Source organism: Zalophus californianus, chromosome 5, assembly GCF_009762305.2.
Source record: "Zalophus californianus isolate mZalCal1 chromosome 5, mZalCal1.pri.v2, whole genome shotgun sequence".
Lineage (NCBI taxonomy): Eukaryota > Metazoa > Chordata > Mammalia > Carnivora > Otariidae > Zalophus > Zalophus californianus.
In genome coordinates this window covers 53572089-53693984 of record NC_045599.1, presented here as the reverse complement: position 1 = coordinate 53693984, position 121896 = coordinate 53572089, and the positions used below count along the sequence as shown (strand labels likewise).

The following is a 121896-nucleotide window of genomic DNA, read 5'->3' as shown; positions in this document are numbered from 1 at the left end:
GGAGCCCCTGTCACCCCAGTCAGTTTAGGGCAGCACTTTATGTTTTGTTCGCCTTTATAAGTCCCCACAGTATTACTCACTGCCGGGTATAGCATGAAGGTACAAGAATCATTCGAATGACGAAGAAATTCCTTCTTTTTTCAGATACTCTGTTATTTATAATCACTTTCCCTAAAACAGCTTTTAGTTCTTGGGTGTCAGTCAAAGCCATAGTTATATAAGCTTATTCTGTAACTGAGCAAGAAACCAAGAGGCAGATATGGTATTAGATGTAATTCCTGAACATGATGGCTTTGTAGAGCCCCAGAAAGTCAGTCTTGGGAGGGATCACCCAGTCTGACCATCTTGTCAAATCCTCTCATTTTACAGGGAAGTAAAGAAACCTCGGATGGATAAAGTGACTGAGGTCAGGCAGCCAGCCGTCTGTGGCAGAACTAGGATTAAAACCTGTGTTTTGCTTTACATAAGAAACCCTCCCAATATCTTCCATCTGCATTGGTCTATGTATTCTTTTTTTTTTTTTTTAAGATTTATTTATTTGAGAGAGTGAGAATGAGAGAGAGAGAGTACATGAGAGGGGAGAGGGTTAGAGGGAGAAGCAGGCTCCTCGCCGAGCAGGGAGCCCGACGCGGGATTCGATTCCAGGACTCCAGGATCATGACCCGAGCCGAAGGCAGTCGCTTAACCAACTGAGCCTCCCAGGCGCCCGGTCTGTGTATTCTTTTTAAGCAATAATGGCAATTATCTGTTTCCTTCACCTCCCAGTTTCTGTCCTTAGACCCCAACACACTCCGGGGGTGGGCAAGAAAAGATAACAATGTAGCAGTTACCAAAATAGTACAAGGCCCTCTGCAGTTTGCCAAAAGCCAGGGAGCCACTGAAAAGAACACAATCAGCCCTCGTGGGTGAAATGTGTCCCCCCACTGTGGGTGGCAAATCCCAACTCCTGATGAGCCCAACTCAGCACACAAGACAAAGGACAGCACAGCACATACATGAACTTTTGCCACTTTTGTATTTTATTGTGGAACTGAGTTGTTTTTTCTTTTACATCAAATATCCTCAATGGAAGAGGGGATATTGCACACAAATATCATAAAAGCACTACATATTACTTTCACTGAAAACTAATTTTCTACATTAGATATGACTGGATAGGATAGAAGTGATGCAGGATTATAAGACATAATACCATACACAGCTGCAGACTGACACAAACACCATTCAGAACAAGAGAGAGGAGTGGAGGTGCTTCTCAGCTGGGCTCAAGACCACTTCTTTCCAGGACCGGAAAGAGAAGGCTGCATGCAGCGCAGGTAAGCACAACTCAGGATGGCTGCACGGTGTTCTCGAAAGGGCAGCCCGGTCTTGATGCCTCATCTTGATGGCTCCTGCTTGGGGAGCTCCAAACGAGTGCAGAGAAGCTATTTATTTTTTTTCCCTTCCTTTTCAGTTTTTGATGCTGCCTTTTAAATTAATAAAGTCAGATTTTTTTTTTTAATAGTCAATAGTTTTAATACCAGGTGAGTAACCTAATTGCTTTCAAAGAAATGCTCATCCCTAGGCTGCTTTTGGTGTGTTGTTCAGTTGGTTAGAAGATAAAAGCTTACAGTTCCTTTCAAATGGAAATAAATCTTTTCTTCTAAATCTGAAGCACAAAAAAAAAAAAAATGTTATTAATCTAACTCACAATATCATTACCGAGCAAGAACCTCCTGTGACAGGTGACTAAAGAGAGGCAAGAAAAGCAATTTCAGAATTGTAGAGCAGCTCCTGAGAGCTGAAATTTGGTAATAGAAAGAAAATGGAAGGTGGTAGAATTTTCATTAGCAAATGATTGAATCTTATTAAATGAGTATTGAGAAGCTCCTAAACTGCATAAGCTATTGGAGACACTTAAAACATTCATATACACTGGGGAAACCATTCACTAGGATATGTAAGGTTTAAAAAAAAAAAATTTTTTTTTTTTGAACTCCATGGAAAATGGTGTTGGGGGGAAGGGGTCATTGTATCCAGTCCCACCACAAGACTGAGAAAGCATGCATGGGGGTTGGGTTTTGAGAAAGGGGATAGAATTCGTTAAAATTGAAAGTGGAGGATCATCTCTTAACATTTAGTCTCTGTAGAATTTTGCTTAAGAATACTACCAAAAGTTCGTGATCATGAGTGCCCTCTCGATGGAGTCTCGTCATTTAAACAGTGTAAATTCCTTTCACTCAAATATTCAATCTGTACAATTGGATTAAGTAATCAGTACGAATAAAGCTCCTAGAAGTCTGTGTCAGCCGCTAGCCCTCACCGTGAATGTACATGGTACATTGTGACGGCTGTTACTAAACTAACGGTGTACTTACGGCACTAGCAGAATTAGGTTAGTCACGCGGGTAGGAGAGGTGTCTGGAAGGACAGGAGCAACCTGCAACGCAAACGTGACCTTCCTGGTGTACTCAAGCCCTGCGGTCATCACTGAGAACGATGGGTGGAAAAAGGTACCGATACGTTGCGTAGGAAGAAGAGCCAGCTGACCACGGACAGCTTTTGTGTATTTTCCCACTAAATCCCGTAGCAAAGAAAAAGCAAAAAAGGAGTAGGGTAGAATGGCTGTAACTGAAGACTGGCTATAATTCTCCAAAACGTTGGTATTTTTTTAAAACGCAAAATAATGCACACATTAAATAAATTTAATTTGGGGAAACTGGAAAATAATTCCATCTTCTATCGAAGAAAAATCAAGCAGAGTCTGGATTTGGCAAGAAGGCGAAATCAGTTTCCCTTCCCATGTATTACACGGACCTAACCAACTCAACCAACCGGTAAACAGTTATCATGAGTATCTTGGGTGGTCTCATAAAATAAGTTGGAAGTAGGTAAGTTCATACTCAATAGAATCCATTTTTGTCACAATGCGTTTTCCACTTTGTGTGAATTCTTTGTACCCTTTAGCAATGTGTCATTCTTAAGGACTCTAAAGAAATGGGGTAATAAATAAAAGCATTTCTAGAGAAGCCTAAAAAAAATAGAATAATTTTTTAAAAAATTAAAACATTTGAAAAATGTAATTCACAGCATTAAGTAGACTGCATAGGTCCTCCGTGAAGGGACCCTGAAGAAGCATTGTTTAAACCCTCATAGTTAGCAGTGCAAAACATACACTTACCAGACAAAAATCAACTAAAATGTTAATTTTGAAATAAATAACTAACATATAAAATAAAATGAGGTCATTGTTCACTACTCCGTAGATCTTAAGAGTCTGCAGGAAACACAACGTGACAGAGCACAGCACAGTTGTCACTGAGAAGTTTGCCACATTTGAACACTGGGTGCATTGGTCTGCAACTTGAAACTTGACGTCAGTTTTAATCATGATCTGGCTTCCAGGTTCATAGTTCAATGACAACAATGATGGAAATGATCTCTGAACTCTACATGGATGAATCGTCGAAGATGGGAATTCATTTGCTCTCAATGAATTATTTCTTTTACCTTTTTTTCCAGAAAAGAAAATCCCAAAGCAAATTTTTGCTAGGGTTCTTTGAACTTGTCTTGGCTCTTTTACCTCATGGTTAAAGGTCTTGAAAGAAGGATGTAGAATACCACAGGGTGATACACTTGCAAAGGCCTGGGAAAGTAGCCTACCGTGCCATTCTGCCCCACTCTCAAATAACACATACTCAGATTTGTATGTTAGGGGAATCAAGGGGTGGGAGGTATCATCTATTCCTGGTAGTTATGGGTTTTAATAAATATTATTACTGCAACATCAGACTTCAATCTCACCAGAACTTCAAGAAACATTATTTTGTCTTATGAAAGACTTAAAAAAAAAAAAAGACTGTCACTTGAAATTTTCTTTGCATTTTCCTGTAAATGAAAACATTTGTTAAAAAGTTCATCTATGAAAAGTTCTCACATATCTAAAAACAAAAACAAAAAAACTCTTCTGTACACTTGTTCCCATAATTATGCTGAAAGTAATGGAAAATTTAAAAAGAAAAAAGAAAAAAAGCCAACGTAAGACAAAGGAAGGTAAATACTGTACACTTGCCGAGAACCTCTTCCACCATAAGATTCACTGTGTTCCCAGTTCTGATCATAGAAGCCATTTCGATCTTGGAACTTGCAGTAGTAGAGAAGCTTATGATCGGCTCAACTTGTTCGGCTGAGGGGCCACAGGTGCACTGAGGTGGTATTCAACACGCATGACTCAGCATCAAACCGCTGCACCAATCAGATCAGCTTCTAGGACCCCCTCCCACACGCGCACACACTTGCTCCTTTAACTGGAGTATCTATAATCCTACACGGATGTTTTATAAACTTGCGGTCTCATTAAAAAATAAGTGCATCAAGTATCTTTGTACATTCAAGTCACTTTCTAAGGCAAATTGTCTACCGTGTGTACTCCCAACCGCTTTGGTATTTGCTTGTTAATTGGGATGGACTTGGGTGTTTCCGCATGCAGGTGAAGTGACTCCGAGTGGACTAACTGGGTGGACAAATGCTGGGAGCATGCCTTAGATCAATCTACTCGTGTGTCTGAAGAGTCTGAGAGTTCGGAATGGGGTTCAAACCACTCGCTCATCCAGTCTGCGCTCACTACATCATGTCAGTGTGCAGCCTTCAAACTGAAGGAGCTTAATTAAGGCGTGAAAATCTCACATGCCCTCATAACAAGTTTTGTTCTTTTTGTTTCCTTCCAGCTAACTTGCTTTAGAAAATGAAGACCCTTTTTGATGACTCAGACTGACACAAATTGAAAACTTGGCCTATGTAGACTACAGAATACAGACTGCCTGAGAAAATGCAGCCCCTAAGTGCTGGTTATTCTCTCCTCCTTACCCCACCTTGCTCTGTCTCTTTCTCTCTGGGTATCTCACCAGCACTCTCTACCATTACCTCTCCTTCTCTTGCATTCTTTTCCTTTCTCATTCTCTCTCTCCTGTGTTCTCTCTCATTGTGCGCGTGCACTCTCTCTCTCTTTCTCTCTCTCTCTCTCTCTCTCTCTCTAAGACAAATGCCTCTACCTAGCAGAAGTCAGTTGGGTTTGCTAGTGCATGGTTTCCAAATGTTCAGCAGAGATGAACTGGGGTAGGTAATTTTGCAGTAACTTGAACCCTACTGTGGGAATACTGTTACTTCCCTTAGCAATCAGCAAAAACTAAGAAATATTAGTGACTTGCATCACCATGACACAGTATAGCATTTGGCAGGTAACAGTTCAGTGACTTATTTAGACGAATTGACTTTTTAGAAAAGGTGGTTTCAAATTGAAGAATTTCTGGAAATAAAGTTCAAATCCTGTGGTGTGGCTGGCCTTGGCTTTTACAGTTCAATCTTGCATGCAGGGAAGGATTCATCTTGCATAACCACTGTGCTGCTGCTTGCTAAAACCATGATGTTGAGGTCTTGTTGTTTCTCGTGGGTCTCTTGGTACCATTCCCTCATCACTTCTGAGTCATGAGTAGGGATCAGGGTTACCTGCAGGGAGACAGAAAGTAGCTGGTTAAGGGCAGAGCTAGAAATCTGATTAAAAAAATAAAGCAATAATAAGGTATGAATCAGACCATTAAAAGAAGAAGGGGAAAGAGGAAAATTTTCTATTTTTTCTCAAGAGATACAAAGGACTTTCCAATTTAATACATTTTCCAGAAATCAAAATAGAGCTGTAAAAAATTAAGTTTTTCTGAGAGAGTTAAAGACTGGAACCAAAAGCAGCTCATGACCAGTCAGTTAGTTCCTCTATATTCATCATCGAGTTTTCAAATACTCAGTGTTAAGAAGGGCTTCAGGTAAGGTGGGATTGCTTATATTTCCTTTCACAGACCTGGGCAATTTTGCATGAAAGATACTGGGTATTTAATCCAAGGAACTTTAGTTATCATTGCCGCTCAATTGTGTGTAGCTAATAATTGTATCCTGAGAACAAAGATTTGTTATCTTTGTGTCTGTGGCTGGGATGGTAGAGTGGGTGGGTGGCTGGCTGGCTGGCTGGGTGGGTACTAGTTTGTATGGTAAAAATTCCATCTAATATTCATTAGGAGGCTACTGGGTGTTTCTCATGAGATTTAATATGATTACCTAGCAAATAATTGTATTTATTGTTATGCAAACGCAGTTTACTAGGTGACTATGCAAAACCACAGGTAAACCTGAGATAAGCAAAGATCACCCCAAAATAAGAGAGGTGGTTCATAGCCAGTTACAATGTGATGTTTGTGAGCTGGGAGGGTCCTGCTGGGGACCATTTTCAGTAATGCTCCTCCTGTGGGATTTCACCTGGCCAGGTGATTTTCTAAATGGCCATATTCCTAGGTTTGGTCTATTTGTGAAACACAAAGGAGTAAAGACAATTTGAGTAGCCCTCACATGGAAATAGCATTTTGATTCTTGGTATATTAGAGGGAAGGTCAAGTAATATTGGGCCCATTTTGTAGACAAGTGAATTATGCCTAGGATGGTAAAGTGGCTTTCCTCCCAGACCGTGGTAGTGGTGGTACCAAGAATAATATTCTAGACTGTCTTCCGTGTGTGAAATCCACTTTGTCCTCAGGATATTTCATGTGGGAGAGACCCATGGGGCACCTTATGCAGATCCACAATCACAGTGGTGCCTCTTTAAACACGATTCCCTCCCTCGGCGTCTGGACATAGCTCCATGTGCAGTGCAGACACTGTCCTGGGGCTCTTACCTGCATGTTGCTGCCCCACTGGGCTTTCCCTTCCAACAAGGCATCCAGGACAGCCCGGCTGGGCTCCTCAGCAGCAGGGTCATTCCCACTCACCACGTAATAGGATGACCTCACTCTCTTGAAAAATTCGACATCAACATTCTTACTATTGCTGTGATTGGGGATATAGCACAGGTCCAAATACACAGGGGGGCCTGGAGGCACAGCTGAGGGCTTGGGAGGCTTGGTGGTTCCTGGTCCTTCGGTAAACAAACAAAGAGAAAAGCCAGGGTCACAGAAATGCGAAGAGACTCACTGGTCCGGTACTCCTTTCCTACTCATCCCCAAGAAGGTCCTGCAGGATATGCAAAGGGAGCATTTGGGCATTTCTCTCTCTCTCTCTTGTGAAGGGCAACTGGAGAAAGCATAACATGGTGGTTTACCATCTCAACAGGAGAAGCAAAGAATGGGATGATTCTCCTTTGTGGACAACCCCTTAGAAAGAAAGAGTTCCAAGGCCTTCCCAAAGGATGGAACTAGAGAGTAATACTCCTCCTAAAAGAGCTGCTAGTGTGCATCCTAAGTTGAAAAGTGATCTAAGAAACCGATTTTGAAAGTCAAAAGGAAGCCTCTGCATTTGGCAAACCACAATTAAGCAATGTTAGTAATTCACGTTATGATCTCATGTGACAGCAACTCTGCTCACAGCTGAATAGTATACCCCAACATCTGACTTAGTAAATGGTTCAGATTTTAACCTTCTATGATCTCCAAGGCCCCCAGAACTCAGCGTTGTTCATAAACTGATGAAACACTATATTCGGTCCTAGCACAGTACTCTGAAAAGTGAGACATGTCTCCCTCGGCAAGGCTGGCTACCAAACTTTGACAAGAAGGTTCAGCAAGACTAGGCTTTCTCTCGCCAGTCAAGACATACCAGACTGGGAAACACTGGCAGTCTAAATTAGAAAGCCCAGGCAAAGTCAAGATTCAGATTAACCCCAAACTTTCCTGGCACCTTCTCTGATGAGATGGCTTTCTGACTTGTTCTGGCTAGAAGGTTTAAACTTTCTGGAACATTAACAGAACTGGCATTCTAAGGCAGTGGTCCTTCAGCCTAGCTGTATAATTAGCATCACCTAGCAAGCCTAGTACTGATGCCCAGACCCCACACCCCAGAGTCTGGCTTCACTGGGCTGGGACAGGGCTTGGGCACCACCGTCTTTCAAAAGCATCCCAAATAATGCTAATGTGCGGTTGGTTTGAGACCACTGCTATAAAGTCATTTAAAATACCAGCTGGATCCTACATACTTAATCGTCTTCCCTTTCTCCATAGGATAGTTAAAGACTGTCAACCCAGAGTTAAACCACCAGTGAATTCCTTCGATTGTCCACTTTTACTTTTAGAAGGAGTGGGGGAGTGAAGACAATCAGCCAAACTGATATTTGGGTAAACTGACTCATTTTAATGAATAACCAGCCATTTTAATAAATCTGAGCTAAAAGCCCTCAAAATGTCCATACTTAGGTGTACCAAAGAATTCTGATAGCGTAAGTTTATTAACTACAGTTCTAACAATTAAAAATGTCCACAATTTTCCCTTGTGCGCTAAATCACTACCATCAACACTAAACGAACTGAGAGAACTGACAGGAATCAATCCAGGTTTTTTAAACAAAAATCAATAATGCAGTTGTGTTGTTTTAGAAATCTACTGGAAAAGCATCTTCAAAGTAAATTCAAATGAACTCATCTTTATTTATTACTTGGCCTTAAGAATATCTCTTTAAACGACGCACAAAAAATGTTTTAAAAACCCCATTGTGTGGGCTAGAGTGGCTATATCTGGCAAGTTTGGTAGTGAGTTTCAGTTGGTTTTTATCTGTTTGAAACGATGTCATGTTTTCTCCTAAGTGCAGGCCAGCTGCCAACTCTTTCAGACCAAGAGGTTAATTTCTGGTGGTTTTCCATTAGTTCTAAGCATGAACAAATCCAGTTTGTTTTCTGCATGCATGTACAAAGAGGAAATGTGATGAGAACTCGGGCTTGAAATTGATCCTCCATGCTGCTTAAAGTAAAGCTTGGCAGCTCTAAGTGATACTTCCTAAAATGCACAGAACTTGAGAGGCCCAAGTTTCATCTACCAGATTTTTCCCTAATAAACGAGGAAATGTTATTTAAATTACTTTTTGCTTTACACGTTTGGGTCAATTTATATTACTTTGTGAATTCAGGTCTGAAATCCCTGAATAACTACTTAAAGCAAATAAAATGTATTAATGCAAATCCCTATGATTGGTTTGAAGCAAAGAAATGAAGGTGGGCGATCAGAGACCTGTTCCATCAAAAACCCAGGTTATTGCTGGGTTTTTGGGAATTGAATAAGGGAATTGAATAAGGGAATTGGGACCAAAACAGAAATGATCAGAAGTCAGAGATACCTCCTTCTACCAACTGAATTTCAACTTGGAATAGAATCCTGACTCTCTGTTAGTGAGACCGTGGCAAAAGAGGGGGATAAGAAGAGCCTTCGATGTTTTTCTCTCAATTTGTACTGGGTACTGGTCAACTGAAATTATGATATTCATTGGCCAATAAGAAAGCAGAGCACTGCCTTTAATGTGCATGTCACTCTAGACTGGCGATTTTTTTTAATTCAAAATTTTTCTAATTTTTAATTTTAAATGTTATAACTTTAAATTTGAAAAATGTTATAATTTTACTTAAACATTTTTTCATAAAAGAATTGAATCTAAATCTTGGGCCTACACTGGTCACGCTAGGCTTGGCTTGGCACTCCAGTGCTCCCGAAGCCTTTGGGAGCTCCCGGCCTGTGTCACCTTAGCTCGATTCTGAGGCCAAGTGTGACTGAAGCCAATGCCAACACAGTCTTCCAGGGGAGCTTGAAACACACATCCCTAGTTCTCAAGATTTAGAACAAGGCTGTGGTTGCTGTGTGGCCGAAGGGAGCGAACCCAGGAGATCAGAGCTGGTGAACCAGAGCTGCTCTGGGCAATGTGCTGCACCACCCTCAAGCCTGCGGCCACACGGGACTAACACCCACACCTCTCGGCAGAAGAGACTAGTAAAAGGGAAGGGACTGTTGTATTCTCTCATCTTCCCAGTACCAAGCCACATGGACATTCAAAGGCTCCAGTCACAGTGGAACAGTTGTGACCTGTATCAGGGTGCCGGCACCTTCCACCTACCTGCAGCTGCCGTCTTTACCGATTTGGATGTGGAAGCGTTGGCGGCATTCTTGGTGTCCTTGTCTTTCTCTTCCCCACGTGCAGCTTTGACCTCAGGAGTGGTAGTGGTTTTTGTTGCTTTTTCCACAGATTCCTTCTTCTTAGGAGAAGCCACTCTGGACACCTTATCTGAGGATTCTTTCAAGCCCGCTGGTTTTGGTGAAGCTGCAGAGGGCTTCGACTTCCCATCACCCTTTTTGACAGGTGATGACGATTTGGTCTTTGTACCTGGCTTTTTGGTTTTGGTCTTCTCTTTCAGGTCTTTCTTCAGAGCTTTGCCCAGGTTCTGCTCAATGGCCAAGGCCTCCGGGTCCATCATGGACACGTCAGGGTGGCGTGGAGAAGGGCTGCGGTCCTGCATGGGAGCTGGAGGTGGGTCCATGTGTTTGTATGTGACGGTTTTGTCTGTGGGGATGGTTTCTGATTCATCTTCAGAGTCGATATTTGCATCAGCTGTGATGGAAGGGCACTCTTCGGTCTCCGGGGGGACATCAGAATCTGTCTGGGACGGAGCTGACTCGCTGACTGAGGTGGGAGGGGTTTCATCACATTGTCGCCCCTGTGGCTTTCCTCCTGGAGGTGGCGGGGCTCCCCCCGCTTGGGTAAGGGGCTTCTCAGATTCTTCAGTTGGCTCTTCGCTGGCAAACCACTCAAGAGGATTGGGATTAATGAAGGAGGGCGAAAGTTCCGTCTTGGGATGCTTGTATTCACAGGAGGACACAAGGCATAAGTCCACATCCTGGCGAGCCTCTGAGGGGGACTTCTTTTCTGCAGCGTAGCACTGGTCTGAAGTCTCATAGGAATACATAGATGCTTGGGGGGTTCTGGTAATTTTCTCTGCCGTCTCATAACAGTACGTGGAAGCATCAGGGGCTCGGGTAGCTGTTGTAGATGTCTCATAGGAGAAACTTCCGGACTCAGGGAAACTGGCAATTTTCTCAGTGGTCTTGTAAGAGTAGCTAGAATCCCCAAGTGTGTGGCCGCCATCTTCAGAGTCATCATAGCCATTGCTGATGTCATCCAGGAGCCTTCTAGACGTCTCAGTCTTTTCATAGCTGTAACCGCTCCCTTCAGGGGACCGCATCGTCTTCTCACTTGTCTCGTAGCTGTACTCCCCCTCTTCAGGGGTCCGGGTGGTCTTCTCAGCAATTTCATAGGCATAGCCACCATCTTCAGGGGTCTTGGTGGTTTTCTCAATGGTGTCATAAGAGTAGCTGCTGTCACACGGGGATTTTGTGGTTCTCTCTGTCTTCTCATAGTAATAGCCACTCACATCTGGGGGCTGGGTGGTTTTCTCATAAGACTCATAGTCGTAACCTTCTTCATCTGGGGACATGGTTGTTTTCTCAGGCTTTTGATAAGCATAGCTGAAGTCACCAGGCGTCTTCCCTCCACTGTCCTTCTCCACACCAGATGAGATCAAATCTCTGTTCAAGGCCAGCTGGTGTTGCATCGTATCAAATAACATCGAGGCACGGAAGCCATAGGGCTCTGCAGGTGCTGCATCCATCGATGGAGGGGAGGAAGCGTGGCAAACTGCTATGTCCTCTTTGACGGCCGAGGTAGAATCTGAAAAGCTAGGTGAATATAAAGGAGAGGACTCTCTTGGGGTGAGTGGAGAAATATCAGATTTTGGTGAGAGCTTCTCTCCTTCTAGACTTTGCACTTTTTCTGAGGTGAGTGAGGCATATAAGGATATATCTCTGGGAGGAACGACGTCAGATAGGGTGTCTTCTTGGAGAGGAGACGCTATCTGAGAGGGAGTATGTGCTGAAGAGGTGGATGGGGAGGCCTCAACCTGAGACACTGAGATGAGCTCAGAAAGATCATTATCTTGGGTGTAGGACGGCTCCTCCATTGGTGGTATCTTATGTGATAAACTAGAGTCCTGCATGTCAGAAGGACTGTAATCCACTTCAGTGGGCCCATTTTCAGTGATGTGAAGCATACTTGCACCCACCGTAGGGTGATCTGGAGACTGTCGACTAAAGTCCATAGCAAGGGAATGCTCAGGGGATTCTTGGCCAAATTCAATAGACATTGAGGACTGTTCTGATCTATGATCTTGGACTGGTGTCCTGGATTTGGCTGTTTTAGGGGAGAAATCTGGTGGAGAAATTGACATTGGTCTTGGACATTCTTCTTTAGATGGAGACATTTCTGTTTCCTGGAAAGTAGTAGGCGTTTGCACAACAGACACTGAAAGGGAATCATCTACTTCTGTGGAATGTGGGGAGCCAACTTCGGCGTGCAGAGAAGGAGACACGTCATCTGTTGTTGGCTCTGGAAATGAGCTTGTAGCCACGGAAGCTGTGGATACTGAGGCCACACCCTCCATATGAGAGTATGTGTCTTCTGCTACACCCTCATCAACAGGAGTAGCCGACTTGTCTGAGACAGTGCCTTCAGAAATGGACATCTTAGTGTCTTCCTTAAAAGATCCAAACTGACTGACATCTATTTGTGTAGGAGAAACATCTCCTCCTAACTTCCTCTCATCTAAAGCCAGTCCAGATTGAGAACTCATGGCTTCGACATCGTCAGTTTTCTTTTCTTGACCAAAGTCTTCCTTTATTGGTATAAAGTCTGTGCTCTTCCCTTCCTCTTTGTCTTGGAAAAGACCAGCAGAAGTTATGTCAGAAACTGGACTTATTTCGTCTGGAAAGCCGTGTCTTCCATTCTTTCCTTCAAAGGGGCTTTCAGCACCTCTATCAGCAGCCTTGTCGTCAGCACTTAGAAAACCTTCATATGCAGACTCGGATCCAATTAGGGGAGGGCTCCGTAAAGGAGACAAAACTTTTTCAATAGGAGATTCCGAGTCAGGCACAGGTTCATCCATGGGGCTTATGGAAGCCCTTTCATTCTCATCTTTGGCATCACTGAATTCAAAACTCACGGGAACTGCTGGTGGTTTTTCAATTACTTCTGTGGGGAGGTGACTAGATTTCTCTTCAGTGGGAGACTGGTAGTAAGGTGTGTGGCCAGCGCTGCCAGTTACAGACTGAGATGGAGACACGACTTCCAGGGTCTTATCCTCAGGACTAGCACAACGTTCTTCAACTACTTCTTGGGTCACCTCAGGAGACACTGGGGCTGCTTCTGCCTCTGCTGAGACTTGAATCTCATTGGGCGTCAGAGAAAAGTTCACACTGCGTTCACCCAGGGGGGTCTTTTCTATGGGTGATGGAGGAGATGGGCTCAGGGATGGGCTCTTGGGTGGACTAAGTTTTTCATCAGAAACTGCTGAGATGGTGTCTTTGATCGTCAGTGTGGCACTGGCTTTCAGGTCTTTCTCTTCGGAGCAGTAAGCATCACGCAGAGCAGATTTGCTAAATTTGTCTTCCTCCATGGATGACGGTGGTGAGATGGTGGAGGCTGACGCATTGTAGTCCTTCCCATCTGTGGCATCTGTTTTTGATCCATCAGATAATCCATTGAGTGACGTAACAGCAGGTTTGCAGTATTCCTGCGAATACAGTGTAGACTCGTATTTGGTGATGTTTACAAATTCTTGAGATGGGGACTCTGTCTCTTCATTGTTGATCTCATCACTCATCACATCGCGAGGAGTAGACATCTCATCCATTGGGGTGGGCTCGCTGGATATCTCAATGGTAGACTGAGTGTAGCCAGAGGTGGCAGTGAATTCTTCAGGCTGGTCTTCTCGATTCTCCTCATCAGAAGCGGTGGCCTCACTCTCTGAGCCTCCAGGTAAAGTCTCATCATGAATTGAAGATGCAGGTTCTCGGGCAGGAGACTGGGCTCCTGGTTGCTTGATGGCTGTGGTAAGGAATCCATACTGATCCTCGACACCGCTAGCCTCCGCAGCCTTGTCAACCACGGCCATCACGTAATCTTCAGCTTCAGCTTTTTCGGGCTCATATTCTTCCTCTCTGGCATCCTCGGCTCTGTCCTCTTCATCACCCTCCTCCTCAGATAGTTCAGCTTCTCCTTTCTCCACTGCCTCATCCATGTCTTCTTCTGCTCTGTCATCTCCACTGGCCAGAGACCCCCTCTTCTTGATATGCACATCTGCCTCAGCCTTGGCACTTTCCTCTTCCTCCACGAGGCTGTGCTTGGAGGTGCTCACACACACATTTTCTTCAACGTCCTCTTCCGGCTCCTCGGCCTCCTCAGTTTCTGCCTTCTCCTCATAGTCTCCAGTCTCTGAGGATTCTTCAAAACCGGCTCCTTCGTCTTCATATTTTTCAATGTCGTCCACTCCCTGCTTCTCGACTGGCTCCAGCTCCTCGGGCGTTTGTTCACATTCGCCCTCCCCTTCAGTGGTGGTGATTCCCTCATCGGGAGACTCAGCAGGACCTTTGATGACTTCTGTCTCTTTCTGGATGACATAGGCTTCGACTGGTTCTGTTTCCTTCAGTTTCTCCTCATCTTCGATCAGCTCCAGCTGAGGCTTCATGTCTTTTGCCACATCGACCTCTTCGGCTTTTAACTCTTCAAAGTCCTTGGTCAGATCCTCAGGGGATGACATAAGGGACCTCTCGGCCTCGAGTTCTTTGGCAGGGCCGGCGCTTGCTATTCCAGCTGCGGCCATCACAGCCGCGGCCGCGGCCACAGAGCCAATGGCTGCGGCCGCAGCCTCCGGTGTCTTGCCTTCCTTCTTAACGACTTTAATCTTCCCCTTCTCCTTTGGCTTCCCAGCAGCAACAGAATCTTTTTTAACTGCCTCTTCCTTCTTGGGTACTTTTGGTTTTAATGCAGCTGGTTTTTTGGCTTCAGATAGAGGAGTAGATGATTTCTTTGTGTCTTTAGGAAGTTTCTTAATTTCTTTTTTGGGTTCCTTTTCTTCCTTTTTAATTTCCTTCTTCTCTTCCTTCTTCACCTCCTTCTTGGCTTCCTTTAGTGGGGTTTCTTTCTTAACCTCTTTCTTGGGTTCTTTTTTCTCTTCTTTCTTGATTTCTTTTTTCACTTCCTTTTTCACCTCTTCCTTTTTGGGTTTTTCTTCCTTCTTGACAGGTGTTTTGTCCTCCTTTTTAGCCACTTCTTTCTTTGGCTTCTCCTTCTCCTCTTTCTTCTCTTCAGATTTTGCCTTTGTTTCCTTTTTCACTGTCTTCTCCTTGGCAACTTTGGGTTTGACATCTGTGGCAGGCTTTTCAGCCACCTCGGCTTTCACGGGAGTCAGCTCTTCTTTGCTGGGGACCTCCTTTTCGGTCACTAGAGGTTTGGTCTCTGTTTTTACGGGCTTGTCTTTTTTCACTGTCACCTTTTCTTTGCTTTCAACTTTGGGTGCCTTTTCCACATGATTAGCTTTTGCAACATCGGGGGTCTCTTCCTTAGACTCCTTTCGGACAGATTTGCTAGGAAGTGGCTTTGCGGCTGGCTTCAGACTTTCTCGGCTATCGGCTCTCTGTTTCAGTTTTACTTGTTTCACAGCTGGAGTCACCCCCTGGCCAGTTAGGTCCTTCTGGGTGGCCAGCGGCTGTTTCAGAAAGTCTAAATGTTTGAGCTTTTCCAGTCCTTCCAGGATATTGTATTGGGTGCTATTGCCAGGAAACAGGACCCGGATGATTTTCTCTGCAGGGTTTGCTGGATGCCACACGATCAAAGAGGAGACTGAAGTTAAGTAGGAAATTGGGATATCTATTTCTTGACCGTTAGGCAGGATTAGTTCAGCCTTGTCTTTGTTGGTGCCAGTCCACTGCTGCATGAAATACTGCATTTCCTTGCTGCTCTTGACTGGGTTAAGGACATACATCTCAAGTTTACCAACTCCCATTTTTTGGAAAAGAATGACAGGATCAATGGTATTGCCTACACTTCTGAAAAGAGGTTCTGGCTTCATGGACAATTTATTTAGGTACTGGAGAGTGAAACAAGCTTCTTCTATGCTTCTCTTCATCTTGATGTTTGGCTCTGGATTTTTCAGATTTTCAGGGACATTGAGAAATACAACTCCTAAGTCAGGGGAGATGAGGTTTTTCATCCAGTCACTATTTGTGGTGGAGCCCTGGGACTGTTCTTCCTCGAGCTCTGCAATTTTCCGCTGTAGCATGCTGTTTATTCCAGGCAAATTGTCATCCCCAATGTGGGTGAGTAGGATGGAGTCCACTCGGTCCAAGTGTCGGATGAGCTTCCAGAAGCAGGATTTCCTTTCTGATCCTCCGTTGATGAGCATATTGAATCCATTCACGGCAAACAATGCAGAATCGCCCCTCCCTCCTGGAAAAATGTAACAACAAGGCTTGGAGAGCTTTAGGAATCCGCCCGATGTGGGAGGTTCTAAGATATCAAAGGGAGATGGGACTTCCACTGATTCTGAGAGATACTCGGTAAACTCGGAAAGTCCTTCCATTTCTGGCAATATAGAAGCTGAGTTGAGTTTAATATTGATGAAGTCTTGGAGATTGTGTCTGTCGAGATTGGAGTTCTTCCAGTCCCCTTCTTCAGGACAGAACAGGGTTAAGCTGGCTTTGTTGGCAGGATGGGTGGTACTCAGTAATTCCCCAATCTAGGAGTTAAAAAAATAATAATAAAGGAAGAAAGAAAAGGTTTAAGTGACTGTCATCACTGATCCATCATCTCCATGCATTACAGGATCATTGGGTGCACAAAGGGCTGATTTCAGAGATGCTAGTTGGGTAAAGGCAGAAATATTTCCATTCTGGTGGGTGAACAGCCTCTGTCCCGACCCCTCCTACTACTCCGTTCTACCTCAGCCACCCCTCCCCACCATGAGCACCTCCCCTGGGACCCTCCAGCCTTTGTTCTTGCCCAGCAGGGGACCTCCAGACCTCTACTCCGGTTCTAGGCCCGGTGACCATCTGAATGATGAGTGCCTGTGCCACAGTAGTTATGAAGCACTTTGGATATCACCCCTGGGTGCCTGCTGTGCATGAATGCCCTTTACACAATCACAGAGGAAGCCTATGTGAGTCATTTCACCACTTACATAAAATGTTTTCCTTTACTCCACTGAGCTTGGCAAAAAGGCCTGACACACTAAAGGAGTTTAGATTTAGTGCTCCAGTTGTTGACTACTTTTAGAATTTGGTTAATACCAAAGAAAAAAGTTTGATGTGTTTTTCTTTCCCTTGGAGACAGGAAGTCCTAGATTGTATATCACTACAAAAAATTACTGGTTCCGGTATCTTTAAAACATGAGTGGCTCATCCAGTGGATTCTCTGCAAATACAAATACTCTGATTAAAGTCATGATGATTAAAGCAAATGGATAATTAATTATATGAGCAAGTGGCCAGATTTGTCCCCCATTGGCTCATGTTTAAATCCAAGGTGAGACATTCTATTTTCTCATAACTCCTGCTTTTCTCATGGCAACCTGGGTGTGAGTGGCTAAGATCAAATTTGGCTCCAAACTTTTTCAGTGCATAGGATGGGAATGCAGAAGAGCAAATCGTGACCAAAACAGAGACCAGTGTTTAATGAAAGTGCTGTTTTCTTTCTCACTCCAAATTATGGCCATATGTTTCATGGCCGGCTTAGTAAGCAGTGAGGGAGAATCGTGTCATCAACTCCAGTCTTCTATCAGTTGCAGCAAAGCTCATAAATCAGCCCAGAGTTTCAAGGGGAAAGAGCTCTGTGTCTTTGATGGTTAATGATGAAAGGGAAAGCAAAGACTTCACTTGGCCTAGGCATCCCTGAGCCTAGGGATGAACTCTCACCTTCCAGTATTAGAATGGTTTCCTCTGTCTCACACCAACCTCCTAGACACTGACATTCCGAGGTAACTGGTGTGTGTGGTGTAGATGGGTAATGTATAGATGGATTTTCCTACATTAGATTGTAGTAACATCTCCACTTTTGTTAAGTGTACTTATCCTACATTTTGTGTAAAGGGTCACAAAATAGCAAAATAATAAGTCTTTGACTTTGCCGTTTTCCTCAGACTTAACAATTTCCTATGAAAAGGAGAAGAATCAACCATTTTAGAAGGTAAGAAAACTGAAAAAGCACATCGGGGGCAGCCTCTGCTCAAATTGTCTGCTGACCAAAGCAAACATGAGCACCAAATAGGGTCTGTTGTCCAACAATTAGCATAGGCCCTCATCACCATTACTGTAGCACAATTAGGGCTCTCTCCATCCTCATTTTCACACCAAGTACATACACACTCTTCATGCTTTATAATACATTTTAGAGGAGAAATCTAGGAAAACGCAAAATGCTGAGTCTTTAATATAAGTGAAATTTCAAAATTAAGTTTAGTTCATTTCAATTTTTAAAATTCCACCCTGAGGGCTGTGGCAGCTAAGGGTATGAGCCAGCTGTGTGTAGAGGGGATTGAATCATCAAGTTCAAGGAGAAGGTTAAAAAAAAAGAAGAAGAAGAATTTCAGAAATACCTCCCTACTTTGCATCTTGTCACTTCCAGCTGGGAGGTTCCTATGAAATAAAGGAAATGTGACCCCAAAAGAAAGCTAGTTTGCACAGAATTTTGAGGAAGTCCAGGGTATTGAAAACCAGCAGAGAGCCCAGTGAATAGAAAACTATGGAGTACAAGGGAAAGCGGAGAAGAAGGTCAGCACCGCAGAGGTTTCTTTCAGAAAGGGAAAATCTGGTCTCTGCAGAAGCCACAGCATACTGAGCACGATGAGGCAGGAACGCAGAGAGCAGAGCTGCAGAGAGGCCTTCACGAAGGACAGAGGGAACAGGAGGCATGGCTGCCACAGTCCTGGAGCGACACAGTGGGAAAAAAAGCCCCTGCATCCCCAACCCCTCAGTTCCCCGGGGCCAGCTTCCAGACCTGCGCACCAACACACACGCTAGAGTGAGTGCCTCAGGCCAAAGACCAAGTCTGAAGAGCACCTACTCAGTCTGTGCTTATGCAACGCACAGGTGAGAGCAATGGGGAGGAGCCAGCCACATTGGCAGTGGCAAGGAAACTTGTGCGTACATCTCAGACTTGGAAACAGTCTTCCTCTAAAAGAGTTTGGAAATTATCCTCATAGTAAATGGTACTTAGTATAAACCATTGTAGTAAAAGTTCCTGAATAGGAGGAAACACACCCTCTGTATCTCTGTATCATTATGTGTTTCCCTAATACATCATCAGCTCCAGAAATGTTCATTAAACTTGGCCAATTCGATATGTACTGTCCTCCTGGAGTGGCTGCTTTGGAAGTGACCATGAGCCTGCAAATACTTCTCAAGCACACTGATTGCTACCCTTCCCTTGTTCTTAAGAATACAGATGAGAGACACGACTGGAAGAAATATTGCTTGGGGCAAAGATAGTCTTTTTTGTTAAAAATGTTAAAATTCTAATTAAATGCAGGCATACTGGAAGAGGAAGGAAAATATGGGAAATAATGACTTTACTGCAGATAATGAAATAAGATTTGACTTTCTAAACCACAGCTTGCTCTAACTAGATTTCCTTTTTTGATTAGGTTAGTTGCTTGACTGATGCAGAAATACAGTGGACAGTGTATCTCTGGGTTTTAGCAAGACGTTTAATAAGATCTCTGAACAGTGTGATAGCAGAATGAGGTGGATTCATAGCCAGTCATATAAATCCTGTTGCTTAGTATCATCCTGGATGGAGGTCTGTGATGGGATGCCTCAGGGCCCATTTATGTCCTGTGGAGCACTGACTTGGATAAAAATGGCAAAGAAATGCTTATCAAATCTGTTGGTGGCATGAAAATGGGAGGCAGAGCAAAACGTGGGATGGCAGAATTAAAATATTCACGAAAGCTCTTGACATTGGGATGATGATGGCTAAATCAACTCTTAACAGGATGGCATACTAAAGGGATAAATGTAAGGTCCAATAAACCAGTGGGATAAAGCAAAGGATTGGGAGATGTGGCTTAACAACAATATTCATGGAAAAGACTCAGGGATTTTAGTTGATGGGCAAATGGATTTATCATAAAGCTAAAGAAGCTCAAACTTCAAGGCTCCTCACTGGCATGGTCCCCTCCCTGAGCCCTGTACTTAACTGTGTACTGATAATTTTATTTTCTTTTTCTTAAAGGGAACCCCCAATTTTTGTAAATTATAGCACTCCTCAAAGCCTGCATCCCCTCTCCACTGACACTTAATTATGGATGTTGATGGTTAAAAGTTACTTTTAGACTTTCTTTATAGAAGATTGTATTAAAAACTACAGAAGTCAGGTTAGAAGTCCTAACCTGGTTAGTGACTCCTGGAGTATGGTATCCCATATGAGCCATGACATTTTAAAGAAACTAGACCAAAACCAAACAGACAAACTGAAATTGCTGGCTCCTTCTCCTTGGCCATAACCTCTAAATGCTAGACCTGAGCCCCTTGCTCTTCAATACACTTCTCTCTCTAGATACTTCATCGGCTTCCACATGTTTCCAGCCCAGCTCTTGGTTCCTTGAGCCCTTGACTCATGTATCTAATTGTCTGATAACACCGAAGCACTAAAACATGACGAAGACAGCTTCTCACTTTCTGCCATACCCATGTCATCCCTTTCCTGCCAACAGGTTTAAAGGAAAGTGACCAGAGAACATAAGGAACTTTTACTATCTTCTTTTATGAAGAACAGTGTGCAGAACTGAAAATAATCTGAAGGAAAAACACAACTGGCAGTGTTGGTGAAGGGTGTCTGAGATACCAAGTGAGAAAGGGAGCACATTCCTTCCTTAAAGATACAATGAGACAAAGAAGGAAAAACTTTCTAACAGAGAGACTGAAAACTGTCCCAGGAGATGTGATTTCACCATCCTCAGATTTCAGGAAGTAATGGGTTAGCCAGATGACTCTTCTATCTGTTAAGTTCTGGTTATGTAGTTGACCTCCAATGACTAAGACTCCCACAATCTAAAGCTCAAAATGTGTTGGTAATTGTACTTTTCAGTCCACTTATTTTTATCTATTTTTATTTAAAAAAATGCATCATTTTGTCTTTCCTAAATGGTGTTTCTGGTTTCCCTGGAGTGTCTAGGATATATCAAGGACTGGATAAAAGGAACAAAACTAAACACCAATGACCTTTAAGGTCCTTTTGTTACTGAGTCATTCTGTATTCAAACCCTTTTTCCAAGACCACAGTAGGCAATCATGGCTCTAAAAGGCTGGTGACCATTGGTCTAGTCCAGTGATTTCCAATCATGCAGGCTGAACTCGAGTAGCCTTGGAGGTAGGCAGATGACAAACTCTGGAGAAAGAGGGACAAAAGCCTTCATTCGTTTTGAAGTGGTAAAGATGGTACCCGCTGTGAGTGCACCCTGGGGCCCCTTCCTGCTGTGGGAAGCCAGGGCTATCTGCCTCAGGACCCAGCTGACATCACACCTTCTAAAAGTGGGGGCTTTAAACGCTAAGTGAAATGTTTCTTTTCCCTGTTTTTTATTCCCCCCAGTGGGTGGAGAGTGAAACACTGTTAAGTCACCTAGCCAGAGTTTTCGCAAAGCCTCCACGCAAGCCAAAAAAAGCTGGGAGGTTTATTTACAGCTCTTGCCAGCGATGACAGGTACAGAGACCTCTCTGTGAAGCCCAGGGCTAAGGAAGCTTAAATGCAGAAAGACAGATGGCCCTTTGCCACTCGGGAGGCTGAGAGGCCACCAACTCAGTAAGTTCTCAGGGCTTCAAATGGACATGGAGACTCCTCCTATGCACACATCCCTCAACCCCTCCATGTAGAAACCTGTGATCTGCCGTGGGCAGGCCCCAACCCGCCAAGCTGATAGCCCTGAATAGTCTAACTACTAAACAAATAAACAAAATGAAAGAGGCATGTTGTTTTGGAAAGGGAATTTTCTCAGCCAGGATAGATTCTCAAGCAGAAATAACCAAATTAGACTCTTCAATCTGATATTACCAAATACCACTAATGTCATATAATATTCAACACCTCACATGTATCATCAGTGAATAAGACATGTTCATTAGAAATAGTAATGACCCAAGTTCAATCCAGCTACTTTAACCATCTTTTTCTGGGGGGCATGGATGTGCTCCATTTTCCTACCTGCCGCTCTTTCTTGAGCCTTCTCTTTGTTGGGCTGTTCAAGCAGCCCAAGTTCAAACATCAGGACCAGGCATTAACAGTAAGAGCAATCAAATAATTAGACCAGGAAAAGTAAGTACAAATACTGAAAGAGAGCAGGGCAGTTCAATCCTACCAAAAGACCAAGACATCATTGGAGTACTCTTTCAGAAAAGAGGACACCTGGGTTTTCTTCTGGGCTCTGTCATTTCAAGTTTCTCCATTATTTTTGCCATCTCTAAAATACTGACTGTTCCAATCCCCCTCCACCTCCATCTCTGGCACATTAAGAATGGTTCAAGTTCATTATAGATGAGTGCCCCGAATTCTTTTGGTGATGAGTCGTAGAACTACAGTATGTTGGATCGTGCAGTTTTGCTTATTTCAGAGGAGGTATGACATTCCCTCCCCTTCTCCTAGCCCCATCCTATGCTTTCAAAGTGGAGCCTCAGGCTACAACCATAACCCAGCAGCTGTAAAGCTTAGCTATTTCCAGACAGGAGCCCACCTCTTGATCGGTGAAAATCTCTATGAAGTTCTGGAAGGAGAAAGAGCCGGACTGGAGAATGAGCTCTCCGGTATTTTCAAAGCATTGCCCGGTCAGCACGAGCAGCTTGTGTCGGGCAGCATCTGTGATCATCAAGCGCACCTGAAACAAAGCACAGGGAGCAGGACATGAGCCACGTGCAACACTGCCCGCCATCCCACTCGCAGGACAGGGCTGGCCCTGATAGGGCTTGACACCCATCACCAACCAAACTCATTCATTTCCCCCGGGGAGGTGGACAAAGCCAACAACTGTGGTCATCTGGTCAACTGGCCCATGAATGCCATCTTCCATGTTCGCGACGGCCCAACCAGTAGTGGTGATTGACCTTCTCCCCCTAGTTCCCTTGTCTTTGGCACAGCAGTCTCCACAGCTGTGTCTGCTAGCAACGCACCGTCTGTGAGACTTAAGGATGTCTCACAGGCTGAGTCACCAAGTACAGTCCAGCTCCCCTGACTGCTGCCTCAGGAAGCACAGGTTTCCAACGAGGGTCCCTAGTCAGCCCCTCCCTTACAGGACCCCTTTCCTTCCAAGCCATCCAGTAATCGCTCAGCTCCAAACGCCGTCTCCAGTGGGATCAGCAAGGTGCCTGACATTGAACAGAAACAAAAGGCTGCCCCAAATGGGAATCTTTTTCTTTTTTTTTCCAAGTGGGAATCTTTTAAATAGAATTGTAAATGGTTTGCACGAAAGAACTCTCTGTTCTTGAAGTGGCAGGAAGCCAGCCTGTCCTTCAGCAGAAACACTGCTCCAAGCACCAAGGTATTCGTTCTGAGCACAGTTTAGTTCACAAATTCACTGCCAGGCATCATGCTAGACACCAAGGGAGGGATACAAAAGTAAACAGGACATGATGCACGGCCCCCAAGAACCTCGAGTTCTAATCAAGGAAACACACATAAACCGAAATAATTGTTCCAGCCCCTTCTGCTCCACAAGCAAGCCTGGATTCCTTCAGGAAATTATTTTTCCTTTTCCATTTCAAGTTGTCTTTACTTCCTGATTCTGGTAATCACAGTGAGACTGCTAGCCCCCCATTTGCCTCAGCCTTGTGCCTTCATGGATTGTCAAAGAGGTCCTGCTGATCTGGGGCAGATGGAAGTGGAATCACAACAGGCTACACAATGACTGCCAAAAAGTGGAAGCGACCCAGTGTCCATCAACTGACGACTGGATAAACAAACTGTGGTGCATCCACACAATGGAATAGCATTCAGTCATAAAAAAGGAATGAAGTACTGATGCATGCTACAGGGTGGATGACTCTTGAAAACATCACGCTGAGTGAACTAAGCCAGACACAAAAACCACCTAGTGTATGATTCCATTATCCAAAATACTCAGAATAGGCAAATCCAGAGAGGCAAAAGGTAGATCAGAAGTTGCCAGCAACTAGGAAGAATGGGGAGCATTGGCTAACAGCTTGGGGTTTTTAAGGGGTGGTGGACATGTTTTGGAACAGAGAGTGATGATAGGCACACAACTTTGTGCATATACTAAAAACCAATGAATTACACACTTTAAAAGATGGATTTTATGGTATGTGAAATTGTATCTCAATTTTAGAAAGAGGCTCAAAGCATGCGCCGAGGAGATGTTGTAGATAATGAAGGCCCCCCAGGGACTGTGGCAACATTAATGTCCAAGAAGCACTCAGTCTCAAAGGTGCTAACCTGCAATAAAAGAAGAGGAAAACGGAGCTACAGCCATTCCTCCTGCCTGGGGGGCCAGGGATTCTTGGCTTCAGCCAAGCTCTTATCTAACTGAAGTCTCTGAAATACCCAGTTATTCTTTTTTGGCAACAATTTCAAATGACAGTAATAATAATATTAATGAGAACAACCAACATTTATATTTCAGTGGTTACACGCTATGTGCTGTTTTAAGCATTTGACACTTCGAATCACATTAGAAACACTGTTGTGATCTCCATGTCACAAAGGTAGAAACGGAGACAAAAAGACCATAAATAATTTGCCCCAGGCTACCAGCTAAAAAGCATCAGAATCCAGGGAGTCTGGGACCCAAGGCCATGCTCCTGATCGCCAGGCTAGCCTGCCTTTCAGTGGGGATTATAGGGGGTAAGCCAAATGGCTCTGAAGGGAGCTTGCCTCTATGCTACCATTTTTCTCCAAATTTGTGTCCTAAATGTCCTGGCCTAAGGGCTTGTAGTCTATTTCCCCTGCTACATCCCAGCCAGACACCACCCAGCAGCACACCCTCCATAAATACCCAAGATTTCAGATCCCCTTGCCTGTATAAGATATCAATCACAGTTCTGCGTAGCATCTTCCACTTTGTCCTTACCGGGAGGGGCAGTCTGGGGTGGCACTGAGGTAGAGAACCGGCCCCTGACTCGGGGTAAGGAGGTGTCCCCGGATCCAGAACTTCTCTCTCCGTGTCCTTCTCCTGCCCCACCGGGCCTGCCCCTGCCCTCCCAGTCACTGTGTGACACCGCGGGGCCAGACGCTTACCTCAGTGCTGACTGCTTCATCTGAGGGGTTGATCAGGACCACTGTTTCTAAAACGTCACTTCGATGATGAAGGATCTTTTGTCCTGCGGACACAAAAACACAGACAAAAAGGGAGACCTTTAGCTTTTCCCAACTGGCACTGGCCCGCTGGCTTCAGGGACAGCAGAGCTCCCGCTGTCCTGATGGGCACACAGCACAGGGGTTCTCCACGCTATCTTGGGAAACACAATCGGTATTGCGAAACGAGAGTGCAGAGCCTGCAGGTTACTCCCGGAGCGGGGTCCGGGTGTCTGGGGCTCCTCATGCTCTTGCAGTGCGTGAGTTTTCAGGCCTGCTCGCCAGGCTGCCTCTCTGCACGCCTTAATGGCAGTTTTCATGTGAGACGAGGGGCGGATGCCAGGAAAACTCAACGGGGCTCTTGACATTTCCTTTCTCATGGTAATCGGGGATGTTTCCCCGCATCAGCCTTTCTTCTGTTGAGAATGGTGCTGAGATTAATTAGGAGCTTGATTGTGAAATGAATGACATCCAGAAAGCCTGGCTAACAATTACCCAACAACCAGAATGGCTGTCTGAGGCGGGCTTACAGTCTGCTGGAGTATTTTTTAATTAATTCACTTGCTCAGAGAAAAGTAGAGAAGCTGTGAGCAAATGAAGAGTGGAGAACAACTCTCCCGCCGGACAGAGTGGCCAAATTGCCTGTAAAGACAAGCGAAATTGATGCAGAAAAAAAAAGCAAGGTGTCGTGGGGGCGAAGGAACGTGTCTAAGGAGGGCTGCAATCCTGCAGGGCCTTTGGCTCCACATCCCTGATTTCCCACACCTTCAAGTAAAATGTTTTAGGGGCATCTGAGTGGCTGAAATCACCTCCAGATGAAGTAGACTGAGGCCTGTGGATGACCCACGCAAACTCCCCTTCCTTGGACAATTAAGACGAAAAATGACTGGGTGTATGAGGGGCCAGAGTGGGCAAGATAAGCTCGGCCAGTTCAGGAGGAAGAGAGAAGTGGGCTGTTTCCCAGACACGTGGAGAGGAGACACCACACCAGAGGGGACAAGAACGTGTCTGCTGCTTGGAAGTACAGGGAAACGGGTGACAAGACAAAAATGGAACAGGATCTGAGGAGAGGAATACCAGAGGACAGAATGACCTTTCCAGGAAAATAGCTGCCAGTTCTTCAAAAAGCTAAAATAGAATTACTATATGACCTAGCACTTCCATCCTCGGTAGATTGAAAGCAGGGACTTGACCAGATACTTGTAAGCCAAGGTCCTCCGCAGCGTTACTACAGTAGCTAAAAGGAGGAGACCACCCAAATACCCACTGATGGGTGACGGGCTAAACAAAACGGGGAGAGCCGCACGATGGAGTGCTCCCCGGGCAGAAGAAGGAATGGAGTTCTGATACGTGCAACAACACGCGTGAACCTTGAAAAAAGGATGCTGAGTAAAATAAGCCTACACCAAAGAACACATACTGTATGATTCCACTGACATGAAATATCTAGAAGAGGCTAATTCGTAGAGTCAGCAGATCCGAGGTTACCAGAGGCCAAGGGAGAGGGGCTGAAGTGTTACTACTTACTGGGCACAGACTTTCTGTTGGGGATGAAGGAAAAGTTGTGGACATAGAGGTCATGTTGTATAACATTATAAATGCAACTAGTACCACTGAACTGTACATTTAAAAAGGGTTAAAATGGCCAATTTTGTGTTTTGTATATATTTTACCAGAGTTTAAACAAGACCACAGAAACAATATGCTGAAATACCACCACCACATCATCAAACCCATTCTCCAACATTGTCTGATCTTTCCCAAGAGCTAATATTTACCCTACATCAGAAATGAAAGAAGCCCACACTAAACCATAATGATGCCGGGCACCATTCTGAGCACCTCACCAGTACGAAGTCATTGAATCACCTAAAGAGCTCTATGACAGAGGTACTGTGTTGTCCTCTCTTACTGTGGAGGACAATGAAGTCTGCAAAAGAGAACTAACTAGCTCAAGGTCACGCAACTAGGGAGTGTTTGAGTCAGGACTTGGACCCTGTGCATCTGGCCCCACAGCCCCCAGCTACATTGCTCTGCAGGGCTAGTCGCTGGGACTAAGGTTTGGAAAAACAGGCATGGCAGACAATGAATGCCAAGGGAGAGCTAGGGAAAAATCCAAAGGAATAGCAGCAGGGATGTGCTCAAAAGAAGCAAGAAGCCAGAAAGCATTACAAGAATATGGGCAAAAAGCAAAAGAAGTCAAATGTGGCAGAAAACCCACACAAAAGAGGGTGAAATTAAGAGAAGGTGTGTGATACTTTACGCCAAATGCCTGAAAATGAAGAAACTCCAAAACAGAACAATGTCACAGAGCTTAAGCTGACAAAGGACTGAGCTTCCAGAAAAATAATTCAACTAAGCCATGAGAGAGAATGTTTATTTATTACGAATACCAAAATCTATACTTTGTTGGGCATCGTTTTTTGGCATGGCTGGTTTTGCTTTTGACAACCGTATGCATTTAAAGGTAAAGCAAAAGAGCATCAAATTGAGTAAGTAAATGATAAAATGACAATCAGCAAAACACAGGAAACCATCCCCTTTCTCGGTCCTTTCGTCAGTGGCCTCCTTGAAACAAAGACTGTTCGGGTGGTTCACTAGCACTCAGTTGACACGAAATGGAGCAAAAGCTTAAGCCGAGGAGAAATGAATGGTCATTTCCTTGATCGTACTTTGGGCGTGACTGTTTTCAACACACAAAGCTTCAGGGAGCATCATGCCAAGATATGACTGCAGTCCCGGCTCTATGCTGTAGGAACCCACAAAAGTACACTTGAGCAAGGTAGGCGCAAGTGGCTCCCTCCGCAAGAGGTGGTAAAGGAATCAGAGCCCCTTCCTTCCCTACGTGATCGACGCGGCGCCTGACCCTGCTAACCCCAGCTTCCAAATGCATATCTAAGCAACTAGCCCAGTGCAGCCCGAGCCCTGCCCGCCCAAGCAGGCCCTTCCCCAGACATGTAGCAAGGACAGTGCTGCCCAGGCGCTCTCTGGCGGGGGGCTTCTTACCATCCACGAGAAGCTCCCTTCCTCTTTGGCTTCATCGCTTGCAGACACGACAAATGCCATGTGACCTCTGCCGTCTACCTCTCCTCCCTCCAAGTCAATTTCAGAACTGTTTGCTCAGGAATTCAACGAACGATGTTCTTTCTGTCCATCTTTGGACACACTGAGAGCGGTGACACAGCCGTGCACCACGATGCCATGGCTGCTCCTTCAACAAAAGCCTTTTTATAGGATTGGATTTAATGAAGGAGGGGATTTAAAGAGAGAGAGAGAGAGAGAGAGAGAAGCTTCAAGCTCTTGTCACAGCCAGGCTGTGGACAGATTCTTTCCCTGGACTATGTAACTAGGGGCTGGGGTGTCCTGGCATCTGGCAAGCGCAGGGGCACCCCCGCCCTGGCACCCCAGGGGGAACGCCAGCCCTCTGGGCCGCAGGCAGCTCTAGGCTCTGGCGGCTGGGACGCTTGCAAAGTTGCATATTTGGGGAATGTTTCACACTGGGAAACAGGCCAGGCATTCTGAAGGGGAGGCCACCACCCTCGCCTGCAAAGGTCTCATTCAGTTGCTTCAGAAAAGAAGTTCCCAGGAAAGAAAGACAACCCGGTTGCAGCCTTTCTCTCTCCCATTATAGTCTGCATTCTCCAGAAACCGCTCACAGCGAAACCATTAGGCAGCCCCGATGAATAGGTAACTCCGCTCAGCACTGGTCGGAGGGAAGAAAAAAGGAGGGGCTTGAGATGGAATGATTGTGTCACTCACTGCTTTGATAAGTAAAAGTCTTTTGACAGCTTCCCCACAAAACTCAGTGTAATTATGAAGGCTCAATCCTGGGGTGAGTGGGGCAGGGACTGTTGTGTGACAAAAAAAGAAGTCTGTTCCACCTTAGATTCAAAAGAGGATGGTCCGGGGGAACCCCTGAAGCAGCAGGGTCCTTGCAGACAATGAGATCTCTGTTTGTACGCTCCCAAAGGCTATCTTTGACTCAAATAAGCCTGTATTTTTCAGTTATCGCTGGGACTGTTTTTTTTTTTTTCAGTTACTCCAAGTCTGACAGATTATTTCAATCTATGTGTCTTTTAGGATTGGGCTGTTTTCGTGGTTTATGGTGTACTCTAATCCAGATGACTCTCAAATCTCTGAAAGCAAAGTGTTATTTTCTAGGTATATAATTTGTTGGAGAAGAGACCCCACAGAGCTTAATATCCATCTAAACACACACACATGCACACACATGTGCACACACACAGGCTCTTTCCTGGTTTCTGAAGAGGTTGACATGACTGAGTTCAATGACACCCACTACTGAGGCACAGCCATCACCAGTCCCCATAAAACTCAGAACCTTCTCTCCCGCATGCAGCTGACCCTTCTTTCCCACACATATCCCACACATCGTGCCAGAACACAGCAGCGTAGGAGGTGATGCCATCACGGCTGGGGCCAGAGCAAGACCCCCAACAGTCTCAGCCCAGACAGGCAGCTGCTTAATGAAGCAGCCCAGCTCAAGGGAGAGAATGCCAGAGCCAAAGTTCGAGAAGCACTAAGAGATGGGGGAAGCCCTTCATGAAAACACTAGTGATGCTGACCCCTTTTAGATCACCTGTAAGAGGGCAACCACTTGGTATGTCTTGAGAATGAACATTTCATTTCCATTTCCATGGATGATCACAATCCAGAACTTGATTTCCACAACTTCCTTCTCCTGGAAAATGAACACTTTGCAAACATAATCTAGAAATGGAAATCAAAGAATAAAGAAAGCCTCGATATCCAGTACGGAAGGATGAAGATGAGGGGGATCCTGAATCACTGATATAGATGCACCAGTGACCAGGGTGGAGAGTCAGGGCCAAGGGCTCGGTGCCCACCTACCTCCACCCCTTGCTCCCCCAGCTCCTACTGCTGCCCAGTCTTCATCCACTCACTCCTCCTGCCCCTTCCCCAGGTGAAAACCAGAATGGATTCTTTATGGACACAGAATTTGATATACTCATTCAGCACTAGAAAAACTTCCAATGTGAAGAAGCAGAAACTTAAAGGTTAAAGAAGATTGTAGAATTAGAAAGGGAAAGCTTGAGGCGAAGGACTGAGATTATTTAGCTAAAAGTAAGGGGTGGGAGATCAAGAAAAGGCCACAGGCACAGAAAGTCTTGATGTTAAAGTCTGTTTTCGTTGGAGGGGGAAAAGAAAGAAGGGAAGGAGAGAAGCAGGGAGGAAGGAAAGAAAATAAAAGCAATGAGTTCTCCAACTATACCTCCTCACCCAAGTGGATTTTCGAAAAGGAAACCTCTCGCCTCCAACCCCCACATCCAAAAAACACTCCCCAGGTAAAGTTTAGCTAAATGGATGAAATCAAGAAATGAAAGGTACTCAGTGCAGGAACTAAAAAATTATTTACCAACGGGTCTGCCTACAGCTTTTAATAACAGCTTTTCATTTGGAAGAATATCCAGGCCTCCTTTCTGCAGGAATCCACATAACACAAAGCAAATATGCTAAGAGATGGGGGAAGTTTGAGGAGAAACAGAGCTGGTCTGGAAGGAGAGGAGACGCCTGCATCAGCAACATTCTTGTGAATCTTCTTTCCTTCTCTATCCCTTACAACTAACCCCAGCCCCGACTGGGCCTGGTGGGAAGACAGTTCCTGGGCTCTCCCTTCCCAGAGGGAGGCAAGGAAAGAGCAAGTCGGGAAGCCTCCAAGTAGCAGAGAAACCCGTTCCCAGCAGCCTCTGTTGGTTCTCCCTGTGTTCCTTCTATCCCAACTCATCATTTCTAAGCAAGAAAAACAGAAAGAGACAAAAGGGGATGCACACGTGGTCACAGTGCTTCTTTGAGGCCACAAGCAGCAATGTCTCTCCCAGATGCCCCAACGTGAGGGTTCAGGGGCGACTGCAGGAGAGTGCAGGAGCCTGTCCTAACAGAAAGCCTCCCCCTCGTTGCCTGGAAAGAGAAAGAAATCCCCTCAGACAGGAGGGAGAACATGCCCAGGAGGCAGGCTAGACAGCTCAGCTCCCCGCTCCTGCCACTGAGGTACCCTCAGAGAAACAGAGGTGCTGGGAGGCTCGGTACCTCCTGATTACAGGGTCCCACAGTGTCACCACTGAACCACAGAAAGCCAGCCATCACCAGGAGCCTACCCATCTTCCCTCCCCAGGGAAGCCAAACTCCTAACACTGGAAGGAGTCTGATTCCCCAGGGGCCCTCACACCTCAAAATCAACTCGTTCATCCTTAACTTCTGTCAACTCAGGTAGCTGTCAGCCTCATCCACCTTCCCGACCCACCTTTGTCCGAAAGAAAGGTTTTCAAGTTGTGATGCTAGGACTCTCCATTGTAAGAGGTGAGTACGCAGCCTGGGGCCACTGGGCAGCCAGGGCCCGCTGACTGCTGCGCCCCTCGGCAGGCACGCCCGCCTCCCACTCGCACCCCGAGACTCACTCCCTCTTTGTTTCAGCTGCACAATTAGAGCCCAGTTCTCTCCCACCTTTCCCTGATTTTCCTGGAAATGGCATTTCTTCCCTGTTGGGAATAAGCTTGTTTGTTTCTGCTTGTGTTTCCTCTCTGATGTGTGTTCCTGCCTGTCACATCCCTCTCCAAATGTTCAGTGTGTGTTTTTTTAAGAGAACAAGAACTTGAATTCCATTATAAACAAGTTCAGGAGACTTCATAAATGATTTTTTTATTTTAAATAAGTTGATCATTGCTTGGGAATTAGCTTTTCGAAGATTTTACCTTTGACATCTTTTGTGTGGCACAAAATTTAGTTATTACAGAACCTGAGTCTATACAGATTTTTCTCTGCATTTCCTGGACTTAACTCTTTTTCTTTCTTGTTGCCATTTGGTTTAGTTTTTCATGTGTTTGCCAGTCCTTCCACCCCATCCTTCTCCTGGGTTCTGTGCTGTCTTCCACTCTATGTTTCCCTGACCATTAGACACCTAGATAAGCAAATAACCCAAACTGCCTGGACCGCCGAGGCTTTCTCCTCGTCCTAACCGTGGTCCCTGCACACAGATGCAGACTGAGCCCTGGCGACAGGCAGGCAGGCCTTGCTCCTGGTGGCAGAGGGAGCCTCATCTTGCATTTCACATGCCCTCCTGTTCCAACGGCTGGGGGACTGCTCACACCGGGCACAGACCTGGTGGGGGAATGGGATGCCAGGCAGCAACAGGTCTCATCCCTTTTGCAGGGTTCTCATGGTACCCTCTTTCTCAATCCTCTTTACAGGGTTATTCTCCCTAATCCCATTCTCCTCGGGTCCCCTCTTCCCTCCACTCCCTCCCCCTTTTCTAAAGGCCTCAAGAGAGAGGAATGAGAATCCAGGCTGCCAAGGATTAGAAGTGGGAGACAGTGGAAGAAAGAAGTTTTTCTCTTTTTTCTTTTTCCCTATTTTATCCCCTAGCTGAAAAAAGTAGAAAGAAATACCATGGACGGTGTTGATGAAGGTCTGGCTCCCAAGGAGAAACAGGAACACCAATGTGGGCCCCTGCTAAGGGCAAGAAGACAACCTGAAAGTTGTTTCATCGACAAGGTACAGATTTTAGAAGGCTACAGATCGGGGGGGGGGGGCACACCTAGCGAAGGGGTATGTATTACCTCTCAGGGGAGCCAACTCCAGCTGTCATCAAAAACAGAGATCCACGCCCATCTAGTACTTTACCATTTACAGAGCACCTTCCTCTGGGTTTGTGCACTGAAACCTTGAGGATGGTATTCCAAATCTATGAACCGGGTCTTCCGGGCCACAGCAAGGTGGGAGGTCCCAATGCCCTGTTCCCTAAATAAAACGTGTTATAGACAAAGAAAAATACTTATGCTCCTCATGCACAAGAAAGAAATACCTTCTGCTTTTAAGATTCAAGGAGTCCAGCAGCCAAGGGGAGAACCTCCTACCCATGAGCCTGTGAGAACCTGTCACTCATATGGCATAAAAAATCAGAATTTCCTCATCTCACAGAATGGGGGGACCCGAAGGAGCTCCGGTGACAGTTCTGTGCCCCCCACTATCTTTAAAGAAAAAAAAGACGGGCCTCGGGGGTGAACGGTGACCTGTCCTAGGAGCAACTGTTGATTTTGTATGACTGCCAAGGCAGTTCCTATGCCTACTGCAGACAGTTCTATTTGGGAACAGGTGCTAAACTACTAATCGTACTACCTTTCGTTTGTGATGCACTTCATGGGTTATGAAATCTTTTTACTTGCATGTTACCACAGTGTATCACAAAGATTGTTATTATTATTCTTTTTTTTTACAGATAGGGATAAAATAAACTGTTAAACTGGGTTTTCAGTCTAGCCCATCTGACTCCTGATCTCTACTCTTGCCACAGCCCCTCAATGCTTCTCAGATTATTCTAGGAGTTTACATGGTCTAAATCCTTACTTTTTAAAAATAAGATTTGCCTGAGATACATTTTCCTTAGTGTATTATAGACTACTCCCTGCATTCAGGATATAGGTTTGGGAATTCCTTCTGCTTTGGGGGGGATACCTGCCATATGCCAGATACCCTGCCAACCGTCCAGTTAAACCATGAGATGGCCAATCTCGCCGGCGTGTCAACTCAAAAATGGCACTTTCCTTTGGTTCAACAATTAGACCTCACCTTCTTGAGATCAGAGTAGGTTTCGGAGGATGTTTTTTAATCTTGCTGGTCTTCTCCTGGCCTTTTAAGAGATATTGTATTCCCTGTTTACTAAGAAAGTGTGAATTATTTAGAGGACACAGTTTTTTAGAGATTAATTCAGGCAAATTAGTGCTACCTTCATAAACTAGCATTGAGATTAAAACATGGACGGGATGCCAGCCCTATCCTGAAGGCAAGACAGTTTAGTGGGGATGCTTAGAGTTTTGACAAGTGTCTCATTTGGAAAGCTTAAGTTAGAAGTGGTGTCTAATACACCACAGGAGCTCAATCAATATTTGATAAGGGAATGAATAATAAAAATGGCTAAGATATATTGAATGCCTGCCCTGGGTCAGCCACTGATCTAAGTTCTTTGTGTAGGGTTATTGCATTAAATCTGCACATTAACCCGCTGAATGCCCTATTCTCACTTTATAGATGAGGAAAATGAAGACATTGGGCAGTTCAGCAACAGACCTAGGGAATAAATAGTGAAACCAGGATGGTCACTGTCCAGAGCCAGGTTCTTAGCTAATAAAACATTTTATTTTATTTTATTTTATTTTAATTTTATTTTACTTTATTTTATTTTTTAAAGATCTTATTTTTAAGTAATCTCTACACCTAACGTGGGGCTCAAACTCAAAACCCCGAGACCAAGAGTCACATGCTCCACTAACTGAGCCAGCCAGGCGCCCCCCAAAAAAGACATTTTAAAGGGATGAAGGAAGACAGATAACAGTCAGTTTGATCTGGGGTCTGTTGAGTTTGAGGTTCCTATGGGAGATCAGGTGGTTCTACCCAACGAGCGGACAGAAATGTGTATTTGAGGCTGAGGCGACAGGTTGGACCAGATCTGGGAGGCATCAGTGTATTTTTAGGTGATGCTCTTGGAGAATGAAGAGAGCCTTTTGCTGAGAACAGTCTTGGGAAATGCCACTATTTAAAGTCTGGGGAAAAGCAGCAAAAACCCCATAAAGGTGATAGGGAAAGTGATGGTATCTTCTCTGCTCACCTTCACCCACAGGCCCCGAGGTGACCTGTAACTGCACTGCCTTCTTGATTTGCAAACTTAATCCACCTCCACAGAGAGGAGAGATGAGGCTGAATATTCCAAAGACCTTAAATAATCCAATGATAACTCGTATGTGCTTTTCAAATTCAACCTAAAACATACTACTTGGACCTACATATCCACTGCTATATTACTTTGCTTAGCCTGTGGGCATGGCTTTATTTTCTCCCTGGGACACATCTGCGTGATGGAGAAAAGACTAGGCGGCACTTCTCAGAGTGTAAGATGCCCCATGCTCATCTGAGGACCTCAATAAAAATGCAGATATGCTGGGGCGCCTGGGTGGCTCAGTCATAAAGCGTCTGCCTTTGGCTCAGGTCATGGTCCCAGGGTACTGGGATCGAGCCCCACATCGGGCTCCCTGCTCAGCAGGAAGCCTGCCTCTCCCTGTCCTGCTCCCCCTGCTTGTGTTCCTTCTCTCGCTGTGTGTCTCTCTGTCAAATAAATAAATAGAATCCTTTTTAAAAATGCAGATATGCATGGCCCACTCTCAGATAATTTGATTCAGAAGGCAGGGGTGAGGTCTGGGGCTCTGCATTTCTACAATCTCTCAGATAATTCTGATCATTCTGTGGCCCCTTCTTTGAGAAACAAAACAGTGTAGACAAAGAAGATGCTACCGATCAATAACAACATAGTAAGTGATCTTATTTAAAGTCATCCTCACACTGTTTTTAATGTATTATTACCCTAATGTCTGAACATACTGCTAGAATTATTTCCCTTGGGAGCAAATGTGATCATTAAAAACTCAAAACAACTTTTCCCAATAAGTACTGATTCTAGGAATCATTTGACAGTTTTATCTGACATTTAATTTGCCATCAACCTCCTGCCATTGATCAAATCCAGGGAAAGTGCTGACCTTTCACCCCCATCTGTTACCATTTAGAACCAAATCATCACACTCTTCACCTTCAAAGCTAGATACCTTAAAAACAGAAATCAAATTAGTCCTTTTGGTACTGGCTAATTGAAAGGAAAGAGAAAAAGGAAAATATACATAGCTGACATAACAAATATCACATCTAATATTGGACCCCTTGGACACCCTTAGCTCTAAGCCAAGGAGAAACAGCATGAGCTGATTTTTTTTCCCCAGTAGAGTCCCCAGGGGACCATGCCACCTGCAGTGACAGCATCAGGCTAGAGCAAAGCAACAATCTTGATGATCTGCCAGGAAGGGACTTCTGAAGGTCAAGATCCTGGCCTGGAAGTAGGAGGCTCAAGGGCCCTGAGATCTGGTCTTAGCTGAAGTGGGGCCTCAGCCACCACCATCCCTAACAGGTAATGGAAAGGTGGATACTCGGGTCCTATGTTCCAACTGGTATGAGTAAATCTGGCCATATCTTTAAAAGCATTTGGCCTAAAGCCTGAACCCAACCCAAGGGAAGTGTGATTTTGGTTGTTTTAGTTTTATTTATATCCTGCCTCATTGGGGGGACCGGGGGGGGGCGGTAGCAGAGATGGCTAATTCACATGCTGGTGGAATCAGCACCCGATATTTCCCCTGAGCACTGTGTCTGCGTTATCCAGTCATGGCTCGGTGCTTGGACTGCCCAGAAAAGTACACTCCATTCCTTCCTAACCTGGTGTCTTCTCTGTCCTGGGGGCTGACGGGGGATTCTCAGCATACCAGGGCCACAGCCCTGACTCCTCTGTACTTCCTATTCTTTGCCCTCAGTTATGTGCCCTGTCCGCTGACCCAGAGTGAAGTTTCACTTAGAGCCTGGTCCTCACCTTCCCTCAGTCAGGTGCTCTCCTCACATGGACCGACTCCAGAGCACACGCTCTCCAATTTTAAAGGTCTTTTCTTTAAACTCATGGCTCCTCACCACTGTTTCATGATCTCTACCTCATCTTGATCCCTTGCTGCGCTCTGACAAATGGCCCTGGAAGAATCCACATCTTTGCTCACGTTTTCCTCCTTAGTACACTCCTTTTCTTATTCTAAGCAGAGAAGTAAGTCTCCCCCAGCCACTTCCATGTTATTCTTTTCTACTCTCTGTGTGTGGTTCTAATAAGCAGCAACAGCAGGAGAGAGCCAGTTTTGAGTGCTGGATAAGACATAAGAACACAAAGCCTTGGGTAGATATTTTAGCCCTGTTGACTAAAAACTGAAGAAGACCATGCAACAAGGCCTTTACAGGTTAACTGCTCTGAGCATGTCTTCAGAGATTCTGTCACAGGCGATGGTGAGCCCCTGTGGAGGGGGTGGTTCCAGCTCCTCTTGGTGGGCATAGAGGTGGGAAGAATTTATCACAAGAACTTTTCTCCAACTAAACCCTTCACCTGTCACCTCTCCTCCCTCAACCAAACCCAAACCTTACCCTTTAGCAATAAAATATTGATTAGAAGAGCAAAAAGGAGCAGTTACGTGAACTAATTCGGTATCCCTTAAAAACATCATACACGGAGTTTGCCTTCTTACTGCCTTTCATATCATTTCTTATTTTTATTTTTTATTTTTTTTTTTAAAGATTTTTTTATTTATTTGAGAGAGAGAGAATGAGAGAGAGAGAGCATGAGAGGGAAGAGGGTCAGAGGGAGAAGCAGACTCCCTGCTGAGCAGGGAGCCCGATGCGGGACTCGATCCCGGGACTCCAGGATCATGACCTGAGCCGAAGGCAGTCGCTTAACCAACTGAGCCACCCAGGTGTCCCCATATCATTTCTTATTTTTAGAGGGGGAAAAGGGTATGGAATCCAGCTTGCTGCTGACTCAGGCCTAATGAGGTGTCATACGTTGATGAGTAGAATGCAGGACCGTGACTTTCAAGTCAGCCACTCAGTTTCTTCATTGCGCCTAATAGCATTTAATTTCAATGAGTTATACTATTAAAAGTTTGCATGAAATAAACCAGTAATTTACAATGCTGATGTATTCATTTAATTTACACTAAGTAATTGAAATTTTCAGTATATCAGATACTCATGCTAATTGGTCACTGCATTTATTTTTTACCCCAGTGGGACAGGTGGCTGAAAGGTTGCTTTAAATGAAGGGTGTTGCTTGAGGACACCATTTACTATGTCTTAAAGTAAGGCCTTGTGCCTACTTAAATCTAATCAATTCCTTACAGATCCAGTTCACATTTTATTTCCTCTGGAAATATCTCCTGTCCCCTTCAACAACCGGAGTTGTCTCTTCCCTCAAAATTCTGATGGTGGTGAGCGGTCCTTATATCATATAACTCAATTAGAGGAAGTGTATAAATATTTACATGAGCCATTGCTTCCAACTAAATGAGAATGTCTTAGTTAACAAAACGCTCACACATACTTGTGAAAATCATGGGCAATACCTCATCTGGACTTCCTGTTAAGTTGGCAATTCCATGTAAATCTCACAAAACCCAGATCGGGCATTCCACCTATAGGCATTCAGGTGTTGGTGGTCTTTTGCAAAATAGGACAACTAAAAATATAGATAGCCATAGTTGCCCACACCACCCAGGCAATCTCTGAATAGGATTTAACATAATCATGTGGATTGAAATTCAGGCTTTAGAAAAAGGAGTAAATCAAGTGATGTACCTTTCAGGACCTGGAAAATGTACCCCTGAGTCACCATTAGCAGAAAGCTCACTGCCATATATAAATAAAAAGGAAGCACTGTCTAGCTTGCTTTATGTGATTAGGGCCCCAAAATGTCCCGAAGTGTCAAAGTTGGTTTTTTTTCATAAGTACATTGAATTTTGCCTCTGGTCAACAGCCTCTCCTTATGATTCCTAAAAGAATTAAGATAGGGCATCATTAGGAAGATTTTGTTTTGATTTTATATTCAACTACAGGTCTTCACAAGGTCACTACCAGTGGGGTGCCACTACATGTCCCCATACCACACTTGACCTTCTCTGGAAGACTGTAGCTGAACAACTATATCTGCAGATCTAGGAAAACCTGATGTAGGAAACAAGGAATAAATTCAGGGCCACATATTTAGTTAATATTGACTTGACAAGCAGAGATTTGTTTCTGACACAATTCAATTAAATCTGGCTAAGGGGCATTTTGAAGATATTGATAAATGCATTCTGAACCAACAGACATATTTTTCCTGAGGATAAAGGCTCAAAACCTACTGTGCAGAAGTGATTCAGACAGTCAGTTAAGTAAATTCTACCCTCTTCTATCTTCTTTTAAGAAAGACTAAAATTCCAGTGTAGAATGAGTTCAGGAAGGAAGGCAAATAAACCGGGGGCTTTGGAAAAACTTGCTTTTCAGAAAATCTCCAGATTTCAATTTCCATGAGAAATTACAGGTTTTCATAAGAAAATGAGCATGCATAAAATCACTTTCTACATTCCTGTCTTGCATTATTCTCTGTTGGTTGTTTTTTATGTATTTATACCCGCGGAATATAGGCAGTTATCCATAAGCATACTACGCAAAGTTCTTATGATGACTACTCTTTGCTCTTTCACAAATAAAAAAAGTGTACATTGGGAGTACATTCTGTACCAGTAAGAATGCTGACGGGTAAGCCAGCTCTAGAGAAGAACGGACTGACTCAGGCTCCCCAGTGTGTCCTCTGCCGGAGCTCCAGAGTGTAACTGTAAGAAAGAGCATCTGCGTCTGTTCCAGAAAGCAGTACTGAACACGTTCCCATTTAATTTGGAGTAGAGGCTATCATGGGAGAAGTAGAAAGATGAGAGAGGGTGCCACAAAGGTTGTAGAGGGCACTACTCACTCAGTTTAAGCTCAGATATCAGGAAAATGCAAGGATTCAAAATCAAGGGCTGGAAAGGCAGCAGCTGAGCACGCTTGAGCCCTCAGTGGCTCAGGGCCTTGAGGGCAGCACGACTGCACAGGGATGGGAGCAAAGGGGGGTGAGCAGTGCCTGACCCGTTCCCCGAGGTCGGCAGTCCAAGGAGAGAAGAACCTAACCTGTTCCCGATTACCAGCTTTTTCAAGGACAAGAGGACCCCCAAACCTAGGAAATTGTGATGTAAGTTCTGGGTCAGGTTTAAGGCTTCACATTTTTTTCTAAGAGACTAGGATAGTCTGCTCCATTCCTAACTGCAGGGCTGGAGTGCAGAAGGCCAGAACCCGGTGTGCTGGTCACGATCAGGGATACACAACTGCACTAGAAGATTCCTGGCACTCTCCCTAATCTGGTTTTTGGAACTCAGTACACACTTACCTTACATGGAGAGGCAGGTACTGGTGGGTTTACCACAGTCCCGTTATTATGCAAAGCACACTGAAGAAAAGGGACCATTTTTCAATCCTGCTTCTGGGCAAATCAAAGTGATCCTCCCTTTAAAGCCTAACCTTTTTCAGTGAAGAGGTAGCAGGATCTGAAATGCCTTCCCTCTTGCAGAGAACTACTCTGGATTAGGCTCTGGAGGCAGCTTCCTAACTGAAATCAGACCAGAATATCAGCTCCAGGTGAAGAGGATGCACTTTCTTTTGCAACTTTAGGCCTCGCAAAAGGAATCTGCCCTCAGACAACCAGGACAGAAAATGGATGAGGAAATAAATGGAAATAAAATAGAGGCTTCCCCCACTGGCATATGACTATATATTCTGCATCTTTTGTGTAGTATGGCTAAATATTTAATCTTAAAACAAAAGTTTCATAGGCATTTTAAAACATCTGGAGAAGAAGCTCAAATTTATGTCACTTTTTTCCCTTAAAGGATATAACCCGATGCTCCAATGTGTTTTCTATACTGTTTGGGAAAATCTCTGCACTGCCTTCCATTCATAACCAGTAAAATGCATTATGAAATTCCCTAAATGTCTCATGTCTATAAAATTGCTCTCAAGAATAAATTACATCTTTTTCTTACTATTATAAAAAAAAATGAAGGGTTCTTGCAGTAAAGATAAGAAGTCCACTTACTAGTACTTCAACCTTTGGAATTTCGATGTTAGACATGAAAAAAAAATATTTTTTCCCCTAGCCCATTTTTTTCCAATATAAAATGCCTGTGTACTTTGATAAGTTTCATTAAAGAAACCATTATTTTAGTATGTTGGGTTTTTTTTAATATGGTTGTTTTTATTTGATTTAAAGAATGACCGTCGCCAAGGGTATATAATCAGACACTAGAGTTACATGGTTTGACAGGTAAAGAAAAAATATTCTGAGTCTTCCCTATCAATGGATAATTAACTTCAGTGGGCTCAGTTGTGTGCCCTCTCGAGTTTGCATCAGGGTCTTATAATCTACACAGAGAGGTGTCTTGTCCAGAGGAGTCACAAAGAGAGAACCACCTCATACTTTCTTATTAATATTTTCTGGAAGTTATGATAACTACTGTGGGATTTCATCTTGCTAACTTTCTATTCTTCCCATAGGTGGAATTTTTGCCATGGTTGAAAAAAATCCAACTAACAAATTTCAGGTTATGGAACAGAGGCTGCAGAAAACATCACACAAAGAAATCATATCCTTCTGCTCACTTATTTTCTCTAAAACTTGCGTGGAAAAGACAGGTGCTGGCTGAGCATGCTGCTTAGCCACCTTGTACATTTGCATCCTCTGTTCCCCTTTGTTCCTTCACTCTGTTTTTGTAATGTCTACATTTTGGCCTTTCTGCACGGCCTCTTTGGTTTCCGAGCTTTCCAACTGAGCATTTCCCATGAAAGAAAAAGAAAAAAGAAAGATAGCAATTAGCATACATTACGTGGCTGCACCAACTAGTAAGCTCACAAACACGTCTGCGTGAAGGACAGGCGGGCCCTGTTCTGTCTTGTCTCCTGGACCGTCTTGCCCTGCTCACAGCCGGCCATTTGCCGGCTAGAGACACCTGCCCCTTCCCTTCCTCTGCTTGCAGCCTTCCCAGACACTGCACAGCCCCGGCCAGCTTTACTGGCTCGAAGTATTTAATGAGTTTCTAATTCAGTTCGGGCTCTGGAATCCAGCCAGCTACCTCCGCCCGGGGCTTGTGTTTCCTTTATACATGATCAGAGAAGAGCCAGAAAGACAGGCCTTGTCACTATTGGACTTCGATGGGGAGGAGTCACTCGTCTTCACGTTATCACATGACCTTGCTGACTGCAGACAATCCAGGGCCTGAAGCCCATCCCCTCAGAGAGCAGGGGGAGAATGAGGGAGACACACCTCTGGGTGCTGGGAAGCAGCTTCTAGGGAAGGAACACTGCTCTGTCATCACTGGACCTCAGTCCAGCAGGACAGGGAGAAGAACTAGACCACACTGAACACTTTTGGGGCCAAGATTCCATGCATTTTACATACAGGAGCCTGTCACCTAACCAGACCCTGGAACATTCTTCACCATGATTCCAGGGGCCAACTCTCTCCATGGGTTCACATGCTGCCCTTACTCCCCTGGAGGCCCGTGTGGCTCACAAAACAGCAGTGCTCCCCAGAAGAAGGCTCTGTATAAGCCACAGAAGCTATTAGTCTGGGAGAAACTGTTGAGGAAACATTTTGGACTTAAAGTGCTAAAACATGCCTCATCAATTATTCCATTTCTACGTTAGCTATGCAAATCACAGCCAGGATGTTTCAATATAGTCTACTTGGTCTTCCCAGGGCTTTGCGTGTGCTGTTCCCTCTGTCTGGAATACTTGTCCCCTCCCATTTACTTGACTGCTTCCGACTGTTCCTTCCAGTCTTGGAGACACAGCCTCACCTCTGGCAAGTGCCCCCTGAGTGCCCCATCCCAGAGCAGTGGGCGTTCAGGTCCTGCGACCATCAATACCAGACAGAGCTTCTGCACGAGCATAGAGGGCCCACTGTGATGTAGGAGATCAGATTTTGAGACAGAATCTGGTGCTTTCTTACAGAGGGATGCTTGGGCATTTATTTCATATTCACAAGTGGAGAGAAGGACTGTGTAGAAAAAGCCTCCCTCATTGAAATTGTAGTTCAAGGTTTTTGAAAAGTATACAGTAATATTGATTGAACAATGGATGTACAATAGTTGAAAAGAGGCTTTGCAAATGAGGCGTACAGGAATAGAGACTGATTTAGACTAAAAGTTAGAGTTAGCTATTTTTAAATAGCTGCATAAATGCATCCCACGCAAGCTATGATTCTACCTATTCGTAAATACCCAGGAACAAGTTGTTAAAAATAGGTAACTAACTGAATCTAGTCATTAAATAAATGACTATATTTTACTTACAAATATGGGTTTTAAACCCAATCAACTGATAATTTAAAGCAGTTTAGGGTCAAAGCACATTCCCAAAGACTGGCTGAATGGGAAGCACACGGAGTGCTTGTTAAAATTACATATGACTAGGTCCGATCTAGACCTAGCAAATCAAAATCCTTAGAGTCAGAGTTAAAACCGGGAGTTTTACCAGGTGATTATGCTGATCACCAGACAGCTTTGGGAGGCTTTGGGAAGGCTTCCATATAAGACAGCCTTTGGATGGGACCTAAAAGATGGTGAGTAAGATGAAGCAAGAAGGCATATGGCAGGGAAGCTCCAAGCCCTGGGGATGAGGTGATGCAGTCTAACTGGAGGGCTTACAGCCAGGAACCCAGGTTTATAGAAATGTGAATCTGGACACATCTATTCCAAAGCCTTGTTTTGCAGACATAGACGTTAAGTTTCAGAAAGGCTAAGTGACTTGTCAGAGAGCAAGATCATGGCAGAGCCAGTAGTCAAGTCTGGGTATCCCAATGCCCTCACGTTTTCTTTCTGAAAGGACCACTGCAGAGGCCGAGGATGCTCCTGCAAGGCTTCTTGACCCAGAGCTGTGTGATCCGGATGCTTCCCTCCTACACCTGCACTCACACAGCAAACAGAAGCAGTGTTTTATCATCTATTAAGTGGTATCATCCTAAGTGACATCAAAGGTCTTTGATTCTTAATCTAGATAGAACTCAGATTCCTTACTGGAAGCCAAAGATGGGCTGCAAGAGAAGCAACATAAGCTCAGTTCTTAGGTCACCTATTTGGGGCAATGATGGCAGAAATATGGACTTTCATCCGCTTAGGCTAAAACTGTTGGTCACCCATCCTCCCTTCTTTTAGAAAAAGAATAGACTGAAAAGCCTAACTGTCCTATATACAAAATGCTTTAGAGTGGCGGCAGGGAACTCTAACACAGAATGTCCAGTGAGTCTCCTCTCCTTGGCTCCTCTAGGTTTTGCTTGTACAGCCCTCAGAGAACCCTCGTGGCAAACTCCAAAAGATGCATGAAATGAAAATCCTCGCACACTGTATTGGAAGTCTTCACACCAGGTAGCATAATCACCCCGAGCAACACTCTGTGCTGTGATTAATATTCCACCTGTACACATTCATAAAACATAAAGGTCTCAGGAGTGGAGGAAATGTTTTTTATGGTAGTGATTTGATATTTACTAAGTCCCTACTGTGTTGGGTCCCTCAAAATGCACGTAAACAGCAAAGCCTCTGGGCTCCACTGAGGTGACAGAATCTAAGGTCAGAAAAAAAAATTATGTGGTCATCCTTATATTTCTTTAGAAATATTTCACAAGCAGGTGCCTGGATGGCTTAGTCGGTTAAGCATCTGCCTTTGCCTCAGGTCATGATCCCAGGGTCCTGGGATTGAGTCCCACATCGGGGTCCCTGCTCAGTAGGGAGCCGCTTCTCCCTCTCCCTCTGCCCCTCCCCCCCGCTTGTGCTTATGCTCTCTCTGTTAAATAAATAAAATCTTAAAAAAAAAAAGAAAGAAAAGAAATATTTCACAAGCATGATCATGCAGGAATGCACGTAACTACCGGGAGTAAGGTAGTCAGCTGTTTAGAAAGAGCTACTTCCTGTTCTCGATGAACTCCCTTGTTTTTAAAAAATGCTTTTCTTTTTCTTAGAACCAGTTTATTTTCATCTCTCCTCCAAGGAGTAAGACAAAAAGGGAGAAAAAGAAGAGGCCCTTCCCATCATGCCGTGGCCCTCCTATCAAAGAGTTCTCAAGTGGGTAACCTTGGGAAGATGTCAGAGGAAACCAAGGGGCTTTTAAGCTGTCCTATTAACAATGACTTGAATCGGGGCGGGCAGGGGGGAGAGAACACTTCTGTCTCTATGTTCGGCTCTTCCCTTTCTCCCCAGCTCAGACACTCATCTTGTCAATCACCCCAGTTTTGCCAAGTGACATGCCATATCCTTGATCACAGAACATCAGGCCTGATGCACAGCCAAGTCAGCCGAGTGCCTCAGCACCTTGCATGGAGTGAGGTTGCCTACGGCGCTGTCTCAGACTTAAAAAGCCCATAAGGACTCAAAACAGGCTGTCAATTCTGGCTTTTTCAACACCCGTTTTTCACCACACCATCAATAGAGCCGGGTGGGCAGTGCAGAAATCCCAGGGGTAGGAAAGAAGGGCAAGGATTAGGAACGTTACCAACCGCACTAAGAGCCACTTTCCCTGTCCATCTGTCTGCCGGATTCCTTCCTGGCTGTGGGGGGCAGGAGGCACTTTGAGTTGAAAAGAGACTCAGAGAGAAGCATTCTCAGTTCACTCATCCCTTCTGGGTAACACCAGTACTAGTACTAGGATCCATACAGACCAGACAGCCACCATCTACTGACTGCTTAGGATGTGGTCCTTGCATACTGTAACATTACTTCTAATCGTCAACAAGAGCTATACAATGAACTTTATTGGATATGTGGAGAAACTAGGTATGGAGAATTTGAGTACTCTCCAGCCAAAGCCATGGCTGGAGAGTGGCAAAGCTGCGATTCAAACCCAGGTGCACCTGGAATCAAAGTCCATCTTCTTGGCCCCATCAGAACCACCAAGTCAAACACCGTGGCCGACTCAAGTCTGTGCTCTTCTCTGTCACCTGACCGAGACCTGGGAATTCTTGTGGGTGGAGATCCCAAAATCTAAGGGAGAAGTGGTATGTTCTTTCCAGGACCAGCATGTGGCCGAGGTCTGGGAGCACCATTAACTATTCACATGATGTAAGTGTGGTGTGCTCTGGAGCTACACAACCAAGTGGAATGTGTTCTGCAGTCTTTCTGGCACATGACATCTCCAATTCTCTAGGCCTACGTCTAGACCTCATCTACCCAGGTAATACTCCAAGGCCCAGGACCAATGAGCACTTAATTCTGTGGTCCGTGTAGCTTATTCCTAAAGATCTCCAAGGACAAAGATCTACAACGGCCCCCAGCAAGTCACACAGAGGATGCTGGTCCCTGAGATGGAAAGTGTACAATCTCTTCCATTTGCCTTATTTCTACTTGCTAAGAATGAACAGATGTCTTACAAGTCTGAGGTTGCCTCTATACCTGTCGCAAGGAATACAGACTAGCCCTGTCACTCTCCAACAGACCTAAAATAATATATTCTAGCATTAAATGATTGCATCACAAGGCTACTGAATTGATAGAAAAGAAGGCACTGTGAAACGATTAACCAAGGAATATTTTTATAAACGCTGCTTACTTAGACTGAAAAAGAAAGAGGCTTGTTTCTAAACAGTGTAGTCAGCCAGGCTATTTCCAACCTACACTCAATTCCTAGACAACAGTCATGGTTGCTGAAATAACTCCAGCTATTTCTAGCTGAGCAAAATAAATACAGGCTAAAAGAAAAGTATAACTTGTAGTAAAAGATCTAATACTATTGCTCTTGATTAAAGATGCTATTTGCTTTTCTGAGTCTTCTCCAAAACAGCTGGGAAGTGGCTATCAGAAGGGGGCTTTGGGGTTTGGTTTTCTGGGTTTCTTTTTTTAAGTTCTCAACATACAATATATAGGACGCTTGCCAACAATGCCATTCTCTCTGTCCCCCATCGACAGTATCTTTCCTCCTGCTTCCAGATTCTCATCTAAGCTCAAAGTGAACATGGAAACACAAAGAAGATAAAGCAGTGGTGGCACTCCTTCCCTTGCTCTGGGAAGAGCTCCCCATTGCTCCCCATTTCTGCCCTCCTCCACAAAAACTAAACTAGTCGTGAGTTTTAGCTCCAGAAGAGAGCACAGAAAGGCAAGGCAAGGATAAGGAACTAGTCGGGTGTCATCCTACCAGGTTAAAAGTATCGTTTCCTGTGAACAGAGGCTGCATGTGCCCCCCTTCTCAAGTTCAACCAACCACGAGAAAGGTCTGGATCCCACACTAATCACAGCAGATTGCTCCCCTTAAAATTGGGCTCAGATGCAGATATGAATTTGGTATGAAATTCTGGCTCCTATAAGGCCCCTAAGATCCACGCAGAATCCACAAACGTTCCTTTCTTGACTTCTGTCACTCCGTGCTAGGCGGCTCCCTCGAAAACCCATCATTTTGGGGTTTTTTTTGATGAACAGTAAGAGTCTAGAAGGCACTTCTTCCTCCGGGGCATAAGGTAAATCACTGCAATAATAAAGTCCTTCAACAATATAAAATATCCATTTAAACACAGAATTTCATCTACAAAGCCAAGCTGGAAGATAGCCTGTTATTAATTACTTACCAGTCTTTAGGAAATAGCCCTTAGGTAATACTCTTCTTTGGGTTAACATATCTTATTTGCCTTTTCACGAGCTTCCAGACCCTGGATGTTTTTTGTTCCCTCCAAAGACTGAGGGAGTCGTTGCTGCTTTTAAGGATTCCTATGAAATAAGTCTAAATGGAGGCATAATGGGGTGTAATATATTGTCTTCATATATTAAGTATATTATATAACATAATAGGTATGTCATTTTAATATATATTTAAAATATTTAATATAATTATTATATTTAACATATTATTAAGTAGGAGTATAATGACTGATTCCTAAATATCCTTCTTCAAGGAAGGAGCACCTTCTATAGTCTTTTACGGCACAGGTTTGTTTCTTTTTTTCAGTCTTGATCGCATAGGGCAACTTCTCTCCCAGAGGCAATGAAAGAAGCTGGGGAGATGGGCAACTTGAGTTCAAATCCAGACAAGGCAGTTTGCTAGCTCTGACCCTGGATAGATGATTTAATCTCTCTGACCCTCAGGCGCCTCATTGGTAAATGGGACTAACCACACCCACACATCGGAGGCCCGAAGTCAGAATTAAATGAGGTCTTGTTCATGGGAGCCTGGCATGTGGGTGCTCAGTAATGGGTACAGCCTTAATCACCATACTAAATGAAATGGATATATTACCCAAACCCCAAACTTCCTCCCTGGCCCAAGAATCCTTCTTCCTGTCTCAAAGATGCCCCTGCTCGGCTCCATTCAGTGTCCTCCACCCACCAGCACTCACTCCTACACTGCTCCGCCATGAGAGTCCAAGTGCCTCGTATTACCTCAATCTTGCCTCGCACCTGCCTTTTTCATTTTCACTGACCACAAGTCTTGGATCTCGCTAGGAAATGACCAAAACTCCAAGTTGTCCTTGCTCTACCAATGGATACGTTGGTGATTCTCTTCAAATGAGTCATCTTAAAATCACAAAGCTGAAACACCATTGAAAACTTCCCCCACTCAGCCACAGGACATTTCCCTTGCGTACCCATGGCTGCTATGTTTAAGGGAATCCAGTCATATTTTCCGAACACCTTTCTTCTCTCCAATTGCTTTAGCCGCCTAAATAGCTGTGTGAAATTAGGACAAGATTTAAGGTTCATTTAGGTTTGCATCATTTTAGAGCTTCTGACTATCCCGTACAATCCATCTGATCATAAGGACTGTAATAAAAATCAGAGGACGAAGGGTAATAATAGCTAGCATCTAGTAACTGCTTTCTATGTGCAAGGCACTGTCCAAACTGTGTTGCCTGTGTTACCTCCTTCACTTCTGTCATTTCCCAGAGTCCAAAAGCAATTACTGGAAGCTTTGGACTTTGCTTCCCGAGCAATGATCTATTAGGGGATGACCATGAATCTTATCAGGCAGGTATGGGCTGTCTAGTCATTTTTTCTACTTTCAGGGACTGAAATCAATCATTCCTTTTAGATTCTGCTGCCTGTTTGTCCCCCAAACCTCCCCTCCTCCTCTGTGATCACAGACAGTCCTTCCCAGTGAAGCCCTGGGGAGGGCGTGGGAGCCCATGGCTGGCTGTCCCCAGGAATCACATCTCCATCTTGTCCTTTGGCTCCCACTGTCTGCAACCCACAGCTGCAGCTGCTGACCTATGTTTTGCTGCTATTTGCATTTCAAATAAGTTAATAAAGGCAACGAACTAAATAATAAATTGGAGATTTGTGCTTAAAACAACGATAACAAAGGCCTTTGATTAACCCACGGTACCAGAGAAAAGCAACTCAGTAATACCACTGATGATACTTTATACACATACAGAGCCTCTCAGCTGATTATCTCGGGATTTTTATAAACATTACCCTCAATCCAGAGTGAAAAATAACATCTTTGCGTAGGAAAACTAGGTCAAGACAGATATAAAAGAAACGTACTGATTTGCATACGGTTACAATTAAAGTCAGTCAATCATTCCTACATCTGTTGAACACACATTTACCAAACACTGACTAAGTGCTAGTCACTCGGCCCCCAGCCAGTCAGAGTGGATGTGGGGAGCTTAGAATCCACTGCCCATTCCAAACAGACCTACTGCAGTTAGGAGCCAGGCAGGCCAAAGGTCTGGTCCACAATATGCTGCTTCTCAGCTTTGACTCGAGGGGTTTTCCCGGGTCTGGGTCTCCTCAACTGTGAGGTGGGAGTGGGTGGGGAGGGAGTTTGTACTGGCTGCTTTTGAGAGTCTCTTTCCGCTCTGATGCTCAAAGGGAACTCAGGTACTTCGCTCTTGCTCTGTGTCCCTGTTTATGTCAGAGAAAACACTTGTTACCCAGATTGCGCAGGAAAATGCACGGCAACAGAATTTGGAACCGGAAGAACCATAAAGTCCCTACATCTTAACCAGGCCCTGGTTTCCTGGTATACAAAATGGGAACAATGACAATTCGTGTCTACAGGGTTGTTCAAGACTTAAAAGAGGTCAACGTATGAGAAGCGTGTGGGAAAGCACTGTATAAATGTGAGTTATCACGAACATCCAGAAATTTAACAATCCCCTTCAGGATTAGGAGTCAATAGCTCCTCTCTCCTCTGTGCTGAAGCATCTCTGCTATTATCTTATGCTTATACTACTCAATTAGCTCACAATGGCTTTTATTATGTGGCCATGCTCTTCCATTATCATGTTGCTTTTTTTTTTTTTTTTTTTTTTAAGAGGATGAGATTCTAAAATTTCCTGCCTTCATCTGCTATCTCCTTGGTCCCTAAGTGTTCACTTGGCGGGACAGATTTCTGTTTTGTCTTCTAAATGGAACACTTATCCCCCAGGGTGGGGAGGCTTAAGAAATTCTATACAGAAGAAAGGTAGGCTGAGGAGCAGGGAGGGGTCAGGGTCACAGGCAAGGTCCACACCCCTCAGGCTGGTGCTTTTTCCCTCCTGCCTTCACGCAGCCTGGAGGAGCAAGCGCAGCGGCCAATGCCAAGAAGGAAAACCAGTGTTTCACAAGCAGAGGAAATGAAGAGCAGGCAAGACGGGGGCAGAGGTGCAAGCCTGAGGAGCTAGATGTGTCCAAAATGAAAATCCTCCAACCGCTTCCTATACTCTATCAGAGGTTCCACCAAAATGCTACTCCAAGTGAGGAGAAAACTGTCAAGAAATGAAGTGATTCAGGAAATATTTTTCTTTAAAGTGGCCATCATGAATCCTAACACCACCACTCTCCCAAATCTGCTGACGTGGGGAACACAGCGTGGAGAGCCTGAATGTGGCCGTGTATAACTGAGAATGATGGTTGTGCAATCCCTTCATAAAGGACGGCGTTACCCCTGCACAGACTTAAACACTCTGTCCTATGTACAAAGAGATTTCATTTAATCCAACACATATTTTTGTTGTTAGTATAACTACCAGAAACGTCCAACAACAGGAATACGCAAAACCACAACTTCTGTTTTTCAGCCAACACGTTCTCACTAAATCATATTCTCAATCACTACTTTTGTGAAGTCAGTCAACGGTTCAAGAACCACCCGTGGCTCCCAAGTATCCTCAGGATGGAACCTAAACTCCTCAGCCTAGAATTTAAGCTCTTTCACAAGCTGGCTCTTTGATATATTCCGGGCGGGGGGGGGGGGGGGTGTGCAAAACATGGGATTATCACTCTTGAGGAGTTTAATAATGCTAGTCAAAGAGACCAGATAGATTTTTGTTTAGAAAATAATATATTCTAGTATATAATCAATTGCTAAGCCAGTGAAAGGACGCAGTATGCAAGGACATGGATTTATCTCCCATTCCCCAGAATGCCCAGCCTTCCATTTCTACTCTGTTCAGAAAAATACCTAATCCATTGTTCAGCCTGAAGGCTAGAATAATCTAGGCTTTGAAGTACCTTGATGACATGCACAAATTTGCAGTGCACCTGGATTTGTCAGGGCCAAAATTCCCCAGATGAAAACCTCCTAGCTTAGAAGACACTCTCCAGATGTGCTGAAACTGACAGGAACCATTCAGGTGCCTGTTTACAGTGCACGGAGGGACCCACGAGAAAGCCCAAGACCTGCTGGAATGCCCAGAACCAGTGGGTCTGCGGCAAAGAGATCCCGGGAAGAAAAAGCAGCTTCCAAATCCCCCAGTCCTGGTCACAAAAATCAGTACAATGGGTAGGCCTGGAGGCCTCGTTCTGTGTGTATCTCTACCTGGTCGCGGTCCCATGTTTATTTATTTGGGAAAACCCTGGTTGGCAAAAGGCATGAGCTCCGCTGGGCAGGAAGCTGGGCACAGCTGGGACGATAAGCCCCACAGCTCCAACACCGCCTGTGACCCGGCCTACCTGCGGCCTTCTGCACTGGCCACATTCACTAAAAATTATCAGACCTCCTTTTGTGTTCTAGAGACACGACCGCTATGTCTGTCTACAAACAGAAAAAGTTGTTAACAGCAAACTGGAATGGGACCAAAAGCATTCAATTGGTCCAAAAATACGTCAGCCTAACGTACCTTTGGAGGAAAGTCACTCGGTCTGTGTGGCATCATACACGGGCCCTGAGCAAGGCTGTCCCGACGCCCTGGCCCTAAGTCCCGTGCCCTCTGCTCATGAGGACACTTCCTGTACATACTATTTCTAGAGAATCTGACGGTGTCGTGTGCACTGAGACAGATACACAAGAATGAGCTAGGGATAGTAGACAAGGAATAAAGAAAATAAATCCCCCAGGGGGGGCAAAATAATAAAAGTAATAATAATTCAGTACCGATACGCTTGCTTTTGTTCAACAGAAGAGATCTGCAGGGCATTTTAATCAAGAACTGCTTCCTAACTATATTTCCAACCTGCAAGTTTTAGTCAGAAATTATGTTTTGAAGGTCATCTTGTCAACCTCAGGAAAGATTTTTTTTTTTTTTTTTTTTAATGGAAATCACAGAAGTGATAGCACAAGGCTTTGGGAAGGAATCTGTGCAGCAGACTGGCCACAAGGTCCCACAGCTGAGAGCTGGAGATGTTCTTGGCATTTCCATTCTCATGTGTTATTCAAAGTTGACTTGTGGTCTCTAAGCATAAGGTAAGGAATGCCCTCTCTCTTTGTCTCATGACCAGCAGAAGGGAACCCAGAGAATTAATAAGGAAACGTAGACTGATTTTGATATCTTAAAGGGTGTATATTCCTCATGGCCCATCGTATTTATCCCCCACCCCACCCCGCCCCACCACCACCCAAAGCCACAAACCATCTCACTGCCCAGGTCGTCTCGCCAGGACTCGGTTCCAATCCACAATCCCGTTATAAATCGCCACCACACTCTCCCTGGGCCTCAATTCTGCTTGTCTTCACTTTACCTTTGAGCAAGACTGTAATGGAAGATTGGTACCCACGAAAATGGCAAAACACAATTGCTTCCAACAAATATCTCCAGACTTTAGCCAATTAAAAGACCTCATACCTTCACATTAGGAAACTTGGGTGAGTGATTCTTATCAAGTCAAATCTGGTCCCTGAACCTTTGTGAAATCTGTGAAATCGTTTACAGCAAGGAAGAAGACGTGGGTTTGGCACGTGAACACCTCCTCTCCACTCCCTTGTCTGAGAACTCAGGCAGCTAGTGGCACAGCCTGCTGCTATCTAACAGAGCAAAGCTAACATGCGGTCTCACGTGTGCAAATGGGAAGGGAAGAGAGACAAATCTGTGCAAAAAGACTCAGCAAACACACATATCTGAGGCAAATACAAGGTAACTGGGTAAATATTTGTCTATCATCTGCTCAGAATTCATAGAGCCGGATGCCAGACATAGCCATAGTGCAATTTCCTGACTTCAGTTTTGTTTTTTTATACTCACTCCAGGGACCTTAAACAGGCTTTCTTCTCAGACTTCAGACGGCCATGGTTTCCTTTCGGCTCCTCTGGTGGAACCACGTTGCTTCTTCTGGTTACAGCAAGGCCGGCCAGAGGCCCAGGATCCACGGTGTCGCCACACTGCTTGCAAAGGCCTGACTGCACAATGTTCGCCCTCGAAATGGTCTTTTTCAACAAAAGCTGTACTTTTTTTTTTTTTTAAGCCTGGCTGATTCATAAGAAATGTCATAAAAAAATAGCACGAGATTTTCCAAATACTTTCTTTTTCTACATGTTTCCTTCATAGACCTGTTGTTGGTCAACATAATGCTTGGGGTAGGAAAGGGAGAGAACAGGGTTAGAGGCTTTGGTTTTGCAGGAAAAAAAAAAAAGACATTCCCATTTTAAGAAGTGAGGGGCTGACTGCCTAACTGTCACACCACTCCTAGAGAAAAAAATAGCTTGTTTTTTTTTTTAATGTCTATAAAACAAGATAGGATAATCTACATACATACTCTGCCAGAATGCTGTTCTGATTTGTACCTTTAAAAAGAATCACCTTCTAAATGAACTGAGGAACCCCATACTGGATCCCAGAACAGTAAAAGGACATTAGTGGACAAAATCTGTAGTTTATCTAATAACATCCTACCAATGTTAATTTCTTACTTTTGATTAAAGTGCTGTGGTTATAGAAGCTATGAATAATGTAAGAGGAGAAGCTGGGTGAGGAGTCTACAAGAATGCTCTGCACTATCTTTGCTAAATTTAAAATTACTAAAAATTCTATATATCTAAAATCTAAAATTTTTCTGTAGATCTAAACTTATTCAAAAATAAATGTCAAAATAAATAAATGTCCAAAGTGAATAAAAACATGCTCAGTCCGACAGTGCTTATTTCCTATCTGAACAGCAAGGGAGGGAGTTGTGAGAACCACGAATCCACAGAACCAGGCCCCAGGGTAAGGCTGGCCCAGCACCGCGGGTTCTGGAGCCAACCAACAGGGCAGCAAGACCACACTCCTCTCAGTCTCCAACAGATGGCCCTCCTAAGACTTGAACAAATGACAAAGTAAAGGCATGCCTCCTGTGGACAGTTCAGATGCCACAAAACAAAGCAGCATCCAGCAGTCACCTAAATCCCCTGCCCTGGAAACAATCATTCTTGTCCCTCTTTCGTTGTATTCCCGTTCACTTGCACAGATACGTTTTTTTTAAGATTTTATTTATTTATTTGACAGAGAGCACAAGCAAAGAGAACACAAGCAGGGGGAGTAGGAGAGGGAGAAGCAGGCTTCCCACTGAGAAGGGAGCCCGATGCGGGGCTGGATCCCAGGACCCTGGGATCATGACCTGAGCCGAAGGCAGACGCTTAATGACTGAGCCACCCAGGCGCCTCTCCCACATACATTTTTGACGGTTGAGCGCATACTGGAAACTCGTGGTCCTGCTTTCTTCACGCACTGTTCTAGGACAGATGACTTCCCCACATGAACCCAACACTCTGCAGACACGAGGTTTCGTGGCTGCCTGCTACCTCCGCTGTGCTCCAGCTCCTCAGTTCCCTGAACCACACCGACTGCTGCAGTGAGGGTGCGTCAAAGTTACGGTGGGTGGTGAAGGGAAAACCTCAGTCCTCTCTGGGTTTCAGTTACTCTTCCCTGGCAAATCAGACACAACAGGTTGTTCCAGAACGTTGGCATCCATTTTGATTCTGGGGCCAGTTCATGATGCTTCAAATGAAATGCCAGTCACCACCAGGGAAAATCTTAGGCCACGAGAAAAGAAGATACAAACCAAGTGCCCTGAGTAATACTGGCATAAAACCTTAAGTGGAAGGGCGCCTGGGTGGCTCAGATGGTCAAGCATCTGCCTTCAGCTCAGGTCATGATTTCCAGGTCCTGGGATGGAGCCCATGTCTGTCTCCCTGCTCAGCAAGGAGCCTGCTTCTCCCTCTTCCTCTGCCCCTGCTCCTGCTCTCTCTCTCTCTCGCTCTGTATCTCTCTGTCTCAAATGAATTAAAAAAAAAAAAAAAAACCTTAAGTGGAATCAGTAATTAGTGTGTAATAAAATAAAAAAATAGCAGACATCAAGACCTGGCAAACTATGGCATGGATTTAAATGAGCCAGTCTCCTTGTGCTGCACATTAAGTCAACATGTTCATATTTGTAAAAACTAAGTGGGAATAAAAATCCGCCCAATTTTGAGGAATGGGTGAAAACTTCGGTATGTAAAAGATGCAGAAACAGCCCAGCCTAGCTCCTATTCAGCAAAGTGGGATCCCCCATGATACACACACACACACACACACACACACACACACACACACACACACACACACACACACACACACACACAGAGCCAAATCCTAAAATAAACTCCTGCTAAGATTTTCCTCCCCATGGTGCACTCAAGTGGCTACACCAATATTCAGGAAGGAAAACCAAACAGACACAGAGAAGTTGGCTTTGAGAAATAAATTTAAATTCCTACTTGAATTTCATTTGTCTCACTTCGTTCTGGCCACAGTGTGTATCTAGAACTGTAAGAGAAAACTTTCTGGGCGCAGGGGTGGCTCAGTGGGTTAAGCATCTGCCTTCAGCTCAAGTCATGATCCCAGGTTCCTGGGATCAAGCCCCACATCGGGGTCCTTGCTCATCTCAGGGTCCTGGGATCTAGCCCCATGTCAGGTTTCCTGCTCAGCGGGGAGTCTGCTTCTCCCTCTCCCATTCCCCCTGCTTGTGCTCTCTCTCTCTCTCTCTCAAATAAATAAGTAAAATCTTTTAAAAGAAAGAGAAAGAGAGAGAGAACTTTCTTTTTGCTCCTACCTCCTGCCCCCACTGCCACCCATTTTCTGTTCCAACCTGCTTGTCTCCATGGTTTTGAATGAAAGTACAGAGGAGTGACACAAGAGGACAGAGGCTTCCCCATGGAGCAATCCAGAGGACATCCTGGGAGAGTTTCAACAATCTGTCTGGAAAATCAAGTTCTCCAGTCCTAGGAAGCTGGACATAGTCTTACAAATGACCTAACAATCTTTTCAACAAAGGCAGCATATCACCTTGTCAATGTCATTATTCATCAGATATATGTTGAGACTATACAGTGAAAACAAATGTCAGTTTTGAAGAAAGGGAAATTCGATTTTGCTTACCACCTCTCCTAAGTTTCCACATGCTTTACTAGCACATTTTTCCTGGGGGAGATAAATCATTTGGTTAGAAATAGGAAACATCTTCCAAGTTAGTTTGTACGAACAGTGTGGCTTAAGATCTCAGGGTGGTGTACTACATTCTCGACATAGCTTTCTGAAGTCTAGAAAGGGCAGAAAACTGTGTTGGGATTTACATCAGAATGTTCATTAAAATAAATATATATTTTTATATATAAAAATTGCTCTTATATTTAAGGAAAACTACCATGTCCCTAAAAGGGTGATTTTCCCTCCTCTGTACCCAAAAGTTTTAGAAACCACGGTCCTGAACTCCACTCTGCATCGGCCCTCTTAATTCTCACATTAACTTTTCATTTGGGTAGGGTAAGAAGGCTTTGTTTTTCAGTGTGTAAATCTGTCAGTGAAGACCCCAAACTGGATCCTCCTCTGTCTCACTTCGTAGTTGGCAGGGTTTCCCAGGCAACAGCCTCCAACCCTAGTCCATCGAATAGCCACCAATTTTCTCCCTTGACATCTCTCCCAAGACCTCCCCTCCCAGCGGGCCCTTGCCATCACCCCACTAATCCTCTGTCTGCACTGGGAGGAGAGGATGGGCGTCCTAGAGAGACCCCGTGAACACCAGCTAATCAATCACCGGGGCAGGGTGCCCTCCTCTGTGGGGCCCACCCGGGGCTTCCAGGGATTGCGCAGCTCTGGCAGAGCTTCTTTTCTTCCCACATTCTCTCCCCCCTTTCTTTTTTTAATTCCTACAGAGGCTTCTTCCAGTAATTCATATTATCTGGAATATAAATAGTTACGAGGCAAGGGACAAGGCACAGGTATTCTTCAAGATGTTGGCCCGGTGACAAAGACAGGCCTTCCTGATACAGCTCCACTGGGGAAGGTGCCAACCGGGTTGATTGTAAGCTTCGCTCTTTTTTTTTTTTTTTAAAAGAGGATTTTGATAAAAATAGATTCTTCCATCAGCTGTGTATAAGAATAGCCTTTAGCACCTCCCACTGCCCATTAGGCTCTGCTTTTAAAAAAGGTTCTAGGTACCCTGGCAAGAGGCTGAGGCTGCATGTAAAAAGCATGTCCTTCTTTCGCTTGGAATCCATTTGCCCCAGACCCACAAGGTCCTCAGAATCTCTGCCTGGGGATACTGAAGTTCTTTAAGTCTAGAACACTTTCCAGTGGTATCCAAAGGTATTCAGAATTGAGTAGTGGGCTCCAGAGCCAGATTGCTGGAGTTGTAGCCCCATCTTCATCATTCACTGTCTGTGGGACCTCGGGCAGGCTACTTAACCATTCTGTGCCCATTTCCTCGTGGCTAAATGGGGATAATAATAGTACCTTTCCTCTTGGGAGGCTGTGAGGATGACATGAGTTAATACATGTAAAGTGCTTAGAACAGTGCCTGGCACACGGTGATCATTCAGCAAATGTCAGTTATTATTTTTATTAGCTGTCATCAAGAATGAAGACCAGGCCGGCTTTGTGGAAGAAAAGGGAACAAACCCAGACTCAAAAGCCACTAGCTCTAAGAAAGGCAAGGATTCTTGCCTAGAATATGATTCACCATAGAAATCCCTAGAAAGGTGGCCTGCCTGAAATTATTTTTAGACCTAATGAAAAAAACAATCTAGTCCAAATTAGATGTACTGGATGACTGTGAGATCCAGCCCTGGGGCACGCTTCAGGTTTTTGGTTCTGGTGTCATGCCTGGCTGAAATAAATTGATTTAAATGAATTAACAAAAGAATTCAGTCTCCCTCTTTGCAACAGGTATTGCAAGGGTTTCTGAAACAGCTCAATGAACAAACTCCTTCCTTATAAAAGAGGGTGTACATTTAACATACGTAGCTTTTCTCAAATCATTCTCAGTGAGCCCCTAACTTGGCCTATCTCTTTATCCAGTTTCAGCCTTTCGACTAGGATTCCCAGCAAACTCCCCACATTTCTGGGTCTTACTCTACTCCTGAAAGGCATTTAATGGATTTAGCTGGTTGTTCATCACTGGATCCATGTGGAACAATATACCATGCCTCATGCATAATAAATAAATGGCATCTCTAAAACAACAGGGATGAATATATCTGCGATCTAGAGCAAGAGCCTCTAAATGCCCCGTGGGCATTATCATAATTAGCTAGTGATTTAGAACAACTCAATTTCCCACCATCACTGCCTTGTGCCTTAAGGAAATCCACCAACACTTCACTGCTTCTTGGAGGAGATGCTTGGAGTCTGAATGGAATATTGTCAGGTGAAATTAGGCCACTCCTGAGTTGTGCAACATTCCCCTTCAAAATCTTGCTGATTACGCAAACACTGAATAATTACACTGATTCATGCATTATACTCCATCAGAATGACAAAGCATTTGCACTGGCACCCCATTTCACTTTGCTAATGAAAAACAGCAAGCTTTTAAGACCACCATCCATCAAGAGAGAACTCATTCAGAGTAATGACAGGTGCACAACAATGAAAACGGGGTGTTTTTTTTTTTTTAAGTATGTAGGCTGCTGCCAAAAATTAAAATCATTCTGTGTTTAATATCATTCTCTTTGTGTTCCTCTGAGGTTTAGTATTTTCTTTCAGCAGAGAAATAAAAAGGTTGATGCAAGAGATCTCAAATTCCCAGGAGGATCTTTCTATAATTTCATACTGTGTGGATGAACATTTTCCACTGGGGTTTCTATCTAGAGACCAATGCCCTTCCCTTCAACAGACCACTGGGTAAATCTGCACAAGGATGGTTCTCAAAAATACTAATAAACTGAGCTGAGGAGGGGGTTTGTCCCAGACAGTGCCCCCCACAGCTGTACAGAATGTGATCTGCACCAACACAGGGAGTGTATTCACAGGCAGATCTAGAGACAGGCAGGGATGGGCCCCTTCTCTAAAGTCATGCACAAGTGGCAACAGTCTCCAGCAACTCAGATGGCCAAGAGAAGAGAGGAATGTGTGTTTTAGTTGTAAGAAGGAATATATTCTAGGATTTCCCCGATGTAGCCTCCTCTCCTGCATTTCTAGTTGTGGCCAAGACTACACCTCAGAAGCATTACTTGGCTCATTTTTTCCCTAGCACCGTGAAAGGCACTCAAACAGATCCAAGCATAACAGTGCATGTGTTCAAAAGTTCTTCACCGAGCAGTCTCAACTATAAGACATTTAGCCAAACAATCCAGTAAAAATGGGGTGGGGGGAGGGGGGAGTCCTAAAATAGATACCACTAAATCAAAGCACTGAAGTTCAAGGACCTTATTCCAGGGAGATTCCTCAAGGTGTATCACACAGATCAAGTCTCTCTCTCTTTTTCTCTCCTTAAGATACGTTTAATAGTTTCAATTGCTAGATTTTTACTCTTTTGAAGATTTGAAGGAATCAAAGTGAAGGCAGGTACTGGGTAGAACAGTGTCATGTCCACCTGGAACCTCAAAATGTGATCTTATTTGGAAATAGGGTCTTTGCAGACATAATTAGTGATGATGAAGTCATATCAGATTAGGGTGGGCCCAAATCCAATGACTGATGTCATTATAAGAAGAGAAAAATAGAGACTGAGACACAGGGAGAACATACCATGGTTATGACATAGGCAGATATTGGAGGATATGTCTATAAGCTGAGGATGCCAAGCATGGCCAGCAACCCCCAGAAGCCAGGAGAGAGGCATGGAATAGTTCTCCCTCAGAACCTCCAGAAGCAACCAGCCTCCCTGGCATCTTGATTTTGGACTTCTGGTCTCCAAAAGTGTGAAAGAATAAGCTTCTGTTGTTAAGACTACCCAGCTTTTGATCCTTTTTACAGCAGCCCTAAGAAATTCATCCAGAAAGGGTACGTAGAAACAACTGAAAGTAATTCAGAAAGAGACAACCTACAGCAAGATACCAAGGGAGGTGGCCAAGATGGACAGTATGTTTTCTAAAAGACATACATATTTAAAAACCACAGCTGGGGCCATTCTGTGTGGTAGCAAACCAACAGGTCCTCTCCAATAGGACACTGAAGGCATAACGACACAATCCATCATCCATAATCCATCATCACCTTCAATTGGTTTTTAAAAGGCTGCGTTCTGCTTAGAATGTTCAAACAAGGCCTCACCACACTACTTCCCCACAGCCCTAAAAAGGAAATATATTTGTTTGCTCCTTGAATTGCACTAAGCATTCTCTTTTATATTTAGTAGCTCAACATGGCAGTGTATTCTTTCGTTACTAAAGTCTCGGGACTAATATTTCACATTTTCTTTTCTGGGAATCCTGGTCCAACTCTACAGCTTATCTATGGTATGTGTTAAGATTTTTCTATATTTAGTCAATATTTGTATCTTTCTATAGCAACTGCTCTCTCTCTCTCTCTCTCTCTCTCACACACACACACACACACACACACACACACACACACACACCCCTTAAGAACACAACAGAAAAATCCTGTATTAGAACTCTAACCTAGTGACACCTAGGCAATCAAACTTTTCTCTATGGCTTTCACACAAGAAACAGAAAATCTTATTTGTGGAAGATGAACTGTGAGGTTGGGCTTAGAATTATTACATCTTGTCTTCAAACCACTTAAAAAAGAAAGCCTGGTGATGGGTATTAAGGAGGGCATGTTCTGCATGGAGCACTGGGTGTTATACGCAAACAATGAATCATGGAACACTACATCAAAAACTAATGATGTAATGTATGGTGATTAACATAACACAGTAATAAAAAAAAAAACACACACAGAAAAAAAAAAAAAGAAAAACCTCCATGCCTCAATTCACCACCACCTCCCCTATTTACTAAGTAAGACACAGAAAATAAAAACCAGAAGTTTAAAAATGTTTAAACATAGGCTATGGCCCATATTTAAAAATGGCCCATTATCAGTTCTGATTTAATCTCTGATTCTTTGCATTGAACACCATGCGCTGAAGTCAGTTTACCCACTTTTTGGTGTTGCTGAGACTTAACGGGAATTTCTCTCCCTCCACTTGGGGAGCATTTCTTTTTTCTGGGAAATTCTTTTTATTTCAAGTCTCTTTAACTTGAAAAGTCCTAAGTCTCCTCGGATCATCTCTGAAATTGAGAAGCATACAACTTTATGTAATTACTTATAAAATGATCTTTTTAAGGTTCTATATTCTATTTGTCGGCATATCACAATTTCTCAGTCGGCTCCAATATCCCGCCTTTGAGATTTCTGGGCAGTTTCCCTGCCTCTTGCCTGGCTGTCAGAGGCTGCAGTTGGCACTGCGTTAAACAACACAGACGGGATTTTGCAGAAAGCCTGCCCCTCCTCTTGCCTAATGAAAGGATGTGGACGTGGAAAGTCAGGCCCCGCCCACAGGTGGGCAGGCTTCAACTTCGCCATCCCATCTGCACCCTGAGCAGCGCCCCCCACTTGCCCAGGAACTTGAATCACTCCCTTAACCTTGGCTTTAGAAGAGCTCAGATTTGCCCTCCGCCCCCAGCCAACTTAGGGAAGGTGGGATGGCTGGGGGTGGCACAGTGGGCACAGGGTGGCCCAGACCCCAGCCAGTCCCCTACTGTTGTCACTCCTCCCGGCAGGGAGCCAAGGTGGCAAGGGTCAGCAAACTGTCGCTCGTTAAAGCTCCACATGTCTCCTTTGCTTCTGCCCTGTCAGCATTTTAGGAGTTAGGGCTGGGGCTGGGTTCCAGAAATAATAAAAACCACCCATTTGCAGAAACACGTGGCAGGGCTTTACGGGCCTGGCAGCCTCTCTGCAGCCGAGCTGGGAGACTCCAGGCAGACAGTGTCTCATCAGTGAGGCCTGCCTTGGTCCAAAACATTCAAGATGCAGGGGAAGGTCAGCCAGAGCCAGTACAAATGATGGATTTGCTGTCCCCCCCCCCCCACTGTAATGCAGAATTAAGGTGGAAACAATTCGAAGGAGTATTTTCTTTTTCTTTTTTAACCAAGCCTCTTAGTAATATGATATCATTGCTTTGGCTTTTTTTTTCTCTCTCTCTCTTTTTAAACCATGATCCTCTTACAAACCAAACATCAAATGTCTCAGAACCTCTCCATATAAGGAGTTTCCAGAGAGGCTGATTTTACACATTGTTTCTTGGGCTCAATGGAGAAAGTAATTCTAGGGCACTTGCAAGCTCTCAGAGTCATGCATTATGGGATAACTGAGAGGGTGGCTCACTCGGGAAAGGGCCTGACCTTTCCAAGTCCCAGGCTGGCGATGAGTGGGAAAGGTCACTCCAGCTACTGGTCTCCCCTCGGCGTGTTAATGATTTCAAGAGACCCACAGGGCCTGAAGACAGGGCTGGTCTGCTGGTGAAATACCGCACACAAGGCTCTGAATTCAGGTCTTTTCATCTATTTCTAAATGGGCATCAGAGGCGATTAAAAGCCTGCTGATGAAATTTAAGGCTTGTGGCTACCAAGTCCTATTCAAAGACCTCCAACCACTTAAATCCTAGAGCACTGAGCAACAACTGTTCAGCCCTAACAGCCAGGCTCTGTGATATGCCATGGTCACCCAGTGCCACTGACAGAGCAAGGGCAGAAGAGAGGAGAAGACAGGAGAGGGAAAGATGGGAGAAATCAAGGAAAGAAGCTGGAGCGCAAGATTAGAGCAAAGTGCAGAAAGAGCACGTTACAGGAATGAAGTTCTGGGCAATGCTCAAGAAGACAGACGCTAGACAGCATGTGAAGCTATGCCCGGCGTAAGGCTGAGGGCACCTCCGGGAACAGAGTGGTCCAGAAGGCGGGCAGGAACGGACTGTGCACAGCGCCCACCCCTGGGAGCGGCTACCTAGAGCTGGTTTATTCCGTGGCCGGCCTTTCCGTCACAAGGACCCCCACACTGAGACTGGGATCGAGACACTAAGGGAAAAGAACACGATGGACTGTAGAAACCAGACAAGGCCCACTTAGATCCTGGCCCTTTAATCACCCCAAGTAATCTAAAGGTTGGAAGTGATTTCATTCCTCGGCGTGAAGGTGATGTGATTGCTTCCATAGTACAATGTTACCTCTTTTCAGGTACCTTCTCAGTGAAAATTATTGGCTACGTGTAAATCTCCTCTTTAACATGTTCCGCCTCTGTCTTTTGTGTTCTTGTTTCTGTCACAAGGAACTTACCATTGAAAGGACGTATTTTCCCTTCCTGTTTCTCTGCAGAGAAATTTGTGGTACTTAGTAGTTCTCAAGGATATTTAACAGTTTTTGTCTCCATTCTGGGTACTTCCTCAAAAAGCTCTATAACAGTGTCCTTCGAAATAAGGCCCACACTACTTCAGTATGGCATGAGATCAAATTAGTGAGTCGCAACCAGTACTTTTCAAAAGAACAGAATCAAGTAGAAGAAAAAATGTCACAATGCACTGTAGATAGTAAGGACAGATTTTGTGAGACTTTTGCTTCGATTTTATATGTAGGCATGGGTCACCATCTATCTTTTTGTAATGTGGTTAAGATAAAAGAAGTTTATAAAATATTCCTATACTATGGATCTCTGAATGAAAGTTTGTCGTTAGGTTAAACAATAAAATCCCTCAAACAGGGCCCTTCTTATGTGCCATCTGCCACCCCTTTAGTCTCTATTCTAAACTCCCTCAACCACTCCCTGGACCACTGTAATTATCAATGAACTTGGTAATTACAAATGTGAATTTTTATATAAGAAAAAACGTATTATAAAAGTATTTACCAGCTTTGCTCATATTCTGTGATGTATCTCTCCTTTCATTTTGTAGTCTCCAAGAGAGAACTAAACTGCCTTTTCTACCCTGGACTACAGTCCTTTTCAATGACTTATGTCATGGTAAGTTATTATTCAAAAATGACAGGACCAGGATGATGTCAGACACATCTGGTCCAAGGGTGTGACCCCGAAGAAGCCTCAGTCTTCCTCAGCATGGGTCGGACACCACAAGAGACTTACCCCTCACCCTGTGGGGCTCAAAACTGCATCAGAATGCCACGCTGCAAAAAAGAATACACAGCCAGCACTGGAAGAAAGCTCAGAATCCAGAAATCTTGGTGACTTGCCCAGGGTTAAGTACAAAATGTATTGGTAGAACAGCAAGGACAAGAATTCAGGCTTCCGAGTCCCAGCCCCAGTGCAGTGCACTTTGATACAGATTAAAATATGGAAGCACAGAATGACCCTAGAGGTTACCAGAGCTGGAGATAAGAGATGAGTGAATTTTTGTCCCAACTGGCTGCTCTATGTATCTGCCCTAACCTCCTTAACTCAAACTGACATCTGTGGCTTTTCGTGCCATGTCATTATTCCACTACATACTAGTTTGAGGTTTCTGAGGTTAGGATCCCTAAGAGCTTTCCAACCTCTGACGCGAATGAGCTCCATTTTCCCCAAACATGTAACTTACTATTGAATCTCATTTCCATGAGAAACACAAAAGCAATCGTGATTCTTGTCTCCAAATCTAGACTTACGATTTTTGAAAATGTTTATACATTTTTCTGACAATAAAATAACATCTGCCCACTGTACAAAATGTAAAACATACAGAAGATAAGGAAGAAAATTAAAATGACTTGTTGGCCTATTACTCAGGGATAATCCATATTAGAATATGGATGTATTTAGTCTATCAATATACAAAAATCATCCTGGAAGACAAGTTTGATTACACCGAAAAATACCTTCATATATCCTGCCCTTTTCACTCAATATTACACAACAGTAAAGATTCTTTAAATACGTGCTTTATAATGTGGCCAAATAGTACATCCTGCTGATGAATTATTACTCATTACACCAGTCATTATTACTGAAAATGTTGGGTTTTCTTCCACTTTTTCACAGATATAACTAATGTGGCAGTAAGCAACTTTTTTATATAGTTTTTTGTGGGTATCTCTGCTTATTTGTATAAAATAAATTCCCAGTAGGGAATTACTGGGTCAGTGTGTGAGCAGTATTAAGACTTTTAATATAGATTGAAAAAGTCCATTTCAGAAGGGTTGTTTATATCCAAATAGCAGAATATGAAGGTACCTATCTTGTTTTCTTTACCAATAATTAGTATCATATTTTAAAACCTTGAAACTTGTATGTAAAAATTTGTATCTTAATTTATAGTTTGAACATTTTTTATGTTTTGGTTCATTGGTCATTTTTATTTCTCACTCTTTTCGTAAGCCCCCTGCCTTCCCCCTGTGTGTGTGTGTGTGTGCATGCGCGTGCACGTGTGTGTAAATTGAATGTTCATATCTGTACCCATGTCTCTACCGAAATGACAAGGTTTTACTTATTTATTTGTACGAGCTCTTTATACAATAAAGATATTAAACTTGTGATGGGGTAAATACTTCGGGAATCAATTTTAAATACATAAAATTTAAAGTGACAAGATACATTAGTTCTTATGTTGTCACTAGCATAGCAATAACTCATGCCACCTGCTGGTAACAAAACAAAACAAAATTGATTAATTCTTCCTATTTCTAAGATGGGATGCAAAATTAAGACTTTTTCCATGCTGATTATATTAAGGTGTTGGGAACAAAAGATGAATGGTTAATTGGAGAATATGATATTTCATACACATGGATCTATGACTATGAATCTTTGTTCACATTTAAATTTCTTTAAGGTTACTTCACTTAAGTGGACACAAAAGCATATTGACATTATTAAGAGAAAGCAAAGTTTAGCTCTGAATCATTTCAAAGCCACTTCTGAACACAGGTATGTGTGCCTTATTTTAAGGAGTTAGAATCGATGGAAACCCAAATTTAACAATTAGATGAATGGAGAGAGGCAGCCTTACTCTTTATTTTTACAAAAGGCATTTTTAGGAAGATGCCTCTTCAAACCAGAGTTTCTCCTACACACTGATATGTTCTAGTTGGAAATCATTTAAAATCAACACAGACTTGATTTAGCCAGATAAATTAAGGCAGCTGCTGCTACTTAATTTTGGATGAAGATGGGTCTTACCAGTTTAAGCTCAGAAGGTTTACATATAATTTAACCGGAAAATATGGTTTTAATGTGTGGTTCACATAAAGTAACAGTTATGGAACACATTTGTTGCATGTATGCCTCTAGTCAACTGATCTAGAAAATACAATCCACTCAAAGGTTCTACAGAAACAGGCTGTCAAGATGATCAACTAAGTTCAGCAACAGGCCAACAGGTCATCGATTACACTCATATCCATGGAGGTGAACAGCCAAGCTACAGGATCTATCACCAAATGGTCTGACATCCCCCAGGAAGATAAATGGAAGAGCTGTTTTGTAAAAAGCCATCCTAATAAATGAACTGAACTGACTTTTGATACCGGGAATTATTACTCAGCCCTTGAAAGTTCTTATATAAACAAAAATGTCAATCACTCCAATAAGCCTGCTGATTTGGTGTGCCATAACCACAGCCTTCAATAACAGTGAAGGTATTCAGTCCACTGGGTAAAAAAAGATGCAAAAATCTGAATCTCTCTACAACTTGTAGTGACCAAATGTAAAACACTCAAAACCAAGTTTATAAATTTTAATAAGTTTTATATTGCCCTTGTCAAAAAAAAAAAAAAGATTCATATATTATTCATTCACCTTAACAACCTCCGGACAAGATTTTTTGTGTCGGCTGACTCGGATTTAGTTGACAAAATGTACAAGTTTGTAGTTTACAATCAGGGGAGAATGCAAAACAATTCAAGAACATACTTTAATTGTAAGGAAGGGGAGTGACTGGCCAACACTCAAGTAGAGAGAACAAAACATTAGGCCAAGTCTGATTTGGGCAGAATCTGACAGAGAGTAGGAACAATTATGTCCCCCAGTGAAAAGCAATTGAGAATATCTCCCTCTTCCTACCATCTAGACTATGAAGTCTTAGGAGGTGGTGGGCATGGTGGGGAGAACAGATTTTAAGTTAAACCCACAAATGAGGACAATCCTGGATGACAGCACCATGCTGAGAACTTAGGGCACAACTGAGGTCCCGGAAACATGACCCAATAGCCCCATCCACCACCTGGGAAAGAAGCACCTGGCCACCTACAGACAGCAATTCCAGCTTCCAAAAGCAAATGCTGATTTCCTATTTGTAATCTGTTTTCTATGAATTCCATTTACATTCAGGTAACTTGTAATAAGAGAGTTGTCCTATATTTCCAACAATTCAAGGAGCACTTGGAGGTGGAGATGAAGAAAACACTGGCAATGTTCCATAAATTCAGGAGAGGAGGGAAACTCAGAGGGATCTTGGAGAGAGGGCATGCACATGGCTGTGCATAGGGCAGTAACTGGCGCTTTACACAGCAGCTAAGTGCTCAGCATGAGTCACCGCCTTCTCCCTTCTCATTCCACATGAAGGCAATAGTGCATGTGATTTGGGTGGTCTTGTCCTTTCTAGAACATTCACACAGAGCTTGGCATATCCAGGTTTCCTTCCAAACAGACAACCCAACACACTGATCTTGAAGAATTGCAACTGAAGACTTTTGGCCAAATCCAGTTGTGCTACACTCCAAAACCAAGTGTGATTCAGAATCTTATTTCTGAACTATCACTCTTTTTAAAAACTTTTTATTTAAATTCAATTTAATTAACATATAGTATAGTCTTAGTTTCAGAGGTAGAATTTAGAAATTCATCAGTTGCATATAACACCCAGGGCTCATTCCATTAAGTGCCCTCCTTAAGGCCCATCACCCAATTACCCATCCCCCCACCCACCTCCTCTCCAGCAACCCTCAGTTTGCTCCCTAGAGTTAAGAGTCTCTTAGGGCGCCCAAGTGGCTCAGTCAGTTAAGCATCATCTGACTCTTGGTTTCGGCAGAGATCATGATCTCGTGGCTGTGGGATCAAGCGTCAGGCTCTGTGCCGAGCACGGAGTCTCCTTCAGATTGTCTCTCCCTCTCCCTTCTACTCACTCACTCTCTCTCTCTCAAATAAATAAAATCTTAAAAAAAAAAGTCTCTTATGGTTTGTCTCCCTCGCTGTTTCCATCTTATTTTACTTTTCTTTCCCTTCCCCTATGTTCATCAGTTTTGTTTCTTAATGAAATATCATTCTAATAAGCAACAATTGGGTAATTAGACCTGAAAAGTCAGATGAGGAAAGGGAAATAGCTCACCAGCTGCCTTTTAAGGCAAAACAAAAATGGCGAAAATGGAAAGGCCTCAGGGCAACCTAAATGGAAAATTATCACCTGGCAAGAGGGCCCGATTTGGATTGGATTCCTCCTCCTTCACAGGACAACTCTGTTCCAAAGAAACTGGATGCTAAGAAGATTCTGGTGTCCAAATATAGAGAAGTGAGAAACATTATAAGGGTTTGAAAATCTCCTAAGAAAATCTGCAGGAACTCTTAAAAATTCTTCCAATGCTCTGGCAAAATTCAAAAAGACTGAAATTCCGGAGCCTACCTATTCCGGGTACCCTCAGTCTCACAGCTCCCAGGCTCACTCCCCAGAGAGGGCATCTAGACTGGCAAGAGTCTCGTCTGCAAAACACTGAGAGGAAAGGGGGAAAAAGGAAAAGGGGGGGTTGCCACCTTTACTCACTGGAGTGGTAAGGTCACCTCAGAACACTGTCCTGTTTTCTTAATATTTATTTACTATTTATTTATTTATTTATCGTGCGGGATGGGGGGAAGAGGGAGAAAGAGAATCTTAAGCAGGCTCCACACTCAGTGCGGAGCCCGATGCGGGGCTTGATCTCACCACTGTGAGATCATAGACCTGAGCCGAAATCAAGAGTCAAATGCTTAACCTACTGAGCCACCCAGGCACCCCACTATCCTGTTTTCTAAAAGGACTTCATTTTTGGAGATGAAAAATACCAGTAGGTACCGGGCACAACCTGTAAGGTGTAGGCACTATTGCTAGTTAACTCCATTGTACAGATGAACAAATAGGCTCAGAGCAATTCAGTTGCCCAAAGTCATAGAGCAAAGTAAAAGCCAGGGCCGGGATTTGAACCCAACTTTTCTGATGTACTTATTGGTAGATGGCTCCAAAAGAAGACATGACTCCTGTTCCTCAAGTCTGACTATGATTTTCTTCCTATGCTTATTTGTGTTGAACGAGTTCATTGATAAATGATTGATAAAAATCATGTTCTTCTGTGGACTCAGCTCTGGGCTCAAAACATCTTTGAAGTCAGGCCTCTCTCCCTGATTTTTTTTTTTTTCATATGGGAAGGCAACAAAGAGCTTTACCCTGGGATGTAAGGAATGAAACTTTAAAACATCCTCGATCAATGCCATCACAAAAAAGGGAAACATTTCAGAGGTCGATGGGACCCGCCGCCTGCACACCCTCTCTACCCAGCCATGGCCAGTCTTTGCTTTCCTTTTTCAGGGACCTCTCTTCAGCAGAGCCCGGGCCATTAAGGGCTTTGAGAAGAAGGATATTCTGCTTTTGTAAGAAAAGCCGCAGATTTCCCAGGCATGCTTTGTGTCCCCGGCTCTTTCACTAATTGACAGAGTGGCACTACAGAGCACATTTCCATTTATGTAGTCAGTACATGTCTGCTTCTACATTCTCAAGGTTTTCCTGTTCTTTTTTTCTCCTTAAAACTTTCTCCTATGAAGTAAGACAACAGTTCCAGTTAACAAAATGAGGTAAAACCAAATTCTTCTCGATGAAAATGAAAATGTCAGTAAAACTTCTCTCTCTTCATGCTAATCCTCTGCTTGACATGCATGCAATGACATCATTCCACAGAAGCCGAAGACAAACGCAATGTCTGCTGTAATCACAGGCTTAATATGCAGGATGAGGGAGGTGGCTGTGGGGTACGGGCAAGCCCTCCCCACTGTGCCCTCTCTGGGACACAATGGGACCTCTAATGCAGTGGTGGAGTCTTGCTGAGACAATACAACAGAATCAGGAATCAAAGGACTACCTTGGCCATGAATTCAGCCCTGATTTTCTGATGCAAACTTTGTATCTCCAAGTGGCCATTCAAATAAAATTGCATTCCCCCCCCACCCCCCCGCATTCAACCAAGTCAAACTGTAGTATTACAAAAGACAATGTGTAAACACATGAAACTTCCACTCACAAACATGCAGAAACTAAAGGAAAAAACAAAGCTGTAATTCATAAGGTTTTCATATGGTGACAAGGATCAACGTGGCACTTCTTTTAGTGGAAGCTAGAGGTTGTAGGAAGGGATTTTCTATAATGCCATAAAGAAGAGAGGGATTTATATAAACTTGAAATATCGAAAGTCCTTATTAGATGAAGAGAAATGGGAATACTTGGCTCTAGGGAACTTCAAGTACAGAGAACTGATAATGTCATAAAGAAACCGTAAGTCCAAACAAATTACAGTTGAATAATACTGTAGATTTTATAGAGTCGCAAATGTTACCGGTCATTTGAACATTACATCAAGATGAATCAGCTTTTCCTGCCGGGCTAACATTTCTTATTTATTTCCTTGAACAGCAGGTTAAAAGCATCGATCATTCACAAAGATTTTCTCCTTTTTTTTTTTTAAAGCAGTTTTATCTACAAATCTCTTTTTAAAAAGACAGCATATTTGCTAAAGTAAACTATTGGTTTACAGTACAGAATATCTACACATTATTTATAGAATAAATCTGGTATGCTGTTTACCATGAAACCAATCAAGTGTACCAGATAATTTGTTTTGTAAAAATGATGTGTAATTCTCCGTTAAAAATACAATTTTGAAGTGAATTCAAGATGCCCAAATGGTACTATATTCTACAAGCATTACAGACTTACAAATGAAGATTATATCACTTAATTATTACTTTGGGTTAGAATTAGGAAGGCTGGTGGGTTACTACAATGGCAGAACAAAGAGCCAAATATATATATTCATATTCAAATTTGTGAATTTGTGAAATATTCATGAAAATACACAAAACCAGAAAAACTGGCTATGGTGATTTAAACTGAAGGGATGGCCATATGCTGAAAGGTAGAGGGGTTTGGCGGGGGGCAGGAAGAGCCAGCCTGACACGCTTTTGAATGCTCTAGAGCATACACTCCACCTCAGGAAAACGGGACATACGTTAACAATAGCTAACGTTTACAGAGCCCTTAATATGTTCCAGCCAGGGGCGCCTGGGTGGCTCAGTCGTTGGGCATCTGCCTTCGGCTCAGGTCATGATCTCAGGGTCCTGGGATCGAGCCCCCCGTATTGGGCTCCCTGCTCCGCAGGAGGCCTGCTTCTCCCTCTCCCACTCCCTCTCCCTCTCCCCCTGCTTGTGTTCCTGCTCTCGCTGTGTCTCTGTCAAATAAATAAATGAAATCTTAAAAAAAAAAAAAAAAATATGTTCCAGCCACTCTTCCAATGCTTTCCATGATAGCACCAAATTTTCACAAATCATCTATAACTGAGGCCCAGAGAACTTAAGCAGGAGGCAGAACCCATATCTGAATTTGGGCACTCCAACTCCTGAGCCTCCACCCTTGGACATTCTGCCGGACTCAAAGAAGGTTGGAAAGCTTCTGACTCTCTCTTCCGAGTCCCTTGCTGAAGGATAACTGATCCCTCCATTCGCACCACTCCCCACTTCTCCTCCGTGCCCGCACCTTCAGAACCCAGCAGAGACTGGCGCCAGAGGAAAATTGCCACCCAGCATTACCACCTGAGCTGGATGGTTTCTCAGGAAACGCACTGGTAAGTAGAAGCAGAGAGGAAGAGCCCAGAGAGGAGTACATGCTGGTGTGTGGTCTTTCTCACATCTTATTTGTACCAAGAAGTACTGTAGGTCCCTCTAATTCTCTAGCAGAGGCAGCAGCTCTGACAGTGAACCATCTCTTCCCAGGCCGGCAAATTAATGCGTGCTGGACCAGGGACACGGGCTGGGGGATGTGCACCCAAATCTGACTTACAGGTTCTAAGTGTGAAAGGATGAAAGTGTCAGGACCCAAGCGGGCAGTGAGAACAGCTAAGGAGTCCTGACAAGCCTCTCTGTTAGCAAATGCTGAGTCTGGGCAGACCTCTCCCTGTATTAGAAAGAGAAAATAAATAGAAAAAATGGGACCTTCGAAAAGATTCTGCAGCATGAGAAAAAACGAGCATTGTCTTGAGGCTTCATGGAAAACCCTATCTCTAAAAAAGACTCTCTAGGGAACAAAATAAAATTGTTCAAAAATGATACTTGGTATCTACAAAAGATGACACAGTCTCTATGAGAGGACAGAGAACAATGACAATAGACTGAGCTGAATCCCAGGCAGAGATTTAAAAAGAAGCCCATGGAATCAACAAAAGAATCGCAGGAAAGACAAAATGCAATAGCAGAATGGAAATCTGCATCCAAGGAAGTGGAGAGCAGAATGACCGCTGCAGAACACTGACGATGTACAGGGCAAACGTGTTGCCAAACATAGAAGAGAAAAATGATGAGACTGAGGATGAGCATAAAGACAAGTTCTATGATGAGAGTAATACATGTTTTTAAGGCCGAACTCAGAAGAACGGGAACAGAAACAATGAAAAGGATAAACGGAAAAGAAGTTTGCTACTCGAAAAAGGCTGAAGTCTGCAGACTGAAACAGTTCAGACCATTTTGGAAAAAAAGTAATGAGAAATACCTGTAACTCAACATTTCTTTACAACATATTTTAATTTCAGATAGAGTCAGGAGAGTAGCCAAGGTTTGGGAGGAGCCACGGACTGATAAAGGTAATCTGCCTGTGACTGAATTTTTAACACCTCCATAATAAACCCCATATAGAACAAGAAAGTCTCTTCTATATTGGACTTAATGGTGAAGGCGGGTTTTATTTTTTCCAATAAGGGGCACTGGTTTCAGACAATAGCTGGGCTATTTGCTTCAGTCATATCCTACAAGTTACAGGAGAAATATATATATTTTTAAAGATTTTTACTTATTTATTTTATTAGAGAGAGAGAGAGAGAGCATGAGAGGGGGGAAGGTCAGAGGGAGAAGCAGACTCCCCGCCGAGCAGGGAGCCCGATGTGGGACTCGATCCCGGGACTCCAGGATCATGACCTGAGCCGAAGGCAGTCGCTTAACCAACTGAGCCACCCAGGCGCCCCTACAGGATAAATATTTTTATATACAAAAGTCAAGATGTTAGATATATCCTCAAGTAGGACCAAGAGATACCAATTGCCATGGAAGAAAAGTAGATGCTTAAACCAGAAGGTAAATGACAAATGATCAGAGATGTGATGCGAGAAGCTGTTTATAAATTTTCTGAATAAAGGAAACATCAGTACAAGGTAGTTGGCTACAGAGCCTTGACAGTCACCAAGTATCCCTGAAGTAGGCATCCGGAAGATGCTGGGAAGAAGGTATGGAACCTCTAAGCATCATGTACCTAAGGTACGCTCCAGAGGGACTCAGGAACCATAACTGGTCACAACACAAACCTTCAAATTCTGATCCAGCAATTCTGGTTGCCTTGCTTCTCTATCATCAGGATTTTTGCAGGGTGGCCTATTTGTAATTAGTCCCATGCTTTTAAGAGGCCAGTGAATATTCAGATAGTCCTCTTTTACTTTCATTCTCCCTTCAGGGGGCAAAGTGGTGGAATCTTTACAAGAATGTTCATATCTTCAGAGAAATCTTTTTAAATCACATCTATGTAATTGTTCCTGTTTCCTAAGAAATACACTAATGTAACCCCGCATTGATCTCTGTGAAATTCAAGAAATACCGGTACACTCTAGAACCCATAACACTAGGCAGAATTGCTAATGTTGCATTAAAAGGGAAACATAAATACAGTGTACAATGTCTTACATAAAAAATAAAAAGCATCCATCACAAATCTCAACTCCAAAGGCCTCTCACTTTTCCCTTACTAGGTCAGTTTCCTCTTTTACATCTTTATATAGCACTGTATTCTCTTCCCTGGTACTTAACACAGATTGTGATACATATCTGTATGACTATTTGATTAATGTCTACCTCCTTACCTTGACTGTGAGCTCCGTGGAAGACCAAGTAGGAACTGTGGATATATTTAGTTTGCTTATTTGATGCCGTACCAGATCGATCCCATGAAACAAGGAATATATATTTGTAGAAAGAACAGACTGAGTGTACATGTTTTCACTCACTGTTCAGCCAAGCTAGTTACTGTATCTTAAGAATTCCAAAGAACTTTATACAAATAACACATCCTGGCTTTACACATTAGCTATGCTTACCAACTTGACATACAAGCCATTCTTTAAGTACTTGAATGGCTTTTTTCACGATAGTTTAATATTCTATCACAGAAAATTAAATATAATATAAAAGAGACAGAGATAATAAAACTTAAATTCATAAATGCTAAGTAATTTGTCCAGAGGAGCCTATATCTACTTAGCAGCAGAAGTGGGATTAGAACTTAGATTTTCTACCCTCCACCCCAACCTTCCAAAGTTTCTGTCCATTGTTTCTCAAGACACTGGCTCTTAACCAGAGCTTCTAGGTTGCCAAGACTTTGAAAGTAATTGATAGTTTGTAAATAAATATTTTGCCACACCTCAATGTTTAAAGGAAATCCATAATAAAGAAATTGTTTGCAATATAAAGAATCAGTGCAAATTTTCAGACTTCTTATGCAGCTTATTTTTCAAACCAAGGAGCTAATTATAGTTTCTCAAACCCGTAACACCTCATCATTCGTTGTCATACGAGTTCTTTTTTTGTTTGTTTCTTTGTTTTAAAGATTTTATTTATTTATTCATGAGAGACAGAGAGAGAGAGAGAGAGAGGCAGAGGGAGAAGCAGGCTCCCAAGGGGCAGGGAGCGTGATGCGGGACTCGATCCCAGGACCCTGGGATCACGACCTGAGCCGAAGGCAGACGCTTAACCATCTGAGCCACCCAGGCGCCCTGTCATACGAGTTCTAAGCCAGTACTATATGCCAGGCACTATTCTAAGGCTCTTTACCAAGGGGCATTAGCCTAAGGCCTCCTTAGTTCTGTGGTTAAGAGATAGTCGCATTCCTCGTATCATTCAATTGCGATTGGGAAAAAGTCATTTCTGGAAAGTACAGTCCTGAAAGATTAAAATATCTAGCCCTATGGTTACCTGATTCAAGCTCTTTGGTCTCAATGTTTTCCACTCTCAGACCTACTCAAAGTAAGTTTTTGTTTGGTTGTTTTTTTCTTTTCCTTCCTTTTAAGTTGTAAATTGTAACTTGAGAGGGGGGATAGGCAGATAACTAATGTCATATTTTTGATGAGTCTGCTTACCAAGCATAGAAAATCCATTTGCTGGCTAAAAGATTCCAGCAACAAAAATTTCTATCTGATGATGGAATCATATTTCTAAATAACCTCGGAGTGAGTCAATTTGCCAAATTATTTCCCGCATATTTATATGCTGGAATGTTATTCCAAAGGCTCCAAAGAGTCTCTGTTCTATGTATAAAATAATAAAACAAAAATAAGGCACAGAATAATAATATGTGTAATAGATAATGCAATGCTCCTTTTAAAAAGCAGACAACTATCTCCCTAGATGTTTTATAATAACCCAAACCACCATTATTTGTAGCAAAGGCGGCTGTAATTAGAGTGCAGAGCAAAAACTAGGGAAAAGGGGAAGAAGAAGAGAAGAGAAACCGGAGGGAAATAGGTGACATGAAGTGGGGGAAAAGGCATGAGTGATCCAGAGAAAGCAATGGAAGGACAGGAGGTGAACCCACATGAAATATCCCTTTCTCATCAACAGATATTGACTTGGATGATCTAAGCCTTCTTTAAAAGGAAATGATGTTTTTGAAATAATATAAAAGCAAAAGCATTCACATACACATACACACATGTAATTACATATGTGCATGCAAATGTCCACATAATTTTAGCCATACAACCTACTCCTAAGATCTACAGCTATTCTGGACAATCTGAAAGCACAGGCAATAAGCCTTTAAAAATTATCTCACTTCTCATTTTTCCCACCACTTGGTTGGGTTTTTGTGTTCATTAGCTCATCAGGAGGGAGATGGTGCAATGGAGAAGACAATTATCTCTTTAAAAAACTTAAGTGTTCATGTACAAGAGATTGAGGAAGTAGGAAGGAGAAATGGTTGGGACTTAGGAGTGGGGTGCACCAGTTGTACATAAAACAGGACAATGTAAATGCAGCAGGCTAATGCATACGTAGCAAACTGAGATTTTTCTTAAAGCTACCTAGAAAAATGCCGTGGTCTGTTTCTCTACAGAGACAGTTCCGGGTCCTTTTTATGATATCCAGAGCCAATGACTCTTTTTCTAAAGCAATATAACAGCCAGGGATACCTGTTGTTTTCTACAGAAATAAAATCATACCTATATGGATGTGACCATCTGGCCAACTCAATATAAACGGTTTGTTCATTAATGTTTCAGTAGTAAGAACTCACTTCTAAACAGCAACCCCCCACATGGACAGTGTAGTTACCACTAGTATTCAAATGAGGACCTGAGGCACAGAGGACTTTCTTCCTGAATTATCCAAGAAAGGCTCAGTTAGATTATTCTGTGGTTGGGTTCCATGGAGGGGGCAAAGTGTATTCTTTTGTGGGAGTGAGTCTCTCTTGGCTGTGCTTCAATACAATGCCAATGTCACTCTGAGAAACAAACTGAGGGTTCTAGAGGGGAGGGGGGTGGGGGATGGGTTAGCCTGGTGATGCCTATTAAAGAGGGCACGTTCTGCATGGAGCACTGGGTGTTATACGCAAACAATGAATCATGGAGCGCTACATCAAAAACTAATGATGTAATGTATGGTGATTAACATAACAATAATAAAAAAAATACAATGCCAATATCTGCCCAATGAGTGCAATGACTTTTTTTAAAAGCTACCTTTGAAAATACCACTCTATTTTGGAGGAAAAATGAATAACAGGTTTCTAGGGGATGTTCTCTAGTTTAAGTATATCCTGGGCTCTCATATAAATTTGGTTTAGAAATTCTAAGTACATTCTAGATAAATTTGAGGTGTTCATATAACAGAAAGGACTGTATTACTGGATTCTGGATTCCAAAACTTAAAAAGATAATAATCACCCAAGGAATTATTGGCAACCCTCTATTAACAAGAATATTTGATGAACCAAACCACCATTCTTCTCATCCACAAAGAGAATATCATGAATGTTGTTGTATATTTTTTATTTCATTTAGGTTTTAGAAAACTCTGTAAGGTTTGCTGTAAAAATATTAGTAGGTTCTGGTGAGTGAATTAAACTTTCTTTGCAAACATGACCATATTAGAAATAAGACAAATTGAAAATGTTACCTTAAAGGTATTAGATACCAACAGTCAATCATATGATGAATTACCATAAAAATCACTTTTCCTTCTGTATAATCATGGCTTTCTGACAATGATTACCTGCATGCAAGTTGTACACTGTCAGTAATGATTTGGTTTGAGCTTTGCTTCCCAAGGGCATTCCTATCTACATGCAGTGACTTGTTAGATTACATTGTGCTAATTGGTGGTTCACATAACAAGATATGCATAGCTGATCATGCTTATTAAAATGCAGGCCATTCTCAATTGTCCGTAACAAATGACATCCCTGGCACTTTTAACACACTCAACCGACAGATGAACTCATGAGGTTCAATCTTTAGCCTCCTTCCAAAGATCTGTGAGTAAGTAGCTAATCTAAGGCTTAATGCAGTACCAAACATCAATGTGGAAATTCTAATTTTAATGGAAAAAAATGTAGCTATTTCCTGTTTGGCATTATGTAGATAAAACACTCATGAATTTGACTTTTGAAATACTTTCCATGCAGGTGTTTGGCATTGTGCGAACATGATTAAGTTTTGTCTTGTTTGGTTTGTCTGCAAGGTAAAGACAGATGGGAAAAGCCAAGGGCCAAGAATTCCCCCTGGGAAATCAGCCTAAGTGTCACAACGCTGTGCATCTCCCCCTAAAACTAATCCTAGCAGATGGGACAGACAGATTTTCTAAACTAAATTCTTTCATTGATATTTTAAAAGCTGGATTAAAAACCATTTTAAGCTACACAGGGAATAGGACAAATTCTCCTCTACATGTCAGTGACGAGACAATTTAGTAAAAATTCAAGGAAACATGGAATATAAAAAAATGGAAGGGAAACATGGAATATAAAAAACTGGAAGGGACTCAGAGATCGCTTAGTCCATCCTCTCGCAAACCGTGTTCTATAGAAATCTAGATCCCTGGGAAAGAGTGATGGTCAAAGTGACTAGTCAAATATGTTAAGGAAACGTATGGTTATACAAAATTAAACAAGCTTATTTACATGCAGTTACATTTTATGGCTGCTCAAAAATAAGATCTCATGTGCCATAGTTCCCAGACTTACTTCACCGTGGACTTCTCCACTGACCATCTCTTGTTTTATAGAACTATCAGCTGGCAGAACGAAATTCCAGATACCCTCATCTAGTCTAACCCCTTTATGTTGCAAAAGAGGAAAGGCCTCCCAGCAACTTTTCAGGGGGCTACATGGGCAACAATCGTTTCAGGTGCCCCAGAGCTGCAGCATGAGGTCAGGCTCCGAGAACTCTCCGGACAGGGGAGAGACCTGGGAAGCAGCTCCCAACAGACATTCCCTCACTGCTTCTCTGGATATAGGAACAACTGAATCAGGTGCTTTCCATCTCCAAAGTGCCCATCTTAGCCTCGGGGCACTGAACCACTTACTGCAGATTTATTTTCACAAAATCTTTCCCTTTCACGATCTCTCCCAAGTGTCTTCAGAGTCTACCAATGGACAATTTTTGAGCACCCAAAGATGAAATCAAGCCTGTACATTGAGTTCAGCAGCTTTGTTCTCACATGCTTTCCGAGGGGGTGAATCCTTAAAAGGGCAATGCAGTCTTTTCATAAAGGGCTTAACTTAACATGTAGCTCCATACTAGGGAATAATTAATTCAGTTTGGATCCAAAATTCCGTGGTCACAAAGAGAAACCAGTACCTTAGATCTGTTGTATTTATGCCTCAATTTGTACATGTTAGTACAATTTTGGTGCATATTTTTATGCATGTGTACTTTTTAAAATAGCCTGAACAAACAATTTACAGAAGGATCCTCCCGCAAAATTCCCATTTGACACATACTATACACTCACTTCTGTTAGTTATCTTATTTCCACATTCAATTGTAAATAACTCTCAGGCCAGGATTATATACACATCTTCTTATGGACTGCAGAGCCAGGAAATGAAACAGTGTCTTGCTGCAGGAACTAATTACATAAATATGTAATGAGAGACTGGCTCATAATAGGGCACCTTCTAAAAAAGATGTATCATATACTGTGAAAAGATCATCTTCTTTCCGATGGATCAGTATATGATAAGGAATCCCTCCCCGCCTCCTTCCCTTCCCACAGCCTTCTCGTGCTTGGTCACAAACATTAAAAAGGGAGGCGTTCCAGCAAGCAGTTTTCACGTTTCCCTGGTCTTTTATAGACGTCAAACCCCAGGAGAGTTTAGAAGGCAAAACACAATGCTCAAAATGGCTGAGGAGCTCTGCACCAAGAGCATGTTGTTGGCCTGGGCTACAAAATTCATTCCATCTTCAGCTTTATTGCTCTCAAGTTAACTTCCCCAAATGTGTCATTTCCATTGACTGCCATTTCAGGAACCAAAAAGCAACGTCTGTATGGAGCAGTGTGCTTGGGGCAAAGTACACTAGAAAAGAGGGGTCCCTCTGGGGAGCAGCAGTTCCTTCCCCAGACTATCCCTGTGACATGCAAACAAAGAATCCATGAATTGGGTCCAAAATGCTCAATTGTGGCTCATCTACTGACGGCCTCCAATGCCAACCTGCTGATAAAGGGCAGGTTCGGAGAACTTGCCAAACGGACGCAGTCTTTGGGTAGTTCATATTTTATCTGAGCCCTCAAGGAAATTAACCCCACAGGGCAATTCTTAGAGGCAACCTCAGTGGGAGTCTTTAAAATGAGGTGTGGTACAACGGCAGAGAGGAGACACATCCAATAAAACACCGCTTGCCCTAGGCTTGTAGTGTTTATTTTTAATTAGGCAATTTTATGTTTAAATCATGTGTGGCCTCTTGGTGCATTTTCCGTCAGCCGACCTCTCAGCAGTCCTCACTGTAGGCAGGTCTTTAACATAGGTTGGAATACTTTATAAAAACAACATTATTTTTGTCTTGTGTTTATGTTAATTTCCGCAGTGCCTATGGGCCATTTTTAATTGTGCTTCCCCAGGGGCGCTTCTCACTTTCTCACATTTCTCTAGGACCATGGAAATCTGACTTCACACGCAATAGAAATTACCCTTAGACCACAGAGAGAAAACAAAAGGCGTAAGCCCGGGAGTATGATGTTTGAGGATACTTGATGGTTGCCTAGGTAGCGTTTAATTAGCCCTGGGTTGTGGCTGGGGGAGGCGGTGCTGGTACCTGGGTAACCTTTGTCATTATGACTAAATCTGCCCTTGAACAATTAAAATGCAATGCTTGTTATGATCTCCATTCTTACCCCTTATCTTCTATAAGGATTTGAGTAAATCTGCTTCTTTCTCCCTCCCTCCCTCTCTCTCTCTTTTACGCACTTTGTAAATTAAGAAAATACTCTTTGTTAGTGTTTTTTAAAGCTGTGAATGATTTATTTTCCCAAGTAAACCGTCAACAGTGGGATACCTCATTCTTCCATACATCCCTGAACAATTCCTTGCCTAATAATAAGCACTAAAAAATACTACTTGCCATTTATTTAAAGCAATCTATTAGTTTATACTTTATTCCTCATCTTTCATCCTTATTTCCAGCATGCAAGGCAAGAAAAAGCAAAGGGACTTGCTGGAGTTGCTTGATGGTTTGCTGATGTTGCTGCTTTAAAAAGAAAAACAAACAAAACAACAACAATAAATCTCTACCAGCAAAAAACCATGGGCTTTCTTTGTTCTCTGGAAATGAAGACAAAAGCACTAACATTCAGCATGAGAGGCTGTCCTTGGTTGGCCATGTTAACAGCTGTTCTGAAATCCACTTAGTTGGATTTAATGGCGGGGTTATTAACATACCCCAAAATGGCTACTGGGCCCGGGGAGCCACTTTTCTGCCACCTTCCTGCCTGAGTGTATCTGTGCTGAGTGGTTTCACAGTGCCCATTAGGAATGGCTTCAGAACCATTACAGCCAGCAGACTAAAACACTCTTTTTACTCTAGGAAAAAAAAGTGAGATGAATAGGTATTTCCAGGGTGGTCTGAATGAGCCATCATTAACAACCCTGAGGAATGAAGGCACATGAACATGGCAATGAAACACCATGTTATTCCTCTCCGTTGGCCACACCTACACCAGAATAAAAAAAAAAATCACACTAGTGTGTGACCAAAATATAAACCTTGCAGGAGTTACGCCTTGTGTTGCATACACTACAAAATTCTGGTTCTTCACCACAGAAAGCTTGGCCCTTTCACTGTTTCAACTAAATGCAGGTGGGGGTGACCAGGCCATTCCAAGCTCCATGTTCAGGCTGCAACGTATGAATGGGAGCAGTGGAGCGGGAGGGGCTGCCAATTCTCCACCAGCCAACCACAACCGGGTGGGAAAGCTGAGGGCAGGGGGCAAGTGGGAGAAAGGCCAGTGGTTTGCATGAAAATGGCAGTTCCCTTCCCAGGCACACACATTGACCTCAATGGATGTTAAACAGAGGTCTGGTTGCTTCCACAGAATAAGGCACTGTGTTTGTGGTTTTCTTCTCCTACCAGGGTTCCTCCTGTAACCTTGGATGTGGTGCAATGAGAAAAGATGAGCCCTGTGGGCATGTGGGCGAGCGTCTGTACATATGCATGTGCAACGTGGGAGAGAGAGACAGAGCCAGAGACAGAGAGAGAAAAGGAAGATCAAGTATTTGCCTTCCGTATGAAATCACAGGTTGCATGAGGGTTAAGTCAACCTCCTGCACGCAACTAAACGTGTATTTGTGTGCTTTATTGTTTTAAGATTGGGAATGGGGCTGAAAACACATTCATTACTCACTGTCATAGAGCAGTTGACGTATTCTAGGCACATACAATTAAGCTATAATTCTGTACGACAGACTAAACATACAAGTCTAGACTGACAGAGAAGGCAACTAAAAATATTCTTAGACCTCTTCTAAGAGCACGTCAGCATTTTCTTATCATTCTACTGGCAAATATTGTAAAACCTTGCCTCATTGATGTCAGAGGGAGTAGAGGATTCATACGACTTAAATTCAAAAGGCTTGATTTTAATTCTCCATCAAAAACCAATCTAGAGGCCAGATATTTTTAGCAGTCATGCCACACAAATCCAAGGATCCTCAGCCGTGGTTTGTGTATCTTCCAGAGAAAAGGCATGGGTTCTTAAGCAGAATCACCCGTAGACACATTACAAAACCAATCACATTGCACAAAGATCTTCGTGAGTGTGATAATTCCTAAATTACAAAATTATTGACAAAATGTAAATATGCCAAGTCTTACTATTGATTCCATTGACTAAGAAAATAATCCACCAGAAATCTTGGCTTCTTAAAATTGGCAAGGTCTACGGCCACTTGTTGACTGGAGAGAGAACCAAGTACTTGAATGGAGGGCAGAAGTTACCCAGGGATGGATTATCACAGTGAGAAAGCATGCTAGCATCCTCACTGACATCAGCATCTTGGCACGGGCACCAACAGGACCATTTTACAAACGGTCTCCAGCGCTGCCCAAAGGTTCTGCTATGCCAGCACCTTAACACATTGCCTCCTTTTTGCTCTCATGCTCAAAGGACCTTCCTAAACTCAGTCATACAGTGTTGCTGCCCCCTACCCACACCCGGCAGCTATGTGTCTTCTGATAATACTGGGACAATTGTTTCTCTGAAAAACATCTTTGATACAAATTTTAGTATTATTACAAAAAGGAAGCCAGCCAATATCTAAAGCCCCCCAGATAATAATAATAATCAGCAAATACCCAACTCAAAAACATTTCCAACGAAAGAAGACACTTGGAACACTAACTTACATTTGCTGTTTTACCACATGACAAAGCACTATTTGAAGATCTTTACACGCATTCACTCATTTGACCCTCACGAAAGTTCTATGAGGTAGAAGTGTCTGTCCCTATTTTACAGACACTAAAACTGAGGCATAGAATGATTAAGTAACTTGCCCAACATCCTATAGCCAATAATGTCAGCTAGGATCAAAACTCAGGTAGGTTAGCTCCAGAATACCCACTCTTAATCGTTATGCTATGTTGGTGGGGAGGATTTGGGTTATCAAATTTTTAAAATTACTTTAATAGGCAGATAGAAGTGGCAAATGATGGAAAAAAGAAAACTGAAATTAATTTTCACTCTGCTGCCCCTTGCTCTGAGATTGATTTGTACTTGTTTGATGTTTTGAAATGATGCCTAGCACAGATAATCATGGGGTGCTTCTTAGAACCCCTAGGAGATATCCTCCTCTATTGTTATAATAAAAGATTTAAAGTTACATTAGGGGAAAAAAGCAAATAAGAATAGAGAATGAAATAAGTGCTATACAGCATGGTAAGCCTAGCTCTACTCTTATGGTGAGACTTACAAAAATGATTCTCAGCCAACATGATTAAGGTACAAAACACATGCTATAATATATAAAGACTTTTGATAGTACTGGAATTCATAAATATAAGGAAACAAGATGATGGCTTTATTTTGAAAAGACTCAATTATTGGACTTCCCTTGAGTAAAAGACTGGAGAGGATTCATGATGGAGTACCTAACCTCTTCTCTCAAGATAACTAGTCTTGCTGGACCCCAACTTAGATGTGGCCAAGAATGGTTTTACAACAGGGCAAAACAGCAGACCAGCTCTGGGCTCAAAGCAGGTGTTTGCTGAGTGATCTTTAGGCAAGTCAATGCTGCAATAGGTTCCAGAGAGTAAAAGATGGCCTGGACGACTGATCGTTCCAAAACTTATAGTATGCCAGAGCTGGGGAGGCTCAGTGATCCCAGGACTCAGTTCCGGGGAACTCGGGGAACCACCACCTCACCATTCATACAATCCGACCCCCATCTTGTACAGAGAAAGCACTCCTGTTCCAGCTTCCTGCTCAAAGGATATTTTTGTTCAAGATGACTAAATCTTCCAGAGTGGGCTTGAATGAGACCTGCAATCCTGAAGAAATAGCCAACTGAATCTCACAATCATCTTTAAAAATTAATACAAGAGGTAAACTAGTATCAGACATACAGGAGCTGGTGCCACCCGCATGATCTGTCAGCTGCCTGGGAGGCTACCACCAGTGTTTGATAAGTGATCTCCAGTGCTTAAAAACAACAACAAAGGAATAATAACATGAACGAAAAACAGATGAGAGAGCAACCCTAGGGGTGCCTGGGTGGCTCAGCCGGTTAAGCGTCTGCCTTCAGCTCAGATCATGATCCCAGGGTCCTGGGATCGAGTCCCGCATCGGGCTCCCTGCTCGGCAGGGAGCCTGCTTCTCCCTCTGCCGGCTGCTCCCCCTGCTTGTGCTCTCTCTCTCTCTCTGTGTCAAATAAATAAGTAAAATCTTAAAAAAAAAAAAAAAAAAAAGAGCAACCCTAGCTCCTAATCTCTTTGTGTCAGGGAAGACAATGAATATTTGACTGTAACTCTGCTGGCCTAAAAAACCCAACGAAACACAAACTGTTCGGACTGGATGCAGGACTTTATGCTAGTCCACATGTGACTGCTGGATGCCCCCTCTCTCCCAAGAAAAACAGTGACCATGTGGGTTTTGTTCATCACTGTGTGCTCACAGACCCTCACCCCTTAGTGCCTGGCACAGTATAGGTGCTATTTAATTATTTCCTAACTGACTGGCTGAATGGCTTTATGTGTTTAAGGAATCCATCCTTCACCTTGCTCCTTGCCTCTAGGTTAACTTAGAATCTTGAAACTCTCAATGTAGAGATTCAGCTGGCTCCACTTTAGGGGCCTAAGGTACAGACACTAGTTCCTACAGAATTTCAGGGGGTGAGGGAGACCATTAGACTTGGACCCACTTAAAAACAGACTTCCAATTTCCCCTAAAATCTAGGCCTGTTTGTTCAGGAAAAGCTAAAGGTTTCTTTGGGTCTAATCCAGTGAACAGCCTGCAATGTCCACTCACCCCCGTTCTGCATCCATGTCTTCTAACATGACATCTCTTTTCTCCAAAACCCACTTACTTACCTGAAACTGAATCTGACCTGTGCTTCCCTCATCTACTGTAGTCTTGGTTAAAAACCTTCATGCCACTCTGAGTGCTCCCCACACAAGGGCTATACTCCCATGGCTTGGTTCTAGATGTTCAGTCCTCAGCGGGGAGGCCCGGCCCTGCACAGTGAGCTCTTAGGCTTAAAAGGGAAGGTCCTAACACACACCCTGCCCAAGTCAGCAAGAATGGTAGGACTGCTGCATGTCCAGAGGCCCATCTCTAGACATAGTGGCTAGCCCAGCACTGATACACAGCTAGGTGGGTAACAGGAGGCTAGCCCAGCACTGATACACAGCTAGGTGGGTAACAGGAAAGAGCAGCAAAAGGAGGGAAAACAAGGTACCCTGGGCTAAAGTGGTGGTTGGGAGGACCTGACCTTCTGAGTCCACAAGAGTAATTTTAGGTCTTTGGTCCAGAAATGGTAAATTCTTCAGCAGTTCTTGCAAGCCTTTCATTTTGCAATACACAGCTGTCATTTTGCCAAGTCAATCCAAGGATGAATGAACACAATAGGAATCACATGACTTGTTTAAAAAAAAAAAAGGTAGTTTTACAAACATTCTTAGTAAGAAAGCCAGAACAATCCACAGAGAAACGATAAAAACTTGCCTTTTCCATTTCGAAACATACTTGTTGGAAAAGGGTACTTCTCTTTTTTTAATTTTTGTGAGTTTTTTTTTTTAAGATCTTATTTATTTATTTATTTGACAGAGAGAGACACAGCGAGAGAGGGAACACAAGCAGGGGGAGTGGGAGAGGGAGAAGCAGGCTTCCCGCGGAGCAGGGAGCCCGGTGCGGGGCTTGATCCCAGGACCCCGGGGTCCTGACCTGAGCCGAAGGCAGATGCTTAATGTCTGAACCACCCAGGTGCCCCTATTTTTGTGAGATGTTTTTAAAAGTTATAGAGATGTGCAAGACATAAAAACACAACACAATAACGCAAGAAGCAACCATATACTGTACCTTTACTTCATCAAGTCATGTGCTGTCTGATAGTCTCTGGATCATTTTTTTTTCCTCAAAGCAAAGTTGCTTAAAAGCTGATTTTTCACGTGGCTTTGCAGCAAGTTAACTTTTAACGAACCAGTTTCTTCTACGTTTTTCTTAGCACATTTACTCAATTCTGTGCTTGAAAGCAACAATTCATTCGGACAACTGAAATGTATGGGATTTCATTCTAACATCAAACTCAAAAAGAAGAACTAGGGTAGTCCCACGGGCAGATTGCTGCAGCCGAGTGTGATTCATGAAGCCATGACATTCGATAAGTGGTTTCAAATCTCAGTATGTAGAAGGTTAAGGGAATATGATGTAATCAATCAAAAACAGGCAGAACACCATCCTGATTTTATACCAATGCCAATAAAATTAGCAATCATACAACAGAATCATGTAGACAGAAAAGAGCTTTCTCTATTTCACATAAAAATTTAAGTGAGATCCAAGAAATAAAATGCAAGACGGCTGTCTGTGATAGATCAATGGCAGAGCTTTTGAGAAACACAGGTTGGGAGTCTTTATGGGCCAGCACCTCTGCTCATAATCCTCAAAGGTGACCAAGAGGGAGAACTGTGGATCACTGCTCACAAGAGGAAGGTAAGGTGGGCCAGTCTCCGTTCATCCCCAGGCCTAGAGACAGAGGTCAGAGTACCACCCTACTGAGGCGGCTGGCTACTGGTAGCATCTCCACATGTAACCTAATTTTTGTATCCTTACCTTTACTCTGCAGTATTCTTTTTCGTCTCTGAAAAAAAGGCTATTTTAATAGCAGTTTGGAATTTCAGACTCTTTTACCCACACCAAGAAAAGTGGGTGACAACGCAATGATGAAATGATGAGATAGATAGATAGATAGATAGATAGATCCCAGAACTTTAAAACTTTTCACTAAGAATCCACAAAATAGATAACTCACACAGTGATAACTTAGAATTGGCTTTCTTAAAAGGTTGCTTCTGGCTAACCTAGTTAATAATAACAAATATAAAGAAACCTTTAGCAGTAAGAGGAAAGTCTTTTTGATGCCCTGGGCAAAGCTTTCTGGTCATTGGCCTGTTCCCCGGTCCTTTCAAAGTCTAGGCTGACTAACACTGAACCACAGCCTCACCTGGCACTTCAGGAGAGAATCTAGCAGAGTGTCGAGACACAAAAAGTTTCAGTTCTTGGTCCAGGTTGCATTCAATCAGGTTGGTGTCCCATGATCGGATTCCTAAGGAGGGAAAGGAGGAGAATTGACAGAGTTCCAGTTAGTCATTTCAGAGTGGTTTGCAAAACATCATTGTGACATTTCTCAGGCTTTAAGGGAGGATGTTGAAACTTCTTTTCTGAAGAGCTTGGTGGCTAGCAGGGGATGCCCACAAAATGCGAGGGCTGGGGAGGTCTCCCTACCAGGCCACAAAAGAGGGATAACAAGCGGTGTGGACTGAACTTCTGCCCCTCATAAAATGTCAATGCAGCTTTTCTGGGAGAGTAAAGAAAACAGTTATTAGGAAAATGACAGGCTTTACTCTAGGGAAGGAGTAGAAAGGACAGGAAGATGGTTAAGTTCTATAGCAGTGAGGAGGCCACCAGATCATCTCTAGGCTTCGCAGGGTCCACTCGTAGGTGGCAAGGAAATGGAGAGTGAGGGTGGGGGGGCTGGCATTCAAATCCAGGCTTTTGTTTTCAAAATGGTAGTGTTTGCAGTGTGCACATGCATTTTGTGCGCACACATGGGTTTCTTTTCTTTACCCATCCCATTTTTGACCTGGGTTTCTCAACTCCCAGATACCAATCCAAAATGTGCGCGATCTTTGATAAGAAGACTGGATCTCAATCTTAAAGACTTGCCCTCTCTGTCCGCCCCTTCATTTATTTTACCTGACTAGCTTGGCAGGTAGTTCTTTCATTCACAATTGTCAGTTGTACTCAATTTTCTTATCCAGAGGCAAAAAATGTGGCAACATTTTACACTTTAAAAAAAATTCTACAGAGCCAGGGGCCACGAACTGTCTCTTCCCACACACATTCAGGCTTCCTTCCATTCACTAGGCTGGGGTGGAAGGAACTTGGATACCCTACCTCCCTCATCTCCTTCTCCCCCTGTCCTTCTACAGGAGATGGCCAGAGGGACCCCGGAGGACATGGAAGAAGGGAGAACTGGGGAGCAAGCCAGGGAAAACTAGGAAACCACAAAACTCTGGAACGTGTTTTTTTAATGTATTATTTTTTATGTATTATGTAGTATTTTCTAATGTATTTTTTATGTATTTTTATACTTTCCCAAATAGGTAGCTCATGGTAGAGCCCTTAGGCAGTATCCATGATTGTACCGTTGCATGGAGCATCCTCAATTGCAACAACAGCCATTTATTGCATACCTACTAAGAGCAGGGGCTTGAACCTCCAGGTAAAATATAGCAGACAAACTATCTCTAAATAAACACAGGGTCATTTAATCACTTTTGCCGGTCATTAGTCATTCAAACAGACTTGGGAGTATAAATGGCAGTGCATTATTTAAACACACCCATAAATCCTTAATGCCTGTCTGTATTTACCCCCATTTATATCTTGTTCAGTCTTCTTATCTTGCAAAGAAACAAGATACGCGTGTGTGTATGCTTTTACATGTGTGTGTGTATATATATGTATATGTGTGTCTTGTATATGTATAAAATGTATTACACAAAGATTCTGGAAACTCAGTTGACTGCACATCTAGACTATCTTCAGATTATACACCAAACACCTTTCAACTGTGAGGAATATTTTCAAATAGATGCATGTCCACCAAATAGAGACAGAAACTGATCATGCAATCCATGGGAAGAATTCAGGTGTGGAAGAGTTAACATTCCTAAAGAGACACTAAATTATAAAGGAGAATTTTATGGGTCTCCCTGGAAACAGCAACAGCCTCAGCTTGCGTTTGTGCTAATGGAGTATTTAAATTTTAACAAGAAAGGCATGTTGAGATTTTGCAGATCTTTTTAGTGCAGAAATGATAAATGGGTTCTTTTTGTTTCACAGGAAGCTTGACAGGTTGAGAGTTCTGAATTCATTAGAATATTTTACTTCAACGTATACACTATATACTGGGCTAGTATGAAAAACGTTCAAGCTCCTGTCTGAGCTGCTTAATTGGTAATTGTTAACTGGATTCTCTGTGCGCCAGGTCTGAGCGCCACTTTATCTCCTGGCTTGTCAAATTGGCTCACTAAGTTAATAATGAGACATATGTATTTAAATTAAATTCATACGATTTTTCTGCCTTTGTTCTACGTTATGTCCAAATTGCTCCATCATTTGAAAGACTTCATCTAGGGTTATATGTAGACTTGCTCTTATATTATTGTTTGCCATTTTCCCCTCGACTTCAATTAACTTGTCATGACACATGCAATTAAATGTTTGCTTTATATTTCATAAACTCCTGGCTGTATGATTTGTAATTTAACAAGGGAAAAAGCACAAAACAGAAAAACCACCTAGGAATTGATTTTTAAATTACACTAGTAAAAGGCCGATAAAAATAATACATCTCAGATTTTTTACTGCCAATGAAACTAAAAATTTAGGGTTCTCTTTTCAAAGGAGCAATTTCCAGCCAAATTATGTCTTAACAATGCATAATTTACTACTACCACTTATAAAATAAAGGTTACAAAGGACTTACTGGTTATTTTAGTTGGAAAGGAAAATTTTGGAATGAGGCCACTTTCTATACCAATTTTAGAAATAATATACTTTGTACCTTCTACTGGATGATACAGTAAAGAGAAATACTATTTCTCAATGAAGGCTCCTATTGCATTTAGTAGGTTTATATATCTTCCCTCTGTGCCTAACAGGAAGCCAACAGTAGGCCCTCTAAAGCTTATAGGACAGAAAAATATCTTTGGCTCTTGCCACACTCTCTTTCCTGAGCCTTTGCTTCTCCAGCACTCCATGAAGACTGTGCCCGTTACTGGCTTACCTACGTCGGGGCAGAATAGAACAACTCTACCAACTGAAGGTCAACCTCCATTTATTAAATTTCTAGGCCCAGAGGACACCTGTCACCCCTGGGAACTGACTTATGGCTAGGCATCCTGAGAATTCTCCCACCTAATCTGGGGCTGGTGCCCAGCGGTAGAACCACCACTGTCTGAAGGCCAGTCCTCCAGCCAAGGGGACTGAGGGTAACAAAGATCTTTTTATCTCAGTTCTCTGAATCCAGGGGAAAGCAAGGCACAAAAGGGAGGCTAAAGTGCACCTAAAGTTTACAGATGGAAAAGGAAGAAATGAAAAGCTTGCGTGTGTGTGTGTGTGTGTGTGTGTGTGTGTGTGTGTGTGTGTGTGTGGCGGGGGGGGGGTGTTCATTACAGGACAAGTCAGGGTGAACAATGAAGAGCCACTTTCCCTTACTTTATACAGGTTATATCTTGCCAAGCCTACCAATTATGCAAGCATTTTGCATGGTTATTTAATAAAACCAACAATTTTTAAAAAGCACCTCCCATTTAAAGACTAAAATCTATATTCCTAAAAGAGACAATAAATTGGAAAAACCAGGAAAATGATCATTCATTACATGTTGAAATGGCACATGGGTTCTACCTGACAGTTATTTGGGCCTTTGAAACTTGACTTTTTTTTCCCTATGAACTTTTTAAAAAATCCCTCTGATCCATAGGCTTTGGGATATTTTTTGCTAGTACCTAAATGGTTAACCTATGAACTGTAAGATTTGATCTGTAAAACTATGCTAAAAAAGTGATCAGGAGGCAGATTAGAATCATAAACTAAAGAAACAGAATTAAAACAAAAAAAGAGCTAAATTCAAGGTTTACTTCTCAAAGTTTTCCTATTTTTTCCCTTGACCAAACTTTCAACTGGCTTTTTTTTCTTTTTCTTAAGCCAACAACTCGATGTTCATAACATATATGCAATGCAGGCAACACCTTACATAGAGTTCATCATTTCAAAGCACTGATGATAAATAATTTAGATGTTTTGATAGCTTCCCACATTGGAAACAAACAAAAGAAGTGATTTATAATTATTATTGGTCTAAAAGTTAGAACTTATTTAAAAAGGAAGCCTTTAGAGAAGATTAAGAATGAATCATCAATTTAATGACCTTACATTTGGGGACTGGCTTGGATTTCAGCATGGATCACAGAACCCTTACCAGATAATACCAATTAAGCAGTACAAGCAGAAATCCATCTGCCTTTTGACTTTGAAAAGTATAAAGATGAACATAACATATATAACGCTCTCCAACACTTCTTCTAACCTTCACCATGTGTTGGTTTTTTTCCTGTTAAAATAAAATGAAAATTAAAGCCCAGATCTTTCCTGGGTTCTTAATTCTCTTGACCATCTTGAACTGAAGACAATCAATAAAGTAACATCAGAAGGTTACAATGTAATCAGCTAAACTTATATTTCAAAATCCAGGGCAGTAGATGTTACACATACCTATCTTTTTATAAACAAATCTTGTTGATTCCCAACGTTAACCTGAGAAAAGTTACACTCTTTACCAGCAACTGAAAATGTCAAACTGACACTATTCTTTATATGTCTTAATTCCTATAAAGCAATAAAATAAAGCAATGAAAACTTTCATAAGGCTCTAGAATTCAGTCTGCAAGCCATGGATATATGTAGTCAATGTCCTAAAATAAACTGGAGGAGTGGAGGCTCTGCTAAAAATGGGGATGGCTATTAAGTCTAAGTTGGGGGCTAATTAGGAAGAGGGCGAAAGAGGTGCCAAGGAGTGGCATTTGGTGGTAACGACAGTGGTTTGGCATAAAGTGCTGCATACCTCACAAAATAAAGCTAGACCAGCCCAAGGGAAGACGATTGTTTCAAACTTGAGAAGATATGAGCAAACCTTACATTGCACATTTTGAATAATACAGTTGAGAAAATGAAGAACCATCTCTCTTCTGTGGTTTCAAAAAGCTTTACGAAGCATCCACATGGGGATGTTTCAGGCCTGTCGATTTATTGCATTACCACCATCTTCCTACAGGTTTATTTTCTAGGCTTCCCAAAGAACCCTCAGTAATCAGATGGCAAAATTCCAAGTCACCAGGGTCTCCAAACCCACAGAACATCAGTCAAAATGGGAGGGGAAACAGGAAGGAAGCCTAACAAAAGATGCACTGCATTCCCAGCCTGCAGCCCTCATTGGGAGCCGAATCCCCCGGAGCATCTCCATCTTGCTCCACACAACTCTGGCCCACAAGGAGGCCTGCAGGCCCCAGCAACAATAGCAGTGGTCTCAGAGTGACCTCTGGAGGACGCCCAGCTGGGACCTGCAGGCTGAGGCCGCGGCGAGTGTGTCAGTCACAGGGAAACAGAGCCAGCCTACCCTGTTGCTAAGTCATCTCAGACTCTGAAGAGCTAGGGGAGCAATTTCGCTTAGTACTGGAAGGCCCCGCCCGTAGCTTGAGCTGCATCTGAGACCCCGGGACCCAGGAGAGCAATCTCCAGAGGAAAAGCAGCATCTGTTACTGGGCGTGAGGAAATGGCTCTGCTCCCTCACTTGATTGATTGTTAATGGGCTCAATACAGCAATTTTGGAGTTTTGTGCAAAAACCTGACCAAATTAGAGAATTAAAAATCAGGAAGGCACAGTGATTGAAAAGGGAACATAAGGGGGCTTCCGGGATCCCAGCAATGCCTGTTTCTTGAGCTAGGTAACACAGGTGTGTTCATTTTGTGAAAATTCACTGAGCTCCTCATCTGTGATTTGTGCCTTTTCCTCTCTATATATTACTTCAATAAATTAAAAAAATTAACGTCAGAAAGATAAACCTGAATTTTATTCCTGCACGCTAATAGTGTGAAAAGGTGTAAAGACAGGGCACTTCATAGCACTACCTGGATGCATCTATTTTTTCCCTCAAACAGAAGCAGACTGAATAAACCCCCTGAGGAATGGGGTACTGAAAGGATGATCAACACAGTAACAAAGCAAGAAGATAATTACGGTAGGAAGGTGATTGCTGAGCCACCTCCCTGCACAGGGCGCTGCCCACAAGTGGGTGGCTATACAAAGGCAAGCTCTGAAAACTGCCCTGTTTGATCTTCCTCTGATGTTTGTCTGCTCTGCACTAACATCATGACAGAGAAAACCGGTACCGGTGCAGTGCTGGCACTTCTGTCACTGAGGAGTGACGTGACCTTGAGCGGGTCCCCTATCCTTCCTGCCTCTCTGGGCCCCCATCTCTAAAATGGGCACCACATCGGGTGGTTCTGAAAATCTTATAGATAGCAAAGCACCTCCTAATGTATTATTATTGCCCGGCAACGGTGCTGACAATAATTGTTTTTAATCCAAAATCATTGATTCATATAGCAGCCACACCCAAAGTCAGTACGGGTGAAATTTTCCAAGGAGAAAATGTGCAAACTAAGAAGGGACCACATTAAAGGCCTATAGTTTGAAAATGAAGGGTTTTTGAGATGCTCAAATAAGGCATTTCGCTATTGAAATCTTATTCTTGAATTTTTTTCGAACAAAATTACACGACTCCATGCTGCTTTTTTTCTTTTTCTTTTTTTTTTTAAGCTGAAAGGGAAAATCAGTGCTTTAAAGTTAAACAAAAGAACCAGGTCTGCAACTCCAGTCCCCACCCTGCAGCCTTTTGTTCTGGGGACAAGCGGCCGTTTCCAAATGCAGAGTCGGAAAACAAGCTTTAATTTTTTTCATCGAAAATAAGGTTTTCCTTTCATCTTTTATGGGGGTGGGGGGTGCCGGGAGCGGGGAACGAGGGCTGCGTGAACGCCCTTTGTCCGCCCCGGGCTGCCGTAGAGACCGCAGTGCGGACTGCACCACGCCCACCAGCCGGTGTCTCCAGGCAGAAACGTTTCAGCACCACCCCAAGAGAATAGAGTGCGGGCTGGGGCTGCGGAGGGACCTGGCGACCTCTGTCAGGGGCGAGGGGAGGTCTGGAACGCCAGGGGTGAAGGCAAAGGCAGAGACCAGAGCTGCCCACTCGGGGGGCTTCGAGCGCAACAAAGCCGGGCCGAGGGAGAAGTGGGGGTATGGAGCACCAAGCCCGAGGCCCGGGCGGAGCGCACGCCCGGCCGACCGCGCCCGATGGGGGCGCCGCAGTGCGGGGGGCAGGTGTGGCGAGCGGATGGGGGCACTGCGGCAACCCGGGTGGGGCTGGGGGGCGGGTCGGTCGCGCGCCTGAGGCTGAGCCTGCCGGGCCCTCACGGCCCCGCCCAGGGTTCTGGGCGAACCGCTATTCGGCCTCTGCAGAGCGCGCTCCTAGTGCGCGCACCGGGCGAGGCGCTGGCCCTACCCGCCGACACCCCCCCGCCCCAGCCCTCTTCCCCCTAAGCCATCACTACCGAGGCTGAGACTTTTGAAAGAAGAAGCTCCACCCCACAACTTGGGGTCCCATTGTCCTTTCTGAAAGCTGCAACCAGGGTCCCAGGGGCGGTAGCGAGGCGGGCGCCGTCTGGGAACCAAGCGCAGGCGGTTCTCCATCCCTGCGTCCCGGGTGGAGGTGGGGGGGGGGGGGGAAGCGGGCGTGGCCCCAGGACTAGCCTAGTCATTGCGAGGAAAGACCAAATCGGGAGGTTTTAAGCCAGAAAAGGCATTTCTCGGGGGCTGAGGTGACTGCGGTGAAGATGATTCCCACGCGGGCACTGGCACATGGTCTGCCGGCGAGGGGGAGAGGGGAGTCCCAGTATTTTGCGGGGGACAGGAGAGGACTAAAAGCAGTGTTGGCATCAAGCCCCCCCCCCCGCCCCTTTTGCTCCCTGCGGTTTGGGCCTCTGCTCCTCCGACACCTGCATTTCATTTAGCAGGGGAGGCGGTGGCCAGTTCGGATCTGCAGACCCAGCCTGATGACAGAGCCCTCAAGGTTAGGAGAGACTCTCCCACTGGGTCTCAAATCTAACAACTCGCATTATTCTCCGAAATTAGCCCAAAAAAGAATCCGGACTGAGTGCGGGGGGTGGCGGGGAGAGGTGCGGGTGCGGGGCGCGCCTGAGAAGTAGGGTGGCCGTCGCGCCCTGGGTGGGGTCGCGTTTGCCCGTCTCCTCGAGCGCGTCCCCTGGGGACTCAGGGCCTCTTACCGAGTTCGATGTTGCCGATGGCGCGCCGTAGGTGCTCCTCGGTCACGATTTCGCCGACGACCACCAGCAGGTAGAACTTGCTGTCGAGGAAGCGATGCGACAGGCTAGGCGAGGTGGACGCCGCCGGGTTGGCGATGCTGCCGGACGGCTCCGGCTCGGCGGCTTCCACCACCACGGTCGCCATCCTGCCGGCCCGCTGTGCCTCGGCGAAGTGTCTGGGTCCCGCCGCTCGTCTCTTCTGCGGCAGTAGAAAGGATTATCTCCGAAGGTGCTGTCTCGGCTCCGCCCCCTGCGTCCCCCCTCCTCCTGGCGCTGCGCGCCGCCTCCCCCTCCGCCCTCTCCTAGAGCGAGCGGCGGAGAGGAGCGGGGAGTGAGAGAGGGCGGGGAGGCGGCGCCGCTTTTATACGGAGACTAGGCTGGGAGCTGGGAGGAGGAGGAAGAGGAGGAGGAAAGGACCACCCAGCACATCCTCACGCGGTGGCTGCCTCCGCTCTTCCAGCCGTTGGCCCAGGGCTGATGTCATCTGCAGCAAATCATCTCGCCCGCGGCCCGGAAGCTGGAGGGAAGAGGTGTGCGGACAATGGTCAGGGCAGGGCCGAGAGTCAAGGGCCTGGGGGACCCTAAGGGCCCCCGCTGCAGCCGCGAAGGGGGAAAACACTACCCACCTACACCCCCCACACACCCACTGCCGGCTGCATACACTCACCCGGCTTGTGCAGGAGCATGGGATGGGTTTCCATTATTACAGTGGGGATATTTACCTTGTACGAGGTGCACAAGTCAGGCCTCTGCCTCGTGTCCCGCCTGTGATGAAACTAGATTCTCAGGTGCTGTGATAGATAGCACAGCGGGTGTAGTGCTGGCGGTACCCCGCCCAGGAAGATGGAACCTGTCTTTTCTTTGACCTTGTGGACTTAAGAAGACATATTTACCAGTATTTTCCACCTTCACTTAATACATCAAAAATGCAAAACCTAACCCTAATATTGTTCAGGCATTGGACCCTACTCTGCAAGTCCCAATGGTTAAAAAAAAAAAATACTGGCTTTGTGGTGCTCATGGGAAATGAGAGGAATACAGATGCATTTTTCTAGATACAGATTTCTTTTCTTAATAATATGCTGAACAGATAGTATCAGGCATAACAAAGAATAAATAGAAGATACTGTCTCTCTCTCAGCAGGATTACAGTGACTATAATGTACTTTTCAGTTCCCTGGGGGACACACAAGCAAAATTATTTCATGTGACAATGATATCTTTAAAAATATATGTGGCATTGGGAATTTTTATTGCCTTTGTGTTTAGAACACATAAAAATGTTTAAAGGCAGCCCATCTACAACCATTTCTCACAGATCTTCTGAATATAGCTTCTGTCCCAGGAAGGGGTTGTGATGGTGAAGAAGGAACAAAATGTACAAACATGGTACTATTATAAAAGACTGCAGGATTAGAAACTTAAAAAAGAGGACTGGATGGAAATTAGACTAGTCAATATAGTTTTAATACTAGAATGAATGTTAGTAAAAAAAAAAAAAAAAATCACCTGGAGAGGCTAAGATTTCCAAATTAGCCCATTGTCTTACCTATTAACTACCATGATTTATTGGTGATACACACTTTCCTCTTAGCTCTTTCCTGAAACTCTGGCATGGGAGACACAGTGGGCAGCCAAAAACCATGATTCCTTCCTACATTGCCAGTCTGATCAGTGGGGAATAAGATACCATCTGGCCCACAGCAGTTGAGGTCTGGGACAAGCTCAATGGTGAGCCACATTCACCAGTGAACAGTGACAAAGAATTCCCAAGTGAAATGGTAACAGATCCCTTCTTGGTCAAGAGAAGACCTTCAATTTCTGTTAGAGAGGTAAGGCCAGCAGCAACCCATAATTGAGGGAGGAGGTTTTGTAAGGAGCATTGTTTTCCAGAGGTCAGCCATTGGAACCCACTGTCATGTATTGAACCACCATTACTTTTATTTATGTAATTTTCTTTAGCTCTGTTTCTTTTATTTAGGTTTATTTTCAATGAAATTTTTTACTGCTGTACAAATGGAAACACTAATATCACTTATAAATAGAACATATCCCTAAGATAAACATAATGAAAAAAAGATAATGTAATTAAACTCCTGCTCTACACTGTTATTTGCTCAAGACTCTGACCCTCAGGGGTAAGCTCTCTAGATAAAAACTGAGATTAGCAAGTGTTAGAGAGGGGTTAAGACACACTACCTCCAGACTGAGTTGTTCTCCATATCAGAAGGTTGGATGAAAATAACACAGGAGCTTTCTTACTGTGTGAGTCAGTGCAATTAAATGCCATGACCACAAAGCACCTAAGTCATCACCCAGACTTTGAAAAACGGAGACATAATGACAGAAAACAGACTAGAGATGCTGACTGCTACTGTACAGCTTTGTAACTCTGGGCAAGCCACTTAATTCTTCTTGATCTTCAGTCTCTTTGTTAGTATACTGGAGAGAATAATATCTTTATAAAAGTGTGAGTAACTCTGTAAGAAAGGTGTAAACGGTAGACAGTGTAAGTACCTAATACAGTGATTGGAATAATAAGCACTCAAGGTGTGGTTAATGAATACACCTGTTTTGTCCCAGTTTGCTGGACAATGGAGTAAAAACATTCTTACAAAATGTGCAGATGACATCAAGTTGGGCATGACTACCAAGATCTCTGAAACAAGAATAGAATATTAAGTGACACTACAAACTAGAAAAGTAGTCCCCACCCATCCCCATCTCAAAAAAACCAAAAATTGTGCTAAGGAGGTAGAAGGGGAAAACTAACAGAAGAGAGCCCGTGTTGCCTGCTGCCACCTGATGTCACCTGGATGTCCCAAAGAGACCTGGGACTCAACATGCTCCAAACCAAAATCACCTTTGCGCCCCAAACTTGATCCTCTCACTTCTAGTTGAGCGAACAGTATCACCATCTATCTTATGATGCCAGCCAGAAACCTCAAAAGCGTCTTAGACTCCTCCCAGGCCCTTAGCCCCATGGACAACTGAGCATGAAGTCTGGTCAGTTTTATCTAAGTATCTCTTCAATCTTGGATTACTTAGTTGGATTACTATCAGCACCATAATCCAACCTTCTATCATCATGAGACGTAGGAGTGTGCAGGTTAGAAATCGGTTTCTGAAGTCATTCATGCATAATACTCAGAATAACAATAAAAATGTAAAAATCACTTTAGGATTTTTTTTTCAATTCTCTTTGTTATTAGATAGATCCCAAAGGGCTGCAGCTTTAAAGTCACTTCAATTAATTCATTTTTATGATTATGCCACTAACTCAATACATAATTCGGTTCATCTGTTTCATTTTGGTTTTGGTTTTTAGGATTGATTTTTTTTCACTTAATTTTGATTTATATCTATGTAAAATATTTGGTCCCAAAATCAAATGTAGAAAACAATTTGTATGCAGACAACTTTAGCCTCTCTTTCTCCTCCCCCTTCCCTCTCTAACTCTTTTGTCCAGGTTTAGCCTTCTATTTTATTTTTTTAACTTTTTTTAAATTTTATTTTATTATGTTATGTTAATCACCATACATTAAATCATTAGTTTTTGATGTAGTGTCCCATGATTCATTGTTTGCCTATAACACCCAGCGCTCCATGCAAAACGTGCCCTCCTTAATACCCATCACCGGGCTAACCCATCCCCCCCACCCCTCTCCCCTCTAGAACCCTCAGTTTGTTTCTCAGAGTCCATCGTCTCTCACGGTTCATCTCCCCCTCCGATTCCCCCCCTTCATTTTTCCCTTCCTACTATCTTCTTTTTTTTTTCTAACATATAATGTATTATTTGTTTCAGAGGTACAGGACTGTGATTCATCAGTCTTACACAATTTGCAGCGGTCACCGTAACACATACCCTCCCCAGTGTCCATCACCCAGCCACCCCCTCCCTCCCACCCCCCACCACTCCAGCAACCCTCAGTTTGTTTCCTGAGATTAAGAATTCCTCATATCAGTGAGGTCATATGATACATGTCTTTCTCTGATTGACTTATTTCGTTTAGCATAATTCCCTCTAGTTCCATCCACGTCGTTGCAAATTAGCCTTCTATTTTAAAAAGGCAGTAGGTATATGTATATATATATAGAGAGAGAGAGAGAGATAGGATATATAATATGTATATCCTTCCTACCTCTTTTAAATAAACGGCATATATACACACAATTTGTCCATTCCATTTTGCTTTTTTCACTTAACAATACACCTGGAGATAACTCCATAACAGCACAGATTAAAATTTCTCATTCCCTTTATAGCTGCATGGTAACCCATCGTCTTTGTTTACTATAATGTATTTAACCAGTCCATTATTGATTGGCATTATTGAGTCATTTCCAGTTTAATTTATATTAAAAACAATAGTTACATTGTTTTGTCCTGTGCAACAGCAATGGTCACCTGACTGGCATCAGTATATCCAATAGGCCCCTCATCCAATCCATGCTTCACACTACTTGGAGGGTGATCTTTTCTGATCTGGTCATGTTATCCACCCATACCTGAAATTCTTAAATGGCTCCATATTGTTTTTGGGATAAAGATCAAACTCCTTGGCATGGCCTACAAGGTCCCACAAAGTCTGGCCCCCGTTCATCTCCTCAGCTGGATCTAGCCACCCCCTCAACCTTAGTTTCCAGTTTCAGCCACACTGATGTCACGTCAGAGCATGCTTCTTCCACATGCAGGACCTTTTCCCCTCCTCTTTCGCCTGCCGAAAGCACTTACTAGTTAACTTCACCTAATTAATGTTAAATTGATTTTCAGTTTTTCTTCTTTTCTCATATATGTAATAAAGACGATATATTCCTAAGTCCTGCCTTACCTGCACCCTATACATTTTGATATGTTGTATTTTCATTTTATTCCCTTCATATTTTCTAATTTCATTGTGATTTCTTTTTTTGCCATGAGTTATTATTCTTGCCATTGGACAGATGAAAAACTGACATGCACAGAAGTTAGATGATTTTCTCCAAATCACAGAAAACCTATAAAAACTCAGGTATGTCAGACTTCAAAGTCCATGACATTCCCTATATAACACTCTTCTTCCATGCTATAGGAATTAAAGCAAATTAAAGGGAACCAAGAGCAGCAAATTATTGGCTAGGAAGAGGAATAAGAGAGAAGGACCTAAAAGTCAGAGTAAGTTTCACATCAAATGAAACTCTGACATTGTGTTACTGTTTAAAATGATTCTAGAATGTAATTTAAGGCAATGTGTCATTTAAGGGTTAAGAAATAGTCTTTTTTAAAATTTTTTATTGTTATGTTAATCACCATACATTACATCATTAGTTTTTGATGTAGTGTTCCATGATTCATTGTTTGTGCATAACACCCAGTGCTCCATGCAGAACGTGCCCTTTTTAATACCCATCACCAGGCTAACCCGTCCCCCACCCGCCTCCCCTCTAGAACCCTCAGTTTGTTTTACAGAGTCTACAGTCTCTCATGGTTCGTCTCCCCCTCCGATTTCCCCCCCTTCATTCTTCCCTCCTGCTATCTTCTTCTTCTTCTTTTTTTTTTTTTACTCAGTATTGGTTAGTCCTTTCTTTCAAAATTTTAAGCTAGCTAAGTCGTGGTAGGTGCAACCATACTCCCTGCACATAAAATAAATGGATCTCACTTTCAATAATTGCTGTTTAGGTTAGTTATAAGAGGAAATGTCTGAAAATTCAGTGGGGTCCTTCATAGCCAGGAAAATGTCTCATATTTATTTCTATTTAATCATCCTTGATTCAGAAAGTGCCTCTTCTTTTCTTTTGGTGGAACAGTGGAAAAAATATCACACTGGGAGGCCAATTAACTGAGATCAAATCCCTTCTCCAAGTGTGAACTGTGTCCTTCCCATCACTACCTTTCTACGACAAACAAGCAACAAAATCTTATAAAGGTATAGAGCACAAAAATAAGGCCCCTCCTTCCCCACTACTAATTCTACTCCCCTCCCTAGTCGTAATGACATTTATTAAGCTAAACTCTTATATATATATATATATATATATATATATATATACACCTGTTCATATTTATGCATGTGTATGTATACAAACAGTTACATATATTCTGTGTATATGCACAGACACATACCTATCCCCTACATGCTTATATATTCATACATATAGCTTTCCCCCATAAACAGAATAATATTATTTTATTTTATTTTATTTTACTGGGTTAAAACAATGTTTATTATCTCAGTTTCTCTAGATCAGGAGTCCAGGTACAGCCTAGCTGAGCTCCCTGCTTCAGGGTCGCTCAGAGGGCTGCCAAGTGTTCGCTGGGGCTGTGACTGTGACCATCTGAAGGCCTGAGTGGAGAAGGATCTGCTTCTGCACTCAGGCATGTGGTTGTTGGCAGGATTCAGTTCCTCCCTGGCTGTAGGATGCCCTCACTTTCTTACCACGTGGCCTCATTATAGGGCCATAAGCAGAAGAGTATTTTACATACTGTACTTCAGTGACATTCCTTTTGGAGCTCTTTTCATGTAAATATGAAGAAATCTGCTCTATTTTTTAAATTACTGCACTGTAATGACAAAATGAATTTATCTTGGTTCATGCATACTTTCCCCTATTGGTGGTCCTTAAGAGATCTTGGCTTTTTCCTATTGTAAATAATGTTACAATGACAATGCTTTTAAGTGCTTCTATATGCATATATATGTATCTCTGAGCACAGAAACCTAAAAGTCCAATAGATGGGTTGAAGGTGATACATATTTTTAGCATTCAATGACTTCTGCCAAATTACCTTACAAAGAGAATTTAACAATTTATACCCCCACCACATCCTTGACTGTTTCCCCATTATAGTATAAATCTCTTTATTTTTTACTCAACAAAAGGAGAAAAATATTCATTTAAAATTGAACATTTTTTATTTGCTTGTCTCTTTTTCTAACAAACTACACTTGTCCTTAAAATATGCCCTTTTTGTCTACTGGACTGTTGGTTTTGTCTTTGTTGGTTTGTAGGGAGCTATTTATATAATCTGGATGCCTTTGTCATCAATATATGATGCTCAGTCTGTTAGATTTTCTTATAAGTCCATTTATGATGTCTTTGACCATATAAAATATTAAATATCTTATAAAATTAAATAAATCTTCTTCCTTTATGAATTTTTGGGGATTGTCTTCCTTAGGAAGGATCCCTCACCCAAAACCTTAAAACTATTCTCTTAATAATTTTACACTTCTTTTCAATCGAGAGTATTTAATCCAGGAGATCAATAAAAGTTCATAAAGGAAGAAATATTTGAAATTGCCCTGGAAGAATAAATATTTTTCAATAGGCAGAGATGGAGAAAGGATGGCATGAGCAAAAACATCCAGTAGAACTATACTGAGCTTATTCTTGAAAACAACCAGTAGCTGACTCCTCCCTTCTTTTATACTAAAATGCAGCTCACAGAACACACTGTTCTGTGCCTTGCTTTTGTCACTTAACATATCTTTGAAATAGTTCCATAATTGTCATAAAGAGCATCCCCATTCCTTTTGAGCAAGGCACAGAATCCCATTGTATGTGAATATCATAATTTATCACTCTACTCTTTATCGTTCATCTATTGATGATTACTTCCAATATTTTGATAATAGAGACAGTGCTGCAGTAAATAAGTTTCTGTAGATGTCATTTTCTATAAATTCCTAGCAAAATTGCTGAGTCATAGGACATGCATGTCCATAATTGTGATAGATGTTGAAAATTTGCCCACTGTTGGTGTGGTACCAATAGGTAGTTCTACCAGTAACATGAATGGGCTGCTGATTCCTCATAATATAAGCGTTTTCCAACTTTTTTAATTTTGCCAAATTTTAGGAAAAGAAGTACATCTCTGTGTAATTTTAGTTGCATTTCTGTTATTATAAGTGACATGGACCATCTTTTCTTATGTGTAAGGGCCATCTGCGTTTCCTTTTCTATGAGCTGTTTAAATCGTTTGCCCATCTTTCTGTTGGGATGGTTAGTATTTTCTTATTGATTTATATGTAGCCTTCATACATTAGAGAATTTAGTCTTGTTAATGTAATATGACTTACAAATCCTTTTACAGTTTGGCAATTGTTTGTTAACTTTATGTATTATAGATTTTGCTGTGGGGAATACCTTTTCATGTAGTTAAATTTAACTACTGTTTCATTTGCAGCTTATGAGTCCTATTTGTATTTAGAAAGGGCTTTATCAGGTGCCTGGGTGGCTCAGTTGGTTAAGCGACTGCCTTCAGCTCAGGTCATGATCCTGGAGTCCCAGGATCGAGTCCCACATCGGGCTCCCTGCTCAGCAGGGAGTCTGCTTCTCCCTCTGACCCTCTTCCCTCTTGTGCTCGCTATCTCTCATTCTCTCTCTCTCTCTCAAATAAATAAATAAAATCATAAAAAAAGAAAAAGAAAGGACTTTGCCATTCTGAGATTATATAAGAAAAATTCTCCCAGGGTTTTCTCTAGTATTTGTAAGACTTCATCTTTAATATTTTGAATTTATCCAGATGAAGACCGTGAGATGTAAACCGCTTATTTCTTTCCCCAGCTTCATAGCACTCAGCTGATAGATTGTGCAGAATTTTGTAATGAGTTGGTAACTTATCTTTCTCCCCAGTTGATTGTGAAATGTGTCAGGGCAGAAACTTTGATTTCATGTTTTTATTCCCTAAGCCACCCTGCCCTTTAATCCACTTCGACCCAGCTCCAAGCTTCACCTAGAGCCTGGCAATTAAATAGCTCATACTTCTGCATTTCTTGGCTAGCTACGGAGGTAAGAGTCCACCTGGGTTAAGGTGAGGCCTTCCAAGGGAGTGGCTGAAAATGAGACTGGGACATTCTCAGCCAGTGCCTTTTCACCAGGCTCAAGCTCTTACCCAGTGCAAGTGCCAAGTGAGTCATTCCGACACATGTAGAGAATGGCATCCTGAAGGGAAGAGAATTATGCTGGAAATAGCTGAGCTTGCTTACAGGTGGAGCTTCTCAGCCAGCACTGCAGACAAGCAGCCCCTGCCACGGCAAACGGCAAAGCAATAAGAAGCCTGGCTTGCACATGGTGGAAAGCTGGGATGTAAAAGCAGTCTCCCTTCGCAGGCCACCAGCAGCCCCCAGAGACCATGTATTCGAAGCAGACAGTGATTGTGGAATCCAACCAGTTCAGAGGCAGAGAAGCCATCACTTGCTAGCAATGGTGCTCTAGGGTAAGGGGGAAGGGATTCTGTCCTGGTATTCTGGGGGAAACATCTGGAGGGCACCAGACCCGGGGAGAAGTGGCTCACAAGTCATCTGCTGTGAACTAGCAGCAACAGCTAAGTTCCTGCAATCTGCCACACTGTTCTGAGTCCCAGGAGGGCAAAGAGTGGGCTCCTGGCTCAGGCTGGTCAGGAAAGTAATATATACTCATACCAATATGGTGTAAGGCAGCGGAAAGGAATACCCTCGAGGAGGTCCAGGTTGCTTGCTCAAAGGAGTTTGAGGAAGAAGCAGGTGCATCCAGCTGGGATGACCAAGGAAAATTCAGAAGGAGGAAGTGATACAGAAGCCTCCAGCAACCTGTGAATGTGCTTGGCACTGAGAGATGGGAGGACCTGAATGCCACTTTATAAGGCCTTTAGGAGGAAAGGGGGGGTGGGGCGGTGGGCAGAGTAATAGCCCCAGAGGTTTTCATGCCATAATCCCTGGAATTTGTGAATATGTTATTTATCTGGCAAAGGAGACTTTGCAGATATGATTAATAAGGATTTTGAAATGGGGAGATTATCCTGGATTATCTAGGGTGGGCTCAATGTAACCCCAAAGGTCCTTATAAGAGGGACACGGGAGTGTCTCAGTTAGAGAAGGAGATGTGAAGATGTAAGAGTGATGTGATGAGGTGATGGACAGAGATGGAGATTTGAAGGTACACAGCTGGCTCTGAAAATGGAAGGAGGGGCCGTGAGGGGCTATGAGCCAAGGAATGTGGGCAGTCCCTAGAAGCCGGAAAAGGCAAGGAAATGGATTCTCCCCTGGAGCCTCCAGAAGGAACAAAACTCTGCTGACACCTAGATGTTAGGACTTGCAATCCCTAGAAATGTAAAATAATAACTTTGTGCTGTTTTAAAGCGCTAAAGTTGTGGTGATTTGTTACAAGAGCCGTAGGAAACCGACAGGGGGTGTTAGGTTCTTTGGGAGGTAGAATTCCTTGTGTAATTCCCTTTGGAAAACTCCCACGTAGCCTGGCGTCTTAGATGACTGTGCCCCAATCCCACCCCACATCATGGGAGGGGTTGTGAGGATGATCGAGAACAGGTAAAGGATTGGGACTGCCTGCGAAGCTGCCTGATTCGGCATTTCTCATCTCTGTGCTTCTCAAGAGCACAGTCAGGGTACATGGTACTCCTTCTCTAAATAGGTTGAAGCTGGATAAGAACATTTGAAATCCACTGGGATTTAAATTAGCAATAAAGAAAATTATGGGCAACTTCTCTCAAATCCTCTGGTCAGCAAGTATCTGATTTCCCATTAAATGGCATTTCAAGTTCTGCCATTTCTGAAAGAAAATTGGTTTTGTTTAGAATTCCACAGTTGTTTATGGATTAGCTACTTCAGAGATGGATTCTTTCTATTTGTGAGAGACAACTTTTTGAAAGGGATAGGAAAAAATGGTAAACATATACAGATAATGAGATTAAAAGAAAAAAAATCCAAGCTGTGATATCAGCACACAAAGAGATGGTCATTTATTCGATCACTCATACATTCATTTAGTCCACACATCTTTAATATCATTTACCATGTACCAGATACTGTAGTAGTTCCTGAAGCTACAATGTTGAGAAAAACAAGTTTGGTCCCCTCCCTACCCTCATAGAGCTACTTTCCAGACAGGAGAAGGGCAGATATGAAAAATCAGGGAAAGTGGAGAAATGGCATTTTATTTATTTTTTTAAAGATTTTACTTATTTATTTAAGAGAGAGTGAGAGAGAGAGCACAAGAGTGGGGTGATGGGCAGCGGGAGAAGCAGACTCCCCGCTCAGCAGGGTGTCCGATGTGGGACCCGATCCTGGGACTCCGCAATCATGACCTGAGCCGAAGGCAGATGCTTAATTGACTGAGCCACCCAGGTACCAGAGAAATGGCATTTTAAACATTCTTTAGAAGGTTCGCTGGACAGAATGCCGCGCAAAGAATTGTGAAGTGGCACAGATTCCACATGGAATGAAGCAGCATCTTGAATGCCCTTGCACGACCATTCCTCCGTCCACAGCCGGGAGTGAGAAGCTGGCCATTCTAGAGGACATGACATAAGAAGGTCCAACTGACAGTAGAGTGTGGGATGATGACCAGACTCAGAACAGCCCCTGTGCACCCAGGCATTGGTACTGCCTTCAAGTTTGTAGCAAGCTTTAGAAACATTGTCTCTCTGAATCCCCATGCTTCCATTTCCCAGAATACACAACCAGTGCAGGAAGGTTATTACAACTATCACTAGCAGATAGTATTACAACCTTGAGGAAACACGACCAAATAGTCATTTCTCAACCCTTTAAACTGCATGCCCTCCTGTGGTAAACAGAAAAATCGACTGCCTATTAAACATTTGAAATGTCAAAATATATTAATCATTGGGATTAAAAACAAACCAAAGCAAAGGGTAATCGTAAAAGAACGTTTTGATAGGATCTGGAAGAACCTTTACTTTGGTCATGACAGCAGCGTGAAGCAGTGGGACACGGTGTGGCAGTGTGGAAGAGGGTGCTACTCAGGGTGCTCATTTTATTTTATTTTATTTTATTTTTAAAGATTTTTTTTATTTATTTATTTGAGACAGAGAGAATGAGAGAGAGAGAGAGAGCACATGAGAGGGGGGAGGGTCAGAGGGAGAAGCAGACTCTCTGCCGAGCAGGGAGCCCAAGGCAGGACTCGATCCAGGGACTCCTGGATCATGACCTGAGCCAAAGGCAGTCGCTCAACCAATGGAGCCACCCAGGCACCCTCAGGGTGCTCATTTTAACATGAAGACCATTCTGCTAGTCTTTGAGCCAGTCATGATTTCCCCCGGGGGTTCTGATCCACCACGCCCCTCACTGCCACCAGGAAGATGAGCCCAGAAAGTGGTTACTGACAGCGAGGACGTTAGACCCATATAGGTGTGTCCGACTTCTCATCCAACAAATAATTACTAAATACTTAATCAACATATTTGATGGGAAGATGTCACAGTACCTAAATATAAATGATCTCTCAAAACTTCCTTTACATAATATTAAAGTGTGGTGTAGAGGTTAATCAAGTGAGTCTATATTCAGGTTGCCTGACTTCAAAGCCCAGTCCCACTGTTCTTTAGCTGTGTGTGTGTTGGACAAGCGACCTCACTTCATTGTGTCTCAATTGCCTCGTTTGAAAACTGTGGCTATCTGTCATTTCTATGTGTTAGAGTTTAGTCATCCATTCAGTTACTCATAACACCATTCACTACATACACACTGGTGTCAGACAGTTGCTAGGGATATAGCATATTCACATGTCTAATTTATTTTAAAATCTTCTGGGAGATATAGGTGGTATCCATAGTTACAAAATCGATCTTAGTTTTAAATTAGTTTTACTGCTTTGACCTATTTTTGCTGCTTTTTTTGTTGTTTGTGATAGTGCCTTAAAATATAATAGACTGTGAGAAATGTCAAACTATAATCCACCCATGGTTGTATTATTTTGTCCTTCAGCATTCTCAGCCACAAAACATAGAAATAAACAAATAATATGCAACATATAATGCAAATGACATACTGATAAAACAATGTGTATGCAGCAAACATAAGTTAATAGATATGATCCCTGCCAAAAATATTCTCTGGAGTACCCTACAAACATTTCTAAACTAAACAGGGCCACATGGATAAAGTTTGTGAAATGTAGCAATACGACCTTGCCACTGCATTCTCCTGACAGCAAATCCTAATTCTATAACACTTTAGAGTAGACTGCCATTCAATGATTTCCGTGACATGATTGTGGGTGGGTTTCTATTCCAAGATATCAATTGTACTAGGCTTAACTTCTAAGCCATAAATATTTGTTTCTGCTTCTTCTTAACCCCTTCCAGCGAGAGAAAAATCACTCTCAGAAGTTCTGTTTCAGCTCATGAATACCCATGGGATAAACCGGGACTTTGAGGAGGGACATACCTCTTAGAGTTGCTGATGACCTGGCCTGGTCTTCAGGACACATGCCTACCTTGGCATCTGGCAACACGAAGCTCTTGGGGCATTTGATTTAAAGGTTTTCTTTAGTACTATGGGAAGACACTATTAAAACATAAAAGAAATAGAAAAACAGGAAACCGTGGCCATATGGCAAACATGACAAAGAGGCCATCAAGACGTGGAGAAGTTCATATTACAATGTATGTCACTTATAGAGAACAATCGCTGTTGGATATAATCCAAGTTCATGAGATAACTATCACTGATCTGGATGGAAATTGAGTATTTATGAAGAATATCAGGCTTTAAACTTCAACTTGTATTGTTTCAAATTCAAATCAGACTTTAAACATCTCATTAGAATTCTTTTAAACAAGAAAAAGGTCTTTTGGCTTAAGTTTAGAGATATGCCAGAATATAGATTACAGCTTGTAATCATATATTTGTGAAAACTTATTAGGGTGGTTTTTTAAGACTTCCTATAAAATAGGTACAGTATACCAGAGACCATTTCCCACTTGCCTCACCACCCCCCACTAGTATTATGTATACTTGAGACCAGAGCCAATTTTTGACCCTTTACTAATTTATTTTATTGAAATGATATATACTTATTTTATTGAAATAATTATATAATCAGAACAACCTACATTGTCATAAACTATTCTCTAGTCCCACCAACTTTTATTTTCATGACTGAACCATGCTCTCTTTCTTCTGGACCTGTGTATAAGTTCTTCCTTTCGTCTTGAACATCATACCCCTCTTAGCACGCTAACGTATCATCCATCAAGTCCTAGCTTAGAGATAATCTCCTCCAGGGAGCCTTCTGTCTCCAAGACTGGGTTGGATGCCTGTCCTCTAGCCTCCCATGTTATCTTGTACTTTTTCCTATCAAAGCCCTTAATGTAGTAGGTTAGAATTACTTATTTATTAGATCTGTGTCTTGTTCTTAGACCAGTGGTTCTCAAACATTTTGGTCTCAGCATGTTTTGTATTCTTAAAAAGTACTGAAGACCCTGAAGAGAAGTATATATGGGGGTAATACCTACCGATATTTATTGTATTAGAAATTAAAATTAGGAAATTCTTCAAATTCTTATTGATTGATTTGCTTAAAATAACAATACAAATGTATTACATGTTAACATCTAAAAACACATTTTATGAAAATAATTTTATTTTTCAAAACAAAAATTTCAGAGACATAAGTAGCATTGTTTTACATTTTTGCAATGGACTCACATCTGCCTTTATGTTTAACATGTTGCAATAAATTGTTTTGGGTTGAAATATATGAGGAAAGTCCAGTCTCAGTGACAGTTGGAGAAGGGAGGGATATTTTATTTTACTTTATTTTATTTTAATTTTATTCATTTATTTGATAGAGAGAGTGAGAGAGAGAGAGAGAACACGAGTGGGGTGAGGGGTAGAGGGAGGAGCAGACTCCCCACTGAGCAGGTAGTCCGATGAGGGGCTCAATCCCAGGACTGACCTGAGCCAAAGGCAGACGCTTAACTGACCGAGCCACCCAGGCGCCTGGGGAGGGATATTTTAATAGCCTTTTCAAGGATATTCTTCTTAATACTATGCTAAAACTTGACAAGTGGTGGATTCTTAAAGTTCATTTTCAACGTGTAATCAGAAAGCCAATCAATAAACTTTCTGTATTTTGTTACATTAAAATCCATTGGTCTATTTTCCACTTTGAGTGATCTTTCCTCAATGTATGATTTTGTAACATCATACAATTTTGTAATTTGGAAAAGAGTGATTTGCTGAGTTATATACATCATTCCAACTTGACAATTTCACTATATAATATCAAAAAAATTAATTTGTTAATATCACTACCATTCTCATCAGAGAAGTCTTTAATTTTTGGGAAGCTACAAGCTCTTGTTTTCCAAAACTCTAAGTTTCATTTGAAAGCTCAAATTGTATTATTGGCTATAAATACTGTCGGTTGTTCTCCTTGAAAGGACAAGCTCACTTTGTTCTTTATTGAGAAAACCTCTGGCAAATAACCACAGTTTGTCAATCGTTCTTTTAATAAAAACTTTGTTCCATGAAAAAAGTGGCTAGTTCAGCTTGCAACTCAATCACACAAATGTTTTTCCCCTAGACAACCATCGTACTTCAGTATTCAGCAGAAGTACTTTATGTGTACCTATTTCATTACACAGAATATTAAAAAGATGTATGCTTCAGGTTGAAATTTAATAAAATTAATCATTTTTCCTGCTTTGTCAAGGATGTTCTACTGTCAAATTGGTGTGGTTTTTTTTCTGTGCATTGGGGCGGGGGGTGCCACTGCCTTGATGAATATTAAGGAATTCATGCTAAGTTTTATCCACCATTACTTTTGTACCCTAAGTGCAAATGCCAATAGAGTAAAAAAAAAAATGCCATCTTAGTATTATGGAAAAAGTAGCCAGACCATGAAGATCCCCTGGAAGGATGTCATGGACCCTCATGGGTTCCCTGACCATACTTTGAAACCTCTGACTTAGAACATAAATTTCTTGAAAACAGGAGCTGCTATCTCAGTATTTGTGTGTCCCCAAGACCTGCACAGCATCTGGCATATAAGTAAATAGATTCAGTAAAGATTTGCTAAATAAACGAATAAATCAGAATAACTTAATTTTCTGTTTGCCTAACATTTTCCTCCCCTCTTGCAGAATGTTCTGAACCTAATTTACTTGCTTTGATCACTCAGGTCATCACTGTGACCATTGGCTGAAGCACAGTTGCAGCTGTTTGGGATGTTGTCCCTGCCATAAATCGTCAAGTACGTACTTCATATAGGGGATTTTACTCACTCATTCTTGGTCTGTTTGCCTCCTTCACTGCTGATGGACTGGCCGCTAATCACTCACTGATGATATTAATGTTATAACGAAGAAATATCTCTAACTTCCTCCTTTTTTATGTAGTTTTTAATCTGTAAGTTTAGAATAGTAAGTGAAGTAGGCCCAAACAGCTTCTGAGCTGTCTATTGAACCAAGCACATGAGCTTTAGTGCATGGATTTGCCAATATTTATCTGGTTAACCAGAGGCCACTTTCAGTTTTGTTTCTCATGCTGAGTCAACCCCTGTGTCTCTGAGATTTCAGGATAACTGAGTTTTGTATCGATGAAGTTTTGCTATCCATGTGATTGCAAAAATTAACCCAAATACACTAACTTATAATTCACGTTAAATAAAACCATATATCTACTGTTACAGGGGTGAAGGTACAGATCTTCCTTGACTTACGATGGGGTTATGCCCTGAAAAACCCATCATAGGTTGAAAATATTGTAAGCTGAAAATGCATGTAATGCACCTACCCTATAAAACATCATAGGTTAACCTGGCCTGCCTTAAACTTTATCAAAACACTTAAATTAGCCTACAGTGGGGCAAAATCATCTAACACAAAGCCTGTTTTATAATAAAGTGCTGAAGATCTCGTATAATTTATTGAATACTGTGCTGAAAGTGAAAAACAGAGTGGTTGTCAGTGTATTAGTTGTTTACCTTTGTGTTCACGCAGCTGATGGAGCTGCGGCTCGCTGCATCTTGAGCGTTTTCTGTGCTTATTGTCTCCGGGGGGAGGAAACATACATCCACAAACTATAACATGTGATTATACAAAATGCATGCAAATTCTGCCTCCCTGCCATCTCGTGCTGTTTTGTCCCCTTAAAGAACTACCTAATGTGGTGTTTCCCAAAATGTTTTCTATGGCGTACTAGTGAGAGTTTCTTAGGGGTACCAAGGGGGAAAGAGGTCCTGGGGTCACAACACTACTTCATCTTTAAAAATTTAACTTCCGGGGGGACCTGGGTGGCTAAGTTGGTTGAGCAACCGACTTTTGATTTTGGCTCAGATGGTGATCTTGGGGTTGTGGGATCAGAGCCCTGCATTGGGTTCTGCACTGAGCTGGGAGTCTGCTGGAGATTCTCTCTTCCTCTCCCGCTGCCCCTCCCCCGCTAGCACTCTCTCTCGGTCTCTAAATAAATAAACAAAATCTTTCAAAAGATTAAAAAATAAGAATTTAATTTCTAACTTGTGAACTCAGCTTGTGCTATATTAGTTTACATCTAGTCATATTGTTCTGTAAGGTGGTTACAAATTAAGAGTGCATTAAACTCATTTTAAAAGGCCACTTTTAAAACTGCCATCAGTGTTTTGTGTTCATTCTTTCTTAAAAAATATTTTCAAAGAGACCCCAAGAACGTACTCATGGAATACTGACTGTGACGTCTGAGTGTATAGACAGCAAACAGCAACGAGCATTCCTTTTCAGAGAAAATAAATGTATTTAACAGCATGTTCATGATCAGTGATTGCAACACTTCTCACATCTTTTTTACTTAGTCCAGAAATAGAGAAAGAAACTCACTCATCAGAAATCTTTCTTTGCAGTGGTAACCCCAGGATGTCACACAAGAAGAGGGAATTGTCTGGGTTTCAGGTTTGAATGAGGAGAAAACTTTTAAGTGAAAGCTATGATAATTAATCAGCCCATCTGACAAAGAGTGGAAGGCATTTGGGCGCTAGCCTTCCCCACCACTTGGGAAAGTCAGCGATTTCCATTGCCTGGAGCCTTGAGGTCTCCGGGATGGTGAAGCGAGCTGTGAAGGTGCAGCTCCTGGCCTTGAGGTCTGCAGTGAAGCTTTGTAAACCTCTGGGTGGAGTTGCTGGTAGCCTGCGGCGCAGCATTGGCCAATTGGGAGGGCGTGCAGGGTCAGGATTCCAGAAGAACACAGCAGTCTCTGCCTTCAGGTTCCCCTTCCCCATTGTCAGTTACCCGCGTCAGCCCCTGTTCAGAAGCAGACGACCCTCCTGACGAATCATCAGAAGGCCAATAGTAGCCTAACTCCACGTCACAGCGCCTACGCCATTCTCCTACGTCTTCCCCTCCTGGAGCCATTTTCTCTTCTCACATCGTCAGAAGGCAGTGAGTACCGTTAAGATATTTTGAGAGAGACCATATTCACGTAAATTTTCTTACACTGTATTGCTGTAATTGTTCTATTTTGTTATTAGTTATTATTATTAATCTCTTACTCTGCTTAATTTATGAATTAAACATCATAGTTATGCCTGTATAGGATTTAGTACTTTCCGAGGCTTTAGGCGTCCACTCAGGGTCTTCGAACGTGTCCCCCACGGATAAGTGGGGGGGGGGGCCGACTGCTGTGCTGGAGATTCCAGTCTTCCCCAAACATTTGCAACTGCCGGAACATGGCATTAAAGAATACAAATCTCACTTGCCACCGTATTTCCGAAGCCGAGGAGATGGGGAGTGTGTAGTGTTTGTTAGGCAGCTGATTGCAACCAATTAGCCTGATAGGGAACTTGCCCTGGTTCTCCTCTCTGAGCCGTGGCTACATCTGGGAGAATAGGGTTATCTGCAGGCGGTCACTGAGCTTTGGGGTATGGAATTCACCAAGGGCTTAATTCACCAAGGGCCCTATGAAGTCCCAACAAATACTTAACACAGCTGAAAGGTGGGTTTGCAAAGGCTGCCATGCCCACTTTCACACCTCTCGCAGTGAGTTTTACTAGGTCATCAAATTGCTAAACTCCTTTTTGGGATACAATGTGTCTATTGTATCAGAAAAGTCTCCTAAATATGGGACTGAAAGGTGGTGGAACATGGTCTTCTATTCCCAAGGAACGTTCTTCACAGTGGTAACCCAAAAAGATAGTAGGCCTGAATCTGGGCTTCTCTCTCTTGAGAAAATCATGCACTACTCTAAAGCTACTGGCCTTCCTGCCGGACAGTTCCTCTGCTTCAGGGCAATTCCACTGGGCGTAGGAAAATTCAGCCGTTCACTAAAACCAAACAGCCCGGGAGTAGAAACAGGTGGCAAACACCATTGGAAAAACCAGGTTGGGTCTAACGTGAATAAGTTCCTTCTAGATACATCTTGAACTAAAAGCCAGTCACATTTCTAAGGGAAGGGGGACTATTCACTGATTTGAAATGCTCAAACCTTGACTTTAATATACTTTATCATAGCACTTGTCAGTTGAGCCTTAGCTTTCCTGGTTGACTCAACAAAAAGATTTGTTTTACCATGAGAGAATAATAAAGAGAGAATGTTTGTCCTAGAGCAGGATAAAGTTTTAGGGTCCCCATCCTGCCTAGACCCCAGTGAACCAGAAGCAGATGCAACCTCTCAGTGCACAAATATGAGGTGTCCCTGGCTCTGAAATCTGAATCAGGAAAGCAAAAAGGGTTTTATAGGTTTGGTACCAAAAGCTCAACATTTAATAGTAATTATATCTTAATTTTTACTGAACCCTTACTATGTACATGGCACTTATGCCAAGTTTATGAGGATACTCTCATTTTAATCTTCAAATATCTCTACAAAATGGGTGCCACTCTGGTCAACTTATCTTTGACAAAGCAGGAAAGAATGTCCAATGGCAAAAAGACAGTCTCTTCAACAAATGGTGTTGGGAAAATTGGACAGCCACATGCAGAAGAATGAAACTGGACCATTTCCTTACACCACACACAAAAATAGACTCCAAATGGTTGAAAGACCTAAACGTGAGACAGGAGTCCATCAAAATCCTAAAGGAGAACACAGGTAGCAACCTCTTCGACCTCAGCCGCAGCAACTTCTTCCTAGAAACATCGCCAAAGGCACGGGAAGCCAGGGCAAAAATGAACTATTGGGATTTCATCAAGATAAAAAGCTTTTGCACAGCAAAAGAAACAGTCCACAAAACCAAAAGACAACCGACAGAATGGGAGAAAATATTTGCAAATGACATATCAGATAAAGGGCTAGTATCCAAAATCTATAAAGAACTTATCAAACTCAACACCCAAGGAACAAATCATCCAATCAAGAAATGGGCAGAAGACATGAACAGACATTTCTCCAAAGAAGACATCCAAATGGCCAACAGGCACATGAAAAAGTGCTCAACATCGCTCGGCATCAGGGAAATCCAAATCAAAACCTCAATGAGATACCACCTCACACCCGTCAGAATGGCTAAAATTAACAAGTCAGGGAACGACAGATGTTGGCAGGGATGTGGAGAAAGGGGAACCCTCCTACACTGTTGGTGGGAATGCAAGCTGGTGCAACCCCTCTGGAAAACAGTATGGAGGTTCCTCAAACAGTTGAAATTAGAGCTACCGTTCGATCCAGCAATTGCACTACTGGGTATTTACCACAAAGATACAAATGTAGGGACCCGAAGGGGTACGTGTACCCCAATGTTTATAGCGGCAATGTCCACCATAGCCAAACTGTGGAAAGAGCCAAGATGCCCATCGACAGATGAATGGATAAAGAAGAGGTGGTATATATACACAATGGAATATTATGCAGCCATCAAAAGGAATGAGATCTTGCCATTTGCAACGACGTGGATGGAACTGGAGAGTGTTATGCTGAGTGAAATAAGTCAATCAGAGAAAGACATGTATCACATGACCTCACTGATATGAGGAATTCTTAATCTCAGGAAAGAAACTGAGTGTTACTGGAGTGGTTGGGGGTGGGAGGGATGGGGTGGCTGGGTGATAGACATTGGGGAGGGTATGTGCTATGGTGAGCGCTGTAAATTGTGCAAGACTGTTGAATCACAGTTCTGTACTTCTGAAACAAATAACGCAACATATTTTAAGAAAAAAGAAAAAGAAGAAGATAACAGGAGAGGAAGAAAAGGGGAGTATGTCAGAGGGGGAGACGAACCATGAGAGATGATGGACTCTGAAAAACAAACTGAGGGTTCTAGAGGGGAGGGGGGTAGGGGGATGGGTTAGCCTGGTGATGGGTATTGAGGAAGGCAAGTTCTGCATGGAGCACTGGGTGTTATGAACAAACAATGAATCATGGAACACTGCACCAAAAACTAATGATGTAATATATGGTGATTAACATAACAATAAAAAATTAAAAAAAAATGGGTGCCACTCAGGCACTGAACAGATATTTCTTGGGTGCCATTCTGGAATTATTGCTGAGATGCAACAGTAAACAGGGTGATGAAGTGCCTGCTCTGGGAGTACTTACCTTCCAGGGAGACAGAACTGAACAAATGGATTCTTCCATGCGATAAATGTTATTGATTACCTATTACGTGCCAAGCATGGTAGGAATAAAGCAGGGACCCAAACAAACAAAAATATTTGCCCTCGCAGAGCTACATTGTAGTAGGGAAAAGACAAACAATAAACTAAAGAAATAAGTAAATTATACAGTATGTTATACAATAAGTACTAAGGAAAGGGAAATAGGGGAGGTATGAGGTGCAATTTCAGATAAGGAGATAAGGGACGTTCTTACTGAGCCAGTGCAAAAAAATGCATAAACAGGGTAATCTCAAAGAGCAGCAAATTTTGTGACCATAATAGATCAGAGTAAAGAAGGAAACATGAATTGAGGGCAGAAGGTACTTGAAATTATTTGGCCAAGAAAGGCCTCTCCACAGGGTCATATTTGAAGGAGATTTGCAGTGTGTGGTTGAGCCAGCCATGGGAATAACTGAGGGGAGAGGCTTCCAGAAGTTCTGAGATGAGACTGATGTTAGTGCATATGAGAAACAGAAAGAAGGGCAGCTTAGCTCTGTCTGATGAACACAGGGGAGGGGGAACATGATGTGAAATAAAGTTGAGGAGGTAGACTGGGGTGGAATCATGCACTGTATGCTGTCATTAATCCATCCTCCAAATGAGGAAACTGAAGCTTGGGAGCAGTGCCCTCAAGGTCACCCTGTATTGGGACTCCACTGACTCCAGAGCTCATACTTAAAACTGTCCACACATGCTCACCCCATTTGGGCAGCACATAGCTAATAACAGTTACAGACTATAGAGTAGATGTGGAAGCAAACATTGCATGCCAGTCCACTTGTCTCAGGGGGAACCTAGAACATAAATACATCCAGGTTAGTGATTTCCATGCAGGCTTACCCAGGGAGGGGGTCAGGGAGGCCTGGGTGCTAGTCCCTAACCTTGAATAGGGCCCCTCAGTGTTAATCTGGCCTCCCAGCAGCTGGAGCCCCAAGCAAGAGGAAAGATCCCTGCAAATCTGGTTGTCTCTAATCCTAGGCCAGGAGACTCTAGCTCTTCCTTCAATGAACTCCTGTACATGGTATTAACAGCAGGTGTAAGCGGGACACCCAGCAGCCCCCATGCCCTACCTGCTTCCCCAAGTGGGACTGCCCACGGAATATATACGTTAGAGGAGAATGAACTTAAGGACACCGTTTGGATACTAATCTTTATCCCTATCTACCTCACCCCCATGGTACTCTGTGCATTCGCAGAGCTTTCCAAGGAAAATGTCTTTTTTTTTTTTTTAAGATTTTATTTATGTGAGAGAGAGCACGCGTGAGCGCACTGAGAGGAGTGGCAGAGGGAGAAGCAGGCTCCCTGCCGAGCTGGGAGCCCGTCTGTGGGGCTCAATCCCCGGACCCCAAGATCATGACCAGAGCTGAAGGCAGACGCTTGACTGACTGAACCACCCAGGCGTCCCTGGAAAATGTCTTTTTATAGACAGAGTAACAACAACAACAACTTTACTAAAAATTAGGGTTTTGGTTTCCTGGTTTTGCTTATTTCCCTGTCTCACCTCCCTCCACGCGCCGTGAAGCATTCAGCAGCTCCTGAGCATGTGCTTCAGTAGGCGATTTGGCTACTGCAAGCAATTCTGAGTTTTGAATAGAAGACAGTGTTCTCTGTCTTTTAACCTAAATCCTGGCTCTTGCCAGGGATGCTAGTTATCTATAGGGCTCCACTCTTCCTGAATCAGGTTATGGAATCGGCAGTGATGCCAGTCCTGTAGGGAGGCTGTCAAGTGGCAGCCACCCCATGAAAGCTGGGCTGTCAGTGCTGGCTAATGCATTTTTCTTGGACACTGGTCGTGCCCGGTTCTTTCTCCTCCTGTAGTCTTTTGTCCCTGGTCATTTTGTACCTCTTTCTTCCTATCCTCGGACCCTGAGCACATATTCTGGGATGACCGCTTTTCTCAACATTCCCTGTAATCCTGAAGTTAGCCCGTGTCATCCTCCGCTCCAAATCTCCCTTTGCAGCACCCGCCCCCCCGCTGCCGCGCTGGGAATTAAGCTGGTTGGCTATGCCAGTGTTTGAATTGTGTTGCTGATTCCTGATCACTCCTTTTTTGAGGGCTTCTGCCTTTGCCCACGTTTTTATCCTTACTTTATTTGGCTTCTGATAAAGCTTCCTCACCTGACTCTTACCCCGCTGTAGCTCCACTTTGGGAGGGAGAATTGATTATTTTTTTTTCACTCGGTATTTCAAACACACTGACAACCTAATCATAGAAAAGTTTAAGTTGGTAGAATGAACAGCAGGGTAAATGTTGCAGGAAGTGTTTCTTTCATCCCAGGGTTGAAAATGTAGTCTGTGGAAGAGAGCAACCACCCCCTGCAGCTCAGAGGTTACAAACAGGTTCTGAGTTCATTCTGGTTCTTGGACTCAGCAGGTAAAATGGCCATGGACTGGTTGCTTAACCTCTCTGTGCCTTAATTCCCTGGTCTCTAAAATGGGGTGAAAAGAGTACTTCAAAGGAGGATTAAAGGACATTGAAAAACAACTTAAGTACTTAGCACAGTGTTGGATACATAGTAGGTGCTCAACAGATGTTAACTATAGTTCTAGGAGATACTGAGAGCATCTCTTCTGTTATCAACTCAGCACCTTTTGCAAGCCTTGGGCAGTGGGACTTGTTTCTCTTAACCTCATTTTTCACTGGACTGGATCCACTGCCAGGTGTGACTAAGTCCCCGCTGTGGCTTGATGTTGGGTTTATCATGGAAGTTAGTGTAGTATTAGAGTTCTCCTGCCAGCCAGCCCATACTTGAAAGTTATTTCTAGATTGTGTATTGCAGCCAGCTGCAGAAAGAGTAAGCAGAGTACACATTTCCAGCCTCCTGTGTTAGTCACAGTTCAATAGAGCCTGATCAATTTGATAAATTTCAAGCCACCTTAGAGTTCTTATGGGCTCTGTATTTGGATCTTTCATTAAACCCAGCACACGTGGTCATCACTGATTTATCTCCCTGAAATATCCCTGACTTATCCATGCTTCACTTTTCTACAACCCCAGTTTTGACCTTCGGTGTTGCGTGTTTTTGCTTTCTTGGCGTGCTGTTAAACAGTATAGGGACTCACTCCAAAGGATTTGCTATTTTTCAGGGTCAGTTTGCACCCTAAATAAGAGCAAAAAGTATCTTTTGCCTCTAGGGCTCATTTGCACTCCAAACGAACTTGATTTTTAGAAAATGTCTTTTGTTTGAGCCTATTTATTATGTCTAAAATAACCTCACCTATTGCTGAAAACTGTAAGAAGCTGTTTAAATGTCTGCCCCTGTTAACGTATAAGCTTCAGGAAGCTGGGAATGACTTTATGTACATATAGTCTGGCCCATAGGAAGCTCTTGATAACTGATTGTTGAATGAATAGGTGTAATTTTAAAGATGGATCATTTTATTTAAGAATAACTAATATTTGAATGTCCTCTGACAACCCTACAAGCTAAGAATCAACAGGAAGCTTTTTTGGATAATGTGGCTGTCCCAAGGTCCAGGGTTGGTCAGAGCTAGTCAGTGCTTCTGCTGGGGGCTTCAGGCTTGTCTGATTTGTTGAATTCCAGATGCATATTCACTGGAGAAATTATTCAGTGCAGAAATGTTAGAAGCTATAAATATATAGACTCTAATCAAGTCCAGAGGAATTAAAATCTAACACTGAGTAAGTAAAGCCCTCACTGGAAAGCCAATAGGTTCATTAAGAAAAATTTATAAGATGTAAGAAAAGATGATTAAATCTGAGCTAATAATACATTTGACATTTTTATAGAAATAGTCTGTGTGCATGGCAAAGGAGTTCACTGGTTTTATTAACCTCATTATTCAGTGTGTTGAGTTTACAAAAATCTAGAAAGTTGATAACAGTAATTAAGCCGGGAAATGTGACAAACCAGAGTATCTAGGTGAGCAGCAAGGCATTGGGCCAAGTGCTGTTAACCACCTGGCAGAGATACTTGTCCGCAGAAAGAAGGAAGGAAGGAAGGGAGAAAGAAAATGAAAAGAAATAATATGATTTGCCTCTGGTCATAGATTTATCTCTTTTCACCCATTGTGTCTCCAACCTGTGGCCTTAGTGACTAGATTTGTTTTTATTACATTGAAAGACTCCTTGGCCTGGCTGTTTCCTTGGACTTGGTGATCAGCCTGGTGGACGGGAGCATGGTTATTATAGCCACTGGCCTGCCCTGGGCACCCATCCAGTGACTACACAGGACTCCCAGACTCACCCCACCAAAAAGCAAAGCACGCTAGAGTGACGTGGACATGTGAGACCCCACATTGAGTTCTGGTTCCATTCCTTCCCATTGAGTTTCCTAAAGTGTATTCTATAAAACACTCATCCTAAAAGGTTCTCTATGAAAGCAAGACTTCAGAGAGCTTATGGTCCTGTGCCAAGAAACAGACCAGTGCACAGGGCAATAAAAGCACTTTGGCGGGATTACAAAGCAGGGATTTTGAGATGGGAGCAGGCTCAGACTACTAGGAGTCTAAGGAAAGCCTTCACAGAAGAGGGATCATTGAGAAGTGCTTTGAAAAGTGTCCAGATTTCAAAAGATTGAGATGGGGCATTTAGGGAGGGTGCTGAAGGCCTGGGAGCATGTGGAAGCAACAGGTCACCTGTGGATGGATGTTGAGGTCATGCAGGGGATAGGGAAAGAGGAGGCTGGACAGGTAAGCTGCAGCCCTAGCACAGCAAGGCTGACATACCACAATGAGACAGTTGGCTGAGTCTGTGGACAATCAGCAGCTACTGAAGGTTTTTGAGTAAGAGAGTGATCTGAAGGGATCCCTGCTTTAGGAATGATGGGAATCCATGTCCAGGATATGACAGAATAAGTAAAGGGGAAGCAGAGATGGCAAGTAATACTCCATTTGCATAGAAGTCAAGAGGAATAGGGGCACCTGGTGGCTCAGTTGGTTAAGCCTCTGACTTTGGCTCAAGTCATGATCTCGGGGTCCTGGGATTGAGCCCCCGCATCCAGCTCTGCACTCAGCAGGGAGTCTTTTCCCTCTCCCTCTGCCCCTCCCACCCCACTCATACTCTCTCTTTCTCTCTCAAATAAATAAAATACTAAAAAAAAAAGAAGTCAAGAGGAATAGTAGTGAGACCCTAAGTTAGGGAGGAGGTGGAGGACACTGAGGATTCATTAGCGGCTCCACGCTATAGTCCCCGCCCTGCGGTCTGCCCCCTCTCTGTCTCTCCCACTCAGTAGCTCACCATCCTATGCCCCTCACAAGTGCCTTTAAACTCCTTGAATATGCCATGCTCTCTCTTATACAGATCTTTTCATTTGCTATCCATTTGCTTAAAATAATAGTTAAGATGATGATGCTGATGATGGTCGACACTTACATAGTGCTTAGTGTGTGCCTGTCACTGGTTTAAGTGTTTTCTTTTCCAAGAGGACC

At 43.2% G+C, this 121896-nt stretch overlaps 1 protein-coding gene across 2 annotated transcripts; it reads right to left on the bottom strand.

Moving 5' to 3' along the window:
* Positions 1 to 998: 998 nt before the first annotated feature.
* Positions 999 to 95539, bottom strand: MAP1B (microtubule associated protein 1B). Of its 2 annotated transcripts, XM_027604696.2 has the most exons (7): positions 95181 to 95539; positions 87217 to 87318; positions 24890 to 24972; positions 22377 to 22517; positions 9887 to 16394; positions 6696 to 6934; positions 999 to 5484 (listed from the first exon to the last, which is right to left on the bottom strand). In XM_027604696.2, the coding sequence occupies exons 1-7, from the start codon at positions 95362 to 95364 to the stop codon at positions 5329 to 5331; spliced, it is 7413 nt and encodes a 2470-aa protein (XP_027460497.1). In that variant the 5' UTR covers positions 95365 to 95539; the 3' UTR covers positions 999 to 5328. The 2 variants fall into 2 exon arrangements, with proteins under 2 accessions (XP_027460497.1, XP_027460499.1); XM_027604698.2 differs by lacking the exons at positions 87217 to 87318; positions 95181 to 95539 and adding an exon at positions 27953 to 28167.
* Between the last annotated feature and the right edge of the window lie 26357 nt (positions 95540 to 121896).

Coding starts and splice junctions, on each gene's coding strand:
- MAP1B (XM_027604696.2), bottom strand. CDS start 95,364: ATGGCGACCGTGGTGGTGGAAGCCGCCGAGCCGGAGCCGTCCGGCAGC. Junction 6,935..9,886: donor GGTAAAGACGGCAGCTGCAG/GTAGGTGGAAGG, acceptor TGTTTACCGAAG/GACCAGGAACCACCAAGCCT. Junction 5,485..6,695: donor AGTGGGGCAGCAACATGCAG/GTAAGAGCCCCA, acceptor GTCTCCCTGCAG/GTAACCCTGATCCCTACTCA.